Source organism: Zalophus californianus, chromosome 9, assembly GCF_009762305.2.
Source record: "Zalophus californianus isolate mZalCal1 chromosome 9, mZalCal1.pri.v2, whole genome shotgun sequence".
Classification (NCBI taxonomy): Eukaryota; Metazoa; Chordata; class Mammalia; order Carnivora; family Otariidae; genus Zalophus; species Zalophus californianus.
Window position 1 is genome coordinate 24,229,651 of NC_045603.1, and position 126,253 is coordinate 24,355,903.

Here is a 126,253-nt window from a genome sequence, read left to right on the forward strand (position 1 = left end):
AGGTGCTCAGTCTCACCAGATTCCACCAGGGCTACACATCCTGGAAAATCCCCAGATCTATCCAGAGTCAAGAACACCTCTCACTAAGACTGATCAAAATAGCAAACTGAGGAGAATGGATTACTGATTTCAATTTCCATGGACTTTTACATCAAGTGGCAATAAAATATGATTTTGGACTTCAATTCCTCCGGGTTTTATCAAGTCTTTAGATTTTAATTTCTCATTTGACATTTTATAGGGGATTGATACTAATTTTGGAGGCATCTTAGTGATGTTGATATTTTGATTTTTTGTAGTATCATAATGCTGTCATTTAATCTCACAGTAGGGCATGGACAATGTGCCATCATCACGTACGATGAAAAATAGAGCAAGATGGAAATAGTTAGCCTTGGAAACAGAGTAGCCTACAAGTTCATTCAGTTAAGGGACTTGTTTCATCCATTTCAGGGCCTAGTTTGAGTAAACTCTTCACTGCCCACCTGTGGTTCCAGGCTGATGCCCATAGGAGCAAGGCTGTCATGGGAGGACAGGTCTCAAGAAGTGAGAGCAGGTTGATCCAACAAGCTGCTCCTCCTTCCCCTGAGCAGAAGAGCCTCACTCTGGCTAACCAGATAGTAAGGCTAATAAAAGGACAAAAAGATGGTAATTAATCAAAAAGGAATATATCTTCATCTTCTCCACTCCCAATGTTTCCCTTTCAGTGAACAGTCATCAATTACTGTAACATACCTGGCCTTGGTCCACCTACACCCTTTTGTCTTGAATCCCACCTAGTAACAGAATCTTTTGGAGGCAGGCCCAGGCACCAGTATGTTTTAAAATCTCTCCAGATGATTCTAATGCGTAGGCAGGGCTGAGAACCAAAGAACTAAATGATCTCTAAAGGTACCTTCCAACTCTTAAGAGAAAATAAATTGCTGTGATCTTGCCAGAAGTTAGAGGAAATGACTTTGAGGCCCTTGGGACATCCTTTCTAGTAGCCCTGAGACTCAAATGCATAGTGTGCAATCAACCTTCTAATGGGAAAAAAATACATGAGCTTCATGTGTTGGTCCCAAAGCTTGCCTCTTAGGGCTCCCCTACCGGGTCACTGCCACACAATCAATGGTAGCACTGTTCTGAACTGTAACTTGAGAGGGAAATAATCAAGAACAATCCAGCTACACCACAGCCTAATCACAATGACTGATATTTCTAGGGCTGTGTTAATCAAGCCTTCACGTAGACAGACCCTTATGGTCAAACTGATTCTGGAATGATTCTGCCTCCACGGATGGAATCTTTTATAAACTGAAATTCTCCATTCTGCCTTCCCTCTCACCTAAGAGCAAAATCCCTCCTAATGGTAGCATCTGTTGTCTGCAGCAAACAGAGTTGATTATAGATGCTCTGAAAGGAATTTAAGTCCTCTCTCATGCTATTCAGGAGGTGATAGTGTGATGAGAAGCAGGAACTCTTATGATTAAAAAAAATCTTTGGCTAAACAGTAAGTGCAATAATAAAGTAAAAGATATACTGTTGTATAAAATATTAATATTTGTTGGATTTTTATCTCTTTCGTCAGTACTAAATATGGCCAATAACCATACATGCACTGTCTCTTATAGCTACGGAGCAGGTGTGCAGGTAACTGGTTACCAAGCAACGTATTGGCTAGGGATTAGAGCACACAGTTGCATGGGCATAACTCTGAATAATGCAGACCTTGTTAAGTGATACATTTTTCATTATCCTAGTATCACATCAAGTTCTATACCACCTTTTTTTCTTCTTCTTTAATCTAGGAAACATATTCTTATTAAGAACCTTGAAGAAATCTTACCATCAGGTATTTCTCTTTTATTAAAAATAATGAAAAGAACAGATTCATTATATCTTATCCACCAAACTTGTTATCTACCTAAACATCTGTTCAGTTTTTGTTGTCGTGTTTAGAAAGAATAATTATCCAACAGACCTTATAAGAAATGAATTCCAGTGGAGCGAATGAACTTTACTAATGACTTGCATTTATAGCTCCTCAAGGAAAAAGTTACCTATTCTCATAATCCTGTTTATTCTTTCAAAATTAAAAAGTCTTTGGTGGTTATTTTAGATCTTAGAGGGTTTTTAAAAACTAGCTCTCAACAGCTTTCTGATCCTTAATAAATATGATCAAAATATATTTAAAATGTTTGTAGCTCCTCAGTCCCTGAGTATGGACAAATGCCTCTGCTCTTTACCTTTACTTTTCTAATTTAAATATTAGCCTGCATTAAGAACTCAAAGTAGCAACTAGAAAATATTTTGTTTATAGGAAAGTTCTCTGATACTTGTGATGGCATCATTTGGCCTTTTTTCCTTTAATCATAATTGAGGAGGCAGAGTTAGCAGCTAAAAGGAAGGAAGTAGGGGGATCAGAAGGAAGGAAGGAAGGAATTCAAAAGGGGTCCCTAATTCCCCCATTCTTTGGAAATATTAAACAAGTAGGATATCTTGTTATAAGTATATTAATTACCCTTCTATATATTCCATAGAACAGTTCAGTTTTTAAAGGCTTCCCTGGAATTATTGAAATGATCTGCCTACTCTAGAGAAGGTACTTCCATGTGGAAATGGTATATGAAGTGATTTTGGTGCAAGGGAACAAAATAACTATTCTCGTCCTTAATTTAAGGTTATGCATCCATGATCTTAATTTTATCACCAAAAAAAAAAAAAATGACAAATACATTTTTTTGAACCTGGAAAGAAGCCAGTGGGGTTTAGTCTTTATGAGTACAGAGGAAAAAACAACTTAGCCCAGTTCTTGGGCTTGGTGTCATAGTCATGAATCTAGAGAAAAATATATTTTACACAGCCTTTTGGAGTTCACGCAAGGCTGTACACAACCGCTTGCCTCAGACGATGCAGCAGTGGGAACTTGCTTCTGACCTGGCGGCTTACTGAAGCTCAAACTAACAATTTTATAAAATTTCCAGCAGCTTTGTAAATGTGTCCAGTAAATGTGTCCATTATTTATGAGTCAGCACCTTCAAATTCATCCAAAGTATACTTAACATGAGCAGAGCACTAAAAAATGGCAAAGTAGGCAGCTTCAAATTTCTTAGGGGCAAGAGCTATGAAACCTATACCCTCTCTCTCTATGTGCTCCTCTTTTAGGAAACAAGTACAATATTCTCCATACGGAGGGTAGGACAAGGCATCAACACATGGAAAATGAAATGGACATTTCTTTTCCTTACATTTAAAATTTAGATGTTTGAAAAAAAATTTTTAAATAAAAAAAATAAAATTTGTATACTTGATACCAACCTTATATTTAAAATAAGTATCTGGGATCTGTACCTCTCCAAAAGAGCAAAGTGAAATAGCTGCTTTTTAGTTTTCAAGATGCTGCAGTAAGATACACGTACGGCAGTCCCCCTCTTCTACATGGGGGATGCATCCCAAGACCCCCAGTGGATGCCTGAAAGTGCAGGGAGTGCTGAACCCTACCTAGACCATGTTTTCTCCTATAAAAACTTACACAATAAAGTTTAGTTTATAAATTAGGTACAGTAAGAGATTAACAACAATAATAATAAAATAGAACAATTATCACAATAGACTGTAATAAATGTTATGTGGATGTGGTCCCTCTCTCACACGAACAAAATACTTTATTGTCCTGTAGTCACCCTTCTTCTTGGGATGATGTGAGATGATAAAATGCCTACATGATAAGATGAAGGAAGGGGGACGATGCCGGCTGTGACACAGCATGACTACTACTGACCTTCTAACAATTCGTCAGGAGGAGGATCATCTGCTTCTGGAAAGGGTTGACTGTGGGTAACTAACACTGAAGAAAAGCAAAACCATGGATAAGGGGGTACTGCTATGGCTATATTTTTTTTTCTCCATCACTTATTTTTTTCCCAGTCTACCTGGTTCTTTCCTGATAGGACTGTTGCTATGCTGTCTGGATGTGAAAAGGTCTTTTGAGTTGTTTTTGTTTGTTTTTTTTTAAAAAAAAAACACAACTAACTATAGGATATGGGATCTGTTCAAGTTTTAATTTTGTTCTATGGATTTTCTGTTAAACCAAAAAGATATCCTTGTCAACCTCACCTTCCTATTTCAGGCTGGAGATTCAAGCATCATGTCTATGTACAGTCTTGGAACTTTAAACTTGTTTCATGGTAATTTCCTCATAAATGTCATTTCCACCAAAATCACACTTGAAAGATACTCATTACAAGAAATCGTAACTTCTTATCGCAGAAATGTGCATTGACCCAAAACAGACAGATTTATACACATACATTCCTGCTCTCCCCCCATTCATATAATTATGAAATAAAGACATTCACAAACTAGGTAAAAATTTTTAGGCTAAATTCTTCCAAAAGTATTTATTGCGTGTCCCGTATGACTTGACGGGTTATCTTCTTTATCCCAAGAAGGACTCTTTTTAAAATTGTTTCCCTAAAGTTGTCTCCATTTCTCAGAATCAGGTAATAAATGAAAGGGAGAAAAGATGGTCTGTAAGCCTGTCTTCTTTTGTGATCTTTCATCCAGTAATCAACTGGGTTACACTTCAGAACTGCAACTTTAGACTTACAAATTAGCAAATATTGCCTGGCTGGTTGCTAATAAAAGGGCTATATACATAACTGCTTTTTTCTTTACAATGAAAAGATATCAAAATTTTAAATTTGCAATACATACAAATCAGTAATAAATTCATATTTTGTCAATTCCAAAACAAAAACTACCTTTGTGAAAACCAAAATGAATTAATACCACCCTCCATTAGTCTATTTGATCTTATGAGTCACCTTTCCTCTTCTTCCTGTTCGCCTAGAGCTGTCTGAGAGTCATGGCCAAGTTAGTCTGTTTGCTTTGTTCAGCAAAGAAAATGCTCAGTTTTGCCTTGAAATCTGAATTTATTAAAAGGTATAGAAACTTCTACTCCAAATACCATTACAACTCTTTTCCCCAAAAAGTGTAAATGCAATCTAAACATTATTCTCAGAGTGAACACCTAAATAATCACATTTTCAGCTTATTGCATTTTATGTGGCTTGACTCTTTGCAGAAATAAGATGGGACGAAAATTATATTACTGAGAGAAAATTTATTAGAATGTCTGCTATTCCCACATTTAAAATGTCAGCCTCAGGATTCATTACCTTTTGTCAACTCTCCTGTGCACTTGAACATGGTAATTAGCAAAATCTTTCTTAAAATCTGCCAGGGTCTTGAGGGGCAGAGGTGAGGGGGTGGGGGCAGGAAATTTACAGGCCTGTGGTTAGGGGTGACGGAGTAAGCTGGATGGACCTGTGGTGACCTCACAGGACTGAAGAACCCCCGAGATAAGATAGGAATGTTGCTCACTACCCTCTAAAGCCAGAGGGCCTTGGTATCATCTTCCTTTGTGACTAGTGAGCCAGGACTCCCCTGAGAAACTAGTAAAGGTGTCAGCATCCTGAATTGTACCTTCACCCTGCCAGGATGATTTTGTCATCTGTCAGACATATATACTTTGTCTCTGGACTATCAGAATGTGTCTTTGTCATTATCAACTCAAGTCTAGTTTTCTTTGTGAGTATTTATGGATATGAATAAATGAGAACCAGCATCCCAACATTTCTCAAGTACATACTTATACTTGGCGCTTTTTTTTTTTTTTTGAGAGTGAGAGAGTGCGCGCATGTGCGGAAGCATGAGGAGGTGGGGAGAGGCAGAGGGAGAGACAGAATCTTTCTTTTTTTTTACTTAAATTCAATCAGCCAACATATAGTATATCATTAGTTCCAGATGTAGAGTTCAGTAATTCGTCAGTTGTATGTAACACCCAGTGCTCATCACATTATGTGCATTCCTTAATGCCCATCACCCAGTTATACCATGCCCCCACTCACCTCCCCTCCAGCAACCCTCAGGTTGTTTCCTATAGTTAAGAGTCTCTCAGTGTCTCAAGAGTCTGATTTCTTTTCATTCAGTTTTCCCTCCCTTCCCCTATGATCCTCTGTGCTGTTTCTTATATTCCATATATGATTGAAACCATATAATTATCTCTCTGATTGACTTATTTCACTCACTATAATACCCTCCAGTTCCATCCATGTTGATATAAATGGTAAGATTTCATTCTTTCTGATGGCTGAATAATATTCCACTGTATGTGTATATATATAGATGTATATATATACCACATCTCCTCTATCCATTCATCTGTTGATGGACATCTAGGCTCTTTCCATAGTTTGGCTATTGTGGACATTGCTGCTCTGAACACTGGGGTGCAGGTGCTCCTTTGGATCACTACCACAGAAGAAAGAGAAGCTAAGGAATCGATCTCATTTACAATTGCACCAAAAACCATAAGATACCTAGGAATAAACCTAACCAAAGAGGTAAACGTTCTGTACTCTAAAAACTACAGAACACTTATGATAGAAGTTGAGGAAGACACAAAGAAATGGAAAAACATTCCATGCTCATGGATTGGAAGAACAAATATTGTTAAAATGCAATCTCTATCAAAATACCATCAACTTTTTTCAAAGAAATGGAACAAATAATCCTAAAATTTGTATAGAACCAGAAAAGACCCCGAATAGCCAGAGGAATGTTGAAAAAGAAAAACAAAGCTGGGGGCATCACAATGCTGGACTTCAAACTATATTACAAAGCTGTGATCATTAAGGCAGTATGGTACTGGCACAAAAATAGACACATGGATCAAAGGAACAGCATAGAGAGCCCAAAAATGGACCCTCAACTCTATGGTCAACTAATCTGTGACAAAGCAGGAAAGAATATCCAATGGAAAAAAGACAGTCTCTTCAACAAATGGTGTTGGGAAAATTGGACAGCCATGTGCAGAAGAATGAAAACTGGACCATTTTCTTTTTTTTTAATATTTTATTTATTTATTTGACAGAGAGAGACACAGCAAGAGAGGGAACACAAGCAGGAGGAGTGGGAGAGGGAGAAGCAACCTCCCCACAGAGCAGGGAGCCCGATGTGGGGCTTGATCCCAGGACCCCGGGATCACTACCTGAGCCAAAGGCAGACGCTTAACGACTGAGCCACACAGGCGCCCTGGACCATTTTCTTACACAAGACACAAAGATAAACTCAAAATGGATGAAAGACCTAAATGTGAGACAGGAATCCATCAAAATCCTAGTGGAGAACACAGGCAGCAACATCTTCGATCTCGGCTGCAGCAACTTCTTGTTAGACACATCGCCAAAGGCAAGGGAAACAAAGGCAAAAATAAACTATTGGGACTTCATCAAGATAAAAAGCTTTTGCACAGCAAAGGAAACAGTCAGCAAAACTAAAAGGCAACCTATGGAATGGGAAAAGATATTTGCAAATGACATATCAGATAAAGGGCTAGTATCCAAGATCTATAAAGGACTTATCAAACTCAGGACACAAAAAACAAATAATCCAATCAAGAAACGGACAGAAGACATGAACAGATATTTCTCCAAAGAAGACATCCAAATGGCCAACAGACACATGAAAAAATGCTCCACATCACTCCGCATCAGGGAAATACAAACCAAAACCACAAAGAGATACCCTTACACCAGTCAGAATGGCTAAAATTAACAAGATGGGAAACGACAGATGTCGGCGAGGATGCGGAGAAAGGAGAACCCTCCTACACTGTTGGTGGGAATGCAAGCTGGTGCAGCCACTCTGGAAAACAGTATGGAGGTTCCTCAAAAAGTTAAAAATAGAGCTACCCTATGACCCATCAATTGTACTACTAGGAGAGAGAGAATCTTAAGCAGGCTCCACACCTAGTGCAGATGGAGCCTGATGCTGGTCTTGATCTCAAGACTCTGAGCTCATGACCCGGAGCCAAAATCAAGAGTCAGATGCTTAACCACCCAGGTGCCCCTATACCTGGTGCTTTATGTGCATCTTCTTATTTAATCCCCCCTATACCACTGCATGGCTGTACTCTTACCCCTCTATTATATATGAAATACACAAAACACAGAACCCAAAACTCAAAAAGGCGAAATAAGATCATTGTAACAAGATAATTGTAACATGCAAAAAAACAGATCTGAGATTCAAATTCAGGTTGGATTCCAAAGGCCCTGTTCTTTCTACAATACCATGGAGGCTGGTGAGATACAGATTTCCTCACAAGCTGAGGAAATTGATTTTGGCATTAAATAGCATCCTGAAACTCTTACCTCTGAAAATAGTTTTGGCAGCTCCTCAAGTAACTGATCTGTATTTTGTTGTATAACATTCATTTCTGTTTGATAACATTTCCAATATTTAAATACATTGAAGATTTGTTGATCTGCTGACATTTAAATTAGTTTTTGCATGTCTTTTCTTCCAACAATGTTAGGTCACTGAATTTCAAAATAGAGTCATCTTTATAAAGAGTTTTCTCCATATGTAAAAAGACTACCACATCATACTGAGAAAAAAGATCAAAGATGAAAGGCCTGAAACTATACAGTTCTCAAAGTACCGTCCAAAAAACTCTATCAGAGTTACCCTTGGAGGTTGTTAACATGCAGGTTCTTGAACCCCATCCCAGAGATACTGATCCCAGATATGGGCCCTTGTTACCTACATTTTAAACACAGAAGTTCAGGAATCAGATCAGTACTACAGGCAATGCACTGTGAAAGAAGTATTGTAAAGACCCAACCTGTGGTAGTTTTTATACCCCAAGAGTCACAAAAAAAGGGCCACTTCCATTTACTAGAGTCTTCAATTTGAAACAGACATAGATGAAATTGACTAGAGTCTCTGTGAAATACACAAATTATTTTTATGGGAAGAAATTAGCTTCAGGTAAGGCACTGTTGATATGTAGCATGGTAAACTGGACTAACCCACTTACATCTTCATCACCAACCAGCCAATTAACATGTACAAAAACCAAGAGGGGCTTTTGGGTCTATAGCAGTTGGCCCACTGTTGTCCCTCTCCCTCTCTCCTTGCATAGCCTTAATTCTTCCATTATTATCTGATTACAGGTCTCCTTTCTTCCCAATTCTTCATGTTTCATAGTGATTACACTCAAAACCTAACATGCTAACATAAAAGAATCTCTGTGTCATGTACATGACGTAGAAGAAGGCCTTTCATCATGAGGCCCCTGGAAACCCTGCATTCCCCCCTCACCCTCTCATCATTCTTTTTTTTATTTTATTTTTTTTTAAGATTTTATTTATTCATTTGAGACACAGAGATACAGAGAGAGAGAGCATGAGCAGGGAGAGAGGCAGAGGGAGAAGGAGAAGCAGGCTTCCCGCTGAGCCAGGAGCCCAATGTGGGACTCGATCATGGGATCATGACCTGAGCCGAAGGCAGACGCTTAACCATCTGAGCCACCCAGGCGCCCCACCCTCTCATCATTCTTAACCCTGGAACAATTCCCAACTGGAGCTCCCTGAACACCCAATGCTGACCCATGCTGCTTCCTTCTCTTTTGATAAAATGACCTTTAACCCATCATCTTCTTTACCTGATTGATATCAATTTACCTCTCAAGGACTGCCTCCTCCTGGAGCCTTCCCTGATGCTCTGCAGCCCCACAATGGGTGCACTGAGGGGGTTCTAATTTCTGACTGCACCTCAGAATTATCTGGGTAGCTTTTGATACAAATATAGTCCCTCCAGCTCTTTTATGGTTACTGTGTGCATGACATATCTCTTTCCATGCTTCTACTTTTAACCTATTTGTGTCTTTGAATCTAAGCTACGTTTCTGGAAGGCAGTGTATAGTTGAGTCTTAACTATTTTTATAAAATCTAACAATGTTTGTCTTTTGAGTGTTCTTCCATTCACATTTAATGAAATTATTGTTATGGGTGGATTTATTTTTCCATTTGATGTGATGGATTTCTTTGCTTGGAGATTTCATATCTTAAAATTTCCATATAACTATTAATTTGGTTGGATTTATTTATTTTCAATATGACTATCTTTGTTCTGTTTTCTTCATGTATTGCCTCCATCTGCATTAACGACTTGTTAGGATAATTCTTCTGGTGACTTTTTAGTCATTTTTTTAAGTTATTTTTTTTAGTAGTCACTCCAGGATTGATATGCATCTCTACTTGTCACGTCTACCTCAGGTTAATATTGACAGAATTCTGGTAAAATTAACAGAATTCTGGTAAAATCTATCATGTTTGTTTCACTGTAGCTTCACTTCCTCCTCCATGCTTTGTGCTATTATCATTAGATATATTCCACCCCTATATGTAATAAACCCAGCAATATAGTATTATAACTATTGATTTAAACAATCTTAGAGTTTTAAAAAAATTAAGAGAATGAGACAAAAAAGGGTATTGCTTTAGATATATCCTATTTTACCTACATATTTACCATTTCCAGTGTTCTTCTGTAGTGCAAGTACCTGACATTAAACTTTTTGATTGCAGTGCAAGTGCCTGACATTAAGCTTTTGATTGCCGACGCGTCCATTTCAAAAGCCATCCATCTTGAATAAACACACTGCCAGCTGTGTATGACACAGCTCCAGGCAAAACAACCAGATAAGGAACTAGGCTACCAAACCCAGGAAGCTCGCTCTTTCAGAAAGCCCGGAGGAACCTGGCTAACTGACCCCTGGAGTGAGCCCACTTCTCCCTTCCCATGCCCTAAGTCCTGCGCTCATACTTTAAGATAGCTGGTAAAGAGTGAACCCACAAAACCCTAGACACCTGTCCCTGGAACAATAACAAAGGCAGAGCCCCAGGCTGCACCTCCCCTCCCTGCACTGCCCAAGACCTTGCTGTGTGGCCCTCTGGCATGCCTTGTACCCTCCAGCACCTGTGGGTAATAAATCTTGTTCCTCAAAGTTTCTTGATGGTTTTGCTGAATGTAGCCTGCCATAAGAGTAAGAGCCACATGGGCCAGTCCAGTCGCAACATTGATATATATCCCAAAAAATCAACTTAGTCCATAACTTGTTATTTTTTCACTTGCTAAAGTCTAATGTATAGACCTCCAAAGAACTTCTAATAATAATAAATATAAACAGAAGGAGAACTCCTTGGTACTACATAAAGGAAAAACAACAAAATTTTAAGAGATTTTTTTAACTGCCTCTTATGCTGACAATTATAGAATGATCCGATGACTCAGAAATATAAAAGAATCAATGATACAAAGGTTTTCCTTTCTTGCCGATGCTTTCTTGACAAGGATGACCTATGCTTTACCCCATGCCTGTTGCCTTCTAATTCTGCTCAAAGATGAATTAGCTTTCCCAAGAAATTCCTCTTCAAGAATTTCCAGACCAACCGAATTGGGTCTCATTTCATTCTCATGAGACAATGAGATTATTAATGCAAATGAAGCCATGTATAAAACAAAGGACTCCCACTCCCATGAATTACATACAGATCTAAAGGAAATGCACAGTAAGTACATACATCCTAAAATTTCTTTTTCACAATGAAGATGGACTCAGCCTTTGACAATATTCTCTGGTCGCCCATTTTTAATCTTCTTAGATTTCTGAAATAATTGTGCGCTCTGACCTCTGATCTTCTTCACCCAGCTCAACAGGACTACTTCCATCCTCTCTGGAGCCTACATGGTATACTTTCATAGAAAAAAAAAAAAAAAACCCTTAGAGCTGCATTTAAAATGCACATTTTAATCAAGGGCCAAGATTTGAAAAGGGCAGTATTATGCTCATTCTGACTCCACCTCTAGAAGAAAGGATGGGCAAGATTTACATACTGCTTAACTCCATTGCAAAGAATTGTTATGCAATAATTTACAGTTCTGTTCGGCTCCAAATCTTAACAAAGTCAGATTCTCAAATAATTGGCTATAAGGCTATGTAGGACATAACACGTTCAAGTTTATTCCCTTTTTTTTAATTTTTTTAATGTTTTATTTATTTATTCATGAGAGTCAGAGAGAGAGAGAGAGAGAGAGGCAGAGGCAGAGGGAGAAGGAGAAGCAGGGTCCCCGCAGAGCAGGGAGCCTGATGCGGGACTCGATCCCAGACTCTGGGATCATGACCTGAGCCGAAGGCAGACGCTTAACCATCTGAGCACTCCAGCCCCATAATCTGTGTCTGTGCCACAAAAATAATTGGGAGTCGACACAAGGCTGATGATTGTACATGCCATCATGCCCTGCATAAACAAACTTGCATCTGGTAGGTTCCAAAGGATTGCTTTTGTGTTCTCTTCTCCCTCTGCTCCAACACAGGTTTTAAGAGACTGGAAATCAAAGTTGCCTGGTTTGACTTAAATTTAATGGTTGCAAAGTTTGTTTAATTACTGCCTTATTCCCAAAGCATAATAGAGGGTGAATTCCTGGTGGGGGGTGGGAGGAGAGAAGGAACAAGGTATCACTAAGAGAACATTATTGTGTACCCACAGTTCTCACTTTCCCTTCCCTCCATAAACAGCTCTTGGGCCCACGAGGGCCTTCTGACCTACAGGTGAGGTATCCAGAATCCCTTTACTGTGATAGTTAATGAGCTTCCTATCTCCAGAGAACACAGACAGCAGACTGTTCCAGGTTAAAGAAGATGCTCTTACCCTCCTGCAAATGCAGAACAGTGCAGCTTTCATGGAAAATGGCACTAAGGAAAAGACTCCTCTGACAACACAAAGTCAGGTGATGTCCAGCAACCTACAACCAGCAAGCAAAAAAGCCCACTGATGGTACCTGCTACCCCGTTAATGGTCAGAGTCTGTGCTAAAGAACACAAAGTATTTGAAATTGATCTTTCCTGTCTGTTCTCATTTGTATCCCCACCTCTGTGTGTGGCAGCCTCCTCCTCTCCCTGACTGCCCAGGATCCCCATTCCGGTGCCCATGTTTTCCCACCTTTCTCTCGGCAATAAAAAATTATCTGTTCTTCTTGGCCTATAGGGCCATTCCATCCAGGCCCTGTATGATAGGCTCACTCACTGAGCCAGGATACTCATGGCTGTTCCACGTGCACCCCCTTCCTAAGATACATGATTACTTTTAAAGAAAAAAAAAGACCTTTACTATCTTTACCCAAAGATACAGCAATGTTGAAATTCCAGATGACCCAGCATGATGTCCCTGGCAGGGAAAAGAGAAGAGCATCTACTGATGTCTCTCAAATGGATCCCTTATACAGTTGTACCATATAAGGGATGCCCAGAATGGGGTCTCACTATCCTCTTCCTATGCACAAGGCCAAACCCATTTACTTACCCACTGTTGAGATGCCATGAGGCTAAGGCCTAAAGGAACAGAATGTTCCTAATCAGAAGCACTAACAAATGGAGTGGTGACTGCTAATGCATTATCCACCCTGTATGTACCCCATTAAATTCAATTAAGTGGCAAAACTTTTGCCAGACTTTCTTAGAAATTGTCACACAGTACAAATATCACGCATACTACAGTATAGCAGAAGATTCTGCCATGACTCCCTGTGTCACCTCTGCCAGGGAAACACCCACTCTGGACCTCAGGTTCTCCATACACAAACTAGAGATGACAATATCTGCCATCCAGGGCTGTGTGAGGAATAATGACAAGGTGCCTATGAAAGCAGCAAGCCTGGGGCCTGGCACCCTGTAGGAACCCAATAAATGCCCTTCTTCATCCTTACTCCAACTTCAAGATTTGTTTCTTACCTAAAACACTTTTTATAAGAACGTGGATACCCATAAAATCCCATACTTGTCTCTTCTCCATAACCATTCACTCTCCTCCTTGCACTATTTGCCCTGCCTCTTGAGAAGACCAACCCCAGGTTCTTTTCACGCTAGCCATGGCAAGAGATACGAAAGGCTGCATGTGAGTTCACACTTCAACAAGAACCTTCTAAGAACAACCTCTGAGCTCTGCACTTGGCACTGTGATGGCTCCACCAGAACAAGGACAAGACCTGGTCCACCCAAAGCCTCCAGCCCAATTAAGAGAAGCACTAAATATGTAAAGCTATTATAAGACCAGGTGAGACTGTATATTGTGTTATAGAAGCTAAGGAATTATAATAATAATAGCTAAAGTAATGAGTGCTCACCATGAGCAGCTACTGTTCCAAGTACTTTATATATATGGTGGTTTTGTTATTTCCATTTTATAGATAAGAAACTTGAGGCAGAGGAAGTTTAGGTCTTCTGCTCAAGGTCGTGCAGTGTTTTACAAACTGTTATTCAGTTTGTAAAAACTACAAAATACTGTGCTGAGTACAAGGTTTGGAGTACTGGATTAGTGGGAGATTCTTAAGGGAAGAAATCACATCTTGCTGATTTTTATTTCCATGGTAGAGAGTCCATTAGTGTGTGTTGGTTAACTGACTAAATGAATGAGAGAAGTCTTGTTGAATGATATGGAGCTTGATAAGTAAACTACAAAAGAGCAAAGTAAAGGCTACTCATGGAAAGCAGAGTAGTAGGCCCACACGCTCAGAGGTTATCGTAATTATAGACAGGAACTGAGGGGAAGACTGACCTTAATGAAGCCCCAGGCTTGTTTTGAGGATAATGATGGGTGATAGATGAGATAGATGGGGATAATGGGGAGGCCTTAAAAGCTTAAGCAAAAAAATATAGAGTTGACACTATGGGCAATAGGGAATACCAATAAATCCTTGAACAAGGAAACAATTTGAGGAAAGCGGCATTTTGGAAAGACTGACCTGGAAAAGAGTAAAATAATCCAAGTGTGAGATAGAGAGGAGTGAATTTGAGTTTGCCAAATGGCTGAACTAGAAGGAAGAGTTACAAGAACCAAAGCACAGAGAGAAATAATTTAACAATGACTGAGCATCCTTTATGTGCCTGGAATAGTAACAGGGGCTGAGGGGGAAACAAAATGAAGGAGATATAACTCTAGGTGACTAATCACCGAGAAGAAGAAAATGGAGTTGAGAGCTCTGCCATTGGTGTCCAGGTAACAGACCAGAAGTGGTGCCATCCCAGACCTCAGATCAGAAGGGCAAAATCCTGATTCCAGACGTGAACTTTGATGAGGCGGGGGACAAACTCACATTGTTGTCCTCTCATCCCTTCATTAGTATTTATCTCTGGCAAGACTGTAAGCTTCTCCAAAAAGGAGCCATATCATTCACATCTTTCAAGATGCCTAGGATAGTACTGGAAATAAAGAAATAATAGGACAAATACCTATGATCAATTAACTAAATGTCATGAAATCCAACAGGAATTTCTTTTTAAAGTTATTACAATAACCTAGTCTCTCTCTATTCCCTCATCATTTTATAGTCCCTCCTACCTTTTCTCCATTCCTTCACAATTACCTCTCCACCCCTGATGGGATTTGTTTCCTGCTGCTCCAGCCATCTGGCACACTGTTTTTGAGTCTCAGAAACTCTATCAATTTAGAAATATCGTCGTTCTTATACTTCCAAAAAAATTAACATGAAGAAAAGAAAGAACTGTATATTAACACTGGGAAGTATTTTAGGCAATACTGTGTGATAAGTGCTAGGAAGATACACCACGTTGGGATTGAACTTTTTTTGGAGAACTCCAGGGGCTCAAATTCCAATATTGACTTTCAGTCTTACACCTCCATATTTCCTTTCTTGGTGCCTGAATTGTTCTAGCCATAAGTGAAAAATACTCTGATCTGACAAACCCTCACCAAGAAGAAACCCAGAACCCAGGACAGGTCTCAGCACAGAATTGGATTAATGGGAAAAAATCCATGACATGTAGGAAGTAACTCTCAAGCACCTCATCTCATGGGCTATTACAAATACAGCACAGGAAAAGCAGGTGCTATTAAAACAATGGACTGTCTCATCAATAATGCTCTATAGACAAAAGAAATGGGGGCTAATGTGATGGGATGAAAAATGGGTTTCAATTCTCTAGCAAACTCCAACTGATTGACACTAACTGCCCAGAGCCCTGTGTTAAGCACTTTGGGCTGTTCCTGGGCTCAGCGAGAATACAGTGCTGGACTGATTGCTGATACCTAGCACAGGAAAGGCAGAGGTAATGATATGTGTGCTGTTAGGCCAGGTCTGGTCATGTCCAAACCTCACCTGGATGACCAGCATGAACAATCTAAAGGCCTGAGTGAAATTCAGCGGTAAACCTTCTAGAGAATGCCAGTGAGTCTAATCTGTGAGTGTTTCCTGAGTCATTACTAGGTGTAGGGCACCATACATTACTAAGGGAAGCCTTGTAGTAAGGGAGGAAGAGTACAAAAGAGAAAAATCAAAAGACCTGCAAGTCTACTGGAAGCTAGCTCTACAACTCTGGGTAAGACCTTCTACTCCCTTGTATTTCCATATGTTCATCTAGAAATGGGAGAAGGGCATACACTTTCTCATACAAAATTCAGTATTTTTTAAATGCCATTTTTACTATTTCTCATTCACCAAAAAACCAAAACAAAACAAAACAAAAACAAAAGGTGAGTCTCATCAAAATATTATGATCATTTTGGGGTAAACTAGTCTACCTTGAAGACAGAACATGGGAGTGATCATAGTGTAACCTAAATACCATCTATATTCTGGACATTCTTAGATCCAAATTTTTGTCACTTTCCCCTTCTTATAAATCATGCTGTATTTATATTCCCCAAAAGCCAGTCTTGAGAAATATAATGTTGACACCAGCTAGGAAATGATTAACTACCATGTAGGTAGTGAGAGGGCTGAAGGAGAAAGGGATTATCATGGGTTCCCAGATTTCAAATTTCACAGATGGGAGGGTGCTAGGGAGTAGAAAGAATTGGAGGAGAAAAGACTCAGATATCTTATCTTGAGGTGCTTAGGAGATACCTGAATCAAGCTGTCCAGTGGAAATTTAAGTCTGAAACTTGGGAGAAGAATCTGCTCCAGAGATAAAATTCAGGACTCATTGATATGTTGATGATAATTGATATAATGAGAATGTATTGGATCAACCAGCCAGGAGAGTATGCAGAAAAATAGTCTACTTCAGATGAAGAAATGCCAGAAATTAACTGGTAAGCAGTAGGGGATGCCCTGAAGAAAAGCAAGAAGAGACAGTCCATGAGGTGTCACGACAACCAGGAGAGTGAGATTTCATAGAAGCCAAAACAACAGATTTTGATGAAGTATGTCAAACAGCAGAAAAATCCAGAAAGGGTCTAAAAAAAAAAAAGTCCAAATGATCTGGTGATCAAGACACCAGGGCTGTTAGCAAGAACTACTTCAGAATAGAGTAAGCAGATGCAAACTCGAGTGAGGAAAATAGTAATTTACTTTTATTTGGAATAATATGAGGGATTGTGCACAAAAGGTGGAAAGTGAAAAGCTAACAGGAAGTATGATAAATTCTAAGTACTTGGTTTTTTCCATTGCCTGCAACTGGATAAGGGTGGGCTATTTTTTATTTACTGGCATGAGTCTATCAAAGGTTGATTTCAACAGACTCATTTCTGGGAGAACTGACAGACCATACTAAGAAGAAAATAACTTAGCATCTCAGAAAGGGGGAGCCTTCTAAATCCCATTCCCTTGTCTGCCGTGTTACATCTGTCAGGTTTTAAAACAGTCATTCAGTCTCTTTGTTGATCCATTTCCTTAGCTATGGAATGGGAAAATAATTCCTTTTTAATTGGATCCTGAAGTGCTAAGGGCTTTTCAGACTGCCCAAGACTCAGCAATGTTTAGAGACAATATCCTGGCTCAGAAATTTCCCAGCTATTTTGTCCTGCTACTGAGAAAGCCACTCTCTCTCTTCACATGAAACCCTTAACCGGAATGCTCAAGATGTAAATTTCTTCTTACAGGTTTGTTAGGCTTTGGACCCTAAACTACCTCCTTGTGTCTACAATATGCAAAGTAAAGTGGAGAACTGAAGAAATGATCCAGAAAATTCAGCCCCAGCTTGAGGTTCGCCTCAGACTATTCATTTGTTTGGCGAGAAAACTTTATAAAACCAAATTCCTACAGCATAGGCGAGGGCTTCCAGTTTATTGGGTCTGTGCAGGTTCATTTGAATTCTCTGTTTCTTTCCTCTTGAATTTCAGCCTCTACCAATTTTGTATCCCCCAGGAGCTGTCATTAGCAGCCATTTATCCTCTTGTAAATAAACCCCAACTGTCTGCTGGAAATTTCCACTTGCATATCCAGCCATCGCACCAAATGCAATGCACCTTAAAATCAAATTCATCAATCTCTTCCCCAAAACTGGCTTCTTCCCAGGCTCTCCTATTTCTGTCAATTAACATCATTCTCCCCATCACCCTGGCTTAGATCCTCAGCACCAACCCTGCGCCCTCACTCTCCCTCGTCTTCCACACCCATTCCCCCCCATCATAAAATTTTTCCACTGAAATGCTTGGCCCACCTGTCTTCCCAGTTTCCGGCATCTGAATACTTCTCATGGGCCAGACACCATGCTGAATACTTGATGAGCTTCACCTTACTTAATGCTCATGACAAGTTTATGCAGAGGCTGATGGACTTTTCCCCATTCTGCAGATGAGAAACTTGTGGTGCAGAACTTGTGGTGACTGCTAGGGACTGCTGGACTGTCTTCATTCCCCCCAAATCCCTTTGGTGAAGCTCCGACTACCAATGTGACTTCGGGGAAAAAGGGCCTCTAAGGAGTGATAAAGGCTAAATGAGGTCACGGGATGGGGCCTTAATCCAATAGGGCTGGTGTCCTGGTAAGAAGAGCAAGAGACACTATCGTGCACTCTCTCCCCCCACCCCTCTTTACCATGTGAGGACATAACAAAAAGTTGTCCATTAATAAGCCAAGAAGAGAATCCTCACCAGAAACCAAATCAGCCAGCACCTTGATCTTGCACTTCCCGGGCTCCCAAACTGTGAAGAAAAAATATTTCTGTTGTTTAAACCACCCAGTCTATGGTATTTTGTATGACAGGTTGTGCTAAGATAGGGACCGTGCCCAACCCACTACAAGGGCACAGAGGTCAGATCCAAAGCCAGGACCAACTCTCTCTGCAAAGCATGCCCTGAGCCACCGCACTGCATGGCCCTGGCTGGTTGCCTGGCTCAGGCTCTCATCACCATAGAGGGAGGCTCCATAACAGCTTCTTGGCAACCACCTTGCTTCAAGTCCTCCAATCAACTGTGCATGTCAGGTTTGCTTTCCCCGAACACCACCTGGATCAGATCATTCCTCTGATCAAAAAGCCTTCAGTGGCTCCCCACTAACCACAAAGTAGGTTTAATCTCTTTAAACAGGCTTCCAAGCTCTCTCCAAGTTGGCCCTCGCCTTCTTATCCAGTTCTGGGTCCCTTCACTGCCGATCCCCAAGGCACCCATTCTGCTTCTCAACATGGCATGAAATATTTGTCTGTGAGTTCCAATGAGGGCAGGGACTATGGCCCCCTCTCTGTACGACTATTGTCTAGCACATAGTAAACTCTCAATAAATAGCTGTTGAGTGACCGACTGAATTGGTACATGCTATTCACCTGGCCTGGATACGCTCCCTGTCCTCCCATCTGCAGTTTACCCATCCACCAGGACCAAGCTCAGTGCTGGCCTGCTCAGCCACTCCAGCGCACCATGATCTCACACTTCTCCAAGCCCCTCCCGAAGGGGCTATCCCTGTGACCCACTTGACACATACCACTTACTGGCATGAATCAATGTGATTATCCATATCCAAGAATGTTCATTTGTAACGATTTGTGGCAGAGACTGCCAGTGCCTCCTAAAATCCAGTCCATCCTTCTATGTTATAAAAACTCTGATCTTTAGCTGGGCCTACTGCTGCTCAACTTAGGAAAAAAAAAAATACATCCCAGCCTCCTATGCAGCTAATTATGGCCACCAGACTGAATTCCGGTCAATCAGGAAAAGGCACACCTTTCTCTTCCATATCCTCAGTCCCACCGCATGGAATTCAGATGTGACTCTGGAACTCTAGCAGCCATATTAGGACAAGGACTAACCAGGGCAGTAAGCTGGCAGGAGCCGGGGCATCTACCAGTAGCATGGAGCTGTCAGAACATCCATATACTGCCTGCCTAAGACTCATGTTTTCGGCTCAGGTCATGATCTCAGGATCCTGAGATCAAGCCCTGCATCAGGCTCTGTGCTCAGCAGGGAGTCCGCATGAGATTCTCTCTCCCTCTCCCTCTGCCCCTCCCCCTGCCCTAAAATAAATAAAATTTATAAATCTTTTTTTAAAATGTTGATATGAATGTAGTTAAAAGAACTAAATCTATCTATCTACCTACTCACCTACTTCTATATTTATCTATTTGAGAAAAAAATAAATGATATATGCATTATACTTTTAAGTAAAAGAATGGATTTATGTATTACTTGTATAAAAATGACAAAAAATTTTTAATCATAAAAATGCTAATTTTTTTACTCTGTATACATTTTGCTTCCTAAATAATCTTTTAAGCTTCCCAGAAGCAGAGATAAGAACTTTTATTTTCTTTGTGTCTGCCACCCTCCCCAGCATATAATAGGTCCTAATATTTGATTGGCTAAAACCTGTCAGAATCCGACAAAAACTGACTCTCTGTATAGAAATGCTGAGGATAAATGGTGAGGTGGTGGTGGGAGCTTAAAAAAATGAAATCCTTCATCCTCAATAACTTTATATTTTATAGTCTGAAAGATTGTTTACTTCTCTTAGCCCTAATATCAGAGATTTTATACTCAAATTAAATATTAATATGTTTGACTAATCTTTATAGTCCCTTACTCCCTACTTCCCACCAAATTTAATTCACTTATCAACTAAAAAATTAACTATTTTGATTTCTAAAATGAGAGGGAAATGTTGATTGTGAAGCTTACCAGTAAGAAAGGCTGAAAGGAGCCAAATAAAGACAAAAATGGTACGAAATGGAATTTCTTTATAATATATGGTTTGAAAGATGAAATTAATACTCATCCATAAATTTACCAGATTCAAACTTATTCTAAATTCTTAGTAGTTATGCTCCAGAGGATAAGATTTCTTACTATCAGTAGTAGAAATCCATCCATATTTTGTGCTCTTCACCGGAAGACGTTGTTTGGGGCCCATCAAGAGGTAATAGGGCATAGCATAGAAGTTTATTGGAAAAACCAGCTCTTGTTTATTTCATAATTATATACTTGACATTTGGAAACTCCTGCTTGTTACTAATCGCTTAATTAGGCCCTCCAAAGTTCATAAAAAATCATAGGTTTAACTTCAACTTAAAAGATCCTTTAGCTCCTCTTGCTCTGAAATTCGATCTTACCCACTGTACATGCAATTACAGCCCTGATAAATGATTGCTGACAATAATAGACCTCATTTAAAGGAGAGAAATCCAAACACAGCGATGACCTGATTTTTTTTTTAATCTGTGTCCAGGGAAAGAAGGTGTGGAACAGATAAGTCAATAATGGGAAGGAAAAAAACCCTAATTGTTGACTTTACATTCAGCAAATCATTAAATGAAGCTTGAATTAATGGATATTTACATAAATAGTCTAAATGGTGAGTGACCTTCAGGAAAATTACTATTAAGACAAAAGCCTTTGCATATCTCTTCAGAAATGTTTGACAAGGGAATGATCTCAGCTGCATGTCTTCATTATTATAGGTTTAATTTCGATCACCAGGATTTTTCCTTTACTATATACATCTCTTAGCTAAAGCAAAGAGCGTATTTGATGAATTTTGGCAGTTATAAACACACATACACAAAACACCCAAACTAATTATGTCTAGGAGTACAAACTATTTTTTGTTTTCTTACAAGCAGTCATTAGAGAAAATGAGGGTGACTTTAATGGTGAAAATACTTTTGATAACAAAGCGTGCTATAAAAAATGCAGAATATTGCCTCAAGTCAGTATTTCCCAAAATGAGTTACTAAAAACCCTGGTTCATCAATATGCTTCACACCAAAGAGCTCTGTAGTCAAAAGAACATGAAATATGATGCCTACTACATTCTCTCCTTAATATATTCACATTAGCATATTATATTCTATTAAGCATATTAAAGGCTCTGAAAAGCCATGCAATAAAACAACCTGTGTAAATGTAACCAGATATTTTTTTCCCAAAGTAACTTATATTACTATTCCACTTTGGGAAACTATGTTCTAAAAATCAATAGTCTCAGGTTGGGTTTTCACTGTGCATTATAATCCTCAACTGAATGCTATTTATTATGAAGGTTATTTACCAAATTCTCACTATGGTTAAATCCCTATAAGAAACAAGAGATGAAGAAAGTAGGATCTTTGATCTCCAGGAACTGACACTCCAGTAGAAAATCTAACATGCATCCCACACTAAATGTTATCACGATACATGGTATATGCAGGCAAAACTTGCCATAGTTAACTTGAACAGGAAAGGTTTCAGAGTCTGTGGCATTTCAAACTGAATTTTAAAGAACGGATTGAATTTCATTTGGGAAGAGATGGAGTTTGGAAATAACGAGGTGCAAAGATAAAGGAGCAGGAAACTCAAGATGTTCTGTAGGATGATGACTAATTGGCTAGTAGAGAGATTTCAGGTAAGGGACCTACGGGCCAAATGGCTGGAAAGCTCTCCAGCAGTTTTAAGTAGAGTTCAGATTATGAGGGTACTTAAATGCAAAGCTAAAGAAGGTAAGAATTATTAGGTAGAATAACTGTGAAGATAATATGATTAAAGCTCTATACAGAATGGTTTGCAAGGCCACCCTCAATATGCAGCAGACTGAGGCCTCTCATCCTCTGCTTGGATCACCCAATATATAATTTAAGATCTTTTCATTTTTTTAAAGATTTTATTTATCTGAGAGAGAGAGCACAAGCAGGGGATGGGGTGGGGAGATGAAGGGGCAGAGGGTGAAGAATACTCCCCACTGAGCAGGGAACCCATGCAGGGCTTAATCCCAGGACCCTGGGATCATGACCATGACCTGAGCCAAAGGCAGATGCATAACCAACTGAGCCACCCAGGTGCCCCTATAATTTAAGGTCTTCAACAAATCCATATTACAAAGGTTCAGAGTGGCATACATTTTATCAAAAATGTTCACAAGCAACCAAGAGACTAGAAAATTATGGTTTTGGAATAACAGGAAAAGATGATAAATTTCTGCTATCTTTCATAAATCCAACCTGATGGCAATACAAACGCGTAAACTGAAATATCACCCTGTGCACTCCCACTGTCACTTGGGGTAGAAACCATGGAATAGCCCTGCAAAACTGATGGGACCAATTTCAGCACGGCAACTTTTATTGGTTACAAGAGGTTATTTTTATCCCTCAAAAGCCACACACTATTAAAAATTTACATGAAGCAGAAGTATTTCATGTGAGGAATCTGTGGCTTAAAAACAAAAAAAAAACAAACTGGCAATTTCATATATTTAAAGGCCAAAAGAGAAAACACATAATTTGATGTTTAAAACCCAATGACTGTCTGCTTTAGAGGAACAGTTTTACTCCATAAGAGACTCTTAACTATAGAGAACAAACAGGGTTGCTGGAGGGGAGGCGGGTGGGGGGATGGGCTAAATGGGTGATTAAGGAAGGCACTTGTTGGGATGAGCACTGGGTGTTGTGTGTGGGTGATGAATCACTGGCTTCTGCTCCTGAAACCAGTGCTACACTGTATGTTAACTAACTTGAACTTAAATTAAAAAAAAAAAAGAAAGAAAAAGGGAAACCGTTTTACTCCCACAATTGCCTTCACATCTATTGGCATAGTTGAGGTAACTAGGACTCTATAATGGTGCTTGCTAGGAGGGTGGAAAAGACTGAAACGAGACATTGGGAATTTTTTATTTATAATTATAATAAAACACAGGTAGCCAGTTTCCACAAAATCCAGGATGGCTCTCTTCATATACAAGGCATTTCACTGGGAAATGAAGTAGTTTTAACTATGGAGCATGCTATGGAAGTCCCAAACAACTGACCACAGAATATGTCTGAAGTCTAATTAGAATGGCTGGTATAAATATACATTTTACATATATATACATTACTAAGTAACTAAAGATCACTCGTTTTTCTTTTAATCCTTTTTGCTAAAAACCTTCCTGAAATGAAGTAATCCATATTCCTGCTTATCTAGTGCATTATTTAGATCAGTCCTTTGCAAACACCAAACTGGCACCAGACTGACTATATCCAAATCACCTGGAGAGCTTCTGAAAAATGTAGATTCTTGGCCTGCTTCTACCCCTACCCCTACTCCCATTCTGATTCTGTGTGGGGCTAGACGAAGTTCCAGAGATATTTTTTAATGACCCAGGTTTATGAAACCAGTAATCTAAATGATAATCAGATGTTTCTTAGATGTCTCACAGTATCAGAGGGGCCATAAAATCTCACTGCAGTGACAGGGACCATGTTAGGTAGATACCAAACACTTTCCCTTTTCTTTCTGGGCACAGAGCTGGACTACATTTCCCAGCCTCTCTTGCAGTTGGGTGGGTCATGTGACTGAGTCTCGGCCATTGGAAGTGGACAGATGGACTGTGTACCACTTCTAATCCTGGCCCTCAAAAACATCCCAGAGAATCTTCCTGGTTGGCTGCCTTCCTTTGCTTGCCAGTCAGGATCCAGAGCTTCAGTAGAAAACTGATATTCTAGAGGAATATCAGAGCCACAGGATAGAAAGAGTCCAGATATCTGAGTGAGTGTATAGAGCAAAGCAACCACCCCTCCCCCCACCACAACTGACTCCCACTGCATTGTGGGATGGATGAGATATCAAGTTTTATTACAATAAGCTATTAAGATGCAAGGACCCTTTGTCACAGTCATTAGCTTACCTTTACTAGTACAACCCCCTTAACATTTTTAGCAGCCTTGCTGTTGATTGAGCATTTCAAAATCACAAAGAAATATACTTACAATTTAACATCTTACTAGGCATACTGAGATGTTAGGCATAACATCTAAAAGGCACAGGACCATAGGATATATTTAACCTTTAAAAGAAATTTTGATATGAGCTTATTTTTCTGTTGTTTTCTCCTTCCTTCTAAAAGTAGAGTACAAAAAAAAAAAAAAACTGGTTAATTGAGAGTTCCAGGTAATAAGATTTCAATTTAATAAGGTTTTATAACAGAGGAATAAAAACAAAATATAGCAACTAATAAATCTGAATTTTCAAAGACCAAATGAATACAAAATCAAAGGCTGTGAAATTTTAAGACTAAATAGAATCACACAACCAGAGGAGTATTCAAAAGGTCATGATATTTATTTACTTCCAAAAAAATCTGTAGGAAGAAATTCTACCACTGAGCTCATCATTGTCATCGCCTTGGAGGTGGTTTTACAACATAATGTTGAGAGGACAAGGTTAGGAGTTAGGCAGAGGTGGTTCTAAATCCCAGCTCTTCTGCTTAGTATTTGGGAAATCCTGAAAAATCTAAGGCTCGCTCTCCCCATCTAACCAATGGTGATGCTACTACCTACTTCGTGGGTTATTATGAAATTTAAATGGGCTTTAAGGCAATAGATGGCATATTGTAAATATTTAATGTTTGCTTATATTAATATAGTATTAGCAACATACTATATTATAGTTGCCCCCATTACTACTGTTGCTGCCTCCCTCCAGCCACGATCTTTGCAAGATCTCCTGCAACAGATCTTAGCCGCAAGGTATCTTCTTTTTGGGGGGGGTGGGGGACAACCAGTTATTGTCTACATGCATATAAGGAGGACCTTGAGAAAACTCAGGAGCCAAGGCCTGCTAATTTTTATCCCAAAAGAAAAATGAGGCTGATAGGAGATATGCCTGGAATTCTATACATGTAAACACTGTTCTTGTAACACCACTAGTGTGCTAAAATCTATGATTCTTAATCCTTTTTCTGCCAACCATGAAGACCAGTAAGTCCCAGGCAAGGATCACTGGTGCTTGATGCTTCTCAAAAAATGGTAAAACTCTCCCCATTCTTGGAGAGAATAGCTGGGCTGCCTGTCATGGTCATCCAATCTCAGCCAGCCCTTCTTATCCTAGCCCACCTCAAAAATGCATGTCTACAGGAGGGAGCAGAAATCATGTGATGAAGGTGCACCCATCCTCCCTCCACCCGAACTGCCCAAGGCAACAGGGAGAGCCTGCCCCTGGAATTTCTTTTGATAAGCTACTGAGGAGACCCTCAGTTTTCTAGGTTTTAGTTTGAAAACTGAATTCAGGAACTTGTCAACTCTGACAGCAGAGCTTTAACATTCAGTTCAAAAACAATCTGCTTGTACTTTATAAAATCCAGCTTCTGACTTCAGAGCAGGAGGATTTTTCAAAATCTTCACTTTGTAGTGAATGAAAACTTCAGTTGTCCTTCTTTCCAATTAAACTTAGGTTCTTCATAAAAGCCATTACATTTTTTCCCTCTTCCTACCCTAAATCTTCCTCCCCAAACCACCTCTTTCAGCACACAGAACTCAGTCTTAGGTTTCAAAAAGCAAGGCTGGGACTTCTGGGTAATGTGGACCCTCCTCATCTAGCAAAGACTAAGGACAAAAATAGACAATACACACAGGATTGATTGCCAATCAACACTGTTCAACTGACAGGATTTATGACACCTAAGGTTTTAAAAATATTAAAAAGCAAAGCCTGTGGAAGAAATCACTCCATACCTTAAAGTAACAAAAGTCGCACCTGGCAGCAGAGACCTCCATCGAAGGCTGTAATGAGGGGTAAAATTACTGGGACTCAAAGGGATAGGTGAAAACCCTACACATGGCAGGAAACCAAAGGTAAAACCATGATCCAATGACAGATGGCAAAGGCTTGTCAATGCCAGGGAAATTACACGGTAAAATTCATTTCTGACATTTCATTCACACAAGAATAACAGGACCCTGAAGTTAAACAATGACATTCTGAAAGGGAACACCTCCACAGATGACGCTCCTTGCATAGTTCAGCCTCCAGGGCATACACACGAATCAGAATTTCATACAGTTCAGGTGTGTGTGTGGGAGGAGGTGGGGGGGTGGAAATGCAAAGAGCAGAGAAATGAGCAAGAGGGGAAAGAGAGCCAATACCTAAGCAAAGGGAGGATACAGTGACAGTTCATTTCTGCTCCTTCCCAAAGGACTTGAACCTTCACTTCATGGATTTTTTTTAAGTGACATTTGAAAGGTGCTGCAATCATCCATTCATTTGTGTTCTGTTTGGCCTTTAAATGCAATGTTTCAACTGAGAGTTCAAGCTGCTGGGGGTTTGAGATGTTTTCATAAGAAGTAACCAAGCCAGACAGTTCCTATTGTCAAGGAGACCCTGTTGAAGGGGAGAAGCACTAAAATTAGCCACTCGGGCTAATTTTATCACTCAGGCCCAGGGGCACAAGGCTTCTAGACTGTTCCATTCTTCCTAGCAGGAAGATATTGAAAGGAGGCAATCCTTCGATTCCAGAGAAATCGTGAGTGTGTGTGCGCGCAAGCAGTGGGATGGAAGGTTGGGGTGGGGGTCGTATCTCAGAGCTGTTTCCATGTACCAAAATAGGAAACAAAGTGAAATGCTTTTGAGTGATGGGCAATCAAGAAAAGCAGAACCCCTTTATTTTTTTTAAGTTTTTATTTAAAATCCAAAGGCAGGCTCTAAAGTTCTAGTTACTAATTTCTGTCTCATTGCTTTCCATTTGAATGGTGATCATTATTACTTTATTAAGATTTTAAATTTGTTTTCAAATGGCTTCAACAATAGATTTTAATTAAATATTACTAACATATTATATTAGAAATCAATTCTTAAAGTATAAAAAGCAACACAAAGGATTTCTCATCTTACAGTATCACACACACACACACACACACACACACACATACACACACAGCCTCCAAAAAATTCACTTTTGTTTTCTTCTGATTTAGAGAATAAACACAACTGCATGCAATTCCAGTGACACTGAGAGGCCCATACGACCTCCCCTTACCCCAGCACATGCATAACTATTTCAAAAAGGTGATTACACACACATTTTTCTTCCCACTGAAGCATCAGACTGGGGAGTTGGAGTTTCCCCAGCAAGTCTCAGAAAGAGAAAACAGGACATTTAATTTGTTTAAGTTTCCAGAGCAATTTACCAGAGACAAAAATAAAATACCATGGCATTTTGCTGGCATCTTAAAAAAAAAAAGAAACCCTCTCTGAGAAGTACAATGAACCTCATGAGAGTTCCAACACGAGTCTTCGTATGCACACATATTTTTATAATTTTATTCACTGAAGAACAGGTTAACAAATTCCAACCCATGCATGTAGTGGGAGAGGAGCTTCCAAATAAACAGGTCTTTTAGGAAGTAGCCTTCAAGGTTACCAACAGCTAACCACGCTCAGGCAGCCACCCACACTCGCCTCTCTCAGCCTCAGTAATCAAGAGACTCTTCTCCCTGGATCGCCTTCATTTGAAAGAACATTTTCCTATTTAACAGAGTACAGCATCACACTATGTCAGCCCTGAGTTTAAGGAAAACTTATATGCCTATAAGTAAGGTATGGCCATCTAGGCTTTCATTATTTTACAACGAAGCTTGAAATGAGAATGATGTTTTTAAAAAAGGAATGACTCATCTACAGCTCATGGCTTCCACCTGGTACACAGTACCCAAGGAGGTCAAAGGCAGGCATAGTTTCAAAAATACTAGGTCTCTATTCTTTGATGTTTGCGCTTGATCTGCCACGTGGAAAACTTCATCTCCCTACTTGGGAGTGAGTTGTCAAGCTATCTGATGGTCTGCTGATTCTCCTTTACCACTGCAATGACTGCTCAGCACAAAAACCCTCCAATGGATGGGGTTCTCTGTTCCACTGCTTCTGCTTGCTCTAACTTGACTCTCAACTGCTACATAGCTGCTTAATAACCACAGATGCGACTTTTAAGGCCCCATCTACTTATGAGGTATCACTGGACAACATGTGTTTTTAACAAACTTTCAGCTCTTCCACATCAGTTTAGAGTTCTTTCTTTAATTACAAACAACAAATCACTCTGGCTAATTCAAGCAGGAAAAGACTGTATCAAAAGAGTAGAGCTCTCAGAATAGATAAAAAGGCTGGAGATCTGGCACAGAAAAAAGGTGGAAGCCTAGAAAGGTTTGAGGTCTAGCTAACGAGAACGATTTGACAGTCTTAATTAGGAACTGCTACGGGGATGAATGAGTCCTCATCATTTGGGGGAGAGGGGTGTTGCTTAGAACACACACTGATTTTCCATAGTCCCAGAAGGCCCAGTTGGCTTAGATCAGGGTTTCTCAATCTCTGCATTACTGACATTTTGGACCAGATGATTCTTTGTTGTAGGGGGGTTGTCTTATGTTGCACCTCTGGCCTCTACACACTAAAATCCAATAGCATTCTCTCTAGTTGTGACAACCAAAAAGGTCTCGACATTGCCCAATGTCCCCCAGGAGGCAAAATCACCCCAGTTAAGAACTGGCTTAGACTGACTCACAAAACTGCCCATCTGATGGCTTAGGAAAGGCCAGGTCCCTTGACGTATGATCCCATAAAACAAAGGGAAGGTGGGTAAGTCTCCCAAAAGAAAGTTGGGATATTGATCCCAAAAATAAGAGAATGAATGCTTACAGTCCATTTCCCAACACCCGTAAGCCGAAAGTTGAAGAAGATTATGTTTTTTAGTCCATGTATTCAGAGAACAAGGAAAAAGAAGTAGAATTTCAGAAATTTCTGAAAACAGACTGTAGAAAAAGTAGTCCATCCCAATGGTGTACTACTAGTCCCTCATAACACTGTGCCAGTTAGCATTCATGTCCTGGAAAAGCACAATCCCAGTAAAGTGGGTGTTCTTTTCCCTTTTTACTGAAATTCTCCATGTTTCCCTATCTGTTTTTAAAACCTGCCAGATCTTTTTCCAACTCCTGGTATCTACGGACTCGTGGTAATTGACATGGCTAATTTAAGGGAAACTGATTCCAAATCCCAGAAAACACCCAATACATCTCTGTATTAATTAGTCAGCTAACTCTGGTGGTTCCAACATGGTGCTAATGAGACCAAAGACATGAATCCAATCCTCATGCCATATGGGCTTGTTCAACAGCCAGCCCCGAGCCCCACTTCAACCAGCCAACTGATAGATAGATGTATATGGCTGCTGGTGAGGAGAGGGGAAGGAGAGGGGATGGATGTGTCCAGACAAATCCACCTCCTCTTCGAGCACATCCCGTGCAGCACATTCTCCCAGGAAAGGGGAGCAAATCCTCACAGAATCAGAGCACGGCACACCCCTCACTGTGCCTCTTCCCTAACACTCCCCCATGCCATGCCACGTCTTTGCCTCTCCCCCTTCCCCTTCCCAGCTCATACCTACTCACACCAGCTTCCTTTGCTACTTCCTTTCCCTTCTGTTCATTACCGTTTCTTAAAAATTGGAGTGCAGAACTTCATCTCCAATCCGCACTGACTCTAAATTCCCTGATCCTACCATCAGCAGCAAGTCTGGGCTTGTCTCTTCTTCCATTATTATTTCTGACAGCCCCAAAGAAATCACTTAATATTCATTTCAGTCTCCTTTTTCAGACAGTCTTAAAAATCAATTTCAAAATTTTTCTTCTTGATCCTGTCATTTAGCACCGAAATGGCCCAAACTGATTAGTTGGGAGCTTTAGCGTTTCTCTCCCTTCTCCTCCCGGGATGTCAGACTCTGTGAGTCTCTTCTGGTATGATTTCGGTTGGCTTTCATTTCAGGGAGGCTGTTTTTCACTGAGAAACATGATGTTTTTTTAGCTATATTTGTAGAACAATTATCCTTACTGGAAAAAAAAAAAAAAAAGCATTAGAGAATAGGCCAAACACTTGGCTACGAGCAAAATCAGATTCAATGGGTTAAAAAAAAAGGAAAAGTCTTGAAATTCAGTTACTCTAAAACCTCCAAGAGTGCCGTGTGAAAGCCCCTACTTTCCAAACAGTAAATTAGCAACAGTAACACCATCTTATTTATTAATAAAAAGGAGAAGTTGAAATAGCCATTCATGATAAGACGCTGAATGCTGCAAAGAAGCCAAGAACGGGAAGAAAAAGGTCTGAAAGGGAAAAAAAAGGGAAGGGCAGCTTTTATAAAGAAGAAAAAAGTTCTTTGTCTTTGCTGCCATTCTGTGAACAGTCTAGAGAATTCAGTTCATTGTTATTGTTGCTGCCCTTCTTCCTTGCCATTGTTTTGCTTTTTCAGGTTGTCTTTAATTCTCCAAGTAACATTATTCGAGAACTGGAGAGGTCACAAACCACCAGGAGGACTGGGGTGCAGGGGTGGGGGGGACGGAACTCAATGAAACGTGTCCAGAGCATTTTATTCCTTAGCCTGTGTTTTCTCTTCTCAGTGAGCAGAGGATGATTTTCAAAGTAAGGAATGCGGCAGACATGACATTAAAAAAAGCTCTGGACCATGCAAAACAGTCCTCCAGCTTGATAACCGTAACAGGTTTTTGCTCTAACCTCTTAAGAATCGTTCTGCTATCTTTGTAATTCCACCAATTTGTTATTTATATTATTACAATATCTTCACAGACATCCCCCTGCCATAACTTCAGCTTTAGAAAGAAAATATCGGCTAAAACGACCAGGGGACAAAAGCCAGTGGCAGGAACTGCAAGAGAAAAAACAATTGGATTTTTCTTAGAGGATCAAAGAGCCAAAATTCATTCTTTCTGGGATGGGGGAACATCAAACATTGGGACTTAAAACGTGTCACCTAGGGAATGAACCAACGACAGAATGAGCACCCAGCCCCGAACCACTTTCTGAGACTGAAGATAAATTGCAGGAGCCCGTCCGCATCACAGCAAATGGGATCCCACAGACTTGGAAAAGGCGCAGTGTGACTTGTGGTGAGGGTACCCTCTGTCTTTTCTGCCTGCCCAATGTGGGACCCTTCTAGGTAGAGCAAGTGTCCTTTGAGTGCCACCAGGAGGCCACTTACATTGTGCCACACTACCATCCTTTTAGGCTCTGACTGCAGGAGGTCAGCCCGTGACTAGAGTGGACTGGAAGTCACCAAACATAACCACCGGACGGGGATAGTACTCCTGCTTGAGTGTGTACTGAGCATCGGTGATGCGACTCGCTCTACCTGCAACATCATCTCTGACTATTCACTCCTCTACCTGGATGTACAGTTAACCAGGGGATGCCTTGACGAGAAGGGGAAAATTAGAACTGTTTTGATCACTGACCTTTTTGTTTTGTTTTGTTTTTAATAAATGACTCTTCTCTGAAGACTGTGATGGTGGCTGGGAGAAAAAAAATTTTACTATAGATCCTGAACTAAGTCATACAGCAAGAACAGAGGAGTTCTGCAACTGCACCCTGAATTCTCCTGAAAGTTCTGCCAGAATTCAAGCGAAGCCAACAGAAGAACATCCATACTTTCAAAATTAGGTTATGAGTCACTTTACTGAGAGTCCATTTATTTCACTAAGGGATTTACTTCTAAATTCTTTCAAATAGCATTAGTGCATTTCTAATTGGATTAGAACTATAAGTATTTTAAACTGGATTCAACTTTGTGAGAGACAGAAGATCTGAACTGCTCATGTAACTAACACACGTCTCTAGGCTAACAGGACCAGACCTGGGTCCCTGCGTGAGGATGACACACCCTTACTCTAACGATGCCACGCTTTCAGCTTGTTGCTCTCCCTCCCACATTTCCTAGTGATGCTTCAGCACTTACAAAACTGTCCTTGATTCAAACGGAAGGAGTGTAGTGAAGCCCAATGCCGAATCCCATAGCATTTTCATTGGCAGGTGACCGTGAGAGGTCACCTAACAAAACCTTCCTCTGAGGTTCGGGGCCCCACAAGCACATGCCTGACAGCCTCTCTTAAGCACATCTGCTCACAGGAGGGGAATACTCTTCAAGGCTCTTAGGTGTCACTCAACTTCACTAGTACAGGATCTCATAGAGAAGGTTAACATTTACAGATGAATGTGTGCTGCTCTAGGATATACGAATGGGGTGAACAGTTCAGAGGAGAGCATGTCTTTAATACAGTCTTCTCTGTTCTGCTGAGATGGTTTCCCGATCCTTCCATTTCAAATGTTCCACATAACTTCACCTTTCTTTGAATCCTTTTTGCCATGCTATCTTCAGATTTATTATCCAAATCATAGGAATAGCAGCTACAAAAATCCCAAATGCTTCTGATACATTTCTTGCAAATCACCTTTCAGGTGACAAGAGCACACCCGAGCACCTAAGGAAATGCCAAGAGTGCCGTGAGCCCCGTGGAGACCAAAGGAGAAAGAGCACTCTGGATTTCACAAATGCTCTAAACTTTCAAGTCCAGCATTCCCTAACCTGAGAGTGAATCCTGGTTCACAATTCTGTGGGCTAACAATGAATTGACAACTCTTTGTGGAAGACCTTCGTGGTCTAGTTACCATGATGGAACAGAAACAAACAAAAAAAAACTATCAGATGTGGTTCTTCCCCATCTTCCCCCCATCTCACTGGGGAGACAAAACTAATACACAAGGCCAAGGAATAAATCCTTAAACCAACCTTAAGTTTTTTAAATTGAAACAGAACCGGGCTAATTCATGGATTTGCTAATTATACTTCTGTGCTGTACGCATTAGCCTTGAATGGCTCATCCACGGCTTAACCTGACTTCAGGGACATTTCATCGATGCCTCTCTTGACTCCTCTACATGTTCAGCTGATACCAATCCTAAGCATGGTTTCTTACAGAACACACTCTGTTTTGGTGGTTGCTCTAGCTCTTTCCCACTTTATACAAAGCAAACATGAAAGTTAAACACTTTCAACACCTATCCTGTATTAGTTTCCAAAATTTTCCATGCCAACACGGGAATAAGCTTCCAAAAACCTAAAAAGCGTGTTCATATAAATAGATGTCAAGCAGTTTTAAATACTTACAAATGGTCCCTTTCACACCCTGTTACCAGTTTATTTCTGTGTAATGTTAACAAGGTAAAAAAAAAAACCAACAGGAAAAGAAACATCGCCCAAAGTGAGCAGCAAGTAAAAGCTTGAAAGAAAACACAGGAAAGAAATATACAATAGTCCCCCCTTATCTGTGGAACAAACATTCCAGTCCCCCAGTGGATGCCTAAAAGTGCGGGTGGTACCAAACCCTATCTAGACCATGTTTTCTCCTATACATACTTACATAATGAAGTTTAGTTTATAAATTAGGCATGGTAAGAGATTAGCAACAATAACTAACAATCAAATAGAACAACATCACAATAGACTATAATAAAAGTTACGTGGATGTGGTCCCTCTCTCGCACGAACAAAATACTTTATTGTCCTGTACTCACCCTTCTTCTTGGGATGATGTGAGATGATAAAATGCCTACGTGATGAGATGAAGGGAGGGAAATGACATAGGAACTGTGACACAGCATGAGGCTATTGTTGATCTTCTGAGAGTTCATCAGAAGGAGGATCATCTGCTTTAGAACACAGTTGACCGGGTAACTGAAACTGCAGAAAGCAAAACCGCGGATAAGGCGGGAATTACTGTGTGGCAATCATTTGCATGAACCCTTACTTAGTTCTCCCTCTTAGATTTCAGCTTTACAGGATTCAATTTCACACTACACACAGCAGAGATGGCTGAGACAAGGAAGGGAGAGAGTGAATCACTTTACGTACTTCCTAGAAGAATATAACCCTATTCTTTTCTGAGAAAATTCATGTCAACTTCCCCTCCTCTGCTGATGAGTAAAAGCATTTTTAAATAAAAAGTCACCATAGATTTTGATGTTGCAAATAAATCCCCCAGATGTTTTGTGTAGCTTCAGAAGTAAAAAGCTTCCAAAGCATTTACCCTGAACATAATAGCGGAGACTCCAAGAATACATTTGGCACTAAATCCAAAATGATATTATATGAAAGATACAGCACATTTCACACTTTTTTTAGAAGACTTGGGAATACAAAGTTAGGCTGTAACAAATAAACTTTTAAATGCATTTTTAAAAATTAAATGCGTACATGCCTGAATCTGTCTGGAGTTATTACTTAAAACTGGAAAGAATTAAGACAGACTTTTAAGTCCAAGGGCAAATTAATGTTGGTTTTAATTCTTCACTTTATAAAAAAAAATTATTAATGTTAAATAACTGCTGAAAACAAAAGAATACCATAACATCTACATGAACATTAAAATGTATTAGGTAAAAATATTTCACATTTGGGTTCCAGGAATCACAATTACAGGCTTAAAGACTCCCTTACTTGGTATAAGAGAGGAACTTTTAAAAAAGGAAGAAAAAAAATTTTTGAGACAGCTGTGCCCTCTGGAGGTGGCACTTGGGAATTGACTAAATCTTCCCTAAATCGGTAAGGAGGACTTTCCTAAGGAATTGAACAAGCGCTTGGAAAAGCAAAAAAGGCTTAGAAGGTTTCATCCATGTTCCTTTCTTTGTGTCAAACCAGTTTTCAATGAGTAATAATTTAGAATTTCAATTTAGAAATGTTCAAATGGGCACAAAACATTTTGGTAGGAGGGATTAAAAGCTTGTGTTCAATATCTAGAATACAATGATGAGGAACACGCTCACTATTATGAAAAGAAAGAAGGGTAGTTCCAAATCAAATATCCTCAAGCCTCTTTTGGTGAGCTGGCTAAGGGCGGATGGCCTACGCTCCTCAAACCATATTTTCGAACACTCTGGAAGAAAAGCAAATCCTCTAGACTAGCAAATGCATATCCTATCTTCCCAGAATAATTCACCATCTCTCTTTTACTTTTCTTTTGACCTTTCTTTTTATAGCTCATTCTTAATAAATGGAGCTATATTTCCCCTTCTAGGGAATATATTGTCCCAGTAGGAGAAGAAATAAGTATTTCCTGCAGGAGTTTTAGAAAAAGAAATTAATAAAGTTGGCTTTGTGTGTTTGGAATTTCAACAGGCAAAAAAACATATAAATAAATAAATAATGTAATTATGGTTGGGGGGTCAAAAACAAAGCCACCCCAGAAGTAGTACTTATTTGATGTGAAAACCAGAACAAAGCCACCACTTCTAAAGAGAGAATGAAAACATCGTCTTCGTTGTAAAATTTGCCTTGGATGTGGGTGAATGTTGCGTCTATCTGAAAAGAGGTCGGGGAGAAACCTGAGAGCAACTGAGTAAGGCTGGTGCCTGGGGAGTTTAATTACTATCTGTAGGAGTGTAGGAGAATACACCCAAATATCAGTGGGATGTGATCCTCTTCAGCAAACAGGTTCCCCGGTGCGCGCTGAGTGCGTGGCCTGTGCTGCCAGGCGGAAATGGAACAGAAGTTTCGGGAAAAGAAAGCAGAGGTCTTCCGGGCTTCCAGTGACGTTGGGTCACACCTGCGCCTCAGGTTCTGGACCTCTCGCCAAAGGCAGCCTCACTCTCAAACCCTACTTCCTCCCTCCTCCCCAGAGGGAAGTCAAGGACTCAGAGTTACTAGAACCTCGTCCTTGCCAGCTTCCCACTTCTTGTGGTTCCACCTACCCGCGCAATTCTTCACTCTTCAAGTTCTCCTGCCCCTCAGCCAGCCCCTTCTCCTCCAAGTGCTCCCCCACCCCCAGTGCCGATTCCTTAAAGAGGCCCAGGACGATGCCCTGAAACTCACGGTGATATCCGGGTCCCACTGAGGGTGCGCTCTCGGGGACCCCAAATGTGAAGCTAACACGTGAAGACGGCGGCTAGTCAGGGGCCGGCACGCGCACCTTGCGCGCGGCTTCCTGCCTCCCGCCCTCCGCGCACCTGCGCCACCGCCCGTGGGCCGCAGCGCCACCAGAGCACCGACAGAGGGCGCCCGCGGCCAGTCTCACCGTCTGAGGCCAAGGCCAAGCTAGCCGCCTGCCGCCTCCAATGCAGAGGTGCCCGGTGGAGCCAGGGAGATGGCGGTGTGGGCTGAAGAGTAAGGGATAGGCATAGGGGACGAGTTTCTTAACTTATCTGAACCTCAGACTCGTCATCTAAGCAACGGTGATAACACCAATAATCGAAGCCATGGTTGTCAGTTATGACCATATATGCATCCATTTATTCATTCATTCATTCACAACAAATATGCCATGAGGTCCCTGCGATTTTCTAGGCACTGTAGATGCTCTAGGGATACCCTGACAATCAAACTGGACCCAGGCTCCTGGAGTGAACATTCAAAAGGGATTAACCTGGGGTAGCAGGAATGAGATTGTGCGTGAGGAACTTTTAGCACAGCTCCTAGCACGTGCTCAGCTTCTCGAAAGGCTGGTGCTTAATATTCTTAGGTGTCTACACCAATCCCATCCTCCTCCTACAGAAAAGAGAGTTGGTTCATTCCTCGGTGGCCCTAGGGCAGGACACCAATTTCCTCACATTAATAGCTGGATGAGTTTGATGAAGGAATAAAGTGATTCAATGAACGGTGCCCTGGACCCCTGGGGGAGGGTAGAAGGAATGGAAGTGGAACCTTCAGAGGAACATCCTCCTGGCGAGGGCCTTGCATCTTTTAAGGACTGACCACTTTTCCAAGAAAAAGTTAGTCTCGTCCATTAAAAGAGAGGTAAGGGGGAAAGAAAGATGGCAGAGTAGGGGACCCTATTTCAACTGGTCCCTGGAATTGAGCTAGATATCTACCAGACCACTCTGAGCGCCCATGAAACCAGCCTGAGATGTAAGAAGATCTGCATCTCCACAAACAGAATATCGCAGGCGGTTGGTTTTGAGGTATGAAGCAGGGAGCCGTGATTCCGCTGGCAGATATCGGAGGATAAACGGCAGCGGGAGGGTGCCTGGCCGTGGGGATCCTACACTGCCGGTGAGCGACAGCCTCACGCGCTAGGGATGAGGCACAGACTCGAAGACCCGGAGCGGCGGGGAAAAGACTTTAGGGCAGCCCCTGGGGCGGAAACCCGGAGCGGTAGGGTCGCGCGTCTGAACTGGGAGCGGCTGGCGGTCTTTGAAGCACAAAGGGTAGAGAGTGCTCCGACCTGGAGGCAGGACTGGGGGCGCTGCGGAGGGGCGCACAACCCAGGACCCTGCTGTTTATAGCAGCACGGACAGAAACAGAGACTGTGTGGCCTGGAGAGCTCACTGAAGAACAGACTGCAGTCTCTCTGCTCTGAGGCAGAGGGTTGGAAACGGTCTCTTCTGTCCTGACTCGCGGAAGAGACGCAGAAAGCCGCCAGGGAAAGCCACCAGAGAACAAAAGCCCCCAAAACTGATTCCCACTGAGCCCATCCCCTGCCACAGGGGGCCGGGCAATTCCGCCCAAACAGGGTGGCCTGAGCAACAGAACCGCAGGCCCCTCCCACAGAAGACAGGCTGGGAAAACTAGAGGCCAGCAACCCTAAGGTTCCCAAGAAAACAGGTGCATCTTGCTTGGGTTCTGGTCAATTATTTGGACTCTATGCATTCCCTCAAATACCCATCAACAGAATGACTAGGAGGAGGAGCCCCGGAAATAGAAAAGACTCAGAGATTATGACTTATGCTGCAGATTTACAAATGGATGCAGATATAACCAAGATGTTGGAGATGGAATTCAGGCTAGCAATTGTGAAGACAATAGCTAGAATGGAGAAATCAATTAATGGCAACATAGAGTCTCTAAGGTTAGAAATGAAAGCTGAATTGGCCGAATTTAAAAATGCTATCAATGAGATCCAATCCAATCTAGATAATCTAACAGCTAGGGTAACTGAGGCAGAAGAATGAATAAGCATCCTGGAAGACAATATAATAGACAAAAAGGGAAAAGAGGAAGCCAGGGAAAAACAACTCAGAATCCATGAAAATAGAATCAGAGAAATAAGTGACACCATGAAGCATTCCAATGTCAGAATAATTGGAATCCTGGAGGGAGTAGAGAGAGAGAGAGGACTAGAAGATGTATTTGAGCAAATCGTAGCTGAGAACTTCCCTAATCTGGGGAATGAAACAAACATTCGCATCCTAGAGGCAGAGAGGACCCCTCCCAAGATCAAGGAAAACAGGCCAACACCCCAGCATGTAATAGTAAAACCTGCAAATCTTAGAACAAAGGAAACCATCTTAAGGGTAGTTAGGGGGAAGAGATTCCTTACGTACAGAGGGAGGAACATCAGAATAACGTCAGACCTATCCACAGAGACCTGGCAAGCCAGAAAGGCCTGGCAAGACATATTCAGGGTACTAAATGAGAAGAACATGCAGCCAAGAATACTTTATCTGGCAAGGCTTTCATTTAGAATGGATGGAGAGATGCAGAGCTTCCACGACCGGCAGAAACTAAAAGAATATGTGACTACTAAGCCGGCCCTGCAAGAAATATTAAGGGGCCCTGCAAGAAATATTAAGGGACCCTGCAAGAAATATTAAGTTCTATAAAAGGAGAAAAACCCCAAGAGTGATATACAACAGAAATTTACAGGGACAATCTATAAAAACAATGTCTTCACAGGCAACATGATGACAATTAATTCATATCTTTCAATAATCACTCTCAACGTGAATGGCCTAAATGCTCCCATAAAATGGCACAGGGTTGCAGATTGGATAAAAAGACAGGACCCATCCATATGCTGCCTACAAGAGACTCATTTTGAACCTAAGGATATATCCAGACCGAAAGTGAAGGGATGGAGATCCATCTTCCATGCCAGCGGACCTCAAAAGAAAGCTGGGGTAGCAATTCTTATATCAGACAAATTAGATTTTAAACTAAAGTCTGTAATTAGAGACACAGAAGGACACTATATCATTCTTAAAGGGTCTATCCAACAAGAAGATCTAACAATTGTAAATATCTATGCCCCCAACATGGGAGCAGCCATCTACATAAGCCAACTGTTAACCAAAATAAAGAGTCATATTGATAACAATACATTAATTGTAGGAGACCTCAATACTCCATTCTCAGCAATGGACAGATCATCTAAGCAGAAAATCAACAAGGAAACAAGAGCTTTGAATGATACATTGGACCAGATGGACCTCATAGATATTTACAGAACATTCCACCTTAAAACAAAAAATACTCATTCTTCTCGAGTGCACATGGAACTTTCTCCAGAATAGACCACATACTGAGTCACAAATCAGGTCTCAACCAATACCAAAAGATTGAGATTATTCCCTGCATATTCTCAGACCACAATGCTTTAAAACTGGAACTCAATCACAAGAAAAAATTTGGCAGAAATTCAAACACTTGGAAGCTAAAGACCACTCTGCTCAAGAATGTTTGGGTCAACAAGGAAATCAAAGAAGAACTTAAACAATTCATGGAAATCAATGAGAACAAAAACACATCAGTCCAAAACCTATGGGATACTGCAAAGGCGGTCCGAAGGGGGAAATACATAGCCATCCAAGCCTCACTCAAAAAAATAGAAAAATCCCGAATTCACCAACTAACTCTACACCTTAAAGAACTAGAGAAAAAGCAACAAATGATACCTAAGCCACGCATTAGAAGAGAAATAATTAAAATTAAAGCAGACATCAATGAATTAGAAACCAGAAACACAGTAGATCAGATCAATGAAACTAAAAGTTTGTTCTTTGAAAGAATTAGTAAGATCGATAAACCACTGGCCAGATTTATCCAAAAGAAAAGAGAAAGGACCCAAATTAATAAAATTATGAATGAAAGGGGAGAGATCACGACTAACACCAAGGAAAGAAACAATTATTAGAAATTATTATCAACAACTACATGCCAATAAACTGAGCAATCTGAATGAAATGGAGGCATTCCTGGAAACCTATAAGCTGCCAAGACTGAAACAGGAAGAAATTGACAACCTGAATAGGCCAATAACCAGTAACGAGATTGAAGCAGTGATCAAAAACCTCCCAAAAAACAAGAGTCCAGGGCCTGATGGATTCCCTGGGGAATTCTACCAAACATTCAAAGAAGAAATAATACCTATTCTACTGAAGCTGTTTCAAAAAATAGAAACAGAGGGAAAACTTCCAAACTCATTCTATGAGGCCAGCATTACTTTAATCCCCAAACCAGGCAAAGACCCCATCAAAAAGGAGAATTTCAGACCGATATCTCTCATGAATATGGATTCCAAAATCCTCAACAGAATCCTAGCTAATAGGATCCAACAATACATTAAAAGGATCATCCACCACGACCAAGTGGGATTTAACCCCGGGATGCAAGGGTGGTTCAACATTCGCAAATCAATCAATGTGATAGAACACATTAATAAGAGGAGGGAGAAGAACCATATGGTCCTCTCAATTGATGCAGAAAAAGCATTTGACAAAATACAACATCCTTTCCTGATTAAAACTCTTCAGAGTATACGGATAGAGGGAACATTCCTCAAGTTCATAAAATCCATCTATGAAAAACCTACAGTGAATATCATCCTCAATGGGGAAAAGATTAGAGCCTTTCCCTTAAGATCAGGAACACGTCAAGGATGCCCACTCTCACCACTATTGTTCAACATAGTACTAGAAGTCCTAGCAACTGCAATCAGACAACAAAAAGAAATAAAATGTATTCAAATTGGCAAAGAAGAAGTCAAACTCTCTCTTTTTGCAGATGACATGATACTTTATGTGGAAAACCCAAAAGACTCCACCCCCAAATTACTAGAACTCATACAGCAATTCAGTAATGTGGCAGGATACAAAATCAATGCACAGACATCAGTTGCTTTCTTATACACTAACAACACAACTGTAGAAAGAAATTAGAGAAATGATTCCATTTACAATAGCACCAAAAACCATAAGATACCTCGGAGTAAACCTAACCAAAGAGGTAAAGGATCTATACTCTAGGAACTACAAAACACTCATGAAAGAAATTGAAGAAGACACAAAAAAGATGGAAAAATATTCCATGCTCATGGATCGGAAGAATAAACATTGTTAAAATGTCTATGCTACCCAGAGCAATCTATACCTTCATTGCCATCCCGATCAAAATTCCAATGACATTTTTCAAAGTGCTGGAACAAACAATCCTAAAATTTGTATGGAATCAGAAAAGACCCCGAATCGCTAAGGAAATGTTGAAAAAGAAAAACAAAGCTGGGGGCATCACGTTGCCCGATTTCAAGCTATATTACAAAGCTGTGATCACCAAGACAGCATGGTACTGGCACAAAAACAGACATATAGACCAATGGAACAGAATAGAGAACCCAGATATGGACCCTCAACTCTATGGTCAAATAATCTTTGACAAAGCAGGAAAAAAACGTGCAATGGAAAAAAGTCTCTTCAATAAATGGTGCTGGGAAAATTGGACAGCCACTTGCAGAAGAATGAAACTCGACCATTCTCTAACACCATTCACAAAGATAAACTCAAAGTGGATGAAAGACCTCAATGTGAGACAGGAATCCATCAAAATCCTAGAGGAGATCATAGGCAGTAACCTCTTTGACATCACCCACAGCAACTTCTTTCAAGATACATCTCCAAAGGCTACTGAAACAAAAGCAAAAGTGAACTTTTGGGACTTCATCAAGATAAAAAGTTTCTGCCCAGCAAAGGAAACAGTCAACAAAACAAAGAGGGAACCCACAGAATGAGAGAAGATATTTGCAAATGACACTACAGATAAAGGGCTGGTATCCAAGATCTATAAAGAACTTCTCAAACTCAACACCCAAAAAACAAATAATCAAGTCAAAAAGTGGGCAGAAGATATGAAAAGACACTTCTCTGAAGAAGACATACAAATGGCTAACAGACACATGAAAAAATGTTCATCATCATTAGCCATCAGGGAAATTCAAATCAAAACCACACTGAGATAACACCTTACACCAGTTAGAATGGCAAAAATGGACAGGGAAAGAAACAACAAATGTTGGAGAGGTTGTGGAGAAAGGGAAACCCTCTTACACTGTTGGTGGGAATACAAGTTGGTACAGCCACTTTGGAAAACAGTGTAGAGGTGCCTCAAAAATTTAAAAATAGAGCTACCCTATGACCCAGCAATTGCACTATTGGGTATTTACCCCAAAGACACAGATGTAGTGAAAAGAAGGCTCATATGCACCCTAATGTTCATAGCAGCAATGTCTGCAATAGCCAAACTGTGGAAAGAGCTGAGATGCCCTTCAACAGATGAATGGATAAAGAAGATGTGGTCCATATATACAATGGAATATTACTCAGCCATCAGAAAGGATGAATACCCAGCTTTTACATCAACATGGATGGGACTGGAGGAGATGATGCTCAGTGAAATAAGTCAAGCAGAGAAAGTCAATTATCATATGGTTTCACTTATTTGTGGAACATAAGGAATAGCATAGAGGACATTAGGAGAAGGAAGGGAAAAATGGGGGGGGGGAATTGGAGGGAGAGATGAACCATGAGAGACTGTGGACTCTGAGAAACAAACAGGGTTTTAGAGGGGAAGGGGTGGGGGGATTGGTTAGCCCGGTGATGGGTATTAAGGAGGGCATGTACTGCATGGAGGACTGGGTATTATATGAAAACAATGCATCATGGATTACCACATCAAAAACTAATGATGTATTGTATGGTGACTAACATAATATAATAAAATTTAAAAAAAAAAAAAAGAGGTGAGCCTGCACAGGGATCTCCCTCCAGCTCATACCCTCCTCATCAAGAGCTTCCGGGGGCATTTGGGTTGTTAGTTATTTCCTACCCCTTTTGTAGGTATACTTAGGGTCCCAGTGGTTTCAGGGGTCCCAAAATCTTTCTCACCGAGTTTCCCCTCAAAGGAACTGATCATAGTTGAGAACTTACATCACTAAAGGGAGTCACATCGTTGTAAAAACAAATCCTGGACAAATGAGAATGCTCTTCTCAACTTTTTTTCAAGGTGTTTTAAGGTTTTAACTCCTCAAACAGCATCCAAACAGAGACAGGGTTTTTTTCCTCCTAGAGCTACTAAAAATGATTTTTTCTTGAAAATAAATTTCAAGAAGATGTACTAGTCTTTCACTGCTGCATAACAAATTGCCACACACTTAGCAGCCAAAAACAACACTTATTTATTATCTCATACTTTCTGTGGATTGGGCATCTGGGTACTGGGTTCTCTTTTCAAGATCTCGTGTGGCTGAACAAAAGGTATTGGCTAGCACAACAATCAGACAAGAAAAAGAAATAAAAGGCATCCAAATTGATAAGGAAGAAGTAGAACTCACTATTTGTAGATGACATGATGGTATATATAGAAAACCTTAAAGACTCTACCAAAAAACTACCAGAACTGAAGAATGAATTCTGTAAGGTAATGAGATACAAAATTAATTTACAGGAATCTGTCTCATTTCTATATACTAATAATGAAGTAGCAGAAAGAGAAATTAAGAAAGCAATCCCATTTACAATTGCACCAAAATAATAAAATACCTAGGAATAAACTTAACCAAGGAGGCAAAAGACCTGTACTTTGAAAATTATAAAACATTGTGGAAAGAAACTGAAGATGACATAAAGAAATTGAAAGATATTCTATTCCTATGGATTGGAAGAACAAATATTGCTAAAAGGTCCATACTACCAAAAGCAATCTATAGATTTAATGCAATTCCTATCAAAATACCAATATCATTTTTCACAGAACTAGAACAAATAATCCTAAAATCTGCATGGAATCACAAAAGACCCCAAATAGCCAAAGGAATCTTGAAAAAGAAGGACAAAACTGGAGATATCACAATCCCAGATTTCAAGTTATACTACAAAGCTGTAATAATCAAAACAGTATAGTACTGGCACAAAAATAGAAACATAGATCAATGGAAAAGAATAGAAACACAAGAAATAAACCCAATTATTATATAGTCAATGATTATCAACAAAGGAGACAAGAATATGCAATGGGAAAAAGACAGTCTTTTCAACAAATGGTGTTGGGAAAACTGGACAGCTACATGCAAAAGAATGAAACTGGATCACTTTCTTACACCATACAAAAAAATAAATTCAAAATGGATTAAAGAACTAAATGTGAGATCTGAAACCATAAAAATCCTAGAAGAGAATATAAGCAGTAACTTCTCTGACATCAGCCATAGGAACATTTTTCTAGATATGTCTCCTGAGGCAAGGGAAACAAAAGCAAAAATAAACTATTAGGACTACATCAAAATAAAAAGCTCTTCACAGCTAAGGAAAAATCGACAAAACTAAAAGGCAACCTATGGAATGGGAGAAGGTATCTGCTAATAACATATCTGATAAAGGGTTAGTATCCAAACTATATAAAGAACCCATACAACTCGATACAAAAAAACCCCCAAATAATCCAATGGAAAATGAGCAGAAGATATGAACAGACATCTCTCCAAAGAAGACATGAAGATAGCCAATAGACACATGAAAAGATGAGCAATATCGCTCATCATCATGGAAATGCAAATCAAAACCACAATGAGATATCATCTCACACCTGTCAAAAACAGCTACAATCAAAAAAATTCAAGAAGGGGTGTGGGAGGGATGGGGTGGCTGGGTGATAGACATTGGGGAGGGCATGTGCTATGGTGAGCGCTGTGAATTGTGTAAGACTGATGAATCACAGACCTGTACCTCTGAAACAAATAATACATTATATGTTAAAAAAAAAAAAAGAAGAAGAAGAAGAAGAAGATAGCAGGAAGGGAAGAATGAAGGGGGGGAAATCAGAGGGGGAGACGAACCATGAGAGGCTATGGACTCTGAGAAACAAACTGAGGTTTCTAGAGGGGAGGGGGGTGGGGGGATGGGTTAGCCTGGTGATGGGTATTAAAGAGGGCACGTACTGCATGGAGCACTGGGTGTTATATGCAAACAATGAATCATGGAACATTACATCAAAAACTAATGATGTAATGTACAGTGATTAACATAACATAATAATAAAAACAAACAAACAAACAAAAACAATAGGTGTTGGCAAGGATGTGGAGAAAGGGGAACCCTCATGCATTGTTGGTGGGAATGCAAACTGGCACAGCCACTCTGGAAAACAGTATGGAGGTTCCTCAAAAGATTAAAAATGGAATGACCATATGACCCAGTAATTCCATTACTGGGTATTTACCCAAAGAAAATTAAAATAGTAAACTCCAAAAGATAATGTTTATTTGTAATGTTTATTGCTATGTTCATTGCAACATTATTTACAGTAGCCAGATTATGGAAGCAGCCCAAGTGTCCACTGATAGATGAATAGATAAAGAAGATGTGGTTTATAAATACAATGGAATATTACTCAGCCAAAAAAAGGAATGAAATCTTGCCATTTGCAACAACATGGATGGATCTAGACAGTATAAAGCTAAGTGAAATAAGTCAGTCAGAGAAAGACAAATGCCATATGATTTCATTCGTATATGGAATTTAAGAAATGAAACAAAAGGTAAAAAAGACCAGAAAAGACTCTTAACTATAGAGAACAAACTGGCGGTTCCCAGAGGGGAGGGGGGTGGGGTGTCTGAAGTAGGTAAAGGCGATTAAGAGGACGTGTATCATGATGAGCACTGAGTAATGTATAGAGTAACTGAATCACTGTATTGTACACCTGAAACTAATACGACACTGTATGTTAACTATACTGGAAATAAATACAATTATAAAATAAAATAAATTAATTAAAATATATTGGCCAGTTGCATCTTCTCCTGGAGGTCCCACTAGGGAAATATCCAATCCTAAGCTCCCTTGGGTTGTTGGCAAAATTCTTTTCCTTGTGGCTGTAGCGCTGAGATACCCACTGTCTTGCTAGCTATTAGCCAAGGACCACTGTCAGTTCCTAGAGGCCACCCTGGTTCTCACCAATGTGTCCTCCATCGACTCTCTCATACGACCATTCACCCTTTTAAAACTCATCTGATTAGATCAGACCCACCCTAATAATCTCCTTTGTGAGTAACTCAAACTCCAATGATTAGGAACTGAATAATGGGAGTAAATCCCATCATATTCATAGGGAAGGAAATTATACAGGTGTCTTCACTTGAGTTGCTGTAACAAATACCATAGTCTGGGTGGCTTCAAAACAAAAACACATTTATTTCTCATAGTTCAGGAGGCTGGGAAGTCCGAGATCAAGGTGCTAGCTGATTCAGTTCCTAGTGAGAGCCCTTTTTCTGGTTTGTAGATGGATGCCTTTTTGTTGTATCCTCACATGGCAGAGAGAGGAAGATCATGCCTCTCCTGTATCTTCTTCTAAGGGCTCCAATCCCATCAAGAGGGGCTCCAGCCTCATGACCTAACTATCTCCCAAATATTCCACCCCCTAATATCATCGTACTGAGGATTAGGGTTTCAACATGTGAATTTGGGGAGGACAGAAACACTTAGTCAATAGCCACAGAACATGCATACCACAGGATAGAAATCTTGTGGGTCACTTTAGAATTCTGCCTACCGCAGAAAAAAATAGAGGAAAATAAACCAAGAAAATATAAAGCTATAGAAATGTGCTAATTTACAGACATCAAATCCCTATCTAACATCACTACTGACTAAAGGCCAGGGGTACCTCCAGGGCCCAAGGGACCCCTCCTTCTATCCTGCCTCAAGCCCTCAGCCCTCTCCAACCTTTCCCTTCTGCTCTTCCACCCCTCTGCATGAGGAGGATTAAGAGCCAACACTGGAGGTGTTGGAAGGGTATTTACTGAGGGCCATAGGCAAGAAAGGCCACTGACATTCTTCCCATGGTGCCTCTGACTTGACAGCAAGGCAGCAATTAGAAGTGGACTGGGTGTTATATGCAACTAATGAATCATTGAACAATACATCAAAAACTTCTGACGTACTATATGCTAGCTAACTGAACATAATTTTAAAAAAAGAAAAAAATAAGTAGAAGGGTCAAGAAGGCATACCTGGGTTCTGAGCTCAGCTCTGCCACCTACTCACTTTGTAACTTTCAAGTCCAGTTACTGAATCTCTGTTTCTGCATCTATAAAATGAAAGTCATAAGATTTCCTGCAGAGTGGTGGTAAGCACTGGGTGAGATAATGTACATCAAGTGCTCCACACAGCATCCGCACAGTAAGAGAAAACAATGGGAAAAACATAAAACCTACCCGAGAAGCAGGTCGGAGAAAGAGGTGTTGCTATTTCCCAAAGCATCTACTGGGTGCTTGGAGCCATGGGATTTGCAGGCATCCATAAATCATGATTTTTTTAAAAGATTTTATTTATTTATTTGAGGGAGAGAGAGAGAATAAGAGAGAGAGCGCATGAAAGGGGGGAGGGTCAGAGGGAGAAACAAGACTCCCTGCTGAGCGGGGAGCCGGATGCAGGACTTGATCCCAGGACTCCAGGATCCTGACCCAAGCCGAAGGCAGTCCCTTAACCAACTGAGCCAGCAAGGCGCCCATAAATCATGATGTTTAACCTTGCGACATCTACAGTCCAGCTGAAAGACAAGGCGACTTACCCAGCAAACAGGTGCACTGTCACAGAGAGACAGATTGTGAGCGCAAGTGTTCTCTTTCTCACGAATTTTTACCCAGAACCTGCAAGCACTTGGCCTCCCCAGGTATTAAAGCCAAGGCTTCACTGCAGCACATGGCCTTGCCATGACTAGCACCTTCCTGGTGGCTGCAGATAAGGTCCCTGAAGGCCACCCAGCAAGAGATCCCCCCATGGGGCCCTCACTCAGGTACACTCAGCTGCTCGGCCAACGGTCGTTGATGGCTCCATTTACTCCTGCCACATAAAGGTAAACATCTAGAGGAACTGGTGGGACCAGAGGCTGCCACCAGAGCTGGATTATTTTCCTATGGCTGCTGTAACAAATTACACAAACTTCATGGCTTAAAACAATATACATTTATTCTCTTACAGTCCCAGAGGTCAGAAGTCTGAAATCAGTTTCACGGGGCTAAAATCATGGTGTCAGCAGGACAACATTTCTTCTGTGAGCTCGGGGGAAGAATCCCTTTCTTCAACTTTGCCAGCCTCTAAAGGCCGCCTGTATCATTTGGTTCCTGGGTCCTCATCACTCTGACCTCTGCTTCCTCCACCAGTCACATCTCCTTCTCACACTGACGTTCCTGCCTCCCTCGTCTGATGACCCTTGTGATTACACTGGTCCCACCTGGATAACCCAAGACACTCTTCCTGTCTCGTGCTCCTTCACTTAATCACACTTGCAAAATCCCTTTTGCCAGGTAACTTACCATCGTCACAGATTTGGGGGGATTGAGATGTGGCAATTCTGAGGAGCCATTATTTTGCTCACCACAGGTGCCTATTTCGCTGAGACAGATGCCTGTATACTTTCTACCAATCCCTTCCCCAAATGACTCAGAAGAAAAAAGATTCATCTCTAGACATTTACCTGATCTAGCCTACAAACAACTTGGGGTTGAAGCACATTGTCATAGAAGTAAGTTTGTTGAAGTTTGGTAAGAAAAAGATACTATGCTCTCAACATCACAAGAGAATAATCTGTTACAATCTGTTTTTAAATGCAATGGATAGGGCACATTTAAGAAGACATGAAAACAGAACCTACATTTTAGTAGCGTTCTAGTGTGTTCTTTACTTCCGTTTTTGCAAACTGGGATGATCACTAACACCTATGCTCCCCCTACACTGTTTCTAATCGACTTGATACTGCATTTTTTTTTTTGACAGTTCAGTGACAGGCACAAATTACTTGACTGTTACCATTGTAATGAAGGGACCTCCAAATAGAAAAAACATTAAGATTAAAAGAAAAGGGGGAAGGAATAGTCCAAATTGGCATTAATGAGTCACTGTCCAAATACAACTGGGTGTCAACTGGTCAAGCTTTGGGAGTTTTTCCAGTAAGGACCTTGGAATCAGTCAACCAGCAGGAGAAGTCACCTGTGTGAAGAGTGCTTGTCTCCTGCAAGAAGCAATGGTTCAAAGTTTATAGAACCTTCTACTCTCCCTTACTTATGCATCTCTTTTATTTGGATCGTCTCCTTTGTTCTTCATCTCCTCCTGCTTTTCCTTCTGAACACATTAGTTACTATGGAAACATTGTGTGAATGTCAGAAAGCTCGGCTCAGAAATGCTTCATAAAGTCAATTTATAGAATGGTCTGACATTTATCTCATGTTTGGGAAATTTAAAGAATTTGTGATATTCATGACCAGGGACAGGGTGGGTGGTAAACACTGTGCTATGTATGGATTTTAAAATGTGTTTTATATACACTGTGAAAGTACCAGGTTTTGTCTTTTAGGGGAAGAATAGCAACAAAAACAGGAGACTGTTTTGGGATTTGAAATTGGATTCATTTTCCATCAGTTCAGGAAGGATTTCCACTTTCTAAGTTTGTAAGGCTGACTGGAATCTCTCGTGTCAAAATAAATGCTTTTTGAAAAAATTACGGTTGGCTTATTTTTTTAACTTTAACCTGACAATAAGACAAATGGTATTATCCATAATAATGTACACATGGCAGCAGCAATATTAGTTAAAGGCACAGAAATGTTAAACCCATGCCGTAAAAATTCTTACTTCACTATGGGGAATTTCAGAGTTAGTGCAACCCTACGGAATATCAGTAATAGTAGCTAACATTTAAAGCACATTTACTATGTGTCAGGGCCCATTCTGAGTACTTTCTATGTATTAATCCATGTGATCCTCCATCATTATACTTTTTTACACACAAGGAAACTTGAGACACAAGGAATTTAAGTAATCCAAGGCAATCGGGCTCCAGAGTCTACATCCTTAGCCATCATGCAAAACTGTTTCTGTATGAGAAAGTAAAATAACACAACACCATATCCAGATAGAGAGCTTTGAGTTATCAGTTCTGGACTGAAAAGACGATCGAGGCATCCACCTGCAGTATCGCCTCTCTGACGTTATTGCCCAAAACTTTCAGGCTCGCCATGTTGTCACTGAAGATGCAATGAGTTCCTAACGATTACAGTTTGACGATGAAGGCAGTTTAGAGTTAAATTTGATTTCTGATATGCAGCCTCTTACAAATTTTGTTGCATATAAAAGAGTAACAATGTTTCACTATGTGATTAGCAGCAAAGCTGTAAACAACTGACATCAATTCCACTGCATTCCATCAGAAGAATTTAATTACAAAGAAAACCCAGTGTCGACCCATGGGGGGTGACGTTTATTCTTTGCCACCCTAACATTTCCCACACCCTCTAGCAACAGCTCCCAGTTTTTGTTTGAGAAACCTGCTTAATTAATGTACTTGACCCTCCTAAAATGGATCATGTGGCCCAGGTCCACGCCAATCAGCACATCTCAGCTCCATGACCTCAGTGATCGGTTCAAAGATCCCCATGGGACCAGATTAAAGCCAAAGAAATGCCAGAAGATTTTTGCTGGGAATGCTCGAACAGGAAGAAGACCTCTTTTTCTTCCCTGGAAGACTTGAGTGTGGAACAAGTTGCTCTAACCATCTTTGCCCCCACAAAACATTGGCCTGTAGGCAGAGAGACCGAAACCTTTGGAACAAAAAGCATGGGGAAGATTAAGAAAAATCCAGCCAAATGGAAGCATTTGATCTGTGAATACAGTACTGCCCAACTATGTTTGCCAGACTTTTCAAAGCACTCTCGCCCCTCCACCTCCTTTTTAAAAAATCTAAACACATTTGCACTGGCTTACAACAGAAAAAGGCCTAACGGACAGAACATGAAGCATCTGTGTCCTCTGAGGGCAGACGCTACACCTTGTTCACCTTGTCCATAAACAAGCAAACACAAAATCCACAAACCTCTGAACCCCCAAAGTCCTTTTCTAGCTTATTTGGTGACAAAACAGACATGACCTACATGGACATAAGGCTAGTCATAGGCCTTATTTATCCCACTTAATGTGAATATTCCTATGTTTTGCCAAAATGAACCGCTAATATGTGTGATTACAAATGCTGTTGCAGACCTGGCCGGGAGCATCAGACTGCATAAGGTACATAAATTCTTATCTTTATTAAATTTTTAAAAATTATAAATTCTTAAGCCCCAAGGGTTTCAGATGAAAGACCATGGACTTCTAGTAATAGAATAAATTGAATGAATAAATTTATTGAAAAAGTAAGTGCTTAACCTCTGAAGAGGATGGGATCGGAGTTAGCCAAAGATACTGTTGAAAACCACAAGATGAAAGCATCCATCATTCCAAAGTTGTATCAAAGGTAAAAGTATGCTTGCATGGCACACAACAGACAGACGTCAAGTCAAATATCACATTGGTAAACACTAAGACAAAGTGAAAATTCCTAAGTTCAGAGGAAAGGCAAAAGGAGCTGGGTGTCTCAAGGAAGAGTACCAATAGCTTTGAGAACAGAGTATTTGGAAGAAGAATAGAACCAGTTGTGTGACTTCACACCAAGTTACACTACAGTGTATGTACTATAAACAGTAATTCCAATATGTAAAAGGATTATGATAGTGACTACATGTGGTTATGACCTTGACTAAATATTGAAGTGCATATTCTATGTTCATGGGAACTTTATACTAAACCCTTCTCCCTGAAACACACACACACACACACACACACGCATCACTGTCCAAAATCTGTCTGCCAGACTTTTCAATTATTCAATCAATAAGGCCCTTCCATCCTGCTGCCTCTTTTTTAATCTAAACACACTTGAGCTGGCTTACAAAAAACAGAAAAGGGTCTAATGGACAAAGCGAGAAGCATCTGTGTCCTTTGAGGGCAGACACTACATCTTATTAACCTTATTCATAAACAAGGAAACATTTCCTTACCTAAGATTCCAAAATCCGCAAACCTTTGAGTTTTATGTTTTATATATACATATAAAATGTTATTTACTTTTTATTGGACTGCAGCCAAGAAAACTATCATGCTATGTGATATCAAAAAGACTACTAGAAACTAATTAAACACCAACCTCAAAGTAGAAGACGATGGGGTCGTGACTAATCTGTTTTCTTCTTCATATCCAGGACCTAAGATAGTGACTCGTTCACGGTAGGTGCTTAAGGTGTACTTTATTAATAAATGAAATATGAACTACCTTCTGACATCTCTGCCATCTGACAACACGGACAAGCTATCAGTGGGACAACTGACAGGGAGAGGGGAAACCAAGCATAGAAAAGCCCCTAAGGATGGTGACACCACGAATACATGGAGAAATACTGTCCATGGGCCTGACCTCTAGTTGTAGAAAAGCCAAATGAAGATCAGTGATCTCTAAGGTGACTGCCAGCCCTATGATTACATGGTTTTGCTGCAGGAAAAGAAAATCTAAAAGGGTACAGATAGAAGTCTATATAACTTAAAATACTAACTAATAAAGCATGGCGCATAATCTCTAAATATGGGGGGGACTCTCTTCAAATTTGAAATTTCATATATATGAAAAAATTCTGCATCAAGCATTTTACTATGCCTGAAAATGGCACAAGTCTAAAAATTAGTCCAGCTCATAATGGCCCACACACTGGTCTGAGAAATATTAGACCCTTACCTTCCTGTTAATAAAACTTCTGCTGTCCAAACCACCAATTTGTAGGAGCCCAGCCAAACCCAGCATGTTGTCAAATGTTTTGACCTCTAGGACCTTGTGCAAATCCAACCCATCTTTCCCATGAGAATAGTTAACTCCCTCCCTTCGTTCCAGGCTCTCCTCCAATCTTTCTTGCACCCAACTGCCAAATGAATTTTCCTAACGAAAAGCTTTGATCCCATCACTGTTTTAAAGCCTTCAACAGCTCGATGTTAACTTCAGCAGCATTTCACTACCTTCGTGATGATACCACATTGTCCTATTTTCTCTCCTACCTCTGGCTCCTGCTTTTCAGTCTCCAGTACCGAAGCATTCTCCCGTTACAACTCCTTAAATCTTGACCGTAGCCCCTCCTCTCATTCTGTACCTACTCCTTAGATGACCCCAACCTTATAAGGCCTTCATTAACATCTAAATGTCAAGAAGTATCACTATTTATTTGTTTAATTGTGGTAAATACACATGTATCATTTTCACTACCTTAAAGGGTACAATTCAATGGCAGGGAATACATTCACAATATTGCACAACCGTCAACATCCTCTAGTTCCAGAACTTAATCATCATCTCAGCTAGAAGCCCCAGACCTGTTTTCCCCCACTTCCTGACCCCCGGCAACCACTAATCTGCTTTCTGTCCCTATGGATTTGCCTATTCTGGATATTCCATGTAAACGGAATCTTACAACATGAGGTCCTTTGCGTCTGGCTTCTTTCACTTAGCATAATGTTTTCAAGATTCATCCATGTTGTAGCATGTGTCAGTTCTTCATTCTTTTGGACAGCTGTAAAATATCCCACTGTATGGATATACCACCGTTTATTTACCCATTCAACTACTGATGGACATTTGGGTTGTTTTCATCTTTTAGCTATTATGAATAATGTTGTTATGAACATTAGTGTACAAATTGTTGCTTTTTCATTTCTTTTGGATACATACCTAGGAGTGGAATTGCTAGGTCATATGGTATTACTATCTGTCACTAACTGAAGAACTGCTAAAATGCTCTCCATAATGGCTGTACCATTTTATATTCCCACCAGCAATGTACTAGGGTTCTAATTTCTTTACATCCCTGTCAACACTTATTTTTGGTTTTTTCTTAAATTATGGCCATCTTACCTCTTTGTGGTTTTGATTTGTATTTGCCTAATGACTAATGATGTTGAGTACCTTTTCATATACTTTTTAACTGTTTATATATCTTCTCTGGAAAAAAAAAGTCTACTCCAATCCTTTGCCCATTTTTAAATCAGGTTGTCTTTTTTTGTTGTTGAGTTGTAAGAGTTCTTTATATATTCTGAATATTAGACCCTTAACAGCTATACAATTTAAAAATATTTTCTCCCATTCTGTAGGTTGACTTTTTATTCTCTTGGTAGTGTTCTTTGATATACAAACATTTTTAAATTTGATGAAATCCAGATTATTTTTTTTCTGTTATTGCTTTTGCTCTGGTGTCATATTTAAGACATCATTTTTTTTAAAAAAAGAAATTATTGCTAAATCCAAAGCTGTGAAGATTTTTCTCTGCATTTTCTTCTAGAGTTCTAAAATTTTAGCTCTTAAACTTAGGTCTTTTGAGTTTTCATTATGAGTTAATTTTGGTAAATGATGTGAGATAAGGATTCAACTTCATTCCTTTGCATGTAGATATCCAGTAGTCCCAGCACCATTTGTTGAAAAGATTGTTCTTTGCCCCATTGAATGGTCTTGGTACCTTTGTCAAAAATAACTTGACCGTAGACACATGGGAACACTTATTATTTTTTACAGAGATTTCTCCTCTGAGCTCAAGACCCATATGTACCCATCAAGCCATTCAATGTATCTACCCTCACATTCCCAAAGCAGACCTCACGGTCTCCAACCTCTCCATGTCTGTTTATGTTCCACTGTTCTTTCTAGGCACAACCATTCATCTAAACATGGAAGCTAGAAACATTTCCTTCTCCTTAGTATCTATATCCAATTCTTGTCAACTGAGTCTCCATAGTAAATCTGGAATCTGTCCAGTTCTTTCAAGCTCCTCTGCCATTCCCTAGATGAAGTTAACTGTTGCTTAATCCCTGTACCATTAAAAGGTCTCCTAACTAGATTCAGATCCCTGCATCCATTCTTGTACTCCTTTAGTCTACTATTCAGGGATTGTTTTTAAAAAGACAAATCAAATCATGTCTCTCTCTCACTCTCCTACTCCCACTCCAAGCCTACCTTGTTGAAAATTTTTCAATTTCCTCCCATTATTCATAGGATAAAGACTAAAATGGTAACATGGCCTGCAAGGTTCTGCAAGACCTGATCCTGAATTTCCTCTCCAGCCTGATTATATACCACTCTTGAACCTTCAAATAAGTAACACCTACTCAAACTTCAGGTCTCACCTCAAATATTACTTATTTAAGTGACCTCTGCTAGATCAGGTCTCCTTGTTAATTGTTATGATAGCATACTATACATTTCCTTCATAGAGCTTGTCACAATTTGAAATTACGCATCTGTGAGATTATTTAGGTCTCTTCCCTGCTAGATTTAAAGCTCCATGAAGTCCACATTTCCCAGACTGGAAATTTCAAGACCCTCCATCATCTGACCCTAGTAGACTTATTCACAACTGTTCTCCTTCACATTCCCATCCTCATATCTAATAAAACCCTGTAAAAATTCTGCCACCGTATTCTGCTCACACTGTTGGTTTCCCTATTTCTTCTTAATTTTTTTCTATAATTATTTTGTTACTACTGTAGCCCGTTTTCATTCTTCACTCATTCTTTTAAGTTTAATTTGTGAAGTACATATTATGTATCAAGTCCTGCACTGGAAATGCAGGACTAAAGATACAAAACAGAGAAAGTCATGATTCCTGACTCAAAGAAAGCAAGGAGACAGGCCTATAAACAGATAGCTACCACCCCAGATAAAAGTTGATATGAAAAGGACTTCTAAAAATTATCATGGAGACAGAGAAAGCTTCTCTACCTGAGAAAATTATCAAAGTTCCACAATAGAATGTATAATTATAGCTAGGTCTTGAATTGAATTGAAAGATGAGTAAGAGTAGAAGAGAAAAGTTTTTAGGGAGAAGCACTTAGACAATGGTAAGTCATGATGAAAGAGAGTGGTATATTTGCAAATAGCAAGTGGTCCAAGTTGTCTGGACCACAGGGCTTACCCAAAGCTAACGTGTCCAAACTAAAAACCCATGCCTTTGTATTTCAGATACAGCTGACAAGCACAGTCTTAAGCAATTGTCCCTTTTCCCCACTTTAGAATGAGAAATGTATTGCAAGATAAAACTCTTTGGTAGAAAGATACTAGGGTGGCCCCAGTGAATCCTGCTCCCTGGTGCGTAATCTTGTATAATCCCTTGTCCTTGAGTGTGGGTGGAACTTGTGACTTACTTTGAGCCCAAACAATATGGTGAAGATGAAGAAATTTTGTCAATGAAATTAAGGTCCTTAATCGGTTTATTTTGACTAATTAAAAGAGAGATTATTCAGGTTGAGGGAGGAAGGGGCTGACTCACTCAGGTGAAATCCCACCAAAAAGAGACTGCATGCTCCCTGAAGCAAGAAACTCCACTTGTTAGAAGATGAAGTAACTGTCATGTTGGAGAAGCCAACAAGGAACTTTCAGCAGCCTGCAGAGTTGACAGCCAGCAAAAAGCTAGGGCCTATCATGCAACCACAAGGAAATGAATTCTACCAACAACCTTAATGATTTTGGGAATGAGTTCTTCCCCATTCAGGCCTTTGGATAAGAATGCAGCTCTAGCCGACACTTGATGGCAGTCCTATGGGGACAGTGAGCATGGTTCTGTCATGCCAGACTCCTGACCTAGAAAAACTGTGTGATAATGTGATTGTTTGAAGCTGCTACACTGTGGTAATCTGTTACACAGAAATAGAAAACTAATATAAACTTTAACTTAGTAAAGATGTTGTTGTTGTTGTTGTTGTTGTCATGTTTTTACACTTTTGCCAAAACCACTTAAATATCTAAAGGGACAATTTAAAGAATATACTGGTTAGAACAAAATGGAATGTATTTCTAGCCAGTTCCCCAATAAAGGGAAATGATGAGTGAAGCTTCAATCCGACTTGCTCTACTTTACAAGAGGATATGTAACTTGGCTGCTCCAACTTCATGCTTAGCAGTTTCTTTGGCTTCTAATGAACCAGTTGCTCTCAGATAAAGAGAAAAACAAATGCAGAAACATAGCAGCTTTGAAGATCAAAGCACAACCATAAAGAAACAAATGGAAAAGCACACTTACTACACAATACACAGCAGCACATAAATAGTCCACAGACTGTTTTGCCTCCTTGCCTTCCTTTCCTCTGCTGTTTGAGTCAGTACCTTCCCATAGGACTAACTGTGTAATAGAGAGTTGATGACCCAGCATCAGATGAGTCATTACTATGACTGATATGGTCAATTTTTATATAATAAAAGCAAAAAAGGGATCTAGAGGCTCTATAATAATTTAAAATGAAAATATTATGCTTCAAGTGATAGAAAACGTCATAAGATGCTGTTCGTCTTATAAAATAAATTCACAAGTAGCATAATAAACATTATGCTATAAAATATAACTTTATAGCATCATTTTAAAAATATAACTAATACACTAGACCTGATAAATGTATAGTGTTTCATTTTACATAATTTTGTTAAGAAAAACCTAGCAAGGATAATTAGAAACCTATATCATTTATAAAAATAGAACTAAAATTCTAAAATAAATTACCAGGGAAAAAGATGCAACCGTAAGTATATAAAGAAAGTAATCCTCCAGGGTGCCTGAGTGACTCAGTCATTAAGCATCTGCCTTTGGTTCGGGTCATGGTCCCAGGGTCCTGGGATAGAGCCCCACATAGGGCTCCCTGCTCAGCGGGAAGCCTGCTTCTCCCTCCCACTCCCCCTGCTTGTGCTCTCTCTCTCACTGTCTCTCTCTGTCAAATAAATAAATAAAATCTTAAAAAAAAAGTAATCCTCCATAACCATGTAGAACCTACCCCCAAATAAGAGAGATATGTTAGTATTCAAAAATAAATCATAGTAACTCACATCTATAAGTTAACAAAGGGGAGAAATCTCACTAGATGTTGGGAACTATTCAATTTCTGTTCATACCTTTAATGTTTAAAAAGCTTCAAAAACTAGGGCTGATGGGATAATTATTAAACATAAAAAGCCTTTTCAAACCATTAATGTTTAACAGGTAATTTCTAGATGCATTCCAGTTTAAATCCACTATCTTTGATTGAGCTTTGATTATTTCACCTTCTAAATAGTTCTCCAATTTTTGATGGTTCAGACCTTTAGTATTTCTCACCTGGATGACTTAGCAGTCTCCTAAATGACATCCACTATGGTCTGAAGGTACATGTCCTCCCAAAATTCATATGTTGAAATCCTAAACCCCAAAGTAATAGTATTAGAAAGTAGGGCCTTTATAGGTAATTAGGTCTTGAGGGCAGAGCCCTCATGAACGGGATTAGCGTCCTTATTAAGAAAAAAAAAAAAAAGCCCCAAAGAAATCCCTCACTCCTCTGGCCATGGCTATGTGAGGACACAGAGAGTCCTCATCGAGAGCCATCTATGAGAAAGAGCCCCCCCATCAGATATCAAATCTGCCAGCACCTTGAGCTGAGACCTCTCAACTTGCGGAACTGTGAAAATGCATTTCAGTTGTTTATAAGCCTCCTAGTCATGGCATTCTTTCAAAATATTCCCCTCATTGTGGTCAGAATCATTAGTCTAAATTTGATCATGTCTATCCCTGATTAAAACCCTTTATTGGTTCGTCTTCATCCCCAAAAGAAAATCCTAGTGCTTGGCATGCATCCAAGGCCTTCGGTGATCGGACTGTGCTCACGTCTGCCCCCTACATCCTGCCTCCCTGTCTGGCCCTTGCAGGTCCTGTGCACACTCTCTCCAGCCTCCTGCCTCAGGAACTTCTCCCTCTCTCTTCACTAGAGGTTTTTCCACTCACTTTTAATCCCCAGCTCAGGTCTTTTACCTCCTATGACTTGTAGGAAGCCTTCTCAGATACCACACTACCTCTTAGGTTACAGCCAATGCCCCCGTCTGCTGCCTCCACAGTGCTGTGTGCATATATCCATTTCCCAATCCTACCACATGATTCTCCAATTTAGGTGTGTTTGTTCTACTTGATGATGGTGCTCCTCAATATGATGCTCGGTGCTCAGCACACACAAGGTGACTACTGCTCACTGAAAGAAAGATTAAAAAATTGAGACAAAGGGGAGGCGCCTGGGTGGCTCAGTAGTTAAGTGTCTGCCTTTGGCTCAGGTCATGATCCCAGGGTCCTGGGATCAAGCCCTGCATCAGGCTCCCTGCTCAGCGGGAAGCCTGCTTCTCCCTCTCACACTCTCTCTGCTTGTGTTCCCTCTCTCGCTGTCTCTCTCTGTCAAATAAATAAATAAAATCTTTAAAAAAAATTGAGACATAGGAGCAAAAGTGAGCTATGTTGGTTGGAACACCTCTACTGAAACACAGGCTGGAGTGGAATCATCTGTGGGAGTTAGTTGCCCAGACCAGATGAAAATGCCCAAAAGTATTATCTACCACCAATCCTAAAAGAAACCGCCACAAAGTCAACCTTCCAGATCTGAAATATCCTAGAGACCAACCTAATATCACCTCACATCCACACTCCGAGGATATGCTTTTTCCCTTTTAAACTAAAAGACGAAACAAAACAAAACAAAAACAAAACAAAAAAATAAGTCTTATGTACAAAATGAAATGCTAACAAAGCTAAAGATGGTGGTCACATTTAAGTGTCTGCATGCAATCTAACAAGAAGAGTACGGGCAAAGTCACTCCCCTCATTCTGTAATCTATAGGCAAGAGTCTGTTTCTTGGAGGAGCTCTAAACTCTTAGCCACGTCTTACAAACCTTTCCTGACCTGCCCCCACCTACCTCTCCAGTCTTTGCTTTGCAGTCTCCCGGGTGTGGCTCAAGTTCCAGCAGCTCCTCCTATTAAACAACGTTTTTCTTTGCCAAAGTGGATAACTTTGTTATTTAAAGAGAGTTCAATAACTATGGCAATATTTAGACATCCAGATATTTTTCAGTTTCATTTTGGCAGATAAAGATTTAATGTGATGATCATTGTAAAAATGAGAAATAAAATGTTTTCTCATTTCACTAGTATTCAAATAATAGAGTAGGTGTCTTTTGACATAAGATGTGCTTCAAATAATTTTGAAAAGTTCAATTTGTCTGAATGCAAAATGAAGCATAATTGATTTTTGACATTTTAATTTTAAGTGAGCTGGTTGTCAGATTTCACTTAAAAAGGACCCACAATATCTACATCAAGGGCATGTCAACTATCTTCAACCATTATTGTCATTTTTCTATGTTCATAAATTTATCCTACTACTATAAATGCTATTATTTGACATGTGTGAGGAAGAATTATGGTTAATCATATCTCTAGTTTATTGCAAACATAAACACCACCCAGAAATTAATAATTTAAAAGAATCTCTACATGGATTCCATTGTTCAACAATAAAATTAGAAATATTGAACCTCTATAGAGGTCAAAACATCATACTAGATGTTGCATCCACAGAGAGGAATAAGAAATGGCCTCTGCCCACGGGGGAGAGAAACCTGGAGACAAAATCATCCCCATTCTATGTGAGACTTACAATAGTAGGAAATGAATTTTCAGGTGCACAGAAGAGAGTATGATTGCCTTTAGGTGATAGAAAAATATCACAAAAGAGGTGACACGTGAGAAGCATCCTGAAGGATCTGTAGGACCTTGCCAGGCAGAAGGAAATATGAAGGTAATGGCCCAGAGCCATGAAATGGCCTAGGACTCTCCGGATCCTGAGACAGGAATATCAGGGGCAGGTCTTCAAGGACCCAGGATGCCACATCAAAGACCATGGCTTTTCCCTATGGACAGTTAGATTTGACTTTTGGGTAGAAACAAATGTAGTAGAGGTGAATACAACACACAAGAAGGAATAGAGGAAGACAAAAAGCCTAGTTAGCTTTCTAAAGCCTTACAAAAATCTCAACAAGGCATGCTGAAGCCCTAAATCACAGCAGCTGGAACAGGGATGAGTCAGGAAGTTTATCAGTTACCGACTGCTGCATAATAATGCAAAAAAACTTAGTGGCATACAATAGTAAGTGTTTATGCTCATATATCTGGCAGTCAGTTGGGCTAGACGAAGCTGGGTTTGGTGAGCAGCTTGGCTGAGACAACTCTCCTTCACATGTCTCATCTTTCTCTTGGGACCAGCAGCTAGCTCAGTCATCTTGTGTGTGTGTGTGTTTAATGTCCACAATGGAAGTGCAAGAGTTGTACTTCAAGAAGTACAAGGCAGTAACATACCACACCTCTTAAAGCTTAGGCTTGAAACTGGCACACCATCACTTCTGTTTTATTGGCCACATGGCCAAACCCAAAGTCAGATGGGGAAAAATACTCTATCATATTTTTACTAGTAGGAACTGCAAAGTCAAATGGCAAAGGGCGGGAAAACAGGTAGGAGAGGACTAGTGTCGATAATGCAATATATCATACTCTGCCCTCTGGGCCACAGTCACTTGTGTTCCTCCCAAATGCAATACATGCTCACCCCCATCAATGGATTCTCAAAAGCCACATCCAATCACCGCATCATATTCCAAGTTGTGATCTACATTAGATCCAGATGAGTCTCATTTTGAAAAGAATGATTGCTCTTTGTTCAGAGAATACCAAACAAAAGAATGAGCTATCTGCCCCCTCCTGATCACACACACACACACACACACACACACACACACACACACACTACAATCAGTGGTGAAGTTGAGGCAGGATACATGCAATACACACCCCCATTTAAGAACGGGGGGCTCTTAGCAGTCACTGGCCCACAGCAATTCTGAAATCCCACTGGACAAATGTTGCTCTGTGGATGGGGAATGTTTCTTGATTAGGCCTGGGTTCTGTTTCCTGGGAGTGCCTCCCCACCGTCCCTTGTTTTCTATTGGTTTTGACTCTGCTCTATGAGATTTCATCCTCCTCCTCAACCACTTCGGAAAAGGGCTTTGGAAGAGCTGCCACTCTAACAACAGAGCAACTTTCTCAGGAGTTAAAAAATATTTTTGAAAAGCCTCAATTTCTTTTAGTCCTAGATGGCAGTGCTTTTGCTAATTCAACAGTCTGAAACAATTTGTGGATTTCTATGCATTTGATTCCACAGTCTACTTTGTGTGTCAAAAGCCAGAAATCACACTCACAATTCTTTTCTAGATCTGCTTTTCTCTCATTCTTCACTTAATTACTACTACTAAGCACATTTGACTAATAGGGGACCATGTCCTTAAGCTTTATAAATGTCCTTTTATTCAACTGAAAAGGTATAATCCAGGCTCTCAATTTTCTCAGTCTCTTTTACACTATTAAAAATTGAGGACTCCAAAGAGTGCACCTTAGAAAATTCTAGAAAGTACAAGAATACACAAGTACCCATTCCATTAAATATCAGGGCATTAAATATTCACTTGTCATGTAACCTCGGGAAAACTCCACTGTGCCCATGAGAAAAATAAAAGTGAAAAAGACCATGTCTTAGTATTATTATGAAAATAATCTGATCTCACCAGACCCAAAAATGACCTTGGAAATTCCCAGGAATCCCAAACTACATTTTGAGACTCCTTGGTCTAGACACCTTTCTTCTTCTCAGAGGTTCAGGACTGTTTCTATAGCCACACCCTTTATTTTCCCACAAATAACATAAATCTACACATATTATTTCTTTATCTTTATGTCACTGTAGTCTTTAAGAGCTCTATTTTATCTAAGAATGTGGAACTTGCGAATTTGATACATAAAATAATTCTTTACTAGAAATATTTTAGGTAAGAAAAAGTGACTATCCACAGCACTAACTTGTTGGGCATTCTGTTAACTTCAGCTGCAAAATAGTCTATCTAAACATCAATAAGATAAGAAACAAAACTTTGAAAATCTCTACAGAGTTGGAGAGACAAAAATTAAGAGCTCATGACTCACTAAGATAGGACCTGATGGAACACTAATGGTTTGGTTTAAACTCTGAAGGATTAGGGCACCCTGGGTGGCTCAGTCCGTTAAGTGTCTGACTCTTGATTTGATTTTGGCTCAGGTCATGATCTCAGGGTTGTGGGATTGAGCCCCATGTCAGGGTCTGTGCTCAGCCTGGAGTCTGCTTGTTTTCTCCCTCTGCCCCTCCCCCCACTGGCACACTCACTCTTTTGCTCTCTCTCAAATAACTAAATCTTAAAAAAATAAGACAAAAAAACCTCTTAAGTATTAAACCACAAAAACAAGAATAAACCAGGGACTTATACTCAACTTGGAATCAGCACACCCCTAGCTGCCTGCCACAGTGAAAAGAAAATCTCTGGGAGAAGACAGCAGCATTCAAAGACTCAAGAGAGTTTCTACAATTTTTCATAACAATGTCAGTCCCTCAGTAAAGAAATATTCAAGAAGACGAGAAGGCACTATGTGACCAAAACCTGAGAGAAATAATGTAAAATGGAAACAAATCCATAGGATAATCTGATATTAGTTATCAGCACAGACTTTAAAATAACTAAGATGAATACACTTAAGGAATTAAATTATAAGATTTCAACAGAGAATTAGAAACTATTAAAAAAAAAGAACCAAGTGGAAACTCTAAGCTGAAAAATGAAACAGGTGATATTAAATACTTACCAGATTAGGTAAACAGTGAATTAGACATAGCTGAAGAGAAAAATAGTTTCTGCTAAAATTTTTATTGGGATTATACTGAATCTGTAAATCAATATGGGAAGAACTGACATTTGCCTTCCAACCAATGAACATGGCGTCTCTTCATTTATTTAGGTTTACTTTCTCCCTGGAATGTTTTGGAGAATTCAGTGTATAAGTCTTAGATAACTTCTATCGAATTTATACCTAAGTATATAATATTTTTGATGCTAGTATAAATAGTATTGACTTTTCAATTTTTTGTTAGTATATAGAAATGCAACTGATTTTGTGTGTGTGCAAAAAGGTGGTTTTATTAAAGCACGGGGACAAGACCTTCGGGCAGAAAGAGCTGCACTGGGGTTGTGAAGAGTGAATGATTATAAACTTTGGGGTTGGGGGACAACTGATTTTTGTATATTGACCAAGTATACAGTAACCTTGTTACTCACATATTAACTTTAGAATGTTCATATATTCCATAGGTTTTTTGTAGAGTCCAATATGTCATGTGTGGGGAGACTTTTACCTCTTCCTTTATAATGTGAATGGTTTTTCTTTTTCTTGCCTAACTGTCTTGGCTAGAAATTCGAGTACAGTATTTTATAGAAGATAGTGGACATCCTTGCTTTGTCTCTGATCTTAGGGGAAAAACATTCAGTCTTTCACCATTAAGTTATGAGGTTAGCTGCAGGTTTTTCTTAAGACGCCCTTTATCAAGATGAGCAAGTTCTTTTTTATTTTTACTTTACTGAGAGTTTTTATCAGAAATGAATGTTGTGGGGCGCCTGGGTGGCTCAGTCGTTAAGCGTCTGCTTTCGGCTCAGGTCATGATCCTGGGATCCTGGGATCAAGCCCCGCATCGGGCTCCCTGCTCCGCGGGAGGCCTGCTTCTCCCTCTCCCCCTCCCCCCTGCTTGTGTTCCCTCTCTCGCCATCTCTCTCTCTGTCAAATAAGTAAATAAAACTTTAAAAAAAAAATGTTGGGTTTTGTCAAATGCCCTTTTTGCATTTATTGAGACAATCATGTGGTTTTCCTATGTTAGTCTGTCAACAGAGTGAATTATTTAGTGAATTTTCTAATGTTAGCCCAAATTTGCATTAACATAAATCTCACTAGTTCATATATTCTCCTTTTTACACATCGTTAAATTCAAATTGTTAAACTTTGTTTAGAACTTTTGCATCTGTGTTTGTGATAAATATTGGCTTGTCGTTTTCTTGTGATTTTGGTATCAGAGTAATGCTGGCCTCAAAGAAGGAGTTGGGAATTATCCCCTCTTCTATTTCATGGGTGTATTTGTTGAGAATTGAGTATTTTCCTCCTCAAATATTTGAAAGAATTCACCAGTATAGTTAGGTTTGGCATATTCTGTCAGAAATATACGTAGGGGCACCTGGGTGGCTCAGTCAGTTAAGAGTCTGAGTTTTGGTTACAGGTCACGTCGTGATCTCAGGGTGCTGAGATTGAGCGCTGCGCGAGGCTCTGTGCTCAGCGTGGAGTTGACTTGAGATTCTCTCTCCCCCTCGGCCTCTTTCCCCACTCGCATGTGCTCTCTCAAATTAAAAAAAAAAAGAGTATCTGTAGAACCTGTAGTCATGTCATTTCTCATTCTTAATATTGATAATTTGTCTTCTTTCTCATCAGTCTGACTAAAGATTTATCAACCGTATTGATCTCAAACAGTTAGCTTTCAGTTTCACTGACTTTCTCAATGGATTTTATTTTCTATTGCATTGATTTCTTCCCTAATCCTTTTTCCTTAGAGTTTCACTTGCTATTATTTTTCTAGCTTAAGATGAAAGCTTCAGTCCTTGATTTGAATTCTTTTTTCTAATATAGACATCTGATGATATAAATTTCCCTGTAAAGTACTGCTTTATCTGATTCCCCCACAAATTTTGTTTTCATTTGCATTAAGTTCAATATACTTTTTATTTCTTCTTTTCATATTTAAACCACTTGTCTTTATATTTAAATAGGTTTAGTGGATTCAATATATAGCTGGATTTTAAAAACTCGGTCTAATCAGGGTAACTGATGATTAACAGTTAATATAATTATTGACATTGCTGTTTAAATCTACCATCTTATTTTTTTTTCTATTTGTCCCATTTATTCTTTGTCTCCCTTTCTTCTTTTTCTTCCTTCTTTTGCATTATTTTTTGTGACTACATTTTATCATCTTTGTTGGTTTATTAGTTATGACTTTTTACTGTTGCTTTAGGGCTTACAGTAAACATTCTTAACTTATCACGGTCTACTTTCAAGTAATACTACACTATCTCACAGTTAGTGTTAGAACCTTAGAGTAGTATATTTCATTTCCCTCCTCCCACCCTTGCTACTGTTGTCAGACATTTCACTTTATTTATATTAACCACACAACATCTTGTCATTATTTTTGCTTTAAATCATTAATTATCCTTTAAGGATAATTTAAAATGGAAAAAAAAAAAAGCCTTACATTTGTTCACGTATTTACCATTTTTGGCATCCTGGTTACTTTGCATGGAAACATATTTCTAACTGGTACCATATTCCTTCTGACTAAAGGCATTCTTTAACATTTCCTGTAGAGCAAGTCTGCTTGTGATGAATTCTTCCAGCCTTCCAAGGTCTGAAAAAGTTTTATTTTTCATTTTTGAAAGACATCTTTGCTGGATATAGAATTGAAAGTTGAGTATTTTTCTTTCAGTACTTTAAAGATGTTACTCCACTATCTCTGCACTCTTGTCTTTGTTCTTGTCTTTTAAATTTAGCTGCTTTAAGAATTTTCCTTTGACACAAGTTTTAAGGAATTTGATTATGATGTGTTTTGGTATAGTTTTATTTCTTGTACTTAGAGGTTCATTGGGTTTCTTGGGTCTTATTTGTTTCCCTCTCTCAGGGAACACTGTCCTGTGCTGCCTAATATCTTATAATTGAAAACTGTCTCATATTTTGTGTTTTTAGAATTTCAAATAGGTAAATCCAATCTCTATTATTCCATTTTGGCCAGAGGCAAAAGTTCAATTTCAGGCATCTCATTTTTACCATATAAAAATTTTATTTTTTGTACTTACGTAACTTTTAAATTCCGTGACAAAATGTTTCATCTATATACATAAAGTTACTCAAATTGTTTTATTTATCCCACCTCTTTTAATACACATTATGTGCATTTATAGAAAAAAGGCAACAGGAAAATATTAATGGACTTAAATACAGCATGCAGGCAAAACACACTTTATGTTTTCTAAACCTGTTTGATAATGATATATAAGGAAACTTGTTACAAACCATAATGCTTCCAATAATCTGTCAGGAAAAAAAGATCACATTAGCACCCATTTATACTTTAACACAAACATATTCTCTGAGCCACACTGGGAAAAAGAAATATTTCTGTTTTTATTTCCTGAAGTAATTATTAGTAGGTTTACACTTATTAAATATATCCTTAAAATTTCCACCACTTTGGAAAACCATAAAGTTAGTAAGCTAGCTAGATTTCCTTTTTATTTTAGTAAATATTTTTATGACAGAAGTCAAAATTGGGTAGGAGTGCTGTATACAAGGTACATAGTTTAAATCTTTGGGACAAGAGACTACAAGAAGGTAAATAAGCCAGTAGCCCTCCTAATCTTATATCAGTAAGACTGTATATATATCATAGCAGGTAGATGTATACATCCACCCATACCAGAGAGGTATGTATTCTTTTGACAATTAACCTTTCTAAATTTTATGGTAAGGTCAATAAAAACATTATACACAGCACACAAAGAATTACAGAAAGTTAATGATATAAACCACAAAACAAAATAATCCATACTTCTCATTTGGAAGGGAAAAAAATGGGACTAATACTGAACTTAGCATCTAATATAAAATTTTCACTCATTGTAAGTTGTATCATATTGATTACAGAATAACTCTGCATGTTATTAATTCATGAGACAATCAGCAGATATGCAGCTCTAGTCAAGTCTTGTAAGCCCCTAAATGTTTTCATAGGTAAAGTGAAATTAGCTAAAAAATACCAAACAGGAGCAGAGATTTGTGAGAAGTACAAAACACATAAATGCAATAGATATATAATGTAATCTGTGCAATTCAAAACTCCCAAAATTTTCTTATGAAATGTACAATAAATAATAGTCATACTTGACTTTATCAAGTTAACAAAATAATCACTAACCAACCTTGTGTTTTACTAGTCAATTGCTTAGAAACACCAACTGCCATTTAAAATTTACTTTCATCATAAAAATAGAAGGCATATCAAACTCTTTAATCCTCAAATATCCAAAAAAAATTTGGAAGGCAACTGTCAATCAAAAATATTATCTGTTAAAAAAGGTGATTAAAAAACATACATAACCTATTTTTTTGCGCAATTTTTTTTTCTTATGAAAAAGGGCACTTAGTATATAGCTAAAGCTTTCAGAAATTATAGATCCTGTTGACTTTCCTATTAGGCAGATGACATGTTGTACAGTTTTTAATATAAAAATATAAATATCTTTGACAGAGAAGGTGAAATAGTGGTTGGTATAAAATCCCATCACCATTTTACTTGAAAAAAACTTTTTTCCTAAAGACCATGAAAACAATACTGATTCCATGCAGTTCTGTGTTGCCAGAAGCTTCCCAAATTATAAAACACTAAGGTATTCACTGAAATTTCAAAAGTGGGCCCGTAGTCTTTTGTTTTCTTCTCGTAGTCTTTCAATTTCAGCCACTAAACCTTCATTCACTGAGTATCTTTCCAGCAAAGAGTGCATTTCATTCTAGAAAAGAGAAAAAATGTTTTTTAAAGCATTGGTATTTCACATTTATTTGGAAAGCTGTTTTACATAGTTTCAGCTATCATTTCTGTCATGTTCAATTACCTAGCTGAATGGTTACATCCTTACTACTTTGTTAATATAAATGAAAGATCACTGGTGAAGTTACATACTTGGAAGGCTTATATTTGCACATGTGGGAAGCTTTTAGCTTACTTATTAAAATAAATAAATAAAAAGCTGTGAAAAAGTAGCTTTAACTATTATAGGTTTAAAAGAAGGGTGACTAAAGCAACGGAATACACATTCTTCTCTAGTGCCCATGGAACTTTCTCCAGAATTGATCACATCCTAGGTCACAAATCGGGTCTCAACCAGTACCAAAAGATTGGGATTATTCCCTGCATATTTTCAGACCACAATGCCTTGAAACTAGAACTCAATCACAAGAGGAAAGTCGGAAAGAACTCAAATACATGGAGGCTAAAGAGCATTCTACTAAAGAATGAATGGGTCAACCAGGAAATTAAAGAAGAATTAAAAAAATTCATGGAAACCAATGAAAATGAAAACACAACTGTTCAAAATCTTTGGGATACAGCAAAGGCAGTCCTAAGATGAAAGTATACAGCAATACAAGCCTTTCTGAAGAAACAAGAAAGGTCTCAAATACACAACCTAACCCTACACCTAAAGGAGCCAGAGAAAAAACAGCAAATAAAGCCTAAACCCAGCAGGAGAAGAGAAATCATAAAGATCAGAGCAGAAATCAATGAACTAGAAACCAAAAGAACAGCAGAACAGATCAATGAAACTAGGAGCTGGTTCTTTGAAAGAATTAACAAGATTGATAAACCCCTGGCCAGACTTATCAAAAAGAAAAGAGAAATGACCCAAATCAACAAAATCATGAATGAAAGAGGAGAGATCACAACCAACACCAAAGAAATACAAACAATTATAAGAACATATTATGAGCAACTCTATGCCAGCAATTTAGATAACCTGGAAGAAATGGATGCATTCCTAGAAATATATCAACTACCAAAATTGAACCAGGAAGAAATAGAAAACCTGAACAGACCTATAACCACTAAGGACATTGAAGCAGTCATCAAAAATTTCCCAAGAAACAAAAGCCTGGGGCCAGATGGCTTCCCAGGGGAATTCTACCAAACATTTAAAGAAGAATTAATACCTATTCTCCTGAAACTGTTCCAAAAAATAGAAATGGAAGGAAAACTTCCAAACTCATTTTATGAGGCCACCATTACCTTGATCCCAAAACCAGACAAAGATCCCATCAAAAAGGAGAATTACAGACCAATATCCTTGATGAACATGGATGTAAAAATTCTCACCAAAATACTAGCCAATAGGATCCAACAGTACATTAAAAGGATAATTCACCATGACCAAGTGGGATTTATCCCTGGGCTGCAAGGTTGGTTCAACATCCACAAATCAATCAACGTGATACAATACATTAACAAAAGAAAGAACAAGAATCATAGGACCCTCTCAACAGATGCAGAAAAAGCATTTGACAAAGTACAGCATCCTTTCTTGATCAAAACTCTTCAGAGTATAGGGATAGAGGGTACATATTCTCAATATCATAAAAGCCATCTATGAAAAACCTACAGCGAATATCATTCTCAATGCGGCAAGGATGTCCACTATCACCACTGCTATTCAACATAGTATTAGAAGTCCTAGCCACAGCAATCAGACAACAGAAAGAAATCAAAGGCATCCAAATCGGCAAAGAGGAAGTCAAACTCTCACTCTTTGCAGATGATATGATACTGTATGTGGAAAACCCAAAAGACTCCACCCCAAAACTGCTAGAACTCATACAGGAATTCAGTCAAGTAGCAGGCTATAAAATCAATGCACAGAAATCAGTGGCATTCCTATACACCAACAACAAGACAGAAGAAAGAGAAATTAAGGAGTCGATCCCATTCACAATTGCACCCAAAACCATAAGATACCTAGGAATAAGTTTAACCAAGGAGGTAAAGGATCTGTACTCCGAAAACTACAAAATACTCATGAAAGAAATTGAAGAAGACACAAAGAAATGGAAAAACGTTCCATGCTCATGGATTGGAAGAACAAACATTGTGAAGATGTCAATGCTAGAGCAATCTACACATTCAATGCAATCCCCATCAAAATACCATCCACTTTTTTCAAAGAAATGGAACAAATAATCCTAAAATTTGTATGGAACCAGAAGAGACCCTGAATAGCCAGAGGAATGTTGAAAAAGAAAAGCAAAGCCGGTGGCATCACAATTCCGGACTTCCAGCTCTATTACAAAGCTGTCATCATCAAGACAGTATGGTACTGGCACAAAAACAGACACATAGATCAGTGGAACAGAATAGAGAGCCCAGAAATAGATCCTCAACTCTATGGTCAACTCATCTTTGACAAAGCAGGAAAGAATGTCCAGTGGAAAAAAGACAGTCTCTTCAACAAATCGTGTTGGGAAAATTGGACAGCCACATGCAGAAGAATGAAACTGGACCATTTCCTTACACCACACACAAAAATAGACTCCAAATGGTTGAAAGACCTAAACGTGAGACAGGAGTCCATCAAAATCCTAAAGGAGAACACAGGCAGCAACCTCTTTGACCTCAGCCGCAGCAACTTCTTCCTAAAACATCGCCAAAGGCAAGGGAAGCAAGGGCAAAAATGAACTATTGGGATTTCATCAAGATAAAAAGCTTTTGCACAGCAAAAGAAACAGTCCACAAAACCAAAAGACAACCGACAGAATGGGAGAAGATATTTGCAAATGACATATCAGATAAAGGGCTAGTATCCAAAATCTATAAAGAACTTATCCAACTTAACACCCAAAGAACAAATAATCCAATCAAGAAATGGGCAGAAGACATGAACAGACATTTTTCCAAAGAAGACATCCAAATGGCCAACAGACACATGAAAAAGTGCTCCACATCGCTTGGCATCAGGGAAATCCAAATCAAAATCTCAATGAGATACCACCTCACACCAGTCAGAATGGCTAAAATTAACGTCAGGAAACGACAGGTGTTGGCGGGGATGCGGAGAAAGGGGAACCCTCCTACACTGTCGGTGGGAATGCAAGCTGGTGCAGCCACTCTGGAAAACACTATGGAGGTTCCTCAAACAGTTGAAAATAGAACTACCATACGATCCAGCAATTGCACTACTGGGTATTTACCCCAAAGATACAAATGTAGGGATCCGAAGGGGTACGTGCATCCCAATGTTTATAGCAGCAATGTCAAAAGCAGCAACAATAGCCAAACTGTGGAAAGAGTCAAGATGTCCATCAACAGATGAATGGATAAGGAAGATGTGGTATACATACACAATGGAATATTATGCAGCCATCAAAAGGAATGAGATCTTGCCATTTGCAACGACGTGGATGGAACTGGAGGGTGTTATGCTGAGTGAAATAAGTCAATCAGAGAAAGACATGTATCATATGACATCACTGATATGAGGAATTCTTAATCTCAGGAAACAAACTGAGGGTTGCTGGAGTAGTGGGGGGTGGAAGGGAGGGGGTGGCTGGGTGATAGTCATTGGGGAGGGTATGTGCTATGGTGAACGCTGTGAATTGTGCAAGACTGTTGAATCACAGATCTGTATCTCTGAAACAAATAATGCAATATATGTTAAGAAAAAAAAAAGAAAAAGATAGCAGGAGGGGAAGAATGAAGGGGAGTAAGTTGGAGGGAGAGACGATGGACTCTGAAAAACAAACTGAGGGTTCTAGAGGGGAGAGGGGTGGGAGGATGGGTATTAAAGAGGGCACATTCTGCGTGGAGCACTGGGTGTTATGCACAAACAATGAATCATGGAACACTACATCAAAAGCTAATGATGTAATGTATGGTGATTAACATAACAATTAAAAATTTTAAAAAAATCATACCCATTTAAAAAAAAAGGGTGACTAGTTAAAATCTATTTTACTTTTTTTTAAAGATTTTTATTTTATTATTTATTTTAAAGATTTTATTTATTTATTTGACAGAGACACAGCGAGAGAGAGAACACAAGCAGGGGGAGTGGAAGAGGGAGAAGCAGGCCTCCCACGGAGCAGGTAGCCCGATGCGGGGCTTGATCCCAGGATCCTGGGATCATGACCCGAGCCGAAGGCAGACATCTAACCACTGAGCCACCCAAGTGCCCCTTTACTTTTAAATTTCTAAAACTCCCTGTTTGTTTATTCTAGCAACTAGATATAATAAAGTAAAAATATATCACCCTTTAATGGACTTTTTAAATCCACAACTCTATACTCATTTAAAATAAAATGTCATACCTACCAATTGCATGTGAAACTGTTTAATCATCTCCACTTGCAAATTCACAATGTCCCTATGGCACGCTTCTCTAGGGAAGAATGTAAAATACCTGTTAGAATTATAATGGTTTTGCCAATTCCAGATCATTCAAGAAACTGCTAAACTTTTCTCATTGTTTCAAATTATTGGATGTTAGTAATAATAATAGTAGTAGTAGTAATAATAAAAATACCAAGGCACCTAGAATTTATTTACTATGTACTAGGCACTGTTTCTTATACTTTGAATGGAAGAACTCATTTAACCTTTATATCAGGTGCAATTATTACCTCCATTTTACCAATGAAGTAACTAAGCCACAGAGCAGTTAAAACTTATCCAATCAAACAACCAGTCAATGGTGGAGCTAGTATATAAACCCCGGCTGTATACATCCAGAACTCTCATACTACACATCCCTTAATATAGAAATTATCATTAAGGAAAGACACAGGTTTATATTACAATGAAATATAGATCATTTACTAGGTTACAATGTTTTAACTATTATCAATGTTTTAGCTATTAAAAAAAATACTTCTAGGAGAATGAAAAGGGTTATTTGGGTGGTTATAATAAAGGTTACCTATAAAATGCAATTCAGTCATACCAGAAAAGAATACATGAAAATTATGTGGTATAATAATAAAAGGATCATTCAGTCACCCATCATACAACTTATGAGCTAGAACATTACCAAAATCATAGAAGTTTCCTATGTGCTCCTCTCTGATACCATTACTTAACTTAGGAGAAGCCCAAGAAAGAAGTCACTACTCTGATGAATTTTGTTTAAGCAATGTAAAAAAGGAAAAAAAAAAGTCTCACAAAGAAGCTGTAGTCAATATATTTTTGCTGTGCCTGGTTTTGAGCATTATAAAACTACCACATCCCATGTAGTACTAAGTAGTGTACACTTCAAAAAATAACCCAACACCATGTTTTCAACATTCATATTCTATACATCTGTAACTCACTGATTTGTATCAGTGTACAGATTCTCCTATCAATTGACATTCAGATCGTTTTCAAGCTTTTACTATTACAATGTTGTTATAAACAATCATGTATGTATTTCCCAACTCACATGCACCCATAACTGCACCCATACCAAGAGTAGATATGCTGAGTTAAAGGCCAGATGTATACTTGTCTAGTTTTACAAAATAATGCAAATTATTTGTTGAAGAGATAGTATCAGTGGACATGCTTGTCATCAGTGTAACAGAATTCCTCTTGCTCTGTATCTACACCAAGACTTGGTCTTGACAGACTTTTCACATTTTCCCATCTAATGGGTGTGAAACAGTATCCCATTGCATTTTCAGTTCTCTGATTAACCACAGAATTGAACACCTTTCCTTATGTTCATAGACTATTCCTCTTCTGTGAAATGCTTGTCCATGCCTTTTAAGCTTGTTTTTCTATTGAATGTCTTTTTTTTTTAAAGACTATTTATTTGAGAGAGAGAGCACAAGCAGGGGAAGGAGCAGGGGGACAAGCAGACTCCCTGCTGAGCAGGGAGCCCGAAGCAGGGGCTCGATCCCAGGACCCTGGGATCATGACCTGAGCTGAAGTTAGATGCTTAACTGATTGAGCCATCCAGGCGCCCATCAAATGTCTTTTATTCTTATTTATTTCTAAGAGTTCTTCACATCATCCAAACCTTTGCTGGATCCTTTGTTGGAGTACTATAGACAGATTTTTGTCCTTTCACTTTGTTAATGGTGCCTTATGATGAGCAGTCCTTGTCAATGTTCTCTAATTACTGACCTAATAACACAATCAAATTTGCCAACCTATTTTTATAGGTAGTGTATCCTCTTATGTTTGATAACTTCCCTACCCTGAAGTCATATATAAATTCCCTTACAATGCTTAAAATTTTACCCTTTAAATTTTTATGTTGGGTAGAATTGATTTTTTTAATAGCAGGGAATAGGGATCTATACTTTTCCTCTGTCATGTATCACATTTCTATATATGCCCAGGTTTTTCTCTGGTCTATTTGATTCGTTTGGGCAATCTGTCCATCCTGTGCTAATGCTACACTATTTTAATTACAGCTTAATAATTAAGCTTACCCATCTGACAAACAAGTCACCTTCAACCTTGTTCTTCTCTAGAATGGAGGATAAAATTTCAGGACCCACCAAGGTAAAAAGGCCTGGTGAATACTCCAGACATTCAGCTGACATCCTAGAAGGGCAGAGATTAACCCTAGGAATAAAGGCAAACCAGAAATAAACTAGCCCTAAGAAAACCTGAAAGCCAGCAAGTACAGGAACAAAATGATCTGCTTGCCAGAAGAAACTTAAATCTTCTTGAAAGACAATAAAAATAGACCCATAGACTTCTGCTTAGGATATAATCTCTCCAGTGAGGACAAGCCAGATAACCTATAAAATCATACATTTTTAAATTCAACTTGAGAAAGCAAAGAAACCTAAATGAATGAAAATCCAGAAAATGATGAGTCCCTTCTAGAAGAAGAGACCCATGATTGTTTTCATCCTCAACAAAGCAAAGGCAGGGGGTGGTGGTGAAAGGGGAAGGGGGGGCTGGAGAGGTAGGGTTGACACAGCTGCCATTGATAGGGTAAGGAGAACTAACTGAAATTTTTATAGATTTTTGTAGGCCAAGTAGGACTGGACCCAAGGAGTCCTAGCCACAAAGAAAATCTCCATTCATGCACCAACTATTTGCCACAGGCCTTCACTGAGTGCTTACGTAAACCATTAGGGGCAGGGCAGGAGGACTGAGAGAGACACCCTAAGGCAGAGAGGCACAGGGTGTGTGAAGACCGAGCACTATGACAACTGAGAGTAACCTGTCGAAGCACTCCAGACCCTTGTGGAGAAAGCAGTCTCCACAGCTGACAGAGCCCCTCAACAGCCCCTCTGTCCCTCCACTGAAAGGTATAGCTCTTCAAGACTTACTGAAGGCTGAGGTCAGAGCAGCAAATTTATAGAAATTCTCTGAGCCATTCTCTGGGTCCTCCCTGAGTCCCAAGCAGAGGCTGCCTATGGTTACTGGAGGGGCAGAAGAATAGAGGGAGTCCCCTACGCACCCCCACTCCCCAGGTGCAGGCATGCATGGCAAGCTGAAAGCTGAAGGCAGGGCAGTGCTATCTCTCTCAATCTGCCCAGCATAAGAGCTTTCTTCCCTTCCAACACTGCTTTACTCACATCATATTAAAGTCAGACAATTCTGCTGTTTTGCCACATATATACATTCCTGAAAATAACAGGAGCAGATTTTAAAAATGTAGTGTGTGTGTGTGTGTGTGTGTGTGTGTGTGTGTGTGTGAGAGATGGAATATTATTCAGCCATAGAAAAGGAACTCTCGCACTATGCAACCACATGGATGAACCTGGAAGATATTATGTTAAATGAAATAAGCCAGGCACGGAAGGACAAATACTGCATGATTCCACTTACATGAGATATCTAAAATAGTCAAACTCATGGAAGCAAAGAACAGAATTATAGGTATCAGGGGCTGGGGAGAATGGGAAATAGGAAGTTGCCAAGTGACAAATACAAAATTTCAGTTAAACAGAATGAATAACTTGTAGAGATTTACTATACAACACTGTGCCTATGGTGAGCAATATCGGATTATACAGTTAAAATTTATTAAGAGGGTAGATCTCATTCTAAGTGTTCTCACCACAATAAAACTAAAACAAAAAAAGGAAAAGAATAAGTAAGAAGATAACAGGATTTAAAGAAAAAGGATTGGGGCAGACTACTCAAAATTTATGCAACTTTGTAATCAGAGCACTAACAAAAACAATTAAACCCTAGTAAAAAATACTAGCATAGTTTAAATAGTGAATAATCAAAGAGTTTTACCTTAAAAAAAGTGATGGTCACTTGATAAGAAAAAGAAAAGAAAGGATTGGGGCTGTGAAGGACGGAGGCAAGGATAAAATAACCAAAGATGAGGCATAATCACAACATAAGTCCTTCCAAACACAGAGCAAAAAGCCAAACCAGGTGAAGAGGAAGGGAAGAGAAAGAGCTGGGTACTGATAGGTGGTTTGCTGCCTTCAGCTATGTTCATACATTTTGTTTTGGCAACTGTTACAGGAACCAACAACATTTCCTTATCATGGTGTCATTACTGTCCTATTTACCAATCACAAACGAATTAATCCACATTAAAGAAACACATGTCATAACAGGACACATTGTACCTACCCGAATTAAACTAGAAAGCCTTTGTGGACAGATCATTCATATTTGCATCCTCAGTACCCAGTACCTATACTAGGCATGTTGTAAATGTCAAAAATGACCAAAAATGATGATTTTCCTTTAAAAATATATTTGTTAACATTTAAAAATATTTTTTCAAAACACTTTTTTTTTAAAAAGTAGGCTCCATCTCCAGCATCGAGCCCAATGTGGGGCTTGAACTCATGACTCTGAGATCAAGACCTGAGCTGAGATCAAGAGTCAGGTGCTCAACAGACTGCGCCATCCAGGAGCCCCCCCAAAACACTTTTAACATTAAAAAGAAACATGCACCAGGGCACCTGGGTGGCAGAGTTGGTTAGTGTCTGACTTGATCTAGCCTCAGGTCTCAATCTCAGGAGTGTGAAACTGAGCCCCGTGTCAGGCTCCACACTTAGTGGGGAGTCTGCTTGAGATTCTCTCTCCCTCTCCCTCTGCCCCTCCCGCTTGTGCTCTAAAATAAATAAATCTTAAAAAAAAAAAAAAAACCTGTACCAACAAAAACTGTACATCTCTAGCATTCTTGCTCGCTATATTCCAAATCAGAGCTAGACTGATAAGTAACTACAGGTCAGAAAGGGAAAACACATATACGAAAGATTCTAATAATTGAAAATAGCTCCCATACATATCGAGATGATAGGTAAAGGAAGCAACAATGTCACACGATTCTTACAATGTTCAAAATTCAAAGGATGAGGAGACAAGGACAGATCCATGAAAAAAATTTTTTAAATTCACTATTACATTCTGATACATTCTGTTTGAAAATATTCAGAATTCCTTTAAAAAATTATTTCTCTATTACATTATTACCCATAACATACTTAACAAGTGATCCATAAATACTTCATGTAAGAATGCCACTGGACCTTACCAGAATGTGCCCAAATTTTGATTAAAAAAATCCCTGATGGCAGCCTGCCTGCTAGACTGCCCTGCCCAGTTATCTAATAATTGCCCTGGGTAAATGTACCTTTTCCTGGCTGATATTCGATAAATTCAATACAGCAAGATCAACAAAACTCATCACGTTTTCTATTGTTTTTATGGACCCCCAAACCTAGGCAAAAGTAGTAACCACCAATATTACTTATGGTTCCGGTCTTACACCTAATAAAAAAAAAGCCGGTTAATGTCTAGATAGAAAGAGCAATTTCTCAATTACTACCTAAAGTCATCCAATGTCTCCTGTATCATGTTCTGAATAAAACGGATTTGAACAGATGTCAGTGGTGCATTTGGCCGATTATTTCCGATGGTATCAGCTATTTTTTCTGATAGTGAACTGGCAACTCCAGCCATGACAGAGGATGCTATCTTTGGATCTAAAATAAAAAATGGAGAAAATATTAATAGTCAGCTTAGACTAAGAGACATCAAACATTTGTAAATAAGATTTGGCATGAGGAGACTTGAAAAACTGGTAAAGAACAGTGTTCCTGTGACATTTAGAAAAACTCACTGTCTGGAATACAAATCTTAGAAACTTTCTATGACATTATTTCTAATAGTCATTTATCTCTATATATAAACTGCCAACTGTCTAATATAATAACATACGACAGAGGGATTAATCTTGAAGAATCTTGGAACCATTTCCTCTTATAAAAGATGAATGTGACATGCTATCCCATAAACTAGATAAACCAAGACTATTAAAAATAAACAGAAGGAATATAGGAGTAAAGTACCACTATTAAGCAAAGCCCCAGAGTTTACACTAATACAGTATATCCACAGAAACCTTGAAGTAAAATATAAATATCTATATAGGAGACTTGCTTCTATACAAAGAGTTGTTTTCTATAGATAACTTGTACAACAACCCAATATCCCATTAAATGTGATCAAGTTTTTAGGATCTGTGGCATGAACTTTAGTATGGAGGAGGGAAAATAAGACAATTTCAGGTAGTTAATGACTCATTTTCAAAGGGTCCTACATTATATTCCTATTTGTACCATATTAGATCAAGACCCTTACATATTGGATTGGCAATAGAATTCACACCAAAAGAGTATCAAATCAATGTCACTGAGTTTAACCATTCACATACATGTCACTGTCCTCTAGTAAGAGAGTCATAATAGACAAGCATTGTGAAGTTTCAACTCCTTTTAATTTTCTTAGTCTATGATCACTGTATTTACTTATCAAGTTAAACAGTGGGAGTTTTCAACTTAACAGTTTCAAATATCAGGAAGTTTTATGTACTTACTTGGAGTTGAGGATCCAATGAGGGGGGGTTCATATATGAACTGGGCTTCAATTTCTTTCTCTGGCCTTTCAAATTTTTCAGGACTTCTTGTTTGGTTAGATGACGGAGAGGTATTCAGATTTCCAGTTTCAGCACCAGAAATCAACTTTGCAAACTTCACATTTAAAATAAACAATATATCAATTCTGGTTTTATATATATAATTTGTACCTACTTTTCTTTTTCCAGTAGTTAGGATCAGAAAAATGAAGAATAAGAAGGGATATAGAAGGAAAAAAAATTGCAAGAACTAGTGGCAAAATAAATCAACTTTACTAATCAAAAACAGTTTCAATGGTAACATGATGAGGAAAAGCTCATTTACCAATAAGCATCTGCTATTGAGTGTCAGTGAAAATGGTAATCACAGGCCCAAAAAAAAAAAAAAAAAAAAATCCCCAAACTCTCAGGTGGTAACTAGCCAGAAATATTTGAAAAATATGTCAGAAGACATTTTTGTACTTCTTAAATATCTTTTCAATATCATTCTAAAAAATCAATATGAAAATATGACAGACTCTACCTTACTGGTAACATTTGATCATTTTAAGCCCTTATATAGAAAATTAACTTCTATTTTGGATACTGTGTAATAGCAGTAGATAATGAGGATATATTACATTCTCAGAACCATCAGTTAGCTCTAAGACTTGGGGTAAATGACTTGACCATCAACTTGGTGCTTTCTGCTGCAATGGAAATAAATTCTAAAAAACTCAGGTATAAACTAGTCAAGTATCTTGTCTTAGAAAAAACAGCATTAAGTTTACATCTGCTGTTACCTACAACATTTCCAAAGACAGATTTCAAAAGTATCCTTTAATTTTTAACATGTGACATCAAGATTTAAGAATATTTTCTACCTGGTAAGGGTACAGCACTGTCGATAATTAGGACATATCCCCTGGCAGCCGCCTGCTTTCTGTCTCGTGATAAGCTTCATTATATCCTTGCTACTGACAAACGCACACTGTGAGTGCAGTATCATTTTTAGGCAGATACCTGTTTGAGGGAGTCCTTAGGTTCCTGTTTTCCCAGATATATTTTCTTAGATTCAGCTGTCAGATCATGATTTTCATTTTCTTCTTTCCCTGGAGATCCCATAAAGACATTAAGAGGACTAGAATGCAATACTGAAGTGTTTGAAGCTACTGGATTTTTTCTTGGAGGAAGGACTGAATTCAATTGTGGTAGAAAGTCAAGGCCTGAAAAAGAGGAGAAAAAAACTATTTGCATATGATTTTCCTCAATCTTGGATATTTAAGAAAAGCACTTAACACAATAAACAGGTTAATATGGTAGAAAGACATGTGATTTGGATTCAGAACGCAGGTTCATTTGTCAGCTCTACCCCTTACTTGATGTATACAAAATCTTGGGCAAAATTTGCAAAACTCTGTTTCCTGATCAGGAAATGTGAATAATGATATCCATCTCCGAGTGGTGAGACTAAAAAGAGATATTATATGTAAAACTACTTTGAAAATTGTAAAGCCCAATGAATGCTTTAGTCAATATTATTAGTTTTTGATAACTGAAAATTGTTAATTTGGTATATATCTGTAGTATATCTTGGTAGCCTCTAAGATGGCTCCGAATGATCCCTGCCTCCTGGCATGGATCCATGCCCTCAGGTAATGTGGGCAGGACCTAGTAACTTGCTTCCAACAAAGAGAACACAGCAAAAGTGGTGGGATGTCACTTCCAAGATTAGGTTACAAACATGCAGCGGCTTCCATTTTGAGTGCCATCTCTGACTATCTTGCTCACCAACTCTGAGGGAAGCCAGCTGCCATGTTGTTAGTTACCCTGCAGAAGGGCCCACATGGGAAGGGACGGGCATCTTCTGCTAATAGCCACATAAATGAGCTTAGAAGTAGATCCTTGCCCAGTCAAGCCTTGATAGGACTGCAGCCCTGCTGACATCCTGATTAAAGCATCAAGAGAGACCTTAAGCCAAAGGCACCAGCTAGGCCATGCTCAGATTCTGAACCCACAATTATGAGATGATAAATGTTCTTTTAAGTTTCAAAATGTTGGGGTAATTTGTGGGTGCCTGGGTGGTGCATTCGGTTAAGCAACTGACCCTTGCTTTTGGGTCAGGTCATGATTTCAGAGTCGTAAGATCAAGCCCTGTGTCCAGCTCCACGCTCAGTGCGGAGTCTGCTTGAAATTCTTTCCCTCTTTTTTTCTCTCTCTCTCTCAAATTAATAAATAAATCTTTAAAAAAAATGTTGGGGTAATCTGTTACTTATCAATAGATAGCACAATATCACTTTTAATTTTCCTAAAAATACTTCTCAATAGTTCTTACCATCTTTGCCTACGGACTCATCACCTCCCTTGTTAACCACAGCATCTATAATAAAATTAGAAAATCAAATTTTTAAAATTGTGAAAAAGAAGCCATAGCAACTTAAGCTTCCTATTCATTCCCCAAAGAGTTCGATTTTAAAAAGGAAAATCTGGGTGAAGTTATAGCTGGGACTCATATAAACTTCCCTTTTTATTCTTTTCACTTCATGCATAGCAACAAGTATGAAGAGTAATTCTATGGTATAGGGTCATTTAATGAGACAGCCAGGTATACTAGAAAAGCACTGCAGTAGGCTCCAGAAATCTATAATCCAACTCTGCCTATACCACTTAATAGCCTTAGACAACAAGCCTTTAATACAATTAAGCTTCAGTTTCTGCATCTATATAATGGGAATAACGTCCTGACCATCTCACAAGATTGTTTTGAGGATCAATTGAAACAACGTCAAAATAGTTTGTGAGCATTACAATGATATACAAAACATAAGATATTATTAATATTTATTTTAATGGCAGAATATGTGTAAGAATATTCCAATACTATAATACTATTAATTTACCAATTAACAACCAAAAATTGCCTAACTTCATTTTAGCAAATTAATAGAAAAACGGGCACAAGTCATAAAAAAATCCGTCAGAAACTCAAATGGCCAATGAATTATCATACATGATTATCATAGTAGTAGGAGGATCAACCATACATCTGCATGTGTGTAAAGACACCTAGTAATTACACAACACACATACACTTTTATTTTTTTAATTTAATTTTATATATTGTTATGTTAGTCATCATACAATACATCCTTAGTTTTTGATGTAGTGATCCACGATTCATTGTTTTCGTATAACACCCAGTGCTCCGTGCCGTATGTGCCCTCCTTAATACCCATCACCAGGCTAACCCATCCCCTCTAAAACGTTGTTGGTTTCTCAGAGTCCATAGTCTCTTATGGTTCGTCTCTCCCTCTGATTTCCCCCCCTTCGTTTTCCCCTTCCTTCTCCTAATGTCCTCCATGCTGTTCCTTATGTTTCACAAATAAGTGAAACCATATGATAATTGACTTTCTCTGCTTGACTTATTTCACTTAGCATAATCTCCTCCAGTCCCATCCATGTTGATGTAAAAGTTGGGTATTCATCCTTTCTGATGGCTGAGTAATATTTCATTGTATATATGGACCACATCTTCTTTATCCATTCATCTGTTGAAGGGCATCTCGGCTCTTTCCACAGTTTGGCTATTGTGGACATTGCTGCTATGAACACTGGGTACATATGGCCCTTTTTTCACTACATCTGTGTCTTTGGGGTAAATACCCAGGAGTGCAATTGCTGGGTCATAGGGTAGCTCTATTTTTAATTTTTTGAGGCACCTCCACACTGTTTTCCAAAGTGGCTGTACCAACTTGCATCCCCACCAACAGTCTAAGAGGGTACCCCTTTCTCCACAACCTCTCCAACATTTGTTGTTTCCTTCCCTGTCCATTTTTGCCATTCTAACTGGTGTAAGGTGTTATCTCAGTGTGGTTTTGATTTGAATTTCCCTGATGGCTAATGATGATGAACATTTTTTCATGTGTCTGTAAGTCATTTGTATGTCTTCTTCAGAGAAATGTCTTTTCATGTCTTCTGCCCATTTTTTGACTTGATTATTTGTTTTTTGGGTGTTGAGTTTGAGAAGTTCTTTTTTTTATTATTATTATGTTATGTTAATCACCATACATACTTTTAGAAGTTATTAGTTTTCTCTTAACAAAAGCAGAAGTATTCTTATTTAAAAGATGAAGAAATTGAAGTGCAAACAGATTCAGCCTTTTACCTAAGGAGAGTTGCATTCTTGAAATCAAAACATAAATTTCTTGATGATGAAAACCAGTACTATATTTAGTACACATGTTCTTTTATTAATAATATGAAATGCTAATAAATGAAGGGCATACAGCTCAAATTCTAATCATATTTTAAAAAAGTAAAGAGGAATTTCTATCCTTTATTCATTTCTTTTAAAAACCATTAAAGAGAATTTCATTTATAACTCAAACGCTTTCAGAAAGCCCCTTCCTACATTCTCCAATTCAAAAGTTACCCCAGGGGTTCTCATAAGCCAAAGCTCCCAGATGGTTACTAACCTCCAAAACCTTTCTCAACTCCAGCTCAAGCCACTTTTCCCTCTTTTGCCCACATCTTTCCCCTCTTTATTCTTTAACTATGTAGTCTGACCCCTCTTCATCCTGAAAGAAAGGAATGCTTCCTCTTTCATTAGGTGGAAGATACGGAAATCTGACCTGGCAATTAAAGTAGTCATTTTCAGGCCAGGATAAGGCAGAATACACTAAGTAATTCTGTGCCATCACATATGTGATTATTCTTTCTGATTACGAAACTAATTAGAGAAAATTTGGAAAACAGACAATTTAAAGTAAAAAATGAAATTTTATAAGATCATGAGTGGATGTAACAATTTAAACATCCTGCTACTGCTGACATTTAGATATGCTCCAGAGTTCCACTATTATAAAATAAACAGTACATACAAATCTTTGTGGGATTCTCTGAACAAGTTATTAGGTAAATTTATAGAAATGGAATTAACAGTCCAAAGAGTATGAATATTTAACCTGCCAAATCATGCTCTAGAAATTTACCCATATTGTTAATAATACTATTAGCAGTGAGACTACCCAATTAATGAAAACAGTATGAACATCAGTATCAAAAAAAACTCAGCCAAACAATGTGCCTAGTTCATACAGTATGAACAATGATATATAATGTTTCTATTTATCAAAATGGTAAAGTTTTCTTTTTGTTTTTATTTTCTTTTTAGTAGCAACATCTCCTAGCAATAGGGAGAGTGTGTATGTGTGTGTGTTACTTTCACACAGTTAGTGTAAAAGATGAGGCAATCTATCCCCCTGCCGTATTTCTCCATGAAAACAGTGAATAAGTATACCAATTAGATATTAATAATCAAAAAACAAAATTTTTTTAGGTTAGAAGATATTTTTTGCCTATCAAAATAGCCAAGATTTTAAGATTTATTTAGTAGATACAACTAAAAAACTGCCTATGGAGGCAAAACTTTTAAGAAACTTCTGTGGAAATTAAAATGCTAACTTGAGAGCTATTTGCATAGTTCCCATGTGAAAATGACAAGCATATACTTCAGAATGATAACATCTGAAATATCAGGGCAAAGGAAAAGATACTACCCCGGGGACTGAGAAAATTAGCAACTGTCATGAATGGAGTCAGACTGAAGCTATTACCCACATCTTTTAGCTAGAATTAAAAAAGTAATGACTGCCAGCAAAAGAATATGATCCTCTGATCTGAACAGACTTACCATCTCTGATAGGTGAGAACATGTCACCTAAACTACTTTTTCTGGTATCATCAAAGCTGAAGAAATCCTGATTTTTGCCACTGTCCGTTTCCTTAGATGTAGTATCAGTGTTTATGCTTCGAGGCAAACCTTATAGGAAAATTGGATATAAAAATAATTGTTATTACATCTACATGAATTTACCATCAGAAGCTACGTTCTAAAAATTAATGTATTTTGCATATACTGGTAATATTACAAAGGTGAGCACCAGGAAAAGAAAACAATGTAACAACAGCTCAGTTAACCATGATTTTCATGGAATGAAGGGCTTCCCAAAAGCAAATAATCTATTTATTTATATGATACCACTTTATTTTAGCCACTTTGATGAAATTTTCCCAAAATGATTTATATACTTTGCTGCCCTCTTAAACAAAGTATACTGAACACAACCAACTTCTGTTATAATGGGCTCACTTTTATGAACATCTACAAATGATTAAAAAAGTCTGTAAAGCATATAGCACGATGCCTAACATAGAGCAGGATTCAAGTAATGTTAGTTCCTTTTCACAACTGCAGTAAATGGATCTCCTTTTTTCTCTCTTCTGTCTTTTCCTTCACTAACTGTGGAAGCTTAACACTGCTCTCAGTATTATCGATCTCAAATGATTTTACTAGCCTCAGGATAGTTTACTAAGAGGAAAGAAACCAGAACACTAAACTCATAAAGAATAGCATAGTAGACAACAATGAAAAGATGTGCAGCAGTCTATTTTCCCTGCCAGTATATAATGCAAGGAATTAGAGCAGGGACTTTGTAAGACTGAACTCTGTGGGCTCAGTAGCTTCTTGCTCATTTTTGGGTTGAAGAATGAGTTCTAGTGATTCAAGAGCTGTGATGAAAGTCTGGTACTTTAATTGGTAGCATGTTACTGTATTACATTTTTTTTAAAGATTTATTTATTTTTTCCAGGGAGAGAGAGAAGGGAAGGGCAGAAGGAGAGGGAGAGAATCTTAAGCTGACTCCCCACTGAGCAAGGAGCCTGACGTGGGGCTTGAATTCAGGAACTCACAACCCTGAGATCACGACCTGAGCGGAAACAAAGAGTCAGAGGCTCAATGGACTGTACCACCTAGGTGCCCCTGTATTACATTTTAAATAGTGTTTTATTTGTCATCTTGGTCCCAAATGAAAATTGAAAAGCTGGGATAAAAACAAAGAACAGTCAGCATATCCAAAAATGTCCAAACCTGGCAAATAAACTTTTCTAGTAACACCTGATAAAAAGTTAAAATATTACTGAACATTTGTACATCACTGTCATTGAAGTGTTTACACCAAGAGTTAAACTGTTATAAAGAAGAAATTTTCTCTCCTTCTTCTAGGTCTTTAAACATGTATGAATGCATAACGTTAGCCTCTGGAACTTTAGGAGAAAGAAGTTTGGTAACATTTGAAAGTAGTGCTAAAGACATTTTTTACTTCTTAAACTGCTGTTTTCCTCTGAAAATAAGCACTAGGAACAAGTCTGCAGAGGTTCTCTATTTTAAGTTTTTATTTACATTCCGGGTGGTTAACATAATAATAATTTCAGGTGTACAATACAGTGATTCACCACTTCCATAGACCACCAGGTGCTCATCACAAGTGCAGTCCTTCATCCCCATCACCTGTTTCACCCAACCCCCCCCACTCACTTCCCCTCTGGTAACCATCAGTTTGTTCTCTATATTTAAGAAAAAGCAAATGATGCATCACAATTCCAGACTTCACGTTGTATTACAAAGCTATAGTGATCAAAACAGTATGGTACCAGCACAAAAACACACACATAGATCAGTGGAACAGAAAACCCAGAACGGAACCCACAACTATATGGTCAATTAATCTTTGACAAAGCAGGAAAGAATATCCAGTGGGAAAAAGTCTCTTCAGCAAATGGTGTTGGGAAAACTGGACAAGAACATGCAAAAGAATGAAATGAGACCACTCTCTTACACCACACACAAAAATAAATTCAAAATGGATTAAAGACCTAAATGTGAGACATGAAACCATTAAAATCTTAGAGGAAAACATAAGCAGTAACCTCTTTGACATCAGCCACAGCAACTTCTTTGTAGATATGTCTCCTGAGGCAAGGGAAAACAAAAGCAAAAACTACTGGGACTTCATCAAAATAAAAAGCTCCTGCACAGCAAAGGAAAACAACAACACTAAAAGGCAACCTACAGAATGGGAGAAGATATTTACAAGTGACATATCTGATAAAGGGTTAGTATTCAAAATATATAAAGAACTTATAAAACTCAACACCCAAAAAATGAATAGTCTAATTTAAAAATTGGCAGAAGACATGAACAAAACATTTCTCCAAACAAGACATCCAGATGGCCAGCAGACACATGAAAAGATGCTCAGTATCACTCATCATCAGAAAAATGCAAATCAAAACCATAATGAGATATCATCCCACACTTGTCAGAATGGCTAAATCAACAACACAAGAAACAACTGGTGTTGGCAAGGATGTGGAGAAAGGGGAACCCTCTACACTGTTGGTGGGAATGCAATGGTTGGCACCTTTAGTAGAAGCAACGTGAACTTCTTTCAAATTTCAGATTCATTTTACAGGAAGTTGAAAATAATAGTGATGATAACCGTGATGACAATATTTGCGAAACCATAATTTACTAAGTGGCTATCATGTGCCAGGCACTTTTGATACATCTTCTCTGGTTTTCACAATAACCCTAAAAGTTAAATATTATCTATGGAAGAGAGAATAAGACTCAGAGTGGTTAAGAAAACTGCCCAAAGTCATGCTGGTAGAAGTCACAGACCCAAGACTTACACCTAACATACTCTCAATATTTCAGAGTGGGGAAAATGTACGTACGTATGTACGTACGTGTGTGTGTGTGTGTGTGTGTGTGTGTGTATGAGAGAGAGAGAAAGAGAGTGCTAATGATGAAGCAAATGTGGCAAAATTTATAAAACAGTGAATCTGCTAAAGGGTATACTAGAGCTCAGGAGTTCTTTGTACAGTTTTGAAATGTTTCTATAAGTTGGCAATTATTTCAAAATAAAATTAATAAACAAAAGTTTCTAACTCTGTGGGTACAGAGAAAACATTCATTTTGTCAGAAACTTTGTTAATCAGCCAACAGTTATCATTAATCAGTGACCCTGCAGACCCAACTCTTGCATTTCCTAATTAATGCTGTCATCGTTACACATGAATTTCCTTATTAAAAACTAAATGAATAACAGTAAGACTCCAGAAAGCTCAGAGTAAATGAGAGAAACTTTATTTTGTTTAATTTTGGAAATTATGAATAGAATAATAATAAAATGACAATTTTTATAATATAGTTAATTCAACATCTTGGTGAACATTACCCAATGTTCTATTTCCAAAATGAATTTCTTCTTCTAAGTATATAGGAATAATATTTGTTTCTGGGAGTTCTTAAATAAGAAATTATTTTTCTATATAATATGTAATGACTTTTATGTAAGGATAATGTAGATATTAACAGAAAATTTATAATGAAGATATATACTTATTATATTTTTTTAAAAACCATTCCATACTATCAAGGCTAACAAATTAAAGTTTTGCTTCTACTTGAAATTGTAAACTCATGCTGAGAAGGTACAACAAATATTTTTGTCCAAGTTAAGTACTTGTCCTGAAACCTTAAAAGACATGGATACATGCATTTCTAATGAGGCTAGTTTGGAAACACAGTGGTATATCATGCAGACTTTTTTAAATTATTTTAAAGATTTATTTATTTATTTGAGAGTGCATGCGAGTGGGGGTAGGGGAAGAGGCGGGGGGAGAGAGAGAGAGAGAATCCCAAGCTGACTCCTTACTGAGTGCAGAGCCCAACACGTGGGGCTTGATCTCACAACCCCAAGATCACTACCCGAGTCAAAACTGAGTCTGACACTCAACCAACTGAGCCACCCAGGTGCCCCTACCATGCAGTCTTAAAAATCCGTTGCAAGTTGACAGTATAGTGTAACTTCTTAAAATTTAAAAGAAAAAAAATGTTTTCAGGAATTTAGAGAAAAAGAATATTCTCTACAGTAAATACAGGGAAGCTTATATTACACCTTCACAAAGTCTAAATGAATTCTTTAAGAACCATTTCATCAATACAATTATCAGAGTAAAAGAAATTATTTAAAAATTGCAAAATTTTTATTTTTCTTTAATAAACTATTAATATACTGCTTAATATGTGCCAGGCACTATTCTGCACTTAAATACATTTATCACCTGACTTACTTTACATTCTGAAATATGAAATAAAAGAAGCCATTAATAGCTTTTTTTGTGACTCAGAGATCAAATCAAAATGACAGCATCAAAGAATCAGATTCTCTACTGATTAATCTGAAGACACAATGCACAGTCATCCAGTCTGGAGTGGTATTAAGGATAATTTCTGGATTGGCATTATTCTGTTTTTAAGATAATCAATATTTCTTACAACAAAAGTTCAGCTAAATAGAATAGATGCCTTTCATTACTTTTTTAAAAATTTATAGCTCAAGTTAAAATGGTCACTTCTTCCATTTTCACTAACTATTAATAATTTTACCTAAATACACAAGTGAATTTGAGTTCCAGGTGCTTGAAGAAAGCGCTAATAATATATACCGGGGTGCGGTGCTGGGTGGAGACTCCACATAAGCAGCATTTACCTGCTTTGTCTTGAACAGCAACTGCTCCTTTCCCCCCGGCTGTTGTCATGGGCTGTGGTAGAGCTGTGCCAATGGGAGTGGTGGCTGCTTCTCTGACGATTCCAGAATTCTGAACTCCTCCACTGATAGCACTCACATTAATGGCTCGTTTGTTCACAGCTGTGGGCTTATTTGAACAGCCTTTATTTAAACTTGACTGAAATGCAATGGAATATTTAAAAGCTCAGGTTTCTAATGCTCCATACTATACATTAATATTTTATCAATTCCCTGTTAGGTTAAAAATATAATTTCCCTTACAAATCTTAAGCCTGCTGGTGGATCTGAGAGCTTCCCTCTGAACCAAAAAGCCTTTTAAAATATTTTTTGAAGAGAGAAATATGAGAATTAAGTACAAAAAAATAGTTTGAAAACCAAGTATCAAATGGCTTTGTACCAGTCATTTAAAATGCTTTCATATAAAAATGATTATAAAGTAAAACTACACTGTGTTTAATGGACAAAATATGATTTCCATATTCTGAGCTAGACTTATTTAATAAAATCAAAAATAATGAAAAGAAATACCTTACCTTAGAAAGAGTGGTGGAGTACTGAAATGCTATACACCGCACAGATGTCTTGTGAGCACTGACGGTTTTAACTGGTGATTTCAACATTCTTAAATCATATTGATATATTTTCCCACGGGAAGATCCAATAGCCAAAGTGGCTCCATCAGGCATGAAGTCTACTGCAGTTAGAGGGGTGTCTGCCACTAAAGTTTTCACTAGCCTTTGGAAAGGGTAACAAAGTATATCTAGATATGTGAGCCTATACAGGTATATAAGTATATGTGACATATAGATAGCTAACTACCAAAACCAAAGTCACTTAGCATTTGGCAAAGTTACTTAGAATATGCATCCCCAATATTTGTGTAAAGCATAAATTCAGAACTAGACTTACGAGACCTTTCTAATATAACGGCATATAAAGGAACTGCTGCATACTCTATTCTATTTTTTCTATTCACTTCCAATAGGTACATTCTACATCGTGTAGAAGCAGCAACTATTTCTTTGAATAATTACTACTTCAACAGTGAACATGACAGACTTCCTGGGTGTTACTCCACAAACAAAGGCTCTAGTCTCAGGGTTAAGGAGGCCCTAACCATCCCCTTTCCATTTATTGACCTGCTCAGGTCTCAAGAGGACTATGACCTTGCACAGGGGAGCAGCTGCTACTTGGCTCTTTTAGCTGTGCATTTCTTGACCAGAAAGCTAACAGAATCCATGTGGCTTGATCCTCATGAAGCTAATATAGAAATATGGATACTGAATTGCTGAAGCTGAGCTCTTTGCCACAGTTATCTGGTATAAGAGAGAAATGCTTACTGACTCTTAAGGTTCTCAGTAAAGTTCAAAAAGAAAGAATAAAAAAGAAAAATTTTTTAAAAAAGAAAAAAGTAAAACAAGTAACAGTAAACTTTAACAAGGACTGACAGAAGGTCCTTCCCTAATTGTAACATTACCATTTTCTTCCATACAATCTTTAGATATTGTCAGGTGTCTTGAATACACCTGTAGCATTCTTGTACCATTTTTTTTTTATAGCTAACCAAGCACACCTATAACTGTGAAGAAAGCCAGAAGGCACAATGGACCCAGATAGTTAGAAGATTATGTACCTTTAGCTCTAGATGAGTGGTTCACAACTGGGGGCAATTTTGCTACTTTTTCTAATATGGGGAGTGCTACTAACCTCTGGTGGATAGAGATCAGGGATGCTGCTGAATATTCTACAATGCCCAGGATAGCCCCCCACAAACGAGAATTATCCAGCCCAAAATGTCAATAGTTTAGAAACCCTGCTCTTGATAATGAGTTAATTTTAAAGCAAGTTAATCACATTGCTTTTAAAATATACATATTTAGTCGTATTTCTGAAAAAGAATACTATGCCTATATGCTAAAACAAAGATGTGCAATCATTAACATGCTATCCTCAACATTCAACATCAGATGTACTCTAAAGAATATCCACATCTCATGTATTTTTTTCTGCATGGGAAGAAAGAGAAAATTCTATCCTTCTAGATAACAAGTACACAAACTTTAGATCTTCCAAACATTAATCAGAGGTCTATGAAAATCACAAATGTCTGCTAATGAGATAATAGTTATTTGTTACTAAATTAAGAAAAGATCGTGTCACACTTACTTCTTACTTGAAGTGTCATAGAGAATAATTCTTTTATCCAAGCCTATAGTCACAAATAGCAATTCATTGACAGGAGAAAAACAGATGCCTGAAGCTGGAGCTTTATGTGTACTGTCAAAGTTATGGTATGGACTCTGACTATTCACATCCCAGAGAGTTACTATTCCGTTATCCGAAACACTGCCCAGTAGTGATTTCTTAAACAAGGAGTACTTCAAGTGCCGAACAGACTATAAAAATAAGAACAAATTTTATGCAATTGTAAGCATTCATAAGAACATTTTATATAAACTATATAAATAATGGCAACAGTCAACCACACTATTCACAGGGGATTTAGGACTTCTCTTGTTCATAGAGTAACAGATTTCAACTATGACAACCATAAAAATCACTTAGTGGACTATAAGATGATCCTAATACATAACAATATTCTAGTAATTAAATATTTGTCATGATTTTATTATCTTGGAACAGAGCTACCTCAACCTCCCCTTTTGTAGAGGAAAAATAGAATATGTTTAGATTAACTACATTAACTCATCAGGGTTAGGAATATCTACCATAATAAAAGGCCCAGCTAATCCCAGCCAAATCACGATTTGTAAGTATCAGAGAACACTGGCAGAGAATAAGCAATATTTCAAATTTATTTTCTCTACATATTTTAGATACTTGGATATATTTGTTTGAATCTGGGCATTTGATGCACTGGCAGTTTAGCAGTTGAAGCATAATAAAAAAATTAACTAAATCACAAAGAACTGACAACACCCTAGACTGGGGATGGACTATATCCTTCTTTCAAAAGCATCAGCCTGAGGGCAATACTGGCCTTTCTCTAAACACTCATCCCTAGGGGCAGTGGAGACATTCTCTCTTTCTAGCTTCCGCTGGATCAGAATAAACAAATATCCAGTTTGAGTAAACAGATCTTGAATTAAAACTAGATGAATTTTATCTACTTTTACTAAAATGTTGCTTTCAAACTTGTGTCGATATTATCATTTACTGAGCTGAGGATTAAGTATCTTACATTTAAACTAATTTTTCCGTGCACAGAAACAGCACTATAAGTATAGAAATTAATAGTAGAATCTGCAAGAGGGGGAAACTGGTTTTCAAAGAGTTAAGTTAGAGTTCCAAATAAAGCAAAGAATCAGGCTCTAGTAGGCTGATAGTAGCTATACATATAGGTCCCGGATAAATCTGGCACAAAACATTAAGTCAAATCTGAAGGTTTTTTGTTTGTTCTATCTAGTTTAATCTATTATACTCCAAAAGCTTCTATATACCACTAGAAACCACACAGAAACCACTAGCTTCTATATATATATAATAAAAACTCATATACTACCTACTTCTAAGATGTTTCAAAATAATATATATCAGCCCTCAACAACAAAAATATTTATGATTAATACAAAACAAATTCTAAGGAAACAAAAGGAGTATTTGTTACCAGACACCCTAACATAAGATAATTACTATGGTCATGCATTAAATATGGCTCCTCATTTTCAGACGGTTAGACTACAAAGTACGTCGGCTTGTGTTTTGTATTTTTGTTGAGGAAAAGTATATCCATTCCAACAGACAAAACTTTCCTCTGGTCTACACTCAAGGAAAAATAAACTACTTGGGACTTGACTATATAAAAGACATAGAGGGCGCCTGGGTGGCTTTGTCGGTTAAGTGTCCGACTCTTAATTTTGGCTCAGATCATGATCTCAGGGTCACAAAATCAAGCCCTGCATCGGCCTCCATGCTGAGTACGGAGGCTGCTTGAGGTTCTCTCTTTCCCTCTGCCCCTCCCTCCATCCCCAAGCTCTCTCTCTCTCTAAAAAGGAGAAAAAAAACAAGAAGACACAGAGATCCTTACTGAATCACGATGTTTACAGAGTCACATTATCAACCTAGCAAAACATTAATTTTTTAAAAAATTCTGCAACACATTAAGAGTTTATATAGTATGGTCCTTCATATAATCTAAATTTAGATTAAATACACAAGCAGAACTTAAAAAAAAAACTAACACCATTAACGTCATAAAACATAGACCTCATAGATCCTCGACGTACATAAAATTCAGCCTCAGCCACAGGATTCCTACTGGAAGGTGGTCATCCAGAATCTACTCGAATATAACAAGGAACAAGGACCTCACCACTTCATATAATGAAACTTTATAAATAGTTAAAAATGCATCTCTTGATTAAGTTAAAACCTAAATTCCAAATACTGCTTCATACATGTTCTGTGGACCTATATGGCAACCATTTAAGAAAAGAAAAAAGGCTAACAATAACCATATATCTTCGTTCAAGCAGGGTCTTGGCCAAACTCTGCAGGGTCTTGGGTAAATTACTTAAACTCTCCAAGCCTCAGTGTTCTCATCCACAAAACAGAAAATGCTATTTTCCAGTCAAAGTTGTTCTAAGAATTAAACAGAATCTCTGCCCAGAGCTGTGTTCACAGCAGTAGCCGCCACTATTCTCATGGGCTCATGACTCATTCTTCATTGTCCATGTACCCATTTGACCATCTTTTACACATACTTTTTTAAAAGACCCTTAAGTAGCCAAACCGATTTCTTTAAATGGCTCCCCTCTATCTCTCTGATACATTTCTGACCTTTCTACAGCTATTAAATCATCATGTCTTTAGAGTATCATTAAAAGACTATCCAATGACCTGGATAAGTGAAGTATTAATCTACTAAATTATATTTAAAATAAGTACTAATAATACAAGTTAGTACCAGCAGCACTTATTAAGCCCCTACACCTGGTTCCAGATTCAAACCATTTCTAAGGAAAAAAAAAACATTGCCAAGAACCTTATGAAAAACATCCCTATAAGCAGCAATGCCATTTTTTCCTACATTATTATGTAAGAGTGTACGTGCTTGTGGATAAATATATGTTTCTAAATATAAAAAGTACATCACTCACTATAGATCAAGGGTTGGCAAACTTTTTCTTGAAGGGCCAGGCAGTAAATATTTTATGCTGTTGTACAGCAAAAGCAGTATGAATGAGCATGGCTGTGTTCCAATAAAACTTTATTTACAAAAATAATGGTCAGCTACTGGGTCATAGTTTGTTGGTCCCATAGTTTTCAAACATAAATGTTTGAAATAAAAAAACAAAACATGGGGCACTCGGGTGGCTTAGTCGGTTAAGTGTCTGCCTTCGGCTTAGGTCATGATCCCTCCCAGAGTCCCGAGATCCAGGCCCACGTAGGGCTCCTCGCTCAGTGGGGAGCCTGCTTCTCCCTCTCCTTCCCACTTGTGCTCTCTCTCGCTATCACTGTCACTATCTCTGTCTTTCTCTCTCTCAAATAAATTAATAAAATCTTAAATACACACACACAAAAAAGAAGAGAAAAAAAATCTATAATCCTACCACCCACAAAAAAACTGGTTAACATTTAGTTTTGTTGTAAATAAGTCTTAGTTTTATTGTTTAAATATTTTTCTGTGTGAATGTATGTTTGTGTGTATTCAGTAAGTATAAACAGAAAACCCGGGATCATACTTTATTATTATAAAGTCAGCACTGTCACTAATACTTTCTACTACATGATTTCAACAGCTGGATAATACATGAATGTATGAGTATATCAACTTATCTAAATAATCTAATGTTGGACACTTAGATTATTTCCAATTTCCAAGTACCCCAACTACTATCATTTTTAAAAACTGCTAATTTATGAAAGAATTTGTATTTCACTGTTGTTCATGCTTTAAAGGTTCTTGGTTGAAAAATGCTAAGTGACCATGTGTTTTCCTTCTTTTGTGAATTACACATTAATCTACTTTGCTTATTTTCCATTGGGCTATTAAGATTTTTTTAAATCCTAATTTGCAATTGATCTTACTATAATAAGGACATTAAAGCTCTCATTAAGTATAAATATTTCCCCATTTTTCTTTCAATTTTGTTAATTTTTTAAGATTGCTATTTTGTCAGATTTTAAGTTTTTATGCACTTAAATTTATCATATCTGTCTCCCTAACTTATAACTTTGTTCTTATACTTAGAAGGCTTATCTTCACAGAGATGAGAATATCCATTCATATTTTATTGTAGCTTTATAATCTGTAATATATATGTATCTAAATACATATATATGTATACATACATATATATACTAAACACTACTTATATATACAAGATACTATACATGCGTGTATATATACATACACACACATACGCATAAACATATACAATATCCCTTCAACTCCATCCCCTCCCTCTTCTTTTTTTTTTTTAAGGTTTTTATTTATTCATTTGAGACACAGAGATACAGAGAGAGAGAGAGCATGAGCAGGGAGAGAGGCAGAGGGAGAGGGAGAAGCAGGCTCCCCGCTGAGCCAGGAGTACAATGTGGGGCTTGATCCCAGGACCCTGGGATCATGACCTAAGCCAAAGGCAGATGCTTAACCATCTGAGCCACCCAGGTACCCCCATCCCCTCCCTCTTTTTAAGTCCCAGTGTCTTGTCTCAAGCACTAATCAACTGTCACTGGAGGAGGTACTGCCCACTTCCATTCTCAGTGGCTTACTATCCATCCTTCACATTGCTGCAACAGTAACCTCTTCAAAACTGGAAATCTGAACATATTTGTCCTGCTTAAAATCCTTTTAACTCGAAGACTTTGAAAAGTTAGTTGTTACAGCGGTGGCAGAGTTTCTGAATCTCTCTGAATAACCGTGTGTGTGTGTGTGTGTGTGTGTGTGTGTGTGTGTGTGTGTGTGTGTGTGTGTGTTGTTACAGCGGTGGCAGAGTTTCTGAATCTCTCTGAATAACCGTGTGTGTGTGTGTGTGTGTGTGTGTGTGTGTGTGTGTGTGTGTGTGTTGTTACAGCGGTGGCAGAGTTTCTGAATCTCTCTGAATAACCGTGTGTGTGTGTGTGTGTGTGTGTGTGTGTGTGTGTGTCGCGCACGCGCAGGCCTGGACTTCCTATCCTTAGAAAGTCCTATTTCTCAAGGTTGGCCCTTGGCTGGTATCTGGGATTTTGGGAGGGTTTCCACTACCCTAACTGATAAGAGCGACTCACTGACTGATAAAAGTGGCTCATTGTGCCGAAACTGTTTGTGTATAAGATATGGTTTATGGCTGAACAACTGCTTTCCTTCTAGGAGTTTGGAATTTCAATATATGCTACATAGAGGGTGCCCAGGTAACTAGCCTCCACTAAAATCTCTGGGCAACGAATCTCTAATGAGCTTCCCTGGTAGACAGCGCTTCATATATGTCACAGTTTGATGCTGGGGAAATTAAGTACCTCCTCTCCACTGAGAGAGGATGCTTTGGAGCTTATACCTGGTTTCCTCAGGACTTCACCCCATGCACCTTTTCTCTTTACTGATTCTGCTTTGTACCCTTTCACTGTAATAAATCACAGCCATATGTATGATTATATGTTGAGTTCTGTGAGTACTCTTAGTGAATCATTAAACCTGGTCTTGGGGATCCCTAGTGCAGTGAGTTTAAATGACTGAGTGTGTGTGCGTGTATGTTTTACAGACAGACAGCAAACCCCAGACAGCAAAAGTAAAATCCCATGAACATTTACAACAAAACTAGATGATCAGGGATCCTCATGAGCCCCAAAATGCATGCTAGAAAGTCAAACAATTAGCAGCCACAAGTCCCTCATAATATTAGTATCTGTGCAAAGGAAACAGAAGGAAATAACAGGGAGTCTGAGACAGAGCTGAGAACAGGCAAAGCCCCAAATAGCCAATAGGTATTCAAAAAAAAAGCATGGTGACCAATTTGACAAGCTCAGCTGAAACCAGGACTATCTGCTGCATTGGTGGGACTATACAGAGGTCTACAGAAAGGTCTGAAGAGCTAGAGAAGTTTAGCTGCAATGAATTCCCCAAATTGACCAGATGAGATGCCTATCTCCCAGGTCAGGGCACCACACTAAGGAGACACTGTTAGTAGTAGAGGCAAACCTGAATAGGATGGAGTCAACAGAGCTGAAGGAGAGCAAAAGTTCACATACAAGTAAGTGAGTGGAACAAAGCTAGGCAACCTCAGAAAACAAGTCACCATTAAAACAAAAACAAAACTAACTGAAAACAAGAGGGAGCTTGTAAAGCTAGCAAAGACACCCTGAACTCCATCTCTGTGTAGAAGTTTGGGAAACTAACTCCACAGATAAATCCCAAATGAAGTTATTATGAGAATAAGATGAAAGGAACTCTCAGGAGATGACCAAGAAGAAAATAAAATGATACAAGACATTAAAAAACAATATAAATCAGAATTAGAAAACTTAGAAATGAGATGTTAGAACTTAGCAAAGAATTAGAAATTTCAAAAGTCTCTTCAAAAATGAAGGCTAATTTAAAAGGAATATAAGAATGAATAAACACAACAGGTAACACCTTAGAGACAGGCAAAAAATAAAGAAGTTTTGAAAATTAAAAATAAGGAAAAAGTTAAAATGGTTTGAAAGTAATAAATCAGTGAAGACAAGATCTAATAAAGAAAAAAAGAAAACATAAGGAAAATAACAAATACTAAAAGCACTAATTCAAGAAAACTTCCCTGAAAGAAAAGATCTGAAACTGCATATTAAAGAAGCACACCATGTCCCTATGAATAGCAATACAGAGTGACCAACACCAAGACTGAGTCTAACAAAATTACTGGACTTTAAAGAAAAAAAAATATTCTTTGGACATCTAGGAAAAAAGAAACAAGTGACATCTAAGGAAAAAAATACTTAAATTATCATCAGACATTTGAGACCAACAATAATGGGAGTAACACATTGAAGTCCTCAAGGAAAAAAACATGTGAGCCTGCTACTGAGTTACATCAAAAGAGAATTTATGTCAGAGAATAAGTCAAAAAGCAGAAAACACATACTTATGGAAACAATATTAATATATGGTGCTCACTGTGATTATAAAATTTTGGAAAATACCTAAAATATAGGAATCTTTAAACTGTGGCATTTGAACAATGGAATATTATGGAGCCATTAAAAAATTATGGTCATGGGGGCACCTGGGCGGCTCAGTAGGTTGAGCATCCAACTCTTAATTTCGGCTCAGGTCATGATCTCAGGTCATGGGATCCAGCTCTGTGTCTTGGTCTCCACACTCAGCAGGGAGTCTGCTTGAGATTCTCCTTCTCCCTCTACCCCTCCCCACCGCTCATGTGCACTCTCTCTCCTTAAAATAAATAAATAAGTCTTTTTAAAAATATGGTTATGAAGACTAGTAAAATGAGAATACCTGGGATGGAACACTACTGTGAAAAAGACAGAAAACAAGACTGGACCAACAGAATGATTATAATTGTATGGAAGGAAGATAAAGCTATACACAGAAACACTGCAAGAAAACATTCTTCCCGTTACAGAAAATTTGGAAGAGAGATATTGAAGGAAAAAAAAAGAGCCTTTAAAAAGTATCTACAGGGCGCCTGGGTGGCTCAGATGGTTAAGCGTCTGCCTTCGGCTCAGGTCATGATCCCAGGGTCCTGGGATCAAGTCCCGCATCAGGCTCCCTGCTCCTTGGGAGCCTGCTTCTCCCTCTGCTTCTCTCTCTCTCTCTCCCCCTCTGTCTCTCATGAATAAATAAATAAAATCTTTAAAAAAAAATAAAAAAATAAAAAGTATCTACATTAAAAATAGAGATTAGAAGTTTATTTTATGCCAACATGTCAATTATAAAACCGCTCAAAGAACATACTAGATAGGCTAGACAAATGTACACAAATACTAAGAAAAAACATGGAGCATACTGCATGGAGCACTGGGTGTTATACGAAAACAATGAATCGTGGATCACCACATCAAAAACTAATGATGTATTGTATGGTGACTAACATAAGATAATAAAATAAAATTAAAAAAAAAGAAAGAAAAAACATGGAGGACATATTATCATGCAAACATTGTATATCAATGTTCCTATATAACATCAAGGAGATCATTATTCTAGAAATAAAGATTTGTAGTCAAACTCTCTGAGTGGTAAATTCAGGTATAAATATAACCAGACAAACAAGTTAACCCAATTAAAATTAAACTCATTCTTGATAAAATAATTATTATTTTTAATTGTAACTAATAATTATTTACATTTTTGGACTCTGTTCCCAAACATGGTTACTAATACTTACAAAATCTATACCTAAAATGTCAAAAATTACATTGAATAAAATTAACTTATTTAACATACCAAAATACATTATATTTATTTATTTTTTTAAATACATTATATTTAAAATCTCACAAATAGCCTGCTGCATTTAAAGATCATTTTTAAGTCTAAGGAATCATTAAATAGATCCACTTTGTAACTGCTTTGAAAAGGGCTGCAGTTTGGGAAAGGCAAAACAGGTTAACCTATTTGTGAGCCTACGCTGCTGAGCCTGCCAAACAGCAACATGCAGTTGTAATCTAGAAAGTCTGTCAGCCCTGGAAGTTCTGCAGAGGCCGCAAGCCTCCCCCCACACCTGCCCCCTCACTCCTGCAGAAAGACATTGTGATCCACATAAAACTAATAGCTTCAATTCAGCTCAGATACTTCAAAGTTAGGATCTAAGTATATCCAGGCAATCTCATTTATGATATGAGATTCAGTATAATGCAGATTCAATGGCACTCCAGGTTTTTGTCACTTTTGCTAAGAAATCAATCTGATGACTTTTAAATATTTCAAATTCTTGATTGTTCATAGAAACAAAAATTAAAGTTTTTATTTTAGGGTGCCTGGGTGGCTCAGTTAAGCATCTGTTCGACTCAGGCCATGATCCCAGCGTCCAGGATCAATCAAGTTGTCCCCCACACCCCCATCAGGCTCCCTGCTCAGCTCAGTGGGGAGCCTGCTTCTCCCGCTGCCCCTCCCCCTGCTCCTATGCACATGTGCGTGCGTGCTCTCTCTCTCTCTCTCTCTCGCCAAAATAAATTAAAAAATCTTTTAAAAAAATAAAATTTTTATTTTTATCATTAGATGTGTCCTATCTACTATTTTTCTCAATACCCAGACCCTACCTATAGTAACTGATCAACATAAAAACTGGGCTGGCTAACAGTATATTTGAGTTGAATTATGTCAATCTTCTGACAGACTTAAAATTTTTATGAACATGTTTAAATTTAAGAAAAGAATATTTAGTATATTTGAAATCTTAAATGAATTTTGAGAAATCTAAATGAATGCTCAAGTAGCAATTCTATGCCTCTAGTCACCAACAGATACAATACACCGTAACAAAATCATTTGTAGGGAAAAAACAAAACGACACTCCGAAGATTTCAATTACAATGCTCATAAAAAGGAAATATAAGTATGCAGAATCATGAAAATTGTGACTTTCTTCACTAAAAAAACTGAAACTGCATAGTTACACAGCGACCAAATGGTATTTCCTAGCCCACGTACTCTGTGTTAAAGGTACAGAGGAAAAGTGAAATAATAACAGTACACAAAACATAACAAACATTTGTTCCAAGGACGGGGGAAAAATTAAAATACTCCAGTTCAATTACTGAGGTCAAGTTACAACTGGCAAATTAGCAGGGCTTTAGAGGGAATACATTAAACCTAAAGACGCACAAACCAGTTTGGGAAAGTAAATCACAAAAGTTATTTTAATGATTTAATATGATTATTCATTAAAAGCTCACTGAAGTTCACTGATCTCTTACCAAATGTTGAAAACAATGCTAAACACACTCAGCATCTCATTTAGCCCTCAAAACAAACAAAAAAACAAGACTGTACTGAAAGCATATTCTCATTCTCACTTACAGATAAAGAAAAGGAGGCTTGAGAGTTAAGTAACTTGCCCAGGTTCACACTAGCTAGCTCTCCAAATAAACGTGGGACCTGCGATACAGAACTATACCAACGATCCTAAGGAGATGCCGACTTGTGCTAGCAGGAGGCAACAGACACATGAAAATCTCATGTGACCTTACTCAAGAGATAAGCCTACAGCAATACTGTTTTCCTCAACTAGAAAATAATTTAAATTGAGTTTTGCTATGCAAATAATCAATGAAAATCCTTTGAAAACCAACCATACAGCAACCTATCACCTAGAATTTTAAAATATCTTTAAAGTGGCAAGAGAATACCGCAAAGTTTCCAGAAGCTTTGGATTCTCAAATCTTTATACATTCAGCCGCCTCTGAGCTAGAAAGAGATCCCAAAGAAAACAGTGCTACCACTCTTAAAGAACAGATCTTCAAAATAGTCAGTTAAAAGTCTTGCAATCTAAAAGTCCTCATTTGTAAAATGAAAAATTTAAAAATGAAAAAATTTGTAATATGCATCTCACAAGTAGCAAAGATTAAACAAGAAAATGTAATATAAAGCAATAATCACAGTGCTTGAAACACAGGAAATGGTAGTAAGGATTCTATGAAGGTGATAACCTCTACCTGGAATGCTCTCCAAACCCTCTTACCACCTAGTCACCCCAGTAGCAATAGGATGGTCTTTGCAGTGAATCATGCTGACGTAATTATACACCTGTCTGGAAAGCTGAGCCCTATATCTCACACCATACACAGAAATTAATTCGAAGTGGATGATAATAGACATAAATGGGAAAGGTAAGAAAATAAAACTTTATCTAAAGGTAAAACAATAAAGCTTTACTCTTAAAGAAAACAAAAGGACACTATTTTTAAGACCTTGGGGCGAGCAAGATTTTCTCAAGAGGACACAAAAAACAGCATCTATAAGTGAAAGTGATATACTAGACTAGGTTTCATTAAATTTAAGAACTTCTGTTCATTTTTTAAAAAGGCATTAGAGTTAAAAGGCCAGCTGTAGACTAAAAGAAGATATATGCAGCATGCATACCCAAAAAATTGCTCAATCTGGAAAATATAATAAACTATAAATCTATCAGAAAAAAACACAACATAATACAAAGAGGAACAGACTTGAACAGTCCCTTCACAAAAGAAGGCATATGAAAATACACTCAACACATCCGACATGCAGAAATGCAAATTAAAATGAGGTACCACTACACAACCATCAAAATTGTTATAACTAATAAGATAAACAATACTTGGTATTAGCAAAAACGTGGAGCAACTGAATCTCACAAACATTGCTGGTAGAAGTGTAAAATGGCACAAGCACTTTAGAAAGCTTTTTGGCATTTTTTAATAAAGTAAAACATGATGCCTACACTAAGACCTACGCAAGTCCATTTCTGAGTATTTACTCAAGACAAATGAAAACACAGACATACACAAAGAATATTCACAGAAGCTTTATTGTAATAGCTAAAAACTAGAAACAATGCAAATGTCCATCAACAGACTGTGACATATTCATATAATGGAAAACGACACAGCAGTAAAACAGTAACGAACTACTATTCCATGCAACAAGGCAAACAGTGAAGACTAGAAGAAACCAGACATAGCCAATTCTTTCAAGAAATATGAGGTAGTGCCTGGGAAGGGTTAAGAGGGAGTCCCCTGTATGCCAGAAATGTTCTATACCTTCTGGTAGTTATGCAAGTAGATACATATATAAAAATCCATCAAGCTATATACTTAAGATGTATGCCCCTTATTATTTAAATTATATCTCAATTTTAGAAATTTAAATTCTTTGCACATAATAAAGCCAAGAGCAATAACTAAAACTAATGTTTCAGAACTATTTCTTCATGTCTGGTTTTAATAAAAAACAAACAGACAAAAAAACCTCTCTAGCAAGATAAAATAAAAACTGAAATATAAGAATTCACATGGTAGGTATCTGACCTAATGTTTATGTTACTAAAAAGTCAGCCCAGAATTTTTAATCTAAATGTGTCATGCTTCTAATATATCAAAAATCTTAAAAAAAAATGGGAAAGGAAGAAAGAAAATTAATTTCCTTAAAAAGCAAGACATGTGAAATCAGATAAAGATTTTTCCAATGTTTATGGGCTTAGGCTTTATGTCTCATTATCAAAATACAAATAACCAAAAAAAGAATGACAAAAAAAAATATTACTTCCTGCTTTTATGACAGTATTAATACATTCTCTGTGGCAAATCACTTATCCACATCCATAAAATGCAGAAAGTGAAATTATCTGTAAACACTTTCTTTTAGTTCAAGGTTTCTAGGATGCGGACATTGAACTAATCAAAAACTCTGATTCGCTCCTCAAATGCCTTCCAAAATAAAAGCTGAATCTTTGGTCTGGCATTCAAAGTTCCACATTAACACTATGCTCATACTTATCTTTCCAATCTATGTGCCTTCCTTAGTGTTTTTGATTTCCTACATACAAAATAGCCTTCTCCCAAAGTTCTGTATTAGCCTATTTAGATCTTTGTTATCTCTATATCCACGCACATATTTATTAAGGATCCTTTCCATATAAAGTACAAAGCTGGATAATGATTGAGGACAAAGAAACAAGACATGGTTCCAACTATAAAGTGGGAATGTAAAGAGCTAACCCTAATATGAATTAGAATCAATTAGCAAAGAAGCCAATTTATACTGTAGTAAAAGCAAAATAAAAATCATTTAAGCATTAGACACAGATGAAATCCTCCCTCCTTTACTTTTCCCTGTTTTATTCCCAGATAGTTCTCCCGCTGCTCTGAAACACCCTAAGATTGTTTTATATCAATCATCTATATCATTTTTACATTTATCTCTTTTATTCCCCCAACATATAGGAACTTAAGACTTTTTTCTGTTTTTAATATCCATTAAATTTTCCTCAAACACTAAATATATACTATTCAAATCATGATTTCAAAAACTGCTTTTCAAAAGTGAATAGCTCCCATATTTTATCTAATAATAGTTAAGGCCAAAGTCATTATAATAAAAAGTAAGGCTTGAAAGAGATTGCACCTCATTGGAAATCTCTGCAGAGAATTTCACAGAAAGCTGGCTAAGACTTAGATTTCTTGAGTAACTGAATTTATTCTTTTACAAATTTTACAGATGAATATTTTATAAAGAAAAAAATTACTTGACTAATTTTCCTTCATAAAGTTTCCCTCACTACTCCTGTATTAACCTCAAAGTCCATAAATAAGCTTTGGGACTTTGACTATCATATACTTACACAAAAATCAAAGCTCAATTAACCCTGTGCCTAAACACACTCAACCATCTATGTCCACCAAAAAGCATTTATGAACAGAAGTATCTATCTTGTAGCTAACATAATTTTGAGCTACGATAACTGTGATGTCATAGAAAGATTAATATCCATATTTCAGATTTAACCTACCCAACAACTGTTTATATTTTGCCATATACAGTTATATTCTAGGAATATGTGATTATTCAATGGCACAACTAAACTCATATAGGCAACATAATCCGGTATGAATTACCTTGTTATTTGAACATTTTTAAACAATACGACTAAAAAACAGCTAGCTCTAAGTTTTTTAAGCAAGCTAAATGCAAATTTAAAATACTTAATTTTGAAAACTTAAAATTCACTGTCTTATATGTAAGACAATTCAAAATCTACCTTATCAACTCTGATGTGAATAAATGCACACTGTACCTGGTTACTGCCATGGCCAAAAGGAGTACTAGATAAATTAGTTGTTACACTGTGCAAAATAATTTCACCACTGAGAGATCCAGAAGCAATGTAGCAGTCGTTCCAATTATATGTGACACAAGTTACTTCATCTTTATGATCCTGAAAGAAAGAAATGAAAGTAAGTACACTACCACATAACCTTCACACCACACATTTTCATGTTTTTGTAAACTTCATTCTTGGTAAATATTATGTATTTGTGAATTTAGTATCTGCTTTAACATTTTCCTCAAATAGCCTAAAAAAATTACTCAAATGAGTAGGAAACTATTTGATCAACACCAAGTCTTCTCAGGGGACAGAGACTTAGTTTTTATAACTGTAATAATGATCAGGCACTCTGAAACAAGAGACAAAAGGGAAAGGTAATTTTCTAGATGGCAATATGTCTAACTTCCACTGACAAGTAACATTCACTGCAAGTTGACTATTATGAGAGTCCCTGGCCTTGAAAGTATCACCGTTCAATGGAAAAGACAGGACATTTAAATTAACATGAAAATGGTAGAAAGAATGCTAGATGAGTAGTAGAGGCAAACTGTCCTAGGAAAGAGAAAGAGGCATGACTGTGACCTGAGTTGACAGAAGAAGCTGCGGGGAAGACATAAAGTTTGAGTTCGACCTTAGAGAAAAAATAAACAATAAGTAGGGGAAGGGGAAAGAAACCAGACACACAAAATGGAAGAGAGCAAAAACAAAAGCCCCAAAGCCAGAAGAAGCAAGGCATGGCTGAGAGACAACAGCAGCTGTTTTCATTTGCTGAGAACATTAAGAATTCTTATTAATCCTTAGAAGAATCCTGGGAGGCAAGATCACTTTTCTCATTTTATGGATGAGTTCACTACATGAGGCACAGAAAGGTTAAGAAACCTGTGCAAGCTCACATAACTACTAAGTGGCAGATCCAAGATTCAATTCCAGGTCAAAGCCCAAAGCCTGTTTTCCTCTCTATACTAGGCTGCCTCCGAATCCAAAGGGGAATCCACTTTGAGGAAAACAAAACTGGTTTTAAACAAACTGGATTCACAAGCACTGTATTTTCCAACATCAAATTAGAGATATCTAGCAAGAGCAAAGAAAAATGATCAGGGGGGCGCCTAGGTGGCTCAGTCATTAAGTGTCTCCTTCGGCTCAGGTCAGGATCCCAGGGTCCTGGGATCGAGCCCTGCATCGGGCTCTCTGCTCTGCAAGAAGCCTGCTTCTCTCTCTCCCACTCCCCCTGCTTGTGTTCCCTCTCTCACTGTGTCTCTCTCTGTCAAATAAATAAATAAAATCTTTAAAAAAAAAAAAGGAAAGAAAAGTGATCAGCGTTAGAAGTATAGTTTTTAACAGTTTGCTGTTGTATCTTAATATAAACTAACTTTTATATCTAATAGATTAATGTAATATCATAAATAGTAGTTATAATATTCCACTTATAATCCAATGTCTTCAAATGGCCCTTTGAGCATGTCTGAAGGTATCTTTACACTTTATTCCTTACCTAAATCAAAGAAAAAAATTGCTATCCCAAGGAAAAAATGTCTGATGAGAAGAAAAAAAGAGTGGACATTTACTGCATTGTTCCCAGTAGGAAAATTACGAACATGGGGTCCAATACAATTTCTATGACTTTATAAAGAATCAAGTGTCTTCCTTATCCTAACTGTGGAAAATAAGTCATTCAGAAAAATATTCAGTAAGCACCTACCAAGTGCCAGAAATTGTGTTTCCAGGGAGAGCACCACAGAGAAGAGACCCAAAGGTGAAAGATTAGATTTCCCACTATCACAATTAGTCAGTCAAATACTTGTTAACTGAATGAATAAAGAAATGAAGTACTCTAAGAGTTGCAAACAATGAGAAGAGACAAAACTATCTGGGGTAATTGGGAAAACTGAGGATGGAAAAATAAGAAGCATTTTGCCATGCCATAAGAGTTATAGGGTAAGTGACGCTCCTAAAATGAATGAGAGTATGTGACAAAAGTGGCCACAGATTTCAAATCTCTTCTCAATTCTGTAAAATAATCTCTTTCATAGTAGGTATACCCCTCTAAATAGCTTTAATTCAATTTCATAATTTAAAAAATTAAACAATGGATAATATCTGAGTTTGCATCTCATCTTTGTCATTACTAGCTGTTTGACACTGAACAAGGTCTTTAACATCCCTGAGCCAGAGCTCCTCCATGGGTTCACAGGAATAGTACTACCTGCTTTGCAGAATTCTTGTGACACAAAGAATAAACATAGTTAAGCACAGTGGCTGGCATATCAAAGAACTCAATAAAAGTTAACTATTCTCATTATTGGCAACTCTTCAATTTTCCTTAAGACTCTTCAAAGTTTAGCTAATATCTAAAATAATTAACTTCCAAAGGTAATATTTTAAGCAGCAATTACAGGAATACATTTGTTTAAAACAAAATCATTCTTCTATATACAATTTCCCTAGCAAGAATTAACCCAATGACATTTGACATTAACAAAATGATAATGTGTCTAGCATCTGCTTCAAAATAATCCGAGGGTGAGATTATATAATAATCTGATTAGAGAGTAGATAGGGCATATATAAAATAATATTGGCCATGAGTTGACCATCATCAAAGTCAGATGAATGTATGTGTGTGTGTATGCGTATTAATATGTTTAGAATTTTCATATTACAAGTTTTTTAAAGACATATGAAAATGAAAAATAACTATTTATTTTTTTTTAAAGATTTTATTTATTTATTTGAGAAAGAGAGAGAATGAGAGATAGAAAGCACGAGAGGGAAGAGGGTCAGAGGGAGAGGCTGACTCCCCGCTGAGCAGGAAGCCCGATGTGGGACTCGATCCCGGGACTCCAGGATCATGACCTGAGCCGAAGGCAGTCGCTTAACCAACTGAGCCACCCAGGCACCCGAAAAATAACTTTAAAGATGAGTTTCCAAATATTAAAAGTACATAACAGTGAAAAGTAGAATTTCAAAAAAATCATTATAACCCAGAAGCTTTCATGTGATGAATATTTTTATTTTCTAAAACTACAAAAAGCTAATTATTTAAAGAACGCTAATTGTAAATAGTAAATTATTTTAGAAAATATTTCATTACCAAGATGAAAACACATACACACAAAAATAACACAAACAGCTATAACCATATATGTTAGAGAACTAAGAAGTCAAATCCCCAAACTTTGATTAGTAGGTCGATTATGGCCATCCCAAAACCAGTCTCATTTTTCTCAAAGAGACTTAAGATTTCTGATGACAACTCATACTTTAGAAAAAATGAAGGAAGTGGTTCACTGAAAAAAGAGTGGAACTAAGTGAAAAGAATAAAGGAAAGTTTTAAACACCAACAATATGCCTTAGTGACATACATACATGGAGGTAAAAATAGACCAAAAAAAATTTTTCTGACTTAAACAGCATCTTTATTTTCCCTAACAAATCTCCCTTCAATTCTGAAGCATATTTTTATTTTTATCATAAAAGCTCAAAATTAAAAGTTTGGCAAATACTCTAAACATCATAAGATACTCATTACTACAGGGATTTAAAAAAAAAACAAAAACAAGTTGCTTACCTTAAGAGATCGATGAACTCTTTTTGATTTTAAATCCCAAATGTTAACAATGTGATTTAGTCCTCCACTTACCAAATACATAGATGTGGAATTTAAACTGACACATGTCTGCTTTTGCTATTAAAGAAAGAAAAAAAGTTACCTTAATTTAATAGAGCCCAGAGCTGACTTTCAAGTCCCATCCAACACTTAGTGAGCACTTTGTAAACATTTGTTGAATTAAATGCTACCAACATGCTAAGACTCAGACTGACCTCTCATCATCCTCCACCCGCATCCAACAGCTTGAAAGGACTTCGAAAAGGCTTCAAGGAACTCAACCAGAGCAGTGTTCTCCTCCATAGAACAGAGCTGACAGAGGAAGCTTAGGGAACACCAGCAAGTCTTGGCCTCCCATCATGGCTTACTTGCCCTTAATATTGCCCCTTAGTAAAACCTACTCTTGCACTTTCATAGAATATCTTGAATTAGAATCAACCCACAGCTCAGAAAACACTAAACGTAGAAGAGACTTTAAAGAATGTTTAGACCCCTTCTTTTGCAGATGGGGAAAGTTCATAAAGAGGGCAAGATACTTGCCCAAAGTCTCACAACAAAGTCTCCCCCAAAAGAGCGCAAGTCTCAAATATCAGATCTTCAGAACCTAACTCTACACTCTTCCTCCCATCTGAAAGGCTCATCACGATTAAGTGTACTTTCAATCCCCTAGGAGAGCACTGCATTCTTATAAGAAACCCATCCCTCCCCCGAGGTTTCTTCCAGCTCTGAAATTTTGACCAAGAGTCAAAATTACTAACACATATAAAAATATCAGGAACACATTACATCCACTCAGTTTCTCAAGATAAAAGTCCAGAATTACCCTTGATTCCACGTCTCCTTCCCTGCCACCTACCATAAGTTCTTTAAACTCCAACACTAACATAAACCCCACAGGGGCTCCCCTTTATCTACTGAGGCTACCAACACACTAATCCGGACCCTACAGAACCACATGAACAGCAGCCTCCTAACTGGTTGTCCCACTTCCAACCCGACTCCCCTGCATTCTATGCTCCACAAGTAGGATGACCTTTAAAAAATGCAAATCAGATCACGACTCTCCCATTTAAAACATTTTGATGGCTCCCAATCACCCCTAGAATAAATTCCAAACTCATTAACCTGGCTTTCAAACCCTACCTCATCTCTCACCATTCTCCTCCTCACCCACTAACTCTCCAGCCACAATGGCCTTCTTCCATTCCTTAAACGTTATCAGCCCTGTATTTGCCTCAAGGTTTCTATACTTGCCTGGAAACCTCAATTCCCTGAGCCCTGGCTGAATGACTTCTGGTTGATAGACAGCAACTTCAAAGCCACCCTTTCTGGGGACCTCCCTTGGCCACCTAATGTAACTTGCTATCTCAATGTCTTATTTTAATTCTCTGTGTAGCAACTTAATCACTATCTGGGTATTCTGTTTAGTAGTTTACTGCTAAACTACTTCCACCAGAATGTCAGTTTCATTAGTGGAAAGACCATATCCATGCTCGATAAATACTTATGGAATAAATGGCTAAAAATACAGAGGTTTTCAAGTTTTTCTCACAATGAGCATCTGTGAGCGTCATCTATCTGGAGGCATCATCAGTAACTATGCTCCACAGTAAAACACAATGTTGCATGTGTTTTCTATTTAACCTTCAGATACACTCTGTAGTTACATTAATTGTTCTCACCTCTAGTTGAAAGCAATGGGGAGAAAAAAGAGAGAAATGAATTCCAAGGGGCACATTTTATGACTTAGCTAGAAGTTAAAAGGTAAACTACGTAGGTTTAGGCAAGTCATTCTCACTTTCTAAGCCTATGTTTATCTGAGAAGTGAAAAATCAGGACTAGATCTATTGTTCTTACCTCAAGAGTCCATGCATCTGAAAAACACCCTGTGCTCAAAAGAGCACTTTTCTTAAAAATTTTAATTCCAGTATAATTAACATACAGTGTTATGTTAGTTCCAGATGTACAGTATATTGACTACTTCATGCTCATCATGATTAAGTGTACTCTCAATCCCCTAGGAGAGCACTGGATTCTTATAAGAAACCTAACCCTCCCGCAAGGTTTCTACCAGCTCTGAAATTTTGACCAAGAGTCAAAATTACTAACACATATAAAAATATCAGGAACACATTACATCAATGTTTCAGTAGAGCTGCTACAATTCCCTATAGACACCATTCTAGGAACTGACTTTGGTCTAAAGAGACTAGTATTGATTTAGAATCTGGAGGCGCCTGGGTGGCTCAGTTGGTTGAGGTCATGATCTCAGGGTCCTGGGATTGAGCCCCACATCGGGCTCCCTGCTCAGTGCAGGGTCTGCTTCTCCGTCTGCCCCTCCACCCGCCCCCCACCCCGTGCTTTCTCTCCTACCTGTGCTCTCCCTCTCAAATAAATAAAATCTTAAAAAAAAAAGAATCTAGTTACCACCACAAATCAGGACAGTTTACTAAGAGCTATCAAAATAACCTTTAAGGAAAATAAGAATGGTGTCCATCAAAGATCAATATATTAGTATTCTAATCATCAAAAACAACTCAAATTATTAAGGACTCAGAACAAAACCTATCTTTTCAACTGGCCTACCCTGATGTTAGAAGATCTTTTTTATGTTGATGTATTATTAATGTAGCTAATGAACTTAAATAATTGATGAAAACTGTGTGTTTATTATAGGAATCCTGTACCCTAAAACACAAGCAATGGGTGAAGTTTTTAAAATCTAAAAATAAAAGCTGGCCAAATGTCTAGGTTATGCAGTAGCCTAAGATATTCATTATATTACTGTTAATATCAATTTGCCTAAAGAGCTAAAAGCAAAATCAAAGAAAATAAATATAAACTTAAAAGTTCTGCTCTAAAAATGGTGTTAAAGTGATAGAATCTTTTTTCCCCAAGGAGTAATGGTCTCATATCTCAAATGGCACACAAATAATAGTACTTGGATCCTACAAAGCAAAGGTGATCAACACACTAATATGTTATAAGAAATTACTAACAAAGGCTAAGGAACCAACGTTTGCAAAATATTCTTTTAAGCAAATTAAATTAAGGCAGATTCAAATTATAAGTAATAACCTCACTTTCATCCACCTGTATACTTTTTTTAATTAAAGATTTTATTTATTTGGGAGAGAGCATGAGCGGGGGGAGGGGCAGATGGAGAGGGAGAAGTGGACTCCCTGCTGAGCACAGGACTCCATGAGGGGCTACATCCCAGGACGCTGAGATTATGACCTGAGCCAAAGGCAGATGCTTAACCAACTGAGCCACCCAGGTGCCCCCCATCCACCTGTATTCTGATGTGATTTCTTAACTGTAGGAAAGAGAACTAACTATAGCAACTGATGTGGAATATTCACAAAATCCTTAGAATTGTGTCACATTTGTGAATATCATCTATTTTCATAATTTAACAAGACAAAGTTCCCAAACGGTTCTAAGGCATAATGCATAAAAGGAGCACAATATTGTGCTGGAAGTGGAAATCGAAATTGTTTTGATATTGATATTCAATTCAACAAATGCTTGTTGACACCTCTGATGGTACCTAAAGATCCAAAAATGACTAAGATGTTCTGCCTGCTCTTGAGGAGTACAGTTTACCTTTTATCAACCAGGGATACTCTCTGCCTCAGTTTTACTTAACTGAGTTTGAATAGGCAGTGTCTCCAATTCTGTATCTGCCCTTAGCAGACAGTCTCTGCCCCAGCCTCTAGCATTTGTGGGCTGGATTTGATGCTTGTGTCAATTCCACCTGCTTTTAGGAAAGGATGGATAGAAATCAAAAGTCCTTTTTAAATTAGATGAGCTCATATTCCACTGTCCTGTGTTCTTTCTAAGTGAGCTACCTTACCTATTCCAGTGTGTAAAATTATGACAATTGATAATGGTTTAGGGCCTGCTATGAAAATTTTGAACCTTAAATTAAGAACAAGCTACCAACTACTTTTACCTTTTTAAACCTTATTAACAAAAAAATAGATTTCAAGGAGTGTGTGTGACTAAAAATGAGGACACCATCATTATCCTCAATCAGAGGGATTAACATATAAAACAAAAAGATGAGAAAAAAATATGCAGTGAGAACTTCATTTAAATGTTCTGGGACCAAGGCTCAGTTTGACAAAGCCATTCTGTTCCAGGAGAGCTTGGGGAGACTCAGGCAGGCCCCTCAGTAACCAGAAGGACAGAAGCTAAAGCAGAAGCTACCATCACATAGGGGTCTTTAGCTGATCGTCCTGAACTCAACATCAGTAAGGACAGGACTATATCATTAGGACATTTGAATGGTCAAATCAACCTGGTGACTGCAGTAGGACTTGGGCTTTAAAAAGGCAGTAATACCGGGGAATCTTCCACAGAGAGATGGAGAAAGCAAGTGATTAGCTGACATAATCTAAATCCTTGACTGCTCCCCTAAAATCCACTATTATTTTACCTGAAGATGTTTCAGTACCTATCTCCTCCTTAAGTGTTACTATATTATTTTGAGTTTTGGTTAAGAATAATAGTTTTAAACACCTTTATATTTAGTTGCAAGCACCATAAGAAGCAGTTACCACCCAAGTAGAACTAAGATTTTTAAAATTTTTTTTTAAAAAATCACTTACCCCTTCACCAAGCTCGAAAAGTAGAAAAGGTTTATTTTTGTAATGTGAAACAACAATTTTGTCGCCACTGGAAGATGCTGTCACTAGAAAGTTATCTAAATGAAGAGTTATGGAGCATCAAACAATTCATGAGCATCTCTAGCACTAGACTATTATTGCAAGAGTTGTGATGATAAAAGCAAGTGCACTAACCTAAGAAGACAAGCAAATGAATATAGCTTATACATCAGCTTTCAAAAACGGCTCAGGTTACTAATTACTAAGACTAATTCTCTTTACTACTACCGCAGGGAAGAACTATCCTCTCTGGCTCTGCTATTACTTGAAAGCTATTTTACCCAAGTGAAATACTACTCCATTTTCAAAGAATAGGCCAGAAGGTCTAATTTTGTCCTTCAGGAATGAGATCATGATAAAAGCAACATCAGCAAATATCAATCAGCCTTTTCATCTATAAACACCGCTCAAGATAGTTATTTATTAACACAGTGCTTGGTACCAATTTAAGCTATAAAGCAAATAACCACATTAGTCTCCTGTTCATCCATTAAAAATATAAAGCCTGATATATCCTTAGAACTAGAATTTTTATGATAGAATGTTTCAATCTTAAATAAATTAAGAATAAATATTACAATAAATATAGCAAATATAAATATATGTGGTTAAATAGCAACTATTCATGCTCTGGAAGAGTTTTATTTTAAATTAAGTTAAATTTATTAAAAACTTAATTTAATTTAAAATTATTTTACCTTGTTTTACAGAAATTATAAGCAGAACAGTCAGTAAACACAAAACACTGTAAATTTTTTAAATTAAAAAGATTAAATACAATATAATCAAGAATAAGAGCCTAATTTTGAGAGTCATAATGAATTAAAATATCACAAGTTTAAATCTTTGATTTTTAACAAGTGAAATCTTGACTGCATTATTTTGGGTGGTTTCTATAACATTTGTATATTTCATGAATAGACCACGGACTGTGATTTTATTATGATACATGATTCAAATAAAATCATTCCCACCTAGATACTATAGCACTGAAAAGAACAAATCATCTCCCTTCCCTTGGCTTCATCCTCTGTTTACTACTTTTTCTCCTTAGAATACAGAAAAGGACTGAACAAAGATAATATGAGAGGGTAACCTAGTTACTCCTTTTATTTCTCTTGTAGTTTTAGAAATCATGAGAAAGTGAGGAACACTACCTAACAGGGCCAAAAATCTGGTACTTCACTCTTAATCGTTCCTGGAATCCATGCTAAGCGGACCCCAAGTAGCTGAGTCTGGGAGGTCCTTATTCTTTGGTAACTAACCTCTATGGAAGAGATCAAAGCCTCATTAAAAATAAGACCATATGCAAAAGTTTCCAGTGCGTATCTACTTGTACAAGAAAACTATATAGAAGTAAGACCAGTTTCCAAAAGTCATCCCACACTACCTCATAGTCACATCAGTTTTGTTGATAGACCATTAAGTGGTTTATCAGCAAATGCCAACTCCTAATAAAACTCCTTGGAATAAAAATAAACCCAAACTAATAAATCTTACAAGAATTGTTACTTTTTTCTTATACAGTAACAGGGAAATTAAGCTCTACACATAATAAAAACCTAATAATAGAAAGAAGCAACCTCACGTATTTGTCACTCTCTTTAAAACATTTTTCCCTCACTACCCATCTGGAGAGTCCTTCAAAAATGTACTCCCTTCCTTCACCAGGAGTGTGATTAATAAGAGCACCAAAGTAATTTATTTTGCTACTTTAACACAAAATCAAGGAATGATAAAGAAGTAAATTTAATTCAGTAAGAAAATTCATCATTTTTGTTACATATTTGCAAGAATAATTAGGTTGGGCATGAAAACTTGTTTTTTTTCCATAAATTGGTCATATTTTAAAGCTTTGATACTTCTACTTTCATCAGGAAACAGAATATTCATAATCTGATACTGATAAGATCAGACATATGTTAAAACTTAATTTGTTGTTTAAGTAATAGTCTATATGTCTAAGTTATACAAAAGAATGATAATTTCTAGCATACCAAGTTTATAGAACATATTCAGAATATTTTGTTTGCAGCAATGGTTCTACTGAGAGCTACTGGCTTCTGGTGGGTAAAGGCCAGGAACATTTCTAAACATCCTACAGTGCACACGACAGCCCCCGTAACAGAGAATTATCTAGTCCAAAATGTCAATAGTGCAAGGTTGAGAAATTCTGATTTCTAAGCTTCATCCCCTCATTTATTTTACCCACATTTAGGAGCTTACTAAGACAGGGAGTGTGTAAATCAGAAACACAAAAAGCTTGGAAAATTCAATCTAGACAATTTCTCTGAGAAATCAGGCTATTTTTATCACAGAGAAATACAGAGAGTACATCAGTAAGATGAAGATGTTGAGGAATTTTAATTTTTATCTCCTCCCCCGTTGCTTCTGCCTTTGAGTTGTCTTTAATTTGCATACCAGACCTATGAATAGCCAAATGTAGATGCAAGAACTCATTCCAAAACCTTTCAGAAGTTTTCCCACCATTACCTACCTTATTCCATTTGGGTTAAACGACAAACTGTTGGTAATAAAACTAATTCTGTGGTCTCGATCTAGTAGTTTATACATATATATGCATACATATACGTGTGTGTGTATTTATATACATATGCATTCATATGATGTACTTATTAAACCCCTATTTCACTTTATCTACCAAGCTTTCATAGCTATGGAAAATTTCTTATTGGTCACACGCAAAAGTTTCATTGATACTGTTATTTAACCTAACAAAAAGTGGTTATTAAAAAAAAAAAAAAGGATACTATTACTGCTCCAACACATTGAGCTGATTCCATGTGGTGATGTGTGTGGGCTGAATTTATCCACCAATGTCATAGAGGAAGCATCCCATATTTTAATATCATCTCCGGATGAAGCAAATCTGAGGTTTTCCTGCATGACTGCACCTACAAATAGTTTAAAACAATATATTTAAAAAACAATTAAGGATAGGTCAAAATGAAGGATCTAATCTAAATCAGGTGGTTCTACCTGTCCACTTTTGTTCCAGAGGGGGGTGCTCACCACAAAGTAGCTGGAGTGATCCTTCTAAAATCACATTCTCTCAGTTGACCCTTCCAATAGCTCTCCATAGCAATTATAAAGAAATCCAACCTCTTTGGCATGCCTCGCATGACCTGGCCCCAGTGTAACTGTCCTACCTCTCTTCCCCAGGGCCACCAGACTCACAGGCCTTCTTTCTTGCCTCAATCTTTCCAGTTGCTGCCCCCTCTGCCTGGAATGCTCTTTCCCCAGATTTCCCATGGTCATCTCCTTCACCCCACTCTAGTTTCAGCTCAAATGTGTCCTCAGAAAAGCTTTCCCTGACCACCATGGCGAAAGCAGCCCCACACCAGTTGCCCATTATGCAGTTTCATTTTTCCCCCCACAGCACTTTCTGCTATTTGCAACTTTTATTTGTTCTCATAATAATGTCTGCTTCTCCTGACTTGAACAAAGCAAAGATCCTGAAAACAGATTTTGTCTCTACTATCAGTCTTCAAATGTTCCTGGCACTCAGTAGGTGCTCAACAAATAAGTACTGGCTAGAAAACTTCCTAAATCTTTTTAAAATGTATAATAAACTGTAGCATCCCTGCAGGTCAGAATCCAGTGACTCCAGTTTTTCCAAATAACTCCAAAATTAGCAAATATAGCCAAAGGAGATGTCACTAAGTCCACGTACCAATACTTGGTCTAGGATGGCCTCACTCGTATTGTTTATTCACAGTATATAATTCGTGTACATAATTCTGACAAGTGATTTAACAAACCAAGGCAGTCTAAAAACAGAAGGCAAGGGAGCTGCTTTAGGCAGATACTCTAAGAGCAGCAAGTGGTAATGTATGATGAGTCAGAAAAAAAATGCTCAAAAATACATGGAAGAAAAGGAAAGGAGCCTAGAAATATACCCTCCACACCTTCCCGGTGTGGACAGTGTAAGAGGCCAGCACAATACTAGTGATGTCACAGACAGAGTCCCAAGTCACCAACAAAGCATCACATTCATGTCCAGTATATCTTATTTCAGAGGCCATGTTAAAAGTATAATAATTACAAGGCCCTTTGATTCTCGAGACAAAAAAAAAAATTTTTTTAATGTGCTTATAAAAAGACTAAAACTTTTGTTAACTAGAAAAGTCACTTATGTGGTGACTTATTATGCTTCATTCATCGGATAAAAACAGTGTTACCAAAAGCCTTGAAATGTGGATATGCAGTGTTTGGATATGGCGCCTTGACATGTGGTACCATGTATTGGTTCCCTACTCACCGACAATTAAGTGCTGGAAAGGAAATCTCTTAACCCCAGGAAACAACTGAAAAATGCCTTTACTATAATCTCACACCATTCCCGTTGAGCGGTGTGGGGCAGTGTGGAAAGATCACTTAAGTAAGGGTTCAGAAAACAGGAGTTTGCCCCAAAGTTAGGTGGCAGTGACTTCGGCAGAGTCACTTAATGTCTGTTTCCTTCTCTTCAAGTGGAGCGGGGAAGGGGTCCATCTGCCCATCTACATCGCTCTTCTGAGAACTGAGCACCTTTAAGGGAGAGTCATTACATGAGTCTCTCAAAGAAGGTCCCATTAAAGTGAGTTGTCAGGACACAAGGCGGCAAAAGACAGCCAACCCCGAATTTAGGGACAGCGCCTACAGGGGAAAAAAAAATTCACTACAATATTTAGTTTAAACGGAAGTTCTTCAACTTTTACTTGCAGAAGAACTGCTCAACTGGGGTTACCTTATAAAATGCATTCGAGCCGTAGAGGAGAGGTTTACAAAAGGGGAGGCGGCCGGTGGAGAAGCGGCAAACTTTCCGGGGGACAGCACACCCCCCAGAGCCGCCACCAACCCACCCACCCCAGCTGCCCGGGCCACCTCTAAGGCCGAGCCGGTGACTGTCGCAGAGGGAGGTGCGCGACCCCGGCGCCGCGGCTGCCGTGCACTTCCGCGCCAAACTCGCTGCCGCGCCCCTGCCCGACAACTGTCCGGAGCACCGGACCGGCCCAGGCGCGCGGGGCTCGGGGACCTCCGACCCACCCCCGGGGTGGCCGGAAGGCGGGCGGGGTTCGGAAGTCTGCAAGGACGCGACGGACGGCGGTCCGCCGACCCCCGACCCCCCGGCTCCCCGGAACCTCACCTCTCAGCCGCGGCACACCGGGGGCCACGGCGCGGCCCGCTTCGGCGCTGGGCTTCCGGCTCCCGCCCGGATTGTTAAACTTAGACGGCCGGAAGTCCCGCCCGCAAGAGGCATCATGGGGAGAGGCACTGCATGGAGCGGGTGGCTAGGGTTGGCTGGCCAGGGGCAGGGGCGGGGCCGGGGGCAGGGGCAGGCCCTCCGCGGGGATCCCTGCCCCACCGCCAGGGCGGGAACTGGGGGCTTGGGCGCCTCCCTCCACGCCCCAGGTGTCTGGGCACAGGTAGATAGATGCCCCTTTGTTGTTCATTTGTTTGCTGACTGCCCGCTGGGTGCCAGGTTCTAGGATAGACTCGGGTGCGCGATGATGGCCTTAGCCTGGGAGTACAGGGGTACTGTGAACGTTCGTTGTCCCTGGCCTCGTGGAGCTTACAGTTCACTATAGGAGGCAGACGTTCATAAATAATTACATACTTAAAAGAGAAGTGAAGCTGACAGTTGCTTCAAAGGAAAGCTAACAGGTGAATGAAACATACATGAAAGGGAAATGAACATGTATATGGGTTTAGGAAAGGCTTCCTTGAAGAGGAAACCATGGAGAGCAGATAATACCCCATGCAATTTACAAACCAGAAGGCATGCTCGGAAAAGCTTAAGAAATAACCAAAAGTGTAAGTGTCTGAGATATCTGACTTCAAAATCCATGATCTTTCTTCCTAATCATTGATCGTTCTTCTTAATCATGCTGCAGGGTCAGGAACCTCAAACACCATCTGGTTGGGAATTCTGAAAGGGAGGTTTCTCAGAGTGGAAAAAAGAGGAGCTGAACTGAGTTTTCAATACCAAGGCCTTTTTTTTTTTTTTTTTTTAGCTTTACTGACAATTTTTGCTGAGAATACTGACAATAAATATAGGGCACTTCTTCTGCAAACAGTATTATTATTCTTTCATCACAAGTGTGTGAAAGAACTAGGAGTGGGTTTCTGAACTAGGTACATAAGCCCCAATTATTTGTACCCATGTTGCAAATAAACTTGAAAACTCTGAGTGCAATTTTTTCAGAGCAGAAACTGAAATCCTAACCAAGTTGTAAAGATTGATGGGAAGCCTCAAAAGGAGAAAGATAGCAAGCAGCAACTGCCTTAATTGTGTAGTTTACAGTTCTTGAGTTATTAAATCCAATTTTGGCAGGGATGGGGGCCAAAAAGTTGGAAAATATTAAATAGAGTTAAGGGAATAGAGGCAGTGGGAATTGGGGCAAATGGGGAAGAAAAGTGGACTAAATCTCTGAAAAGTTAAAGCCAGAAAGAAAATTGAGACTAGAGGCTTCCTGCTCAGCAGGGAGTGTGCTTCTCCCTCTGACCCTCCCCCCTCTCATGCTCTCTCTCTATCTCATTCTCTCTCTCAAATAAATAAAATCTTTAGGAAAAAAAAAGAAAGTTGAGACTAGAAAATGTGAAACAAAATATAATACATGTCATATAATACATATTATATACTGTATAATAACAAATATATGACAATGCATATTATTTATAATGCATACTTTACTAAACATTATATATGTATGAATGTATAGATATAATGTGTGTATGTATGCTATAAGTCATCCTTCCAAAAACATATACTATTATATGTCCCCCACTTTACATTTGAAGAAACAGAGGTTAAGTAACTCGCCCAAGGTCACACAGTTTAGAAATGGTATGGACAGGATTTAAACCCAGAACCATAAGTCTACAAAGACTGTGCTATATAGTCATTATGCTCTATAGTCAAGAGCTAAAACTTTTGGCATAAAGAGCCACTGACCCTCCTTACTGGTTAAAAGTTACATGGTCTTGAAAGTTCTGTCATTCTTGTTCCTACCGTTGCGTCTATGTGCATACTTTCCTCAGATCTATAAAATATAAGCAATAGAAGCCAAATGTTGGAAACCTCACTAATATATAAATTGTATAAACATATATACCTTTCCAAAAGTAGACATCATTACAAGGAATATTTCTAGAGACAATGAGGGATACTTTGTAACAATGAAAGTGTCAGTAAAACCAGAAGCAATATAAATTATATATGTGACTACAGAAACTCAAAGTGTATGAAGAATAAATGTCATAATTAAAGGGGAAAAAGGCATATCTAGAATCATTGTTTGAGACTTTAAAAGAATTCTCTCAATAATTGATAGAATATCCAAATAAGAAAAACATTAAGTAAAGATGTGGAAGATCTGAACATTATTAACTATTCTATATGAAAGAAAGAAAGAATTCCAAAGTCAATGATCTATGCACTCTCTTAAGGAATCTAGAAAAAGAGGAGCAAATTACACAAAGAAAACAATGAAATTGAAAACAAATTAACAGTAGAAAAAATTTGATGAAATCAGAAGGTGAATCTTTGTAATGATTAATAAAATTGATAAACCTCTATCTAGACTTTTCAAGAAGAAAGAGAAAACATAGGTTACCAATAGGAGAGGTGAAAGAGAGGCCATCAATATAGAGCCAAAAGATATTTCAAAAGATAGTAAGGGAAAAATATGAACAACCTTACAACAATAAATTTGGTAATTTGAAATAAAATGGACAAATATCTTGGAAGACATGAATATTAAAACTGACACAAAAAGAAATAATATGAGTAGTCCCTATATATACTACAGAATTTGCATTCATAATTAAGGAAAGAAAATACCAGGATCAAATGGCTTCACTATTGAATTCTAACAAACACATAAGAAAGAAATAATAACAATCCAATACAAAATTTTTCTGAAAACAGAAGAGGAGGGAATATCTCCTACACTTATTTTTTTAAGGATAGTATTAGTCTAATACTAAAACCAAAGACATTACAAGAAATAACTATAGACTCATATCTCTCATACATACAAAAATTATACATGCATGCAAATTAAATATATATGCAAATTAATTCCAATAACATATAAAAAGGTTTATACACCATGACCAAATGGAGTTTATTCCAGAAATGGAAGGTTAGTTTAACATCCCAAAATCAGTGTATATAATTCACCATATTAACAAAATAAATAATACCCATATAATTACATCAATAGGTGAAGCAAAAGCATTTGAAAAAATCAGCATTCACTCACGATTAATAAGTCTCAGCAAACTAGGCAAAAAACAGGGAGGAAATACCTCACCTGGGTCAAGAACATCTATAAAAACCCCATAGACAGCACCATACTTCATGGTAAAAAACCGAATGCTTTTCTCCTGAGATCAAGAACAAGACAATCATGGATCACTACATCAAAAACTAATGATGTACTGTATAGTGACTAACATAACATAACAAGGTGAAATAAAATTTAAAAATAAATAAAAAATAAATAAAATGCTGAAGACGGGGAAAAAAAAAAAAAACAACAACAAGACAAGATGCCCCAGTCTCACAATTACCATTCAAATCCTTCTGGAGGCCCTTGCTGGTGCAATAAGAGACAGACAGAAAGAAAGAAAAGCATACAGATTGTACAGGAAGAAGCAAAACTCTATTTGCAGACAATATGATTGTGTACTGGAAAATCATAAGAAATATGTTAAAAGGCTCCTAGAACCAATAAGCAAATTTAGCAAGACTTATGCAAAATCGTATACAAAAATAGAGTAGTATCTCTAAATACTAGCAATAAGCAACTGGAAAATGAAATAAAAATTATAATTCCATTTCCAATGGCATCCAAAAGCATAATACAGTTAATTTAATAAAATATATTTAATAACTACACAAACTATAAAACAATGCTGAGAGAAGTTAAATATAGATATAGATATCACATTAATGAGATGGAAAATATTGCTAGAATGTCAATTTTTTTAAAAAGACAAATTCAAAAGACCTATACCTGCTGTCTATCTAGATTTAATACAAATTAGTCCATAGTGACAGAAAGCAGTGTAGCATTTGCCTGGGTAGTGAGAGGAATGGACTCTAAAGAAGTCAAGGAAGCAATTGGTGGTAATGTAAAGTTCTTTACCTTGATTTTTGTGGTGGTTTCAACACATCTATCGAAGTTCATAGAAGGGTTTGTTTTAAACTATGCAGTTTAACATTTGTATATTCTACCTAAATAAATCTTATTTTAAAGAATTTCAGGGACTAAGAGCTCCAGATCCTTAAGAAATAAAGTGATGTCCTTGACTTAGAAGAGAAAAACAAAATTAATTATTTCTTAAAAAGACATACCAAAATATATAACTGTCAAATTTCAGAATATTGGTTTGAGAGAAATTTTAAACATTCCGCAAAATGAAAAAAAAAACAAAGTTACTACACAAGTTTCAAGGATTCAAATGGCTTCCATCTTCTTAATAGGAATACTAGAATTTATAAGACAATGGAACAATCCCTTTATATTTTTGAGCAAAACAAAAAAGAAAGATTATTAACCAAAAATTATCTAGTCCTATTACTATTCAAGTGTGAGGGAGGAATAAAAACATTTTCAGTCATGTAACATCTTAACCAATTTACCTCCCATGCACCCTGTGAGGAAGCTATTGAGGGGTTGCTCCACCAAAACAAAGGAGCAAACCTAGAGAGAGGAAGCATGGGTACCCACCCTGAGAAAGGTAAAGGGAATCCCCAGGATGTCACTGAAGGAAAATCCCAGGATAACAGCCAGACACTGGGCTTAAAGAGCAATCAGTCCAGACAGCAGGTCAAAAGGCTCCAGGAGTGCTATTGTCAAAAATAAATACACACACACAGACACACAGACACACACACACACACCCATATTTGACATGCTTAATTGTGTTATGAAGAGATTTGCAGAACTGGGAGAGAGTTACCTCTTATTACCTCTTATTTCCTAACTGAATACATAAAAAACTGGAAAACCAACAAACCAGCCAAACAATAAGAGAAAACTAACACTAGGGAAACAAAAAGTTGTGCAAGAAAGGAAAAATGGTAGGGGCACCTGGGTGGCTCAGTCGTTAAGCGTCTGCCTTCGGCTCAGGTCGTGATCCCAGGGTCCTGGGATGGAGCCCCACATCGGGCTCCCTGCTCGGTGGCAAGCCTGCTTCTCCCTCTCGCACTCCCCTGCTTGTGTTCCCTCTCTCACTGTCTCTCTGTCTGTCAAATAAATAAATAAAATCTTTAAAAAAAAAAAAGGAAAAATGGAAATAGTAACGACAATATACCATATAATTCTGTGATGAGTAATATTAATGTAATCATAAAACATGAACATGGAATGTTAATTTAACCAAAATTATGATACAGCTATCTTGAGTTGGTAGGGAGATGGGAAGTATACATTTGCGTGTGGTTGGGTCCTGTGAGAACTGATTCCCTGACTTCTATGGTGGAAAGTTAATAGTAAATCCTAAAATTAAAAGAATATTTATCATGAATAAGCTTATTTATTCAGAGAGATGGAGATGAAATCCAAAAGACACAACAAAAAAAGTTGCCTCGGGGAGAGTAGTAAGTGGGTGATGATGAATAAAAGCAAGGGACTGCCTTGTTTTTTTTCTGTTTTGTTTTGTTTTGGTTTTTTAGCCTTGTGGTTTTATGTTCCTCCTTTTAACTTATTCCAATATGTCTGATTCTTTTAAGTAAAGTAAACTTAAAAAGAAAAAAAGTAAGTACAAAATATTGACCCATTCATATTTTAAGGCACCAAGATTTAGAAAGGATAGAGCAGCTAGATAATATATTTTATAGTGGTTTTCAGGGATATGCCAAAAAGCCACATTGTTTGTTATTATTGCAATGTCAATGAACATTTGTGAGTCCTCCCAACTTCTCAGGAAGCTGTGCGGGTTAGGTGATTTCGGTCACCAAGATGAACAATATCCCTACCGTGGGATAGATTATACCAAGGTAACACATACTAGTGATACAAAGTGATAAATGCTATAATATTTATCAAGTGCTGGGGAGCCTCAGTGGACAAAAGAATTAGTACTGCCTAAGGAGCTAGGATTGGTTTCAAAAGGAAGCAGGATGACATATACTTAACAACTTACATTTTCCAGGTACTGATAGGGTCCTCTGACATGGAGATCTGCACCCCTTCTCTCTCCATCCCTTCCCCACAACTGCCACCACCCATTCCTTTGGGACCCTGCTGCCCCACATGGTTCTTCTCTGCACACTCTTCCCTAGGACTTTCCTGGGACTCCTTCTGGCACTTTAATCAGGTTTGGGCTCAATTCTTACCTCTTCTTTTCTCCAGACTACGTTATCTAAAATATCCCCACACCTCATCATGCTCCATCTTCTTACCTGAATTTGTCTTCAAATCACGTAACTACCTGACATTTTACAATATCATACATTTATTTGCCTTTGGTTTATTTAGTTTCTTTATTGGAATGAAAGCGCCACATGAATAAGAATTTTGACCCCTTTTTTCCTTGCTACTGTACTCCCAGTGCTTAGAGCAGTGCCTGGCATCCAGTAGGCCTTTAGTAGTTATTTGTTGAATGTGTAAATGGATGAAGACTGAATATCTCCAGTCTAAATCACCTAAGTGCAGACCCATATATACTCAACTGCTACTGTCTCCACCAAATCATACTACTGCCTCTCTGCCAAGCCGTCCCCTCTTCCATAGCCCCTCAGAGCATCCCAAGGGCTCAAACCAGACATTTGCAAGTCAATACTGACTTTCCCTGTTCCTTCCCTCCTTCCCACAAACATCCAAATAGGTCATCACTAAACCCAGTTTATTCTGTTGATGAATAACTCTCAAATCTGTCCAGTTCTCCCCATCCCCAGTAGCTATTTTCTTGTTTTAAAGTATCCTTGACTCTTGGCTGGATTGTTGAAAGAGTCTCCTCCTCATTTGTTCTCCTGGTACCAGGTTTTGATCCCTCCAACAATCTTCCAAACTCCTACCACATTGCTTTTCACAAAAAGCAAATCTGATCACATGACTGCTCTGCTTAAAATCCAGGTTCTTAGAATAAAATCTAA

The 126,253-nt window shown here is 38.2% G+C and overlaps 1 protein-coding gene across 7 annotated transcripts; it reads right to left on the reverse strand.

The window, feature by feature from the left end:
• Nucleotides 1-67,097: 67,097 nt before the first annotated feature.
• NEDD1 (NEDD1 gamma-tubulin ring complex targeting factor) lies at nucleotides 67,098-119,353 on the reverse strand. 7 transcript variants are annotated; one of them, XM_027594947.2, is made up of 15 exons: nucleotides 119,291-119,353; nucleotides 116,916-117,059; nucleotides 114,088-114,182; nucleotides 109,436-109,552; nucleotides 105,835-105,975; nucleotides 92,291-92,520; nucleotides 90,658-90,859; nucleotides 90,086-90,251; nucleotides 85,381-85,509; nucleotides 82,024-82,068; nucleotides 80,712-80,914; nucleotides 79,671-79,824; nucleotides 78,621-78,777; nucleotides 73,190-73,256; nucleotides 67,098-68,846 (listed from the first exon to the last, which is right to left on the reverse strand). In XM_027594947.2, the coding sequence occupies exons 2-15, from the start codon at nucleotides 117,049-117,051 to the stop codon at nucleotides 68,742-68,744; spliced, it is 1,947 nt and encodes a 648-aa protein (XP_027450748.1). In that variant the 5' UTR covers nucleotides 117,052-117,059; nucleotides 119,291-119,353; the 3' UTR covers nucleotides 67,098-68,741. The 7 variants fall into 7 exon arrangements, with proteins under 7 accessions (XP_027450748.1, XP_027450746.1, XP_027450752.1 ...); XM_027594945.2 differs by having other exon boundaries at nucleotides 90,086-90,281; XM_027594951.2 differs by lacking the exon at nucleotides 119,291-119,353 and adding an exon at nucleotides 119,029-119,138 and having other exon boundaries at nucleotides 90,086-90,281.
• Between the last annotated feature and the right edge of the window lie 6,900 nt (nucleotides 119,354-126,253).

Coding starts and splice junctions, on each gene's coding strand:
- NEDD1 (XM_027594945.2), bottom strand. CDS start 117,051: ATGCAGGAAAACCTCAGATTTGCTTCATCCGGAGATGATATTAAAATA. Junction 80,915..82,023: donor TGAGTCCGTAGGCAAAGATG/GTAAGAACTATT, acceptor CCTCTTTTTCAG/GCCTTGACTTTCTACCACAA. Junction 73,257..78,620: donor GAGACATTGGATGACTTTAG/GTAGTAATTGAG, acceptor ATTCTTCCCTAG/AGAAGCGTGCCATAGGGACA.